Source organism: Dermacentor silvarum, chromosome 8 (assembly GCF_013339745.2).
Source record: "Dermacentor silvarum isolate Dsil-2018 chromosome 8, BIME_Dsil_1.4, whole genome shotgun sequence".
NCBI classification, from domain to species: domain Eukaryota; kingdom Metazoa; phylum Arthropoda; class Arachnida; order Ixodida; family Ixodidae; genus Dermacentor; species Dermacentor silvarum.
In genome coordinates this window covers 136859114-137003292 of record NC_051161.1, presented here as the reverse complement: position 1 = coordinate 137003292, position 144179 = coordinate 136859114, and the positions used below count along the sequence as shown (strand labels likewise).

Sequence of the window (144179 nt, the reverse complement as noted above, 5' to 3'; positions counted from 1 at the left end):
GTGGGAATCGTTGTTATGCGAAGCAGAGTCCGGAGAGCCGACCAAGATAACGGAACGACCATGAGAGCACCAAGACGTAGGCCGCTGTTCAATGAGCTACAGGACAACCATGACATTCATGCCATGACCTATAATTTATGTCCGAACCCATTTCAGTGGTTTTTGAGTGTTAAACTTTTTCGCTGAGTCATGGTCATTTCTGCTGTGTCATGGTCATGACTGAATTCTACTAGTATCCTGTAGTGTTTCCTTCACTTAGTACACACGTCAGAACCCATTTCAGTGGTTTGAGTGTTAATGTTTTTTCGCTGAGTCAAGGTCATTTTTGCTGCGTCATGCTCATGACTGATTTCTACCATCATAATTTAGTGTTTACTTCACTTAGTGCACACGTCAGAACCCATTTCAGTGGTGTTTAGTGGTAATATTTTTCGCTGGGTCATTGTCATGACCTCCACGACATGCATGTCATGACATTTATGTCATGACCTATCATTATGTTCGACATACACTCCTGTTATGCTATGCCAATTTTGGTACCTACCAAGTTAACGAAACGAACATGAGAGCACCAAGACGTAGGCGGCGGTTTCATGACCTACATGACACGCATGCCATGACATCCATGTCATGACACACTATTTATGTTCACCATATACTCCTGTCATAGCATACCAGTTTTGGTACATACCAAGTTAACGAAACGACCATGAGAGCACAAAGTCGTAGGCGGCTAGATAGATAGATACTGTCAAAGAAGCAAATGTTCGCCAAGAAATGCTTCGCATTTTAAACCGGACGTCTGAAATATGCCGAGCCACCCGCCACCATTTAAAAACGCCTAGGAGGTCACAACGGCGAAAATACGTTAGCTTCGTGTGCACATTCGCTCCTTCTCGGCGTGGAAGACGCCTGCAGTGTCTGTGTGCGAGTGTTTGTGCATTTCCCTCTGCTGGGCCGGTGGCGGTTAGAAAATCCGCTGAACTTCCATGTACCGATCGGCGACCACAACCGTGGCGAGCGTTCGCTGTCTGCGCCTCCCGAGCGAGGGCGTTCGGAAGGCACGAGAAAAGACGCCCTCGCCAAGTTATTGTTGCCAGGTTTCGATACATATAGCCAATCTAGGCTGCAGAAAAAAAAATATTTGACGTCAACATTGGTGAGTTGGCTATGTGGCTATATTGGGGCGACTGAAAATCTGCGGCATGGCTTTGTTTGGGCTATCAGTGGCATCCTAATCCACGCTCGGATGGAAACAAATTTCGAAGGCTCTGTTTTAGCTGGCTGCAAGCGGCAAAAGAATTTGCGGAGCCAAAACACGCCATGAACGCGGTATTGCAGAACCGAGCCGACAAAGGAGCGTGCACATCCCTGCGACAATATCATCATCATCATCATCATCATCAGCCTATATTTTATGTCCACTGCAGGACGAAGGCCTCTCCCTGCGATCTCCAATTACCCCTGTATTGGCTAGCTGATTCCAACTTGCGCCTGCAAATTTCCTAACTTCATCCCATCTGGTTTTCTGCCGACCTCGATTGCGCTTCCCTTCTTTTTGCATCCATTATGTAACTCTAATGGTCCACCGGTTATCCCTCCTACGCATTACATGGCCTGCCCAGCTCCATTTCTTCCGCTTAATGTCAACTAGAATATCGGCTATCCCCGTTTGTTCTCTGATCCACACCGCTCTCTTCCTGTCTCTTAACGCTAGGCATAACATTTTTCGTTCCATCGCTCTTTGTGCGGTCCTTAACTTGTTCTCGAGCTTCTTTGTTAACCTTCAAGTTTCTGCCCCATATGTTAGCACCGGTAGAATGCAATGATTGTACACTTTTCTTTTCAACGACAGTGGTAAGCTCCCAGTCAGGATTTGGCAATGCCTGCCGTATGCACTCCAACCCAATTTTATTCTTCTGTAAATTTCTTCCTTGTGATCAGGGTCCCCTGTGAGTAATTGACCTGGATAAACGTACATATTTACAGAATATAGAGGCTGACTGGCGATCCTGAATTCTTGTTCCCTTTCCAGGCTATTGGGCATTATCTTCGTCTTCTGCATATTCATCTTCAACCCAATTCTTACACTTTCTGGATTAAGGTCTTCAATCATTTGCTGTAATTCGTCTCCATTGCTGCTGAATAGGACAATGTCATCTGCAAACCGAAGGTTGCCGAGATATTCGCCGTTGATCCTCACTCCTAAGCCTTCCCAGTCTAAGAGCTTGAATACTTCTTCTAAGCATGCAGTGAATAGCATTGGAGAGATTGTGTCTCCTTGCCTGACCCCCTTCTTGATAGATAACTTTCTACTTTTCTTGTGGAGAACCAAGGTAGCTGTGGAATCCTTGTCGATATTTCCTAAGATATTCACGTATGCCTCCTGTACTCCTTGATTACGCAATGCCTCTATGACTGCTGGTATCTCTACTGATTCAAATTCCTTTTCATAATCTATGAAAGCCATATAGAGAGGTTGATTGTACTCCGCAGATTTCTCGATTACCTGATTGATGACCTGGATATGATCCATCGTAGAATATCCCTTCCTGAGGCCAGCCTGTTCTCTTGGTTGGCTGAAGTCAAGTGTTGCCCTGATTCTATTGGAAATTATCTTGGTGAATATTTTATACAATACTGAAAGCAAGCTAATGGGTCTATAATTCTTCAATTCTTTAACGTCTTCCTTCTTATGAATTCGTATAATGTTGGCGTTCTTCCAGCTCTCTGGTACACTTGAAGTTGTGAGGCATTGCGTATAAAGGGCCGCAAGCTTTTCAAGCATGATATCTTCTCCATCTTTGATTAAATCTACTGTTATTCCATCTTCTCCAGCAGCTTTTCCCCTAGTCATCATGTCTTTCAAGGCCCTTCTAACTTCATCGCTGGTTATAGAAGGAGCCTCTGTATCCGGGTCATCACTATTTCGAATGAAAGTAGCTTGGCTGTTTTGGGCACTGTACAGGTCAGTATAGAATTCTTCCGCTGCTTTTACTATGTCATCGAAATTGCTGATGATATTACCATGCTTATCTTTCAGTGCATACATCTTTCCTTGTCCTATGCCAAGCTTTCTTCTTACTGATTTAATGCTGCGTCCATATTTTACGGCTTCCTCAATCTTTCCCACATTATAATTTCCAATGTCCCTTACTTTCTTTTTGTTGATCAGTTTTGACAGTTCAGCGAATTCTATCTGATCTCTTGAGTTGCACATTTTCATGTTTTGTCTTTTCTTTATAAGGTCATTTGTTTCTTGGGAGAGCTTACCTACTGGCTGCCTTGGTGCCTTACCTCCCACTTCAATTGCTGCTTCTGAGATCAACCTAGACGACGACTGCTACCCTCTCATTGATCCTATAGAATTCATCAATGTTGCCCGCTATTTTGCTATGGACTAGAAATCCTATCCCGGATTCTCTCTTATCTGGAAGACTTCTATAGCAGAGGACGTGGCCGTTAGTCAGCACTGTGTAAGCCTCACCAGTTCTTCTAACCTCACTAAGGCCAATAATATCCCAGGCAATGCCTGATAATTGCTCAAATACTCCTGCTAAGCTAGCCTCACTCGCGAGGGTGCGCGCGTTGAACGTTGCCAGGTTCAGTTTCCATTGGCGGCCTGTCCGGACCCAGAGATTCTTAGCACCCTCTGCCGCGTAGGAGGTCTGACCGCCGCCGTGGTAAGGTGCTCCGCAGCCACTGGGGACTGAGGGCCATGGGTTAATCTTCGGAGTCATGAGGGAGGTAGTGGCCGAATACTGCACCAAGGAGGCCAATTCCTGTTCTGGTGAGGGAGTGACATTGATGAAGCTTAGTGGGCCTTCCTAGTTTGGTTGCACCTGAACTATTATAGCCCCACTAGCTCTCGGCAATACATTTTATTGCGATAGCAATTATATGGACACTTCAACCGGATTTCTGCCGTCGGCGTCGCCGTCGTTTTCGCCGTCGCCGTCGTCGTCGCCGTGAGGTTCCGTATAGATAAAATCTGCGCCGCGCGCCGTATGCCCGAGCGGAAGCGTGCGGGGACGCGCGCTATCACGGAGAGCGAACGCACTCATCTCCCACGCTCAAGCAAGGAAGCAAGAAGCCAGCGCCGGAGGGAACGGGGGGGGGAGGGGGGGGCGCACTACTACTCTGCCAACAACCGCGCTCGTCGCTCGTCCGCACCGTCTCTTATCTCCACACGGCTCTGGCCTTTATGCGCCGTGCATTCGCCGCTCAGTTTCCGTTGAAGCGATAGACCGCACGTACCTTCGCCCGCTGCGTCGCCGCTGCGGCGTATGCTTGCTGCTAGCGTTTTGACAGTCGTTGTCTGCAGTCATTCAATGTGATCTATTCGTGTTTGCTTGTGCGCCCATGCAGTAACCACTCCTGCATGGGCCCGAGGAGGGCCTGCAGTATTGTAAAATAATAATAAAATAATAAAAAACACCACGCTTGTTCATTCAGTTACTACTAGTCGGGCGACATTTTCCAACGCACGCTACACATGCAATGCTGCCCGGATCGGCAGTGCAGCGCTACAAGTGTGTCCCTTCGCACGCGCTGCCCACGGGAAGCGCTTCTCATCAACACCACCGTTTCACACGCGTGGTCTCGTGGTCATCGAGTCTCTCTTCATGTCGGTCTACTTACGCCGCAGCACACCTGCTTACTTAATCAGCTCATGTTTACTACAATTCATATTGCTACCAAAGCCGCTCACCTTACTTCGTATGACATTGCTGTGTTGCTATCGCATTCATTGCTTCGCCCTTAGGGCGAAACTGTGACATTTTTTTTTCTTGCCGGTGTCAGGCACCACTCCATGCCTGAAAATGTAGTGGACTGGAGCAGGATTCGAACTTACGACCTTCAGATTTGAAGCCGAGTATTCTACTTCTGCTCCACGCCACCACCTCTGCGACAATATATTGATGCCTAAAAATTTGTTCTTTCTCCAACCGCAAAGACCCGATGACGGCTGCCGAAACAGCGTTCGCAGCCCCTTTTTGTGAGTACGTACGTATAGACACACTTATCCAAGCCATGCATGGTTCAACGAAAGGCGGTATACACGGCTGCTCTAGGCAAAGGAGCCGGCAGCACGTCTGTGCGTGGGGGCGTGCGCGAAATGGCCCCCTTGTCTCTGTGCCGTAATGTGGGCTAGTGGGTTTGATCTTTGATGCACTCAGAGTTACACAACGCGTCACCGCGCTTAACATTTGCACCAGCAACATCGTCTCAGCTTCATCTTAGCGGTTTCAGTCATCAAGCACCCGATCCTCGGGCATCGGAGTGAGCCTGCGATTATAGGGTGTTTCACAATACACTGTACTAACACGGCTATGCTCAGAAAGGGAGAGCAATAAAATAGGATAAGGCGATCGTGGCGCAGGCATGAAAGAAGGGAAGCACAGGTAGATAACATGTTCCAGTGTGATGGCATGGCTTCTGGGTGGAGTATCGCGCCGGGCACAGCTTTCGACCTGCTCGAAGTTTCTCACAGTTAGGTTCACCGCCATTTTCCTTTTCCTGCTAGATCCGTTTATTTTTTCATGCTTACATTTGAAATTCATTTCGATAGGTTGGGACCCCATGCTCAAATGTGGGTGCTGGTGTTAGTTACTTATATATGGCTTACAATGTTCTGGACGTGCTAGGGACCCAAGATGGCGGCCGTGTTGATGTAAATGGAAACTATGTAAAGTGTGTCCCAGCTAACCCGGATCAAGCTAACTGAAAAATTAAGACTAGGAAACAAGATAGCGCGAAAGCACGATGAGACAAAGTCTGTCTTGTGCAAACGCACGTTGCGCACGTAATTCGAGCAAATGGGCATTGCTAATTACTTGCGCAATTGCCCAAGATCCCATGTCAGGTTGTAGATTAGATTATGGGGTTTTACGTGCCAAAACCACGATTTGATTATAAGGCACGCCGTAGTGGGGGACTCCGGAAATTTGGACCACCTGGGGTTCTTTAACGTGCACCTAAATCTAAGCACACGGGTGTTTTCGCATTTCGCCCATGTCAGGTTGTGCATCACATTCGGAAGCATCATGCCCAATTGTTTCGAGTTCGCTACGCCTTAAGCTTTCTCCTTTCGAACGCCATAAAGCAGAGCGCGAACAAGGGTGCTAAGTGAACGCGCGAAAGCAGCGTTCTCGACATGGAAAAAAAATTATTCTGAGTGCATTATATGGCGAGGGAGGCAAAGTGACAAGACAGCGATTTATTTGTTAGTTGGTGCTACGAACAAGCATCCACACGACGCTGTATTGTCAGCTGTGCGCCTGAGGGCGACCCGCGACATCCGCGATCACGCCGACGGGCGTACGTTGAGGTAGTGGAGGTCACGGACGAAGTACTTTGAAGCCCCTAGTGATGGCGCTGCTGATGCGCACACGTGAGGCGCGGGCGCTTCAAGATGCAAGAGATCAATCAAACAGTCCAGTTTATGAATAGCCACTTTGAGAAACTAAAGAAACCCTGGAGACGCTAAGAAAAGATAACGCAACCCTAAAGAAAGACAATGCAGCACTGCGTGAAGGCCTTGATGCAGCACGCAGTGAAATAATAGACCTAAAACAGTACAGCAGACAGCAAAACCTTGAAATCAAGGGACTCCCACTAAAGAAAGATGAACACCTGACTAACAGTATTACATTATTTGCTGAAAAGTTCGCAGTACCACCATCTCCGGATGAGCTTGATGTCGTTCATAGAGTGCCCTCGAAAGACAAAACAAAACCAAATGTTGTTGCGAAATGTCGCTCACGCTCAACCCGCAACCAGATTCTTCAAGTGGTCAAAAAGAAGAAAATAACCCCAGCAGATTTTGGATTTGAGGGCGATGGAATTGTATATGTAAATGAGCATCTATGTCCCGAGAACAAGGTTTTGTAGGGGAAGGCAATCTCGAAGAAGCGTGAAAAAAATGGGAAATTTGTCTGGTTCTCAAACGAAAAAGTTCTTGCTAGAAAAGCTGAAATCTCCAATGTCATTCACATTCGCTGTGAAAGCGACCTATCTCTCATTTGCTGAATCAAGAAGGTTTGTCTAAAATGAATGTCCTCATACAGTCAGCCAGTCGGTTTGTAGAAGCTAATTCTTGCCATAGCCTCAGACATTGTAATCTTAGCAGCATCCGTAAACACATGGACCATTTCTATACTCTACTATCTTCGCATCCCTTTGTGTTTAATTACATAGCAGTTTCAGAAACTAGGCTAAAACAGGATGAAACTTTTAGTATTCCTGGTTACAATTTCTTTTCAACTACAAGACACACCTCCAATAGAGGTGGCGGCGTGGCCTTATTTGTAAAATCTGATATACCTTGTATCCTTCTCTCCGATTACTCAAAATCGTATTCATCAGAGCTTGAGATTATTGTCGCCAAATGTAAAAATGAGGTTATTTTAGTGGTTTATCGCGCCCCCAATCAAAAGCTATCAGCCTTCATGTATCATTTTGAGTGGTTATTAGAGCATGTAAATGCGCTCAACCAAAAAACAGTGATTTGCGGGGACTTCAACATAGATACCTTAAAAGACTGTCATTCAGACTACTATCACATGATGTCATCATGCGGCTTTGATAATGTTATTTCTGCACCAACGCGTGTTACGCCAAAATCGTCTTCTTGTATCGACCATATTTTATGCAATTTTGACACTGAAGGCAGTTGGTGTGCTATTTATGACGCAACCATAAGTGATCACTCCCCAACTGTAATTTTGTTTCCAGTCACAGAGGTCCAGCACATTAAGTCTCGGAGCAATCATGGTCGCATTATCTTTCCTGCTCTTCGGGAACGTCTGCAGGGCACTGAATTCATTCGTTCATTAGAACCTTTACAGTCCGCTGAATTATCTGTTCCAGTTGTGAATCCCCTTTATTCTAAACTAAACAAAACCTTAAGTGAGGCAATAATGCGGTCCACAGAAACTCATGACAAGAGATATTACAAAACACCAATTTGCCCATGGATGAATAAATACATTTTAGAACAAATTAAGAAGAAAGAAAGCATACTACACAAACCTAATAATTAAAATTTCGGGTAACTCACGAATCACATGGCGTATTATAAACTCTGTTCTTAGACTACCTGCAAACTCTTACAGCATGCCAGACTTCGGCGCTCTCGGAGTATCAGTGAGCACCCTCCGTTTTGACGTTTAATACCTATTTTTGCAACGTAGGTTCTCGGCTAATGGCTACGGCTATCAACGAACAATACATTACATACCCTCCTCGCATTCCTAATACATTTAAATTTGCAGATATAACAGCTAGTGAAATTGTAACTGTAGTCAGTGCTATGCCAGTGAAATTTTCAGTCGGTTGTGACAACATACCTTCTTTGGCCCTCAAGGAATGCATCGATATCCTTTGTGTACCTCTAGAAAAAATATTTAACTTATCATTTTATACATCTACGTATCCGGACCTTCTTAAGTATCTAAGATAATACCGATTCACAAGGCTGGTGATAAAAACATCCCAGAAAACTAGCGTCCTATCTCCATCCTAAGTACCATAAATATTGTATTCGAAAAACTGATAGTCAAACGAATCATGTCTTTCCTAGAAGGCCAAAGCATTCTTACGCCCTGTCAACATGGGTTTAGAAAGGGAAGGTCAACTGATACAGCCGTCTTGTCCTTATCTGAACTTATTAACTTCAACTTAAATAACAACAGAACAGTTGTAGGTATATTTCTTGACATTAAAAAAGCTTTTGATACTGTCAACCACAGCATATTTTAAACAAACTGGAATGCTATGGCTTTCGTGGAATGTGCCTAGAATTCTTTAAAAGTTATATTGAAAACCGTAAGCAGGCAGTGCAAGTAGCTGATACCAGGTCCGGGTTCCTTGAAACAACTGTAGGCATACCCCAAGGCTCAGTTCTTAGGCCAATATTTTTTTCATTGTACATTAACGACCTTCCGTGCGTAGTAAAAAACTTTTCAATATTTATGTACGCTGACGATACAGCTCTCATATGTGCCCAAGACTCTCTGGACCATACCCTTATTTGTGCGAATTCAGAGCTTAACCATATCCACAAACGGTTCTCTTCAAACAAACTAACGTTAAATACACAGAAAACCAAGTATATTGTTTTTAATTCACCGCGCAAACTTCTGCAAGAACACTCACGTACACTTACACTAAATAATTCTGCGCTAGAACGAGTGAATTCAATAAAATACCTAGGCGTTATGCTTGATGAATTTTTTAACTGGAAACCTCATATCGACGAAGTCTGCAAGAAACTCCGCAAAGCTTGTTTTCTCTTGCCCAAATGCCGAAACATATTTGACATACCGACCCCCCCATTACGAATAATTTATTTCAGTATATTTCATAGCCATTTAAATTACTGTTTAGTTACCTGGGGTCACACATACCGCACATACCTAGAACCAGTTATTATACTCCAGAAAAGAGCAATACGCTTTATTACGAATTCAGACTATACTGCACATACGCTACCACTCTTCCGAAGCCTAAACATCATGCCGTTCACCATTCTGATTGATTATAGAACTGCACTAATGGTTCAAGCTAGTATTAGCACCAGCTATCCAGTCTGCTCATCACAATTTTTATGTTCTCGCTACGAAAGCCGTAAAAAAGTAAAAGGCCTTACTCAGAAAACAAAAAATGTTTACGGTAATAGAAAACTTGCAGCTAATGGAGTCGCCATGTGGAATAACCTTCAACTAGAAATGAAACAGAGTAGAAATTTCTCCTTAGCATTGAAAATACATTTTCTAGGTAATATATATCCACTTAATAAATTACCTGCTATGAACCCCCCCAAAAAAAATGTTTTTCTTTTCTTTTTTAAGAACGAGTAACCATTTTCAATTGACTACCATGTATACTTGTGTTGTACGTTATTGTATTTGTGCATAATCTCTCTTACAATGTGTTATGCTTATTATATACCTGAAACTGTTGATTGTACAATTCTAACAATATGTACGCTAATGTTGTGAAACTTATATAAATGCAGGAAAGGTTTTAAATTGTATTGCAGCGTGATAATCATGTTATAATTAGTTTTATTTAAGTATTATAATGGTAGTAAAATATTTTTGTTTGTATCATTATTGTTTCGCTATGTGACATGCTCTTTTTCATAATTATACTTGAATGAATCCCAACTAACCACTGGCTAGGGATTCGGATGCATTATTGCAATTTCATTTTTTGTAAATAGTTTCACGTCAATAAAGTTTAATTCAATTCAATTCAAAGAATGCGACCGTTATATTGGTTTTCTAGCGCAATACTGAAACGCGGAAAAAATACTATCAGAGATGTGTAGCGAGCTGGAAACAACTGAAAATGATGCTTTCGGATGTGATTCACAATTTGACATGCGGTCCTTCGCAATTGCGCAAGCACTTCGAAATTTGGTAAGTAATTTTCAGTAATGAGGGAATCAATAAAATGAGGGAAATTCACGCGTTCGCGTAACGCAGGAGCTAGAAAAACAGTGTTCGTCATATTTAGCCGCCACATACCATATTATATGTATATAAGATCAAATCCTATCTTAGGTGAACAGTACACCTTGTGCTAAACGTGACTTTTTCTTGTTTATAGACGGGATTGCACCATCAAGTTCACACATAAGCGACACCTGTGAGATGGCGTACTGCAAAGTCTGCAAGCGCGCGCAGGTATCACGTACATTTTGTTACGGTGGGTCATGCAAAAAAGGATTGGAAATGGAAAAACTGTATTAAGGTCCTTCGGAACGTGCACCAGCACGTAGCGGGCGCCGTAGTCGACTATGAAAATGTATACAGAAATAAACCTACAAATAATAATGGCTATATATCGCCAGAAATTTTTTTTTCCTCTTCGTGTTTGGCTACATTTGGGCTACAATTTCTCTAGCTTTGGGCGACGCCGCCTCGTCTGACTGAGCAACACTGCTGCCTACGGCCTTCGGCACAAGCTAGAGCGTTCGTGTCGCTCTCCGTCACGAAGCTTGTCTCGCGTTTTTTCCTGGGCCCCTCGCTGCTGGTCAAGCTCCAGGCCTTGGGCCAAGCCCACGCTACCTCGATGGTCAAATGGGCGCCCGGTTTTAACACTTTTCTTTTTTATATGTTATTTAACGATGTAAGTGCATAAATACAATAAACAGAAAAAGTGTGCATAGTGTACCTTATCTTCCAATTTGGAGCGTTCTCTTACGCGAATATCAACTGGGCGCTGCTCACGGCGCTCGCAAATTTCTCGAATAAATATAAACAATACTTTGATTCGGTGCTCCATTTTAGCCTTAGCGAAGTGATAAGGTGTCCAACTTGCAAAATAATCTCAGAAGCACTGAAAAAGGTGCCTTTACACATATTGCACAACGTTTCATTTGATAAATGCATGGGGTTTATTCTTGACAGCACGCTCTTACAAGTATTAAAATTTCATTCACATCATTCTTGATTAAATATCCTTCATTACAAATACATTCTAAACCGAATGACTTACGGATTCTTGTTTTATATTACTTTTTGCTGTACATAGTTCTTAAGAGTCCCAAAAGCCGGATAAAATATCTTGTTTCTCTAACTTCCCAGAGATATTTATTGCTGCTGTATTATTTCCTGGAATGTGGAAGGCGTCTGACTATCCTAATCGTAAACACTGCTGGCATTTTCATTTTCTTACCCGTTCTGAACAAATAATTAAGAACGAGCGTTGCCAGTGAACACATTTTGTCACACATTTTACTGACTTACGAGCAGACAAACCTCCCGCTTCCTCAAAATGATACATGCGGTATCATATATGATACAAATAATCCTTATCTCGCCGAAACATTGCAGTAGGTTATTGAAAAGTATTATCTTGATCTTTTTGTGCAGTGATCAAAAATGTCTCGATTGTGAAAATAAACCGTTCATTTAGAAACTTCTTCCACGCTGTGCGACCAGCTGTGGCATACGAGTTTTATATAAAAAATAACTCAAAATAATACCAGTGCTAAAATCGCTACGCATTTCATTACTACAGTATACACATTCTGTGTAAGCATCTAGGATTTTTCTTTTCAATTCTGTAACGCTATAATAACTCCTATGGGTAACGTGTATGTTTCACCAACACCATTGCATCATGGAGTAACGGACAGCATAGGCCTGTAAAAGCGCAGATATAGTCCTTCGTATTCCTGCCTTGTTCAGGTGTACAAGGCAGTAGCCGGTGAAGTCGGATACCTGTTGCGGTGACTCAGAGATAGCCGAAAATGTGCACGTTTATAGACGGAGCGCCGAGCGAGCCGTACAGAAGGGCGGCTTTCAGCTGTTGCAGCGTGTGGGCGGCGAGCGAACGCTTTTTCGCTTGGCGTAGATGCAAACTCATCACACTCAGCTTCGCCCCCGAGCTGTAGCCAGGATGTGCAATGCTTTTCTGGAATCAGCAGGCTAAGCTCGCGTGCGATGCGCGCCGGCTTTGCACCTCAGGCTTGAGATAGCACAAATGCACGCCACTCCGCCGTGAGCGGGCACTTTTCGCACATCTGCTAACAGTCCCGAATTTTTCGTAATGTTTACCAATTTGAACGCGTTTTACGATTTTACGAATGTTGCGTGAATTTGTAGGAAAATTCATAATATTTGCGAAAGTGTATCGCACGTTGTTCTCAGCTCCTTCCGTTGCAATCCTTGTGATGGTGAAAGGATGCGAGAGGGATGATTGCTTCTCGCAAGTTTATACGAACACGTAGGGGCGTGCGAATATTTGAAACTTTCGAATAGCGAATCAAATTGTGTCCTATTCGGTTCGGTCTTCGAATCGAATAGTCACTATTTTTCAATGCGAATATTTTTCGAACACGTCGAAATGCCAACTTTGCCCAAATAAACATAAAATTGGCGCAAAAGTACGGTAAATTTTCACTTATGCAGGCATAGCATGACATAAAGCATGAGAGCTTGCATTGTAGAGAAGGCTATGTCGCTCAGGTAGCCGTACTTTACACGCTGTACAGCTATAATTCGCACTCTCTGAAGAGCCGTGTGCATGAAAAAAAAACTAATTATTTGCTCCTCATTCTACATTTGTGCTTTTAATGAACAACGCTTCATAACGTGCCATGTAATGAAAAAAACTCAGGGACATTGCACTCTGCGAAGGTAGATGACCAGCGGAGCTGTATATATGATAACCTATATCGATTTAAATAAAGACACATACCGCATGAATTGTCATCATCTACCGTCTTCATTATTTTGTCACTAAGGTGACTATAGCTTTCTGGTCGCTATCATAGGCGCCTACTACGGGGGGGGGGGGGGGGGGGGCTGGGGCTCGAGCCCCTTCCCCTCCCCCCCCTATTTCTCGCCAAAGTGTCATCACCAGAGTTCTGTTGCCCACATCATTTGCGGTTTCTTTAGAGGTGCCTCAACGTTTCACTAAAAATTTTATTGTGGCTGCAAGCTTACTGCATCAGCGCGGACGTGCACGGCTTTACATTCACACTTTCGCTTTATTTCTGCAAACCTGACCATAGGACTACAAGCGCATTAGAAGCGCCAGCGGCGGCTACCTCATAGGCATTTTTTCACACTTCAACGTTTTTTTTTTAAATTTCGACTGTGAACACTATACACACACACATACAATATATTTAAATATATATTAAATATATTTATATATTTAAATTTTACATTTATAATAATATGTATTTATTTATATTCCTATATATATTTAAAATATATTTAAATATATATAGGAATAAGTTTGTTACATTTTTTTTAAAGAGAAGGATTTAGCCAAGTAACAATTATTTCTAATTGTAAGGATAGGTTATGCCTGGAGAATGAATACGTTGCTCTATGTTCACCTCCAATTACCCCTGCCTTGCGCTAGCGTATTCCTACTTGCGCCTGCAAGTTGGAATACGCTTGGAATACAGGGATAATTGGAGATCTCAGGGAGAGGCCTTCGTCCTGCAGTGGACATAAAATATAGGCTGATGATGATTATGATGATAATGATGATGATGATGATCACTTCTCACCCGCCGCGGTGGCTCAGTAAGCTAAGGCGTTGCGCTGCTGAACACGAGATCGCGGGATCGAATCCCGGCCGCGGCGGCCGTATTTCGATGGAGGCAAAATGCAAAAACGCCCGTGTGCTTGCGTTTTACTGCACGTTAAACAACTCCAGGTGATCAAAATTAATCCGGAGCCTTCCACTACGGCGTGTCTCATAATCAGAACTGGTTTTGGCACGTAAAACCCCCAAAAGAAGAAGAATGTTCACCTCTCTTCAAATTGCTTTCCGTGCTTTTTTTGACCCTAAAAAAGAAAAACCTGCAGTCTTCAGTGGCCCCTTCAGCAGAGTCCTTTATCAGCGGCGTGTGAAATGCACATGAATGTCGTGTCTCTGAGTATTGCTACTGTTTCCAGTAGGCAATGCTAACGACTCACGAAAAAAACCCAACCAAAAACTGTTCTAATAATTTACAACATTTATTAGGGATGGAAACATCCCCACATGCCTGCAGCGGTCATAAATAAAAATAATTTACTCAGTAACCGAAGTGAGGCTAAGCCGGATTCACTCGCAATCAGAATCAATAGCCGCCATGCGCAGCAGCGCTTATACTCGCACTAAACGTAAAAAGAAGAAAAAAAGAAAGAGGCGCAGCGTCGCCCGAACGGCGAAGCATCGATTGCAATAGAAAATTAGTAGACAGCTATATGAAGTAAGGATAGCAGTTTTATCGGCCGTATAAACTTGCAAACATTTGCTTACTAACTGAATTATCAAGCGTGTTGTCAGCGCGCCCAAGCAAACATGAACACAGCACACTCGATGACCTCTGACACTAACCGTCAAAACGCTGGCGTATGAAAGTGCGGCACCAGCAGCAGCAAGCAGTGATCTTCGTACTGTCTATCGCTTCAACGGAAACTGAGCGGCAAAAACACAGCGCGTACAAAGGTACTAGCCGTCTGCGGATCGCTTTCAAGATACCACGTGCAGATTAACGCCAAAACAAAGCGCGCGACCCGCGTATGTAGTACTCCCCAGGCGCACGGACAGCCGCAATCACTACAAACTAGCTGATACGCGCCGCGCTTGTACCCCCCCCCCCCTTTTTTTTTTTTTCAAAGCGCACGCTTTATCGATAAAGTGACCGCGCGTTCAAGTCTTGTACTCTGCGCATGCGCCGCTGCCTTCTCCTCTGATCCTTGTAAGAACCCTAAGCTTAGCGCGCTGCCACTGCGCCGTCTATAGCGATGTTTTGTGAGCATTAGCAGGAGGCACCTTCGCGTTTGAGCAGGTGGAGAATCCGAGATAGGAGAACCAAGCGAAGCGCCATTGTGTCCGTTGTGGTTTTCATGCGCACAACTTTGGAAATGTAGAGGACTTTAAAAAGCTCGCTGGTTTTTCAACCAGGTAGTACCATCGTGTCGAGGCCCTTTGGATGCGCCTCACTCGTCTCACTTGTGAAATTAAGCGAGTGCCTGCCCATGCAGACAAGTTGACAACTGACGTCTGCGACCTGATCGGCACGAACAGGTGAGTGAAGTCTACCATTATTAACGCATACCCCTTCGAATACTCGACCTCTTTAGTAGAGGTTCACTGTCGCAGTAAGCGTTGTCAGCACGAAAGCAATGTGAAGTGCATCGTCATGATACTTTGACTTGCGTTAACTATAATACTATACGCTCGCGATCGTACATGGTTCTTTATGGCAGCCTTGCGCATCTTGCGGCGTCAAAGTCGGCTACCACGTCAGCAGGAGCGCAAGTGCCCGCGCTTAAGCCACCCAGAGTGACCAAAAGTGGTCGGCGCTGACTGATTCGGAAAATTGTTCGATCTCGTTCTAATGGAGGGGTGCGTCTTTGTGAACATTGCGTGGCGGTAAGTTTTAATAAAAGGAAAAAGTGGGAGCTATCGCATAGTTCTGAGCCGTTCTGTACCAGGACGGCAGTCTTACAGAGAGAGTGCTCCTACAATAAGGCATGTACGAGGTATTCAGTTGGCAAAACTTATCAGGTGCTAATACGAGCCGAGGAGGCAGTGAGGGAACCTTCAGGAACAAGTGAAAAGTGAACGTGCGTGGTTTTGATTGTGTAAGGCAATTACTGTGTAAGACAACTACTGTGTTTATTTAAGGATCGTGTAGGCGCGGAATGCTTGATCGCGTAGAGAATCGGCCTTTGAGGATTATTCGTTCTCGCAAAATTGGTTCCCAGTGGCAGATCTATTATTCCAGTTTAAGAAATTGAGAGAACAGCCTTTAAAAGTAGCAACAGTTTGCTCAAGTGGCAATAGATTGACAAAATGGCTTTGTATGTAGTTTGAATAATGTATTCCAAAATGTATGGTCATACTGCACAACGCATTCACAAACATGCTAACAGCCACACAACTTATTTCTATTTTCACAACAGCCGTGATCTGCACCTTTGTGGTAGTTCTTTAACGTGTGACACTTTGTTCAGCGTCCTCATGCCGCTCCCGCGCCCGAAAAGTCATTCCTGTGTCAAATTATGAGCCCGAGCTCCTTCGCAGTGAAGCCAGCACACATTGCCATGACGAAAGTTAAAACGCGCATACGAGCGCCCGCAACGAAAGTGGGTAGACACTCAGGCGTAAGAAAAAGCAAGCTGCATATTCGCTTGGCGCATCGCTCATCGAAACAATTCGTTTTCGCGGCTCTCAGTAAAAGAAACGCGCCGACTGCGGTTTAATGTACCGCGGTGTCACGGCGCCTGTAAACAAAGTAACTGCACCGTCTGCACGCCTGTGAGAGATCTAACGGGGCAATCATGGCCCGGTGGCACTTTGAGGCACTAGGAACAGGAGATAGAGCATGTTATCTTATGCCACCGTCGTGCATCAGTGCGCTCAAAGAATTAAAATAGCATGACATGTGGATGTAGTTCACAAATGTAGCGCCTGCATCTCCTTTTTACGTGAAACGTCTTATCTGCTTTATATTATTGCGATAGCAATTATATGGACACTTGAACCGGATTTCTGCCGTCGGCGTCGTCGTCGCCGTCGCCGTCGCCGTGAGGTTCCCTATAGATAAAATCTTCGCCGCGCGCCGTATGCCCGAGAGGAAGCGTGCGGAGACGCGCGCTATCACGGAGAGCGAACGCACTCAATCTCCCACGCGCAAGCAAGGAAGCAGGAAGCCAGCGCCGGAGGGAGCAAGGGGGGGGGGGGGGGGGGGGGCGCACTTCTCTGCCAACAACCGCGCTCGTCGCTCGCTCGCACCGTCTCTTATCTCCACACGGCTCTGACCTTTAAGTGCATTCGCCGTTCAGTTTCTGTTGAAGCGTTAGACCGCACGTACCTTCGCCCGCTGCGGCGTATGCTTGCTGCCAGCGTTTTGACAGTCGTTGTCTGCTGTCATTCAGTGTGATCTCTTCGTGTTTGTGCGCGCTCACACCACGCTTATTCATTAAGTTCGTAAAAGTCGGGCCACATTTTCCAACGCATGCTACACACGCAATGCTGCCCGGATCGGCAGTGCAGCGCTACAGGTGTGTCCCTTCGCACGCGCTGCCCACGGGAAGCGCTTCTCATCAACACCACCGTTTCACACGCGCCTTCTCGTGGTCATCGAGTCTCTCTTCATGTCGGTCTACTTACGCCGCAGCACACCTGCTTACTTAATCAGCTCATGTTTACTACAATTCATATTGCTACCAAAGCCGCTCACCTTACTTCGTATGACATTGCTGTGTTGCTATCGCATTCATTGCTTCGCCCTTAGGGCGAAACTGTGACATTTTTTTTTTTTTTGTTTGCTGGCAATAATAATGTAGCTGCAGAGATCACAAGTGTCTGGTTATTCGCGACCGGTGATTATACTGTGATATTTTTGTTTGTGTTCTGCTTCTCTTTTATTTCAAAAAGAGAAAAGTTGACGGCGCAGTAATGATGACATCGCAAATTGGACAGCGCGAACAAAAATATCGCAGTATAGGGGGTGCATCATCGCACAGCACGATCAAACCAGACGTGCGCGCCTGTCAATGGTGATAACTGGACGGCGCGCCCTATACCTTCAGGCTTGTTATGCTTCGGCCACGCGCTCCGCTGTTCGCAGTTATTTTCATAGTGATAGTACGTAAGCCATGTGTATTCGCGTATAGGTTGTAGACAAATGTAGGTTGATCGTCCCATATTCGTTGCCACGTGAGGGTATAAAATTATTCGCATGCTGGTCGGCCCATATTCTGAAGAAATGTATTTCTAATTTCAAGAAGACGCATACCTTTATTGCAGCGCGCACTAAATGATATTATGGGTAGCCGAAAATTTTTCCAGCTCATTTCCACAGGTGGCGCCGTCATTCAGACTTGGCAAATCCTTTGTGTGTGTGTGTGTGTGTGTGTGTGTGTGTGTGTGTGCGCGTGTGTGTGTGTGCGTGTGTGTGCGTGTGTGCGTGTGCGTGTGTGCGTGTGCGTGTGTGCGTGTGCGTGTGTGCGTGTGTGCGTGTGCGTGTGTGCGTGTGCGTGTGTGCGTGTGCGTGTGTGCGTGTGTGCGTGTGTGCGTGTGTGCGTGTGCGTGTGCGTGTGCGCGTGCGTGCGTGCGTGCGTGCGTGCGTGCGTGCGTGCGTGCGTGCGTGCGTGTGTGTGTGTGTGTGTGTGTGTGTGTGTGAAAGTTTGGGTTTTTTACCGCGGGATAATTCTTCATGCTTCACGAAATGGTCAAAATTCTTTTGTCTTTTTAAAAATTGAGCAGGGTTTCTACGCGCTTGACCAACTCTGAATATGAATATTATACCAAACTTTGTATGTTTATGCGAACGTCTATTCAGAATGTGATTCATTTCCCTTGCAGACTGTTCAAAAGCAATGGAAAAATATCTGATCAGGAAACGGAAAGCCCCCGGTGAAGACTGCGAGGAGAGCCGTCCCTCATCCAGCATTTCCAGTTCAGTCGCTGAAGCTCCACCGCGCGCTGATGACACTAGCACACCAAGCTCTGAGTGCACTGCAGAAGCCGGTCCTTCCAAAATTCGATCCATCGGCGAGGTTTCTGATGCACCATCTACAGAAAAACAAGGGCGGCGCTTCCAGCCCACCTGGAAAAGTACCTACAAGTGGTTATCTTACAATGTCCACAGTGACAAGGCGTTTTGCGAGACCTGTTGCACAGCATCAGAGATGAAACTCCCGCTCCCTAACACTTGCCAAGACAAGGATTCTTACCTGGCATTTGTGAAAAATGGTTTCTCAAACTGGGAAAAAGGCAATTGACAGATTTAAATCCCATGAGAGGTCTAATTTTCATAAGGAGGCATGTAATGCCGTCGTAGCTGCAAAAGGCAGCGCGAATGTGGCATATGTTTGCGCCAAGGGAAAGGCGAAAGAAATGGACGACGCCCGACAGGCTCTCCTAGCAACACTGTCGTCACTACTGTACCTGTCGACCCAAGGCTTAGCAATACGTGGCCACGAAGACACAGAGAGTAATTTGAGGCAGCTGCTGGAACTCCGGGCTAATGATATTCCTTCATTGCGATCGTGGCTTTTAAGAACAAAATACAAATGGATTTCTCACCAGATTTTAAACGAGATGGTGGAACTCATGGCACATGACATCCTTCGTTCACTCACAGACGAAGTTCGTGCGGCAGAGCACTACGCTGTCATTATGGACGAGACAGCAGACATTTCTGTCAAAGAACAACTTCCAGTTTATTTTCGGGTGGTCACAGAAAGCCTGGAAGTAGAGGAGCTGTTCTGTGGGTTTTTCAACACGACAGACACCACAGCGACGAGGCTCTTGGCTATATTGACATTCTTTGTAGATTTAAATTAAAATTAAATTAAAATTAAATTAAATTAAATTACATTAAATTAATTAAATTAAATTAAATTAAATTAAAATTAAATTTTTTTAAATTCGCGTGTGCCTCTCAGTTCCTGGGATTGCTAAGAAATCAGACCTGTCACCCTTAGCCCTGAAGCAGTTGTCCCTGCTTTGCCTACACGAGTCTTATCTTGACCGAATACATATTTACACGGACGGTTCCACTAATTCCAACAGTTCAACCGGAGCAGTGGTGGTTCCATCGGACGCCGTCTCTTTGCAATTTAAGTACTCTCACAACACCACGTCGACAGCAGCAGAACTTGCGGCTCTTCAAGGTGCAATCCATTACGTGCTCCAGCAACCACCAAATCGCTGGGCCATTTTCTGCGATTCGAAAGCAGCCCTACAAACTCTGCAGTTTGCCCTACGTCACGGGTTACACGAACAGCTAGTGTACGAAATAAGACAAGCTCATCACCATGCGATTGAGAAAGGACACGACATCGTATTTCAGTGGTTGCCGAGCCACTGCGGAATTGTTGGCAACGACAGCGCCGATGAAGCTGCTCGCTCGGCTCATCAAAAACATCAGCGAGTGCCTATACCACTCTCAAGAACGGACGCTGCGCGGCAACTTCAATCACTTGCTCGCCACATCACACTTCAAAGATGGAATTCACTAGGTTTCAGCAACTCACGCTTGCATTCTCTCGACCCTAAATTGCGACTTCGCCTGCCACCTGGACTCTCCCGTGGTGAAGCAACTTTACTGTGTCGCGTGTGGTTGGGCGTCGCATTTACAAATTCCTATTCATTCCTAATAGGAATGACTAACAGTGCGGCATGCAATTTGTGCGGCTGCGATGAGACGCTAGAGCACCTTCTGTGTCATTGCCCAGCTTTTGACGCTCAACGACGGATTCTTCAAACTCAACTCAGCATGTTAGATAGCAGAGTGCTGTCAGAGGAAAAGATTCTGGGACCATGGCTTACGCATTCCTGCATGCGAAAGGCCACAAAAGCTCTTCTTCAGTTCTTGAAGGAGACTGGACTATATGAGCGCTTGTGACAGTGGACCTTCCTCTGCGACTGACTGTGTGAATAACTGACTCTTTATGTGTGTTTTTTTTCGTATTCTCGCTTCTTATCTATTCTTCCCCTTTCCCTCTCCCCAAGCGTAGGGTAGCCAACCGGGCACGTCCTTGGTTAACCTCCCTACCTTTCCCTTCTCGTTTCTCTCTCTCTCTCTCTCTCTCTCTCTTTGTAGATTTAATCTGCCCATTGAAAAGTGCCGCGGGCAGTGCTATGATGGTGCGGCAAACATGAGAGGAAAGCACCGAGGAGTACAAGCTCTCATGCAAGAACAGGAACCTCGCGCGCTATATGTACACTGCCTCGGCCGGAAAGTACACATGTGCCGTGATTTTCTTTACGCCGTCACTGAACTGATAAACTTCGTGACCTGTTTTCCAAAGCGCGTTGCTTCTTTTCAAGAGATTCAGGTAGAAGAGGATGTGAACTTGCGAAAATTCTGCCCGACAAGGTGGACGCTAAAGGCTTCATCACTGCGATCAGTTCTTTCAAATTATAGCAGTCTCATAACGTTTTTCTCTGAAATAGCATCCGAAAAGCGAACTGAGGCCGGTGCGAAAGCCAGCGGATTTTTAAGGATGCTGTTCAAGTTTGAATCGTTTTTCATGTTGACGCTTCTGACAAAAGTGTTTTCACGAATGGAAGCACTGAATACCGCCTTACAAAAAAGAACGCTCAGGTTTGACCAAACGGAGAAAATGGTGAAATCCGTCACTGCAAGCGTCGCTGAACTGAGGCAAAGTTTTCCCTTGGTTTGGGAGGAGGTGTTGGCAGAAGCAGGAAAAGTAGGAGTTGAGGACCCGTGTGTTCCAGCTGCTAGGCGAAAGAAAACTCCACACCGCTATCAAGAAGGTTCCTCAGCTCACGTGTTCACATCAGCGGAGGACATGTACCGCCAGAGGTACTACGAAATACTTGACACTGTACTGTCCTCGTTAAGCGACAGATATCCACCTGTGATGTGGCAGCATATGTCACACATTGAGCAGTTTGCCACAGGAAAGCAAGACGAAGCCTACATAACAAAGTTCTACGGTGACGACCTTGAACGAGGACGCCTGATTTTGCACAGAGACATGCTCATTGACATCGTAAGCCAACAAAAATCGGCACCATTGCACACATTCGAAGACGTCGTGCAGATGTTTTCGAGGGAGAAGGGCGAACACCTGCGAAACCTTTTGCCGGAAATGGCCAAGCTAACAAAAATTGCGTTGGCCATACCGGTCTCGTCAAGCACATCCGAGAGATCTTTTTCTTGTCTTCGGCGACTGAAAACGTACCTGCGGTCGACGACTGGACAAGCCCGTTTGAACCATCTGGCCATTTTGCACACTCACAAAGAACTCTCCCACAAAATCAATTTAAATAATATTGCCGACGACTTCATTGCTAGAACAAGTTGCCGAATGAAAACATTTTCCCTCAAGGTGAAACCATCCCATCAGACAACGAAATGACGTCTTTAATAGGAAAGAGAAAGTTGTCAACTCACAAGTTAAAGCTAACCATTTGGCTAAGAAAACAAAGCAAAAAGTTATTTCCAGGAACGAAAACGGGGTGCATGACAGGGCAAGTAGGGTGAGGCCCTTTGGGTACGCAAAGACGCTTCGTTGCGCTATTTCTAAAGCTTCCCAGTCTATGCTGTGCTTTTTCCTTATTAATATTTATTTGTCATATGCTGCATTAGCTGCTCAAAAACGCAATCCACGCTCTTACTACTTCCTCTCGTGCCCTTTCCCACTGTTGAGATATCGTTGTGTCTTATTTATTTATTTGTTAATATGACTGTGTATTTCTGCGCCTGATAATTTATTACTCTATAATCATTTATTCCGCCGCCGGGAAATAAATGAAACCAGTGGCATAGGGCATGCTTTGACAAGTAAATAAAGTATTGCGTCATGGAGTCACGTTGTTGTATGCTAATAATTGTAGTCATAAGTTGTGTACAGAAATTGTTATATGTTGTGTATGTTTTATATATGTTATGTCTTATCTTTTCCACTGACCTTTAGTCAGGAAAACATTTCTTGACTGTCTTTGTATACTAAAACTTTCACAAATCGTTACATGGCTGTTTTCATTTATGTGTAGTTGTGCGACTTATAGGCACAAAACACACATATCTCCCTAACGTGAATAACTTAATCGGCTTTTCGCATGGCTCATCCGAGAGACGCGAGTCTCTCCTCTTTGTGGTACGAGGGGACTCAGGTTATGAAATTGAACTATATATGATCGCTTAGGCACGCTGGTCGGGCCCCCCTCCCCCGGGAAAATGAAAACTGTCCGCCTATGGTCGCTATGGTAGACGGCCATGGTTCTTCTGACGATGCTCGAGCGGGAATGGGCGCGAAGGCGGCGGCAGGCGTTCTCCCTTCTGCTCACGCCGTCGTTCTTCGTAGGCGTACAATACGCGGCGTACTCATTACACGGCCGGAACGCAACTGAGATAACGTGTCTTTGCAGTGCGTGACGTCACCAGCCAAAGAGACAAACCGATTGGCTACTAAACGCAGCTGGGGCACACTGGCGATACGCATTTCCTTTGTATCAAATCTATGGCGTTCTTTTGATCTACGTGCTCAGTCTGCGCACGCAGCGATCCGCTGGAAACTAGCGTATAACAGCTTCGCTTTAATAAACTTGCCAACTTTAAAGATACCGGGTTGTAAAGATCATGAATTCGAGGGTCTGACGAAATCTCGTCTGGTTGGGAAGAATAGTGGCGAAACCCGGAAACTGACGCCCACCAAGGTGATTCTTTTTTTCCGAACTGACGTTTCAGTAAGGAAAAAAGAATTACCTTGGTCAGCGGCTGTTTCCTATTTTCGCCTACAATAATTGTTATAACGGCTATTTATTATTCGAAGCCATGCAATTCGAAAAAGTATTCGATATTCTGGTTGTTTCTGTGGTTTTGCGTGCCAAAACCAGTTCTGATTATGAGGCACGCCGTAGTGTAGGGCTCCGGATTAATTATGACCACCCGGGGTTCTTTAACGTGCACTATACAACGCAAGCACACGGGCGTTCTTGCATTTCGCCTGTATCGAAATGCGACCGCCGCGGCCGGGATTTGATCCCGCGACCTCGTGCTAAGCTATTCAATATTCGACTCGCTTCTGGCACTATTCGATCCTTATTCGAATCGGTCTAAAAAAGTTCTATTCGCACACCTCTAGAAACACGTTCTTGAAGCAGGTGAAATTGGCAACACCTAAGTAGCTGAAAGAAGTCACTGATCTAGTAATAGTTTGTTGTTTGTCGTTATTTACAGTTTCAGGTATCCTATTGCTCGGTGTGCAGCGTCTAAAGAGAAATCCTAATTACTCAATTGCGTAAGCATCCCCCCAAAAAAACGTGTGCTCAGGGCAAGCTCTAGAGAAAATGCGTGCTGTTTTGATACAATACATCACACAAAAGGCGTGCACATAAGGCAAATATCATTTTTAAAAGCATTTTACTCCCCACTTATCTCCGATAGACATGCGACGTTTAGTGTGCGAATAAATTACATTTATTGGGGAAACATTCCTAAAACAACTGCTCGAATTCGTTAGACCGGTTGGCAAGCTGTTGTCGCAAGTTATTTCATGCCAGGTATGGTTTCTTCGGAAGGACCGCGAGCATATTTGCATTGAATCACGTGTAATTTGTGGCTACGTTACCCCAACAGCAAGCGGGGCCACGGTATCGCGCAAACCTGGTACAAAGGAACTTCGGAGGGGGCAGGGGGGAGCGACGCATAATTCCAGAGTGCCCCCCCCCCCCCCCCCCCCTCTTGCTACGTCCCTGTGTAACCCAATGCAACACGCATGGAGAACGGTTGATATACGGTAAATACTGCACACTTGTAGTCGCTTCACAACCGCGGGCAACATACTCACCGCTCCGCCTCCAGCGACGACGAAGGTCTCTCCTCATCCGACGAAGGCGTCACCACTTTGTCCTTGTTGAGAATAATCCAACGGAGTAGGTTATGCGTCGGTGACATGGATTCCCTGACTCTGCGCTGTGCATTTTCGTATCCGCTGTTCAGATCCCAGTTCGGAGTCGAGGGAATCGGCGTACGCAGGTACCTCTTTTGAACGGCACTGTCGACATACTCACGCTGTTCCCCTTGCACGGAGTAATGGCCGATCTCGCAGGGCACGCCGTATGCGGCAAGCTCGTCGGTACACGCAGTGAGTGCGTCGCGTACGGTCATGACCGCGACGTGTTGGCCAGCGGGAACAGGACCTATCCCGCGGTGAAGTGCGTCAGCCGCCGCCGAACCTGCCGAACCACCGAAATCGCCGCCTATCATCTTAGCCGGGAACGCTCGAGCCCCAATGCAGACGATGTGGTTACGCTTCGCACACTCGCGCTTCTAAGTATTACCAGCCTCCCCTATGTTTCACCGCGATATGCGTGCGCATTGACGAAGTCGCTACATCACGCGGCGAGCAGAAAGGTTGTTTTTCTGAAAACACCCACAGTCTTCTGTTCGCCTTGCGCTGGCGCGCCAGAATGCCGATTGGTTAACGCAAGCCACGCGGGTTGATTCCCCCGCAGTTGCACAGATCGTTTCTAGTGCGGTACGCTGCTGCGTGAGGAATTCCGATGTCCCTGTTGATGGGCCTTTTCATGCGAATAACCTTCATTGGCATTGTCAGACCAGTTTTCTTTGCAGCCAACGAGATGTCGACGCCTCGTGGTTGTGTGGGACACAGTGAAATTATCGTAATTCAATGAGGCGTTCAAAATCAACCACACTCATAGGAAGCATGTGCTATCCCCTTTACGCTAAGTTGCTTCGTCAACTGACGAAGGGAACAGTTCTGGTTGTACCTAAATATGGGGTTGGAAACCTGGGGCTACACAAGGTACTTTAGTTTTCTTTATTAGGACAGCACAAGCTCGGCTCCACCTACCTATACTATAACCTAGGTACTCCAATTGACGCTGTGAAGAAAAAAAATTGCTTCGTCTTTGAATTCGATGTTGTAATTAACGAATAGTGGGTACCTCGCCATTACGACGGCCGGTTGATGCCTTTGTGGAAGGCTGCTTCGTTATATGAACCATCCCATCGCTTTTGTTATCTCGGCTCTCGATGTTAGCAGAAGCTTTAGCTTGGCAGCAGGAATATATATGCATGCCAACAAATAAATCGTAATGTTTGCCAACTAAAGCACCAATATAATGAGGTTCGTAGCATTTAGATGACCGTGTTAAACTCAGTAACTGTAGAATGCGAATATTCAATTCATTTGCGCCGCCATTTTTTATCAAAATACTTTCATGTTGCAAGTTTGCAAAAAGTCACGTTTGAGGTCTACAACTCTGTAACTCTATAAAACGATAAAAAAATTATAAACCGCGCGTAATGTTACATATGAAGTACATAACACATCATCACTTGACGAAGACGTCATCGCGTGACGTACCGTTTGACGTGCTGACATCATCACATGACGTCATCAGGCGATATATCGTGACGCGACGATGCCGTTATCACGTAACGTAACGTTTGACGTCATGATGTCATCACGCGACGTTTCAGTTGATGACGTAATCACGATTCGTCATCATGTCAAACGTGACGTCACCACTTGGTCACATGGGTTTTGGTACCATCTGATGTCAACGCCGGATTTTTCACTTCATAGACCATGCAATGATGTGGTATTTATAAATTATAGCCCCATCAGCAGTTGTCGCGGCGGTTTTCACAGCTTCGTTGGAAATGCGCTTTCGCAGGGCCTTGCCGGTCGCGAAGCTTCGGGCGAAAAGCGGTTCAGAACCAATTGTCACCGACATCAGCAAGGGTAGTTATGGGAGCAGCGATTGAAGCGTGACTATGTTTGGAGGGAATAAACACTGGGAAAGAAAAAAAGCGTTTTTAAATTAAAGCGAGACGCAGTTAGATTCATTCAACGAAAATAAAATTCCTAATTCATTTTATATATGCATGGCGAGAAAAGATACAACTGTATTTTACTAGATCATTATCAATATATGCCTTTTTTCAGGGCCCACCGTGAGAGCGCCCATCGATAGCGGCGGGCGTTGACGCCGCTATCACTTGCAATGCCATGCAACTCTTGGAGTGCGTGGAAAGGCGCGCTCGTCAAGTTCACCTGTTACAATACGCTCTCCTCATATGTGTTGTGTTGCATGTCGACGTTTGTCTGAATTAGGTGACGCGGGTAGTTTTATTGTCTCTTAACCTGTACAGTCAAAAGTAGTGAGTTGCGACCGTCAGATACTTCCTTACTTTAGTTGTTTTCGTGCAACAGCGCTGGCCGACGGGCTTGGCGTCCGACGAAAGAACGAGCAGTCTACGCAATCTACGCCCAAAGTGTTCGTCGGCCTCCAAAGAAAGTATGTTCTGTGCAGCGACGCGATTTCGACACCCGTACGGCTGATCTTTTCCGGCATCGCTTTTCGCGCTGAAAACTCGGAACGCCCATGAAGGCGAATGGCGGGGCATTTGAATATACAGCTCTAATGGCAGGCCTCCAAAAACAAATTTCGCGCCTATGAGAACAAAATGACGTCACTTCTGTTTTTGACAGATATGACGTCAAATTATTTTTCTTCCACCGGAAGTGTTCCCTCCTCAAACAGATGGCGCTAAGCCCCATGAACCGCCGGTAAGCAACCATGTTTTGAACGTATGGGCTTCTATGGAAGCTTCGCTACCAGGTATATTTACCTTGGGGCCGGTATGGCGAGTAATCTTTTTTTTTCGTTCCGTCTGCAATGCAATCTTATCGTTTGTTAGCTTACTGGTTTAAAAACAATGAATGTAGCAACCCGACGCTTGCTTTTACCCTGTAGACTCCAATATTTACAGTGATAAATTTGTTAAGCTGATACGACCGTGCACCTGTTATCGTGGTTAACTGTATGCGCACCAACTTTGTTCGGGAGTAGGCGTGTCTGAGTGCGCGCAAAAACCCTGTTTCCGACTTGCTTCGGCCATGGTAGTAGGTGTCAACTACGTGATTTTTGTCGCGAGTGCTAGTCACATAACTTCGAAATGATTTTCTGATTACTTGGCCTACGCGCAGATTGAAATGTATTCGCGTACGTGTGCACAAAAATAAATGTCGCACTTTCGCCCAAAAGGCGAAGCAACGATTGCGATAGCAGATAGAGAGAGAGATAGCAAAGAGAGGAAAGGTAGGGAGGTCAACCAGACGAGCGTCCAGTTTGCTACCCTACACGGGGGGTAAGGAAAAGGGGAATAGAAAGAGGCACAGAGTGAGCACTGTGTGTGCAGCGAAACGCCGTCACACCAAACTCAAGTCCATAGCTGGTGATGTGCATTGAAGACATCTGGGATGAACCAAGGACCAGTAGCGTTGCGAGAACAGGAGGCTGCGGGTGAGCCCTCGGGCTTACTCGAGACTTCCAAGCACGGGGTTAAGAGCATCCAGCACTTGCACTGCACTTCGCGCTGACGGAGTATGCAACTTGCTTAAGCTTATACAGAGGGTATTTATGAGGTACGGAAGCAACACAACCACTTGCCCGTCTTCTTCAGGCAATTTATGGGCAGTCGGCGCTGTGGATTCTACTGCGATGCGCTGTATCCTTTGATGCGACTGTGGCTCCGGCTATGGCATCGGCTGTGGCATCGGTTGTGGCTCCGGCTGTGCCTTCAACTGTGGATTTGGCTATCGCCATGGTTGTGGTTTCGACTGTGGCTTCAACTGTGGCTCAAGCTGTGGTATCGGCTGTGGCTACGGCTGTAGCTTTGGTAGCGGGGGCCAGGCTTCAGTTTTGGTGTTTTCCGGCACGACCTTGTTTTCAGAGTTAGGCTCGACTCCGCCCTGCCTAGGGGGCAGAGAAGGAGGAGTTGTCGGACGTGGCGTCCTCTTCATAAAGGCATCTGCGTTTTTTCAAGTCCGAAGGCGTTGGGAGGGTCGCTTTCTAATCGCCGCAACAGCTTCCCGACGAGACGGACGGTGTCTCGACTTCTGCTTCAAGACCACTTCAAGCTCGCATCACCACGACTTTTTGAGCTCTGTGGGACTCTTCACACGCGGGAAAAAAAAGCCCCTTTTGTTGCCGTGTTGGCTGTGTTCTCCATTTTCTTCGTATCTTTTTCTCATGCCTCTCAAGCATGAACGAACATGCATTATAATCTTTGGCTGGAAGTGGCCATTGTGAGCTGTTGTACAGATGCCCAATTTACTGTTCTTAGTGCATTGTAGGCCACTTTTTCTGATGCATTTCACGCTGATGGGAACAGTTGCTCCAGGCATGCAATTTCAATTGTCTTCATGCACATCTAAAACCATTCCTAGTGTCCAGACATCCCGTTTCAGACAACTCATTTACAGACATTGTTGCCATGACAACCATTCCACAACAACCTTCAAGCGCAAATAGCTTTTTTTTCTAGATAGATAGGTCTGCAGGTACAGTGCCTTGAAGCAATTACTGATACCAATTTTACACGGCATGCAAAGTTCCATGGCACAGTTGTGCATTTACTGAACAATCAGCCACATCCCGTGCATGTACTGTGCTCAGCAATTGAAACGTAATTATCAGACTGCATGGCGGCTGGTGCTTTTTGCGCCACTGGTGAGTGCTGCGTGATCATACGAAGCCAAATGAAGTCACCATGCGGCATAAAGGCTCTCACTTTCATCGTATGCCACAATCAGTCAGCGCGGTCTCCCCAGCGCCGACAATATTGGCTCGAAAAGCTCCAGCAGCCATGCGCTCCGAGTATCGCATTTGAAGCGCTGAGTCCTGTACGACCAGTGCCCTGCTGCCTGGTTGCTTGTAATCGAAGTGTCCGAAGATTTAGTGGAAACACAATTCTTTTGTCGCGTCAAAAATTGATGTGTACATTGTTTTTGTGGGCTTGCAGCTTAGAGTTATTGCATGCACTGTTTTGCACCGCCTCGTTAACGGAGTTTACATGCAGAGTTTCGGAATCTTTCAAGCCCCATATATGGTTGAAAGCACTCATCAGAGAGGCAAGAAAGCTGAGTATTGAAATGAATCCGAAAAATATTAAAGGGCCCCTAAACCACCCAGAGGTCGAAATTTAGTTGTGGTGTTGCAGTTGTGCACGAGTCTACAACGAACACGTAGCCACGAGAATTTTTCGAAATGGTGCCGTAATAACGGAGTTACACGCGTTTGATGATCGAAACACTGCCCTCGCTCGTTTCGCTCTTCGCTAATCTCCTCGTCGGCTGGTGTCTCCTCCTCGCCGAGTGCTCCTCCAAATAGCACGTGACATACGTCATCGCCAACGCGCTGTCCATTTCCGGTTAAGGCACGTCCACGCTAGCGGCAAATGTACCGACGGCGAACCGGCCTCAAGTGCCGTAGAACGTCTGACAGCAGTTGGGCCAGCGCACCGCCCGCAGCACGATTAGAGTGTACTAGATTATGGTCGAGTGGGACGAGCGGCTGGGGCGGCGCATGCTTTGAAGTGAGGCGCCCGAGGTGGAAAAATATTGGGGCGGCGCTGCGGTCGAAGTGGATTGGGCCGCATCAAGGTCGCGCCGTTGGAAACTGCTGGCGATACTGCTCGGCAGGGTCATTCGTACTACTTCAAGCGCTGGTATTTGCGTTCAGACCGATCAAATGGGGTTCATAAATGCATATGACATGTATTTATGCCTTAAGAATAAATTCTTTTCCTTTCTCTTCTTTATTTTTTTATTATTTTCTAATGCCGCTCGGTGATTGCGCGTGCATTGCGGCCGCAGTGTCGGTTTTCATTCTACTATATTATTGTACGGTTCCCTTTGGAGAAAAAAAATATTTTTCTCGTCCTTCAAGCAGCATGTATCTCTCGTGTGTATTGTTGCGTATATAGTTTTCTATCAGTAGGTTTTGCGAAAAGCAGACGAAGCAATTGTAACATATGTAACCTTCCTGCTTGCCGCTTCAAACAAGTAAAGCATATCTGCCCCATCGCGCGCCTTGTACTTAGATTTACGGGACACATTGGTATAGATAAAAAAAAGTAAACTGCAGTGCAACATTCCAATCAAGTTGCCGCCTTTCTCGCGTAACAGAATGTGGAGTAATTGGTACGGGGTCATAAATTTATCGCAGCCGGACCTCGCGCGCCGAAAACGGTTTTAGTTAGCCATTCTATATGCTTATCTTTGGCCGTAAGCCGTACGTGGAATTTTTTTTCCAGTCGATACTTCAAAAAATAAAAAAAAGAAAGAAATCCTGCGCGGTAGCCTAATTAGTGCCTGTATCGTGGATACGGCGTTGCGCGCTGCTAATTCGGGAGCTCGCGGTCTCAATCCAGGTCGCGGAATTCAATGGGAACGAAATGGAAAAAGACTCGTGTACTTCTTTTTAGGTTCGCGTTGAAGAACCCCAGGTGGCAAAAACTAAACCGGGTGCCTCATAATCATGTCGTGGTTTTGCCACGTACCAAGAATTTGCTTATATTAAAAAAAAGAAAAAGAAAAAAGCAGGTGGCTGCGTTCTTCGGCTTATTTCTGGGGGTGTAAACAACATAAATTATTCTCGAGTCTGATTTCCGAGTAAAACATGTTACGCTCACCCTATATTTCATGTGTAAATGTAATGCCGTTCCCAAATGTATGACCGCTCAACTCTGCAGCTTGTATATTATAAACGGCTGCGTTCAGTTATTCGGTGCACTATCATAACGACCATAATGAAACAAAGGAACGGAATGTCTCACATACACGTAGAGATATGTGCAGATCTGTTGCGTTCGGTGAAGAAGATAAGTGTGATACCACGTGGGGCACTCAGTTTTAATGGGCTGCAAACATGGTGAGACTGGACCTCCCGTCCGTTAATTCTCTCAGGAACTGCGCCCCTGCGCAACAGCCACGACTCTCCGGCAGCAAAGTCATTCGGAATAACAGTCCTCACTTGCATGCATTCACTCACCTGTGAGATTTCAATAGTGCTGGCATGCGTTACATTCGAACGGAAATGACTATTCGGCGTCGTACAGTATATCAATAACACACACACACACACACACACACACACACACACACACACACACACACACACACACACACACACACACACACACACACACACACACACACACACACACACACACACACACACACACACACACACACACACACACACACGCCACACACACACACGATGGTTTTGCCTGCTATGAATATTATTTCTACGAATGAGAGTTTATTTCTAGTATTCACTACTAAGTGTGTTATTACTGCAAACACGTGCGCTTATGCCCGGCCGGGAGTTCTCACTTTTTCAATTATTGCATTTATAATATTTGTTATTTTTCTCTACATATATATATCGTAAATATATATGTATATGTACCCTTTGATTTAATTACTTAGAAATACACTGATCATTCTTCGCGCCACGCAGTTAATAAACCTGGTTTATTTCACTGTAATATTGTTTTCTTCGATTATCGTCCGTGATCAATATCCACCAACAAGAAGCGCGTGTAAAATGACACGATATCAATAATAAAAATTTCTCACGTAGCTTCATGTTGCATAGATACCAGTTACTTTTGGAAGACAGTGGTAAAAACAGCAGTTCACCTGGCTAAAACCACACTTGGTACATGCCGTAAGGGGTCATGGGCGCACCGAAGCAACTAAAACATAAAAAAATGTACTGCACAGCGGTTCTGCGAGAAAAAATGGGCGTCCGCCAGCGTCCGCGTAGCGAACGCGCGCTCGCTAGCAGACGACGCGCTTGACAACGACAGCAAAATTGAAGACGTCGCGTTGAATAATCCGTGCCTCAAATATATATGTTTGGCAAAATGGTGTAAACATGCATTTACAGTTGAAATAAAGCACTATTTTAAGAGCGTACTATGCGCAATCGGCCTCGGCGCTCGCAACGAAAGTACGTTGAATATGCCGCGGAGCGCGTCTCCGCCCCAATCCAGTTCGCTCGCAGCGCCCTCGCACTATTTTTCCACACGCGGCGCCTCAGCGCCAGAACGCCGTTCGGCCCACTCGACCATTGTCTAGTACACTCTAGCACGATCAACGGGCCAATCGACGACCGCGAAGCGGCGCGCCTCCGCCACCGGCGACGAAAACATCGGCTGCAGCCACAGAGTTTCTCACTATATTACCTAGAGGGAAAACTGGCGCTGCTGCGCTGTGGTATCCATGGGAATGCTGGTATATTGTGACTTCGGATTGGCATCGTTCTTGGAAAGCCAGAACGCCTTGAAGACGCGCCTGGTTAGCACCGTTCCGTCTGTCACAATGATTCATTCCCTGCTAAAACAGCATGTAAAAAACTGCTTTAGCTATTATTATATTTAGCTATATTATTACACAAAAACATGTTTTGTTTAATTTTGAGGACTTACTATTGGATGCACAGTTATATGAAACGTAAAAAGTTGTCGCAGTTTCACCTGAAAGGCGAAGCATGAATTGCGACAGCAAACTTGTAGAGAGCTACACGGAGTAATGATATTAGCTTTATCAGCTGTATAAACCTGGACATGCAGCAGCATCGGCAACACGCAGAACTGTTGTTGACGCCATCGGCGTTTTGCCCGCGTTCGCTCAAAATGCGTGCGGCGTTGGTGACTGTTGCCGGAGCCTCTGATATAAATAGGCACTTGGGGCCGCAGCTAAACGTCGCCTCCCTTCCCTCCCCCCCCCCCTCCCCAACGGCCTCTCGCGCGTCGGAAGAAAGCGCGTTTGCTCTACATATATGGTGGGTGGGTGGGTAAACTTTATTGATTCACGACAGAATCATGTGAGGGGGGGGGAGGGGAGAAAGGGAAGCAGGACGACGATGGGCCCTCAGGCCGCACTAGATGGCCGGGCACATTTGTGCTTCGGCGACCCCTCTGGCCCAGCCCACTGTCCGAAGCTGTAAGTCCGGTTGCGAGCTGCGCAGAGCAGCCTCCCATCGCTCCTGGTGTTCTGACCCTCGCCACGGGGGCTTGGGCTTGCTCGGTCAATTTAGAAAGATGTGGGCAAAGTCAGCTCTGGTGCTAGGACACAAGTGGCAGTGAGGAGAGGTTTCCCCGTGTGTAATAATCGACAGAAGGAAAGGGGTCGTAACTGTGGCTGTTTGAAGTCTTCGCCACAAAGCCTGGTCACTTCTGGGAAGAGATTTATGCGGCGGGGGGTAGATTAGGCGGGAATTTCTGTAGAACAGGGTGAGGTCATGGTAGCTGAGGAGTCGATCTCTTGCACTGCGAGACGAAGGCGGGTCGCTCTCAGCCCGGTTGACGAGTGCTCGGGCCTGGGTGTGAGCGGCCATGTTGCCTGGGTGTTCGCTGTGTGCAGGGACCCAAAGGAGGGTGATAAGGCAATTAGGAGGGGGATTTGATTCGAGTATTTTAGCAGCCGGGGAGTAGATTTTGCGATTGGCATAATTACTGATTGCGGTTTTTGAATCTGAGAAAATATACGTAGCGGAGGAGTGAGCAATTGCTAAGGCAATTGCTGCCTCTTCCGCTTCTAGGGATTCTGTCAAATTTGGAATCGACGCACAGACAATGGGGTTTTGGAATCCGTCTACAACGGCTAATGCGAAAGCTGGCCGGTCTGAATATTCAGCCGCGTCTACATAGACTGCCTGTGAATGAGGAGGGTAGCTCTTCTGCAGAGCCATGGCTCTAGCTTCCCGTCTTGCTCGATTATGTTCCGGGTGGGTGTTTTTGGGAAGTGGCATAATGCAGAGGTTATTGCTAACAGCAGTGGGAGGAGAGCGCGTGGCCGTGGTATGACCGGGTAGGTTGATTCCGAGTCGGTGCAGAAGTATTTGACCAGTTTGTGTATGTGACAACCTTTGATATTGACCTATGAGGTGCGCTTCTACGAGCTCTCCCAGGATGTTGTGCACCCCCAGTTGAAGGGGTTTCTCTGTGGGCGTTGATTTAGGGAGATGAAGAGCAGTTTTATAGGCAGTGCGGATGAGTCTGTTGAGTTGCTCGGTCTCCGTGGGTGTGAGGTAGAGGTAAGGGATGGAGTAGGTGATTCTGCAAAGGCAAAAGGCCTGAACGAGGCGACGTGTGTCTGCTTCTCGCATGCCGCGATGACGATTGGAGATGCGCTTAATTAGTGAAGCTGTATTGAGAATCGCAGTGCGGATTAATTTTATGGTTTCAGCGTTGGAGCCATTGTCTGAAATATTGAGACCCAAGATTTTGATTTTATTAACCCTCCGGATGGGAGTGTCATGTAGCGTGACTTGAATGTTAGAGATATCCTGTTTTTTTAGGTTCATCACTAGGAGTTCTGATTTAGCCGCCGAGCAGCTTAGACCGATGCAATTGGCGTGCTTAACAACAGTGTCAACGGCCAACTGTAGTTTTGATTCGATTTCGCCATGGTTGCCAGAATTGACCCAGATGGTGATGTCGTCCGCGTACAAGGAGTGATTGACAGAAGGAATTTTGGCAAGTTCTCGCGCTAACGGGATAAGAGTAACGTTGAAAAGAAACGGGGAAAGAACTGCTCCCTGGGGCGTGCCTTTGCTTCCGAGCGTGAAAGAGTTGGTTTTGAATGTGCCTAATTGTAGGCAGACAGACCTGTTACTGAGAAAGGCAGCAACATACTGGTGCGTGCGAGAGCCCACGTTAAGGTCACTCAGAGAGTGTAAAATGGCGAAGTGAGCAACATTATCAAATGCCTTGGTCAGGTCCAATGCAAGGATGGCTCTGGTAATGTGCGGGAAAACGGGATTGAGCACGTCCTCCTTAAGCTGTAACATGACATCTTGAGTTGAGAGTTCCGCTCGGAAGCCAAGCATGGTGGCTGGAAAGAGTTGTTCTTTCTCCATGTAGCGGTTAAGGCGACTTAGGATCACATGCTCCATCAGTTTTCCGGTGCATGAGGTAAGAGAGATTGGTCGCATATTCTTAAGGTCTAAGGGCTTGTTATTTTTCGTGATGAAAGTCACCTTAGCTGATTTCCATTCCTGGGGTAGCGTGCCCTGCTCCCATTGCTGATTCATGTAACTGGTGAGAGCGGCCAATGATTTGTTGTCTAAATTTCGGAGTGCTTTGTTAGTGATTCCATCTAGTCCTGGTGCGGATGTGGTGCGAAGTTCGCTTAGTGCGGCCCATACCTCCGCCTCTGTGATGGGGGCGTCCAAGTCTGAATTGGGGGCTCCTGTATAGGTCGGTGTTGATTCCTGCTTTAGATCGGGGAAGTATGTGGCTTTAAGAGCAGCTTCAAGGTCTAGCCCTTGTTTCGCTACCTCGAACAGGAGTTTGGTGATTTGCTTATTATTTTCCGAGCGCGAGGAGCACGGGTCTAACATATGGCGAAGGAGGGACCACGAGTTCTTCCTACATAGAGTGCCGTCAAGTCGGTTGCATATCTGAGTCCATTGCTGCGACGAAAGCTCGGCCGCGTGTTCGGTGACGAGCTGTAGCGTTTGCGCCATTTTCCGTTTTAATTTGCGATTGTGTTTTTGCCTGAGCCATCGTTTCTCCATATTCTGATAGGCCTCCCATAGGTGGAGTAGCCTACTGTCTACTGGATCGCGGATATGTTCTACCGGGGCCACTTTTTCGCTAAGAGCTACCTCCCGTTGGAGCTTAGAAGCCCATTCTTCGTAATTCTGAATTTCTGCTGCCGGTTTTTTTAGTCGGATTTCGCGGAACTTGTCCCAGTCGACAATAGGTTTGAGGTGGAACTTTGGGCGTAAACTGGCACACGGTAACGTAATTGTTAGAATATAATGATCGCTGCCGAGGTTGACTCCTGTGTGCGTCCAGTTAGCTTGTCGAACGTTTTTAGTAAACGTAAGGTCTGGGGTGGTATTTCTGCTCACACTGTTGCCAATGCGTGTGGCTAACGTGCAATCAGTGACTAGGGTGCACCTATTTCGCTGAATGTATTGAAAGAGGCTGGTGCCCTTGCGAGTGTTTCTCCTGTATCCCCAGTCTGCGTGCGGTGCATTAAAATCACCCGTTACCAATATAGGAGCGGAACTTGCTATTTCGATGGCCCTATCAATTGCTTGGAATACGGCAGTGAGGTCATCTCTAGGATGAGAATAGATATTTAAAATAAAATATGTGGCTTGTCCTGTACGACGCGGGAGGAGCTCGAGGAGAATGCAATCGGAGTAAAGGTCGGAGAGGTCGTGAGCTATAAAAGAGATACTCCTCTGGATATATGTGGTGGCCCACGGGGAAGTAGGATGGGAGTGTACAGCCTGATAGCCGAGGAGTTTGCATGCTTTTAAAGGCTCCTGTACGGAGATGACGTCAGGGGCGGGTGTAGACTGCTTTATGTAAAGTGAGAGATTGTCTCTCTTCTTTTTTATTCCACGACAGTTCCATTGCCATATGCAAAGCGAAGAGGGGGAGGATGCGGCAAGGGTGCAGGAGGGGGTTATGGTTGCGAAAGCGCTTGAGAGGGCGGGGATTGTGGCAGAGCTTCCAAGGGGGGGATCCGAGCAACTAGCATATCGAGAATGTTCTCAATCTTATTAAAGCGTTCTGCGATTTGAGTGAAGCCTAGGTCAACCTTTTGTTTCAGTTCCCTGTGTTCTTTACGGATTTTTTGACTCGTGCATTTGGGGTCCTCATCCGAGGATTCGGGCGGTTGCGTTCTTTTCTTTTTTGCGGGTTGGGGAGTGGAACCTGTGGGATCGGTCTCTGATTGGGCTGCCATATCAGACTCCGAAGTGGAGGTGGAGATAGGTAGGGATGGACAGGGCGTTGGGGGGGGAGCTGTGAGTGTACTTAAACGTTCCAGCACCAGAGCCAACTGTTGCTTTAACTCCTTATTCTCTCTAGTTAGACGTTCGATAGTCTCCTGAGTTTTAGAATTTTCTCTAGATTCGGAGTGTGCTCTACTGGAGCGGAAGGCTTGCTCTGCCCAGCTCACCTTTCCGGATTGGCTCCCGGGGTCCCGGCTCCAGGATTCACTTCGTCCAGGACTTTTGCTTCCGCCGCCACGGTTTCTGTCTTCGATTCTTGGGAAGGACTCCTTCTCGAGCTGAAACTCGTGCTGCTGCTTCTGCTGTTGCTGTGTCTGTCGTGGACGAGAGGGACGACTGTTACCACGTTGGAAGCGTTTCTTACATGCCCTGTCGCCCGTCATGTGGGCGTCCCCACAGACGACGCACTCCGGAGTGCAGGGGTGGTCCGCCGGGTGCTTCAGACCACAGCCTGGGCAGGTGAGGCGATTCGGCAGAGGACATACATCGCGTCTGTGGCCGACTTGTCTGCAGTTTACGCAGGCCTCCACTTTCGGGCGGAAGTTGAAGACGGCGTAAAGGATGCCAAACATTTTCACCGAGGGTGGAAGCTCCTCGGCCATGAAGTGAATGAGCACACAGCGGGAGGTACGCCCCATGTCCCTGGCCTGCACAATTGGTAGGAGGGGATTCGCCTACATATATGGTGATTGTAAAGGAGAAAAGAGACGCCTACTCCTGCAGCCCTAAAGCGAGCACGGCGCAGAACGCGCGTTTGTTCTCCGCCGTGCGTTCACTCTCCGTGAAAGACGCGCCCCTCGCGCCCTTTCACTCGCACATACAGCGTTCGGCGCGTGGCGACGATTTCATCTCCAAATGACGTCATACGGAACCTCACGGCGACGGCGACGCCGACGGCAGAAATCTGCTTTTGAGTGTCCATATAATTGCTATCGCAAGAAAAGTATCAGCTGGCCGCTTAAGTTGGAGGGCAGACGACAAGATTATCGCTTGCTTTGGAACAACTTGTCATCTGTTTTTGCTTTTCTTCGCTTGATTCTGCATTTTAGGTGAGTAAACTTTGAGAGATGTAATATGGGTGAATGAAAGCCTTTTACGTAGATTTTAATAACACATTACTTGTGTAGCCATATCCACGTTTTAGACGAAGCCTCGTTCAACACCGGCCAACACAAGCCTCGCAGACACATATCCCATCATTCCCATGAGGGCACGGCGCCCTTTAAGAAACTCGCATAGACGGTGGCGCCAGTTTACCCTCTAGGTGTTATAGTGAGAAACTCTATGGCTGCAGCTCCAGCCATGCTCCAGCTGCTGCAGTGCACGGCTACCGTCGGGAGACAACCGGCTCGGCTGTGCTCGCATCGTAGCCGACGGCGCCGCTTATATTAGCGTATTTTCCTTCTTTGTGTACAATTATTGCGAAGAGCCATAACAACGATAAGAAAATATTGCGGCTTGCGAGCGTCGGTAATTCATTTCGAAGCGCCGTCCGCTTTAGCTTTGAAGGGAACCGGAAAAGGCCTAGCGACGATATCGGCGCCGTCGAGTGATCAGCGGCGGTAAGGCTGCCGCACAAATGGGTCCCGGTCTCAGCCTCTCTACGTACGACAAGGAAACCTCGCCGTTCGCAAGCAAAACCACTGTCGAACGGCGGCCCGCGAATGGCAAACGGCGTGCGGCGAGTTACCGTGCCGGCCCGTGCTCATGCGAAGCGTGCCGCTATAGGCTCCGTACAGTCGAGTTTGCGGCTGCTCTGGCGCCATCTGGCGCAGCGACGCAACAGTGTTGGGAAGTGGGCACCGCAGCTCGGCCGGCTCGATGAGTATTCTTTCCCGCGCGCTACATTTCGTCTCGGCCACGGTTGAAGCCATTTTGCTTTGTTCACCAGCCTCCTTATTTTTTTTATACGTCTTGCGACAGTGCAATGGCATGCGATTCATCGGCAAGCGTCGGAGGTGAAAAAAAAAAAAAAAGGCAAGTGGAACCGGCGATACTGCTGCGTAAAGGGCTGTCACAACCACGAAGGCCAGCCCGGGATAAAGTTGTACAGGTTTCCTGGCAAGTCTTATGAGATCGAACGGCGAAAGAAATGGATCACAGCTTAGATGAGAGTAAATTAAGTCAGCTTTTTTTTTTATATTTGTGAGAAGGTTTTGTTCTGTAAAGCGTGCTACACATGCGCGTTTCACAGCTCTAGCCACCGTAACAGCTCGTTGTGCGAAGCGAGCGGCCATGGCCAGCTGCTGAACATTTAAAAGAAATTTGTCACGACTTTGCTGATTTGACGACTGCTTGTCGTTGTCTTAGCATTCGGTATGATCAGCATAGCACTGGCATGTGCGATGAGCAATATTTTATGCCAAGGAAGCCTATTTTGTGCTGGCGAGCACGAATTCGACGATCCTCGTTTCGGCCGCTGGCGCTTGAGAGGCGCGGTTTCACATGGTGCGATTTTTCTTGTGATATACATTTGCGGTGTATCATTGTAAAAGCAAAGCGCGTATGCAAGGAAAGGAATTCGCAAGCGAAATCGTATCTTGTGAAAGGGGCCTAATGAGCCTCGATCATTGTACATGATGAAAAACGAACATTCGCGTCATGTAAATTAAGATCGCCTAGTTAATAAATCTCGTTTACCAGTGCAGCAGGTGGCTCCGACTGGGTCCCAAACGAGTCAACGAGGATAGCATGGTCACTGCCACACGATCCAACAATCCGAATCGTTTAGCTCACTCGACATGACTGTGCTGACGACAGCCTACGAGTGAGCGTGTAGCTGCACGCGGTCCAGATCGAGCTGTATGACAATCTAAAGTAACAGTGTGACAGGGGCATCAAATGATAGGCCGCGGCGTACAACGCGCCGGAGCGAAATGAGGCATGCATTGCCAACAGTGAGGCGTCGATTGAAAATCGGTCAACTACAACGTTTTCAGGGTGCCAGTTTAGTGACTTCAATTTTAGTATAACAGTAAGCTTTACTCATGTGAAGGATGACGTCGTATACTTGCTTTCCCTGTTGCGAACGGCACTTCGCGTGAACGTCCACGCCGTCCACTTCTTTCACACAAGCAACATGCGAAGCAGCGTAGAGCTTGTCTCCGCTGGTTAACGCTGCACCGTGAAAGTAATCGTCTATTCCTTCAAAAGGCCTGAACCCCGCAAAAACTATTTGTGCCATCACAGAGGGCCACGCTTGTACTTTCACGTACACACACGCACAAAAAAAGGAGGAGGATCGCGGATATACGTGCGGCTTTCCGAGGCGTGTATACGTAGTTCCGAAATCTCGCTGTCTTCCCCCCTTCCCAGTTTCGCGCCGCCCGCCACATGCGACGCTGAGCATCGCGCCACCGCTGTTGCGCAGCAGCGCCGCCTGTTGACTGTACGGAGCCTATGGACCCCGTGTTGCGCGCACGTCTAGAAAGGCCAACACTGCCGCGCTCTGTTTGCGCAGCTTATCAGACCGCCAAGCACTACTATTTTGGAACGCGAGTGATTTGGCACTTGCGTTGCGGGCTTCGCAAGGGCGCACAAGTGACCAACACGACGAGGAAGAGCAGGAGCGCGCGTACCTGCTAGCAGACAAACCGGAAGTCGTAGGTTCTTGTTCAACCAATGGGCATCGTCACCGACGCTGACATCACCAGATTCACCCTGCTGACATGGTGACGACCGCTGGGGATATTGGAAAGGCCAGGACAGGAGAGGAGGATGGCATTGTTTTTTTTTTTTGTGTGTGTTTGTGTGGCGCGCCCGCGGCGCGTAGCACTACAGCGTTTTGCATCGTTTATCGTGACGGCATTCCGAACTCAATGCGCGTGTTTACTTGAAATGTTCAAAAAATGTCTACGGCGGTTTAGGGGCCCTTTAAGTTGCTTTGCACTGCATTTGTGATCTCTTGGTGACTGTTCCTCCACCATTCCTGCATAAAAACCTCACTGTGTTTCTTTCACTGCAGAGTCTCTAGTGCAAAATTGTGTGCTCATATGTAGGTTTCAGCATTGTTCTTTATCCCGTTTTCGATTTTCACTTTCACAATTCAAGATTTGCCATTGAGTATATTTTTTTCTTGATTAACTTTCCGATTACCTTTTTCGGTCGGTATTTTTGGAGTTTGAGCATCATGTTTAATTGTTACCAATGTTTATTTGATTCACTCATTTTGTTGACTCTGAGAAACTTCTGTGAGTGCACATGCTGCTCTTCAACAATGTAGTTGCATCGAGTACACAGAATACTAAAGTTTTTGCAGAACCAGTCTATATAGCAACGGCACAGTGCCCTACGATGTTGCGACTATTAAGAGACTTAAAAAATGCTTATGATCTTTGAACACAAATAGAATCAAACATTAATCGTACCGTCATGGACGACCACCTTAACATGGGCACCCCATGCTACCATCAGGGAACCTCGCCCAGTTCATCCGCTGCAGCATGAAAGCTGCAAGGACCCGGGCTAGGGCTCCCCCAATCCCTCGCATACTGCCCCTCCCCACTGCTAAGTTTGTTGCAGCAAATTGATGCAAGTAAAGCAAAGGAATAAATTTCTTGGGTGGCAGGTGACCTTTACCTTGTTCAGGCTCTTTGCATCGGAGCACAGAGTTCGTAGCTGTGAGCCAATCATTATTTTAGCTCTCTGAAACACAAAAGGTTAAACACATCAGGTTAAAGAGGTACGTGTACAAGAGGGGGACCCAAAAAAACTAGACTTTCTCCAAAATAAAACATTTTCATTTAGGACAAAAAGGGCTTAGTTTGCTTCAAATTAATCTCCAACTGAATCCCTTGTCTAACTTTTTCTTCCACTGGTCGAAGTAACTCTAGAAGTCAAGCTTAATGCTGTTGAGTGGCCTCTAGGAAGTTGTCTTCACTGCTTGCCTTGTGGCTAATATTCTTCTTTTATTGAATGTTCCTAAAAAATAGCAAAGAAGACCACTGCGAGCTGAATCCCATGAATAGGGTGTGTGGGTAACACCAGTCCATCTTTAAGAGGCTAGATATTGCGTCATAGCCAAAGCAGTGGAAGCTGCAGCACTTTTTTGATGAAGTAAGCAGTCACCCACATTACACAATATTACGCCTTTCCTTTTTCATATTTTCTTAACCCTTTCAGCATCACTGACGTACCAGCACATTTCCATGTTTCTGTCCTGCCCAGTTCCTGTTGACATTCCTTTCGTCAGATAGAAATGTGAGGACAACACCAGGAAAGCATTTGCTATTATCAGTGTCATTTTTTTTCCTTTTCATTTCTGCACAACCAAACATAAACCGTTGTTTGCTTTACAATCTCCAGGGGAGAAATAAAATGATGCTGTGGGTGTGACGTCTCTGAAAAACATGACACTGAAAGGGTAATACATTTTAATACCGCCAAGTAACATTGCAGATTGAAAGTCTGTCCAGGAAGAGCAAATTCCAGCTGCATAATTCCACAGTCCTCATAGAAAAAAACAATGACGATCGTCTTCACACATCCACATCACATTTGTCACTTCTTTTTTTTTTTTAGTCTTGGTGAAGGTGTCAACTGGCTCAAGATGCTTGTTTTCGGCGTCATACCCTTAACAGCCGATTGCAACAAAATTCTGCGACGTGTAAAAAACCTAGCTGAAAATACTGTCGATACAGAAGGGCCTCCATACAAAATTTGACTATTGAAGCATGTGCGAGAGCATCCCGGAAAGCTCACAAAAAGTTGCAGTGTTTGTTACTGAAACTGAAAAAAATACCGCCATCACCACTCGCTCAAAGTGGCGCATGACCCAACACTTCTTGGCAGGATCTCCGTGATTGCAACGGTGCACCCGTGCTATCTCTGAGGCCACATTGCTGCGTAGCATAGATACCACGGCCACCGCGGAGTGCTGCAACAAGCCCTTTTGCATAGTAGACGTTCGAACTCCCACTTGCTCTGATTGGTCTTTGTGGGCCTCCAGGCGTGGTGTCGTGAGCGAGCTTGGCGCCCGTAGCGGGCTGAGAAATCTTGGATGTGCTGGGATGCAGATCCCAGTGACTCCACCAGGTGCATGCATTCTCTGCTTATGTGCTGTTTAAAGGCTGCTAACAAAAAAAAAAAAAACGTTTATCCTTGCACTCGGCCGCGCAACGCTTGAAACAGCGACACTTGGGCGATTGTAACCCAGCATTTTCCGGAAGTGCTCGCAAACTTTTCATCTTATTACTCATGATGATGATAATTTCTTTTTGCGCATCTCGGACTTACGGCCGTCACTGCGCGTTGCATAGCGCAGCTTGCAACACCAAAACCGCGTTCCAATGCCGACAACGCGTTCCAGGAGACCCGCTCCGTGAATGGGTCTCGCTCTCATAGCGCGCAAAACCTCTTCAAGTCGCAGAGTACGAGTGTACGAACGCGCCAGCTGTGGACGAAAACGACGACCCTCGAACGCAATCATATGGTTCGCATAAATGCATGCTCTGCAGGCGTGGCTGTATAGCCTAGTGGTTACGACGCTCGTTTTTGGACCGGGAGTACACGGATTCGAATCCCGCCTCGGCAAGGAAGTTTATATTCTTTTCTATCTTGGTAGTGTTTTGCTACGCACCACAAATTACGGCTGGCTTAAACAGTTTCGCTGTTAAAAAAGTATACAATTACCAGCTCTGCAGCTTTGCTTGGTTCAGTGGTATATACTACAGTTAAACCTGCTTATAACGAACCTCCATATAACGAATTCCTGGATATAACGAAGTTTTTATATTCCCCGCCGTTACTCCATAGAAGCACATGTATTTGAGACCTCTACGTAACGAAGTGGCAGCGAGAGACCCCCTCGAAATAACGAATTTTCCCCGCCGACAACCTAGAAATTTCACCCCAAATTTTGTCATTTTTGCACGAGCAGCAACCGGAAGCACCTTCTCCGCCGCGACAGAATGCAAAGCGAGCGCACGTGTGCGAGGCGGGCCTGCATCCCTTGACCCGGCGATCTTGCCGCCGCAAAGTTGACCTTTCCTCCTCCCTTCATTCAAACCTGATCCTACCGCTTGATGCAGCTGGCCTAGCCCACCAAGCCAGCACTCTTCTTTTCCAGTTGATGTTGCCGACGCGCCGGCAGATGCTGTGACACATCACACTCGATGAGCGCTGACACGCACTGTCAAACGCTGGCGGCGTGTGGAAGTACCGCTGCAGAAGCGAGCGAAGTGACCTTCGTGCTGTTGTCTATAGCTTCAACGCAAACGGAGCGCCGAGAACACACAGCACGGACAAAGCTACGAGCCGCCAACGCACCTACGCTGCCTAGACTCTGCCACAACGCAGATCGCTTTCAAGATACGACCCGCGCGACCGCGTGATGCCGTGCAGTACGCAGTTGATGCCAGATTACAGTACAACGCCGCCCGCTATCCCTCCCCCCTCGCCGGTGCCTCAAGCGCAACGGAAGAAGGCAGGCGCGCTTCCTCCCTGCTTTTCTTTCTTGCGCGCGCGAGATTTAGACGTGGTCGTCGGCTCCCCTCATACGTTTTCACGCGCACATACAGCATTCGGCGCGCGGCGACTGCGTTATCGCCCTTGGACTTTATACGGAACATCTATGAGCCAAAACCAATTTTAGGGCCACAATGCGTCACAGACACCATCTTCAGATAGCAAATACGATCCGTATTTGCTATCTGAAGATGGTGTCTGTGACGCACAGAGACTCAAGGGCCATACTTTTGCTGGCGGAAACCAAAAATGCGTCATAGTTGTCGTCCCCGGCACTTTGGGCAGCCAATGCCATCGTCAAGCCACCAAGCCAAGCAACATGAAAAGTCAAAATGGCCGCTCGGGCCGGCGCAGGGTGGCAGTTCGCAACGTATGATGCGGGAACAGTCCCACAGTTTCGACGCAACAGCGGGGTTACCAATGCATTGGGTTCTATGGGAGCTGTGCCGGGACCGGCTGAAAACGACGTAACAGCCGGGAAAACGCAGCACCCGGGAACGTAACAGCGGTGTTCTACTGTAACACTATACGACGCTACTACGTCATCGTGACGCTCGCTCTTCGTTTCCGGTGCCTCGCGCTTGTGCGAAACGACACGCGTCCACGGTTCAGTACCTGGTGTGACATTCCAAGGATGAGTGCTTCGACGAAAACGGGTGCGCGTTACAACCGAGGGCGCGTTAGAATCGAGTAAATACAGTAAGCGTTTCTTTTTGAAATTTTCATGCCGAACCTGCATATAACGAAATCCCATTTATAACGAAGTTTTTCGGGAATTTGTCAATTTCGTTATATCCAGGTTTAACTATATTCATTTATGACAAACTTAGCCAAAATGAAATTTCATTGCAGTTGGTCTTCCAGTTACTACGACCTTTGCTGCGACAGGAAACGGGCACCTAAGACAGATGGTTTATGTAGTATATGACAATTACAATGTTTACTTGTTCGCATCACTACAGTGTAATGATATGAAGGGACATGCGGAAAAAGCTGTCATTTCGACTGCTTGACAAAGCTGTGGTCCCCCGCATTGGCCATCACAGCACTGACATAAACACACTCAGCCTATAACTTTTGAGAAAATTTACAAAAGTTATGCAAATAACAAAAGAATGTTGTGTACAAAAGATACAAGCTTATACAATGTTACAGGAATATATAAAATACAATTATAAATTCTACACAGACAAATGCAATCTTACACAGAGACTCAAAAGAAAAAAGCACAACGTGTACGTTATTATACAAATATATTTCTGCTTCATGCAGAACAAGAACGAAAAAAAAAGCAAACATACTGCTCTACAGAGAGATTGTTCTACCGGTACATATGCTTGAAGAGGAAAAGACTACTTTATTCGAGGAACACTGGAATATCGGTTGTAGTTGGATGAGATGAATCTTGCGGCTGTTTTCTACTGCTTCTAACATTAAAATTAGGTGATCTTGATGAGATGACCAGATTGACGAGACGTATTCAAGCTGCAAATGAATGAAGGTTACATAAGCTAATTTGCGTGTGCTGGCAGGTGAGTGACTTAGGTTTGTTCCAAAGAAGGCAACGATGAACACTGCGAGCTAGCGCATTTCTCGCCGGTTACCGTGAACCGTCCTGCACACAATATTGTGCTATTGCAGCAACGTGAAACTGCAGGAAGTTCGCAAATGAATATTTCTTTACTACAGGCGGCGGTCGTTGGGCAGAGCGAGAGTGCGAAAGGGAGAACACATTTGTGACGTAGTAAAGAACCTTACAATCATGATAAGTTTCAATAGTTGCCTGGGCGCAGGTGTACAAATACCTTGGAATTATCTTCACACACAACACGCAGTGTTGTGTGTGAAGCATATCGATCACATTATACCGAAAGCACAAAAAAGATACGGTTACTTGAGACAAACGTTACCGAAATCGCCAAAGTGTACTAAACTGCTAATGTATAAAACACTTACTCGTCCGATATTTGGAGTAGGCTTTATGCATTTCGAACCCATATAAAATGTGCGAAATTAGGAAATTAGGACACAGTTCGGCAGCGGTGCGCGCCTGAGCAGCACCTAAATATTGCGCTTGCTTTTGCAGTGCTGTCGGACCCACGAGAGGAACTGCTGCTGCCCAGATTTACGCGACGAGCCCAGGGTATCGCCTGCATCATCTGTGTTCGCGCGTGAAAGACGAGGCAACGCCCACTTTGCGAGGACTGCCTAAAGTGCCGACGGCTTAAAAGGACCAGCGCAACGAGAATTCGACACAGTTCGGCAGCGGTGCGCGCCTGAGCAGCACCTAAATATTGCGCTTGCTTTTGCAGTGCTGTCGGACCCACGAGAGGAACTGCTGCTGCCCAGATCTACGCGACGAGCCCAGGGTATCGCCTGCATCATCTGTGTTCGCGCGTGAAAGACGAGGCAACGCCCACTTTGCGAGGACTGCCTAAAGTGCCGACGGCTTAAAAGGACCAGCGCAACGAGAATTCGACACAGTTCGGCAGCGGTGCGCGCCTGAGCAGCACCTAAATATTGCGCTTGCTTTTGCAGGTAGGCGGCATTTTTTGAAAAATCCTGTTATACTGTAGAACTGTGCACTGCTGTCGAAAAATCTGTCACCTGTTTTGTTTGCATAGTCGTTGCTCTTGGCTTGCTGTTGGTTTACTGTTGGTTTGCTGTTGCAATGGCTAAAGAAATGACAAAGGCCTTCGAAGATTTCAAGCGTGAGCTTAGACTAGAACTCAGAGGCTTAAAAGAAAAATTTGAGGGCATTGGGGAAATCACGAAGCAGTTACAGGAAGTATTGAAAGAAAACAGAGAACTTCGTGCCCAAAATATGAAATTGACAAACAAACTAGAAGAGCTGGAACAGTATCAGCGTTCCAACAATGTTGAGATTAAGGGCATTCCGTTGAGGGTGAACCAGTTGCTATAATCAAACAAATTGGTGTAGTCATACAGGAGGAAGTAACGGAAGCTGACATTGACGTTTGCCATCGTGTGCCTACTGCTCGGCACGATGAATCAAACATAATTGTCCGGTTCACCCGTAGAACAAAAAGAAATGCTTTCCTCAGCAAAGCGAAGAAATTAAAATTAGATGCAAAGAAACTTGGATTCCAATCCCCTTCCAGAGTTTATGTGAACGAACACCTAACCCGCTATGGCAAGCAACTTCTCGGTGCCACACTACAAAGAAAGAAGGAGCTACGATGGAAATTCGTGTGGTCTGCAGGAGGCAAAGTGTTTGCAAGGAAAGATGAAAACTCACCAGTGTTGAGGATTGCATGCATTAGCGACACTGAAAAGATGAACGAAGGAACGTAGTGCGCGGTCTTCTGGGTGTACTTGTAGAGTGCCGCATACGCAATGGACAGTCCTGAAGCGTGTAGCTATTACGATGTTGCCACTTTTAACGAAACTTTTTCAGGTGATTCTAAACCATTTAAAATCCTACATCTAAACACGCGTAGCATTAGAAATAAAGGGCAACAACTTAGTGACTTGTATGCCTCGATCACCCATAGCGTTGATATTCTGATGTATACGGAAACGTGGCTAACAGAAACGGAAAAACCGCCACATTTCCACGGTTACTCATATAATGGTCTCGTGCGGACAAGCGGTAGAGGTGGTGGCATAGCTATTTATGTTAAAACGTCATTAAGGCATGAAATTATTTCTGAGTTTTCAGTAATAAACAACAACATTGAATGTATGTCGGTTCGTTTACAGAAATTAATAGTTTTAGTAATGTATCGACCACCAATGGGCAACAAACTAGATTTTTTTTAGTATTTGGAGCGTATGCTTTCCTCTCTATGTCAATTTTCGATGCCTTTTGTAATAATAGGGGACGTCAACATAGATATGTTATCGAGTAACACTGCAGCTAAAAAGTTTACAGAAATCATACACTCCTTTGCATGCACCAATCTTATTACGGAAGCCACAAGATTAACTGAAAAAAAGTGCAACTTCACTCGACATATGTGTAACAAACATACATTTTCGAGACTGTTTTTCTGGACTGCTCACGGCTGACGTAAGCGACCATCTACCAATTTTTTTGCTTACTGCCAAACATGCGCGTCAAACGTGAAACCACAGTGGAAGCCTTATCTCGCAGCATTAGTGCTGCAGGCTTGGAAGTGTTTCGCTCACATATTCAATCAGTCGATTGGACATACGTGTTTGAGCAAAGAAACCCAAATGCAGCATACGAGGCATTTTTTGAAAAACTTAGAGTATGTTATAATCAAGCATTTCCAATGACCTTGCGAAACCCAAAACCCAAACGTGCAAGGAAGCCGTGGATTGATGAAACGCTACTGAAAATGATTAAAACAAAAAATAAAATGTACCACACTTTTGTTCGGTCACGGAACCTGGAGGCGTTGTCAGAGTTTAAAAAATACCGAAATAGGTTGAACACCGACTTAAAGCGTGCGAAGGAGACATATTATGAAAAGTTGTTTACGAAAATAAAAAATGACTCTAGGAAGGTGTGGGACGAGGTTAAGAATCTAATGTCGAAGAAAAAAGAAGCACCACTGCTATGCTTTCATACTAATGCAGGCACCTTATCTGATAGTGACGCAGCGAATAAGATGAATGATTACTTTGTGGCCAGTGCAGAATACAAAAACGATAGCAATATAGCTCCCTGTATCACATTAAAAGAGTCTGGGCTTATAAACTCCGTGTCACTATCCCCAGTAACAACAGAGGAAGTAAAACAATTAATAAACCAGATTAAGAATAACGTAGCCGCTGGCTTTGATGAGATCAAGGCAACTCCGCTAAAATACATAGCTGATATTATAGCTCCAGTGATCGTTTATGTAATAAATAGAATGTTCGAAACTGGCATTTTCCCAGACCACCTAAAAATAGCGAGAGTATGCCCTGTCTTCAAGGGTGGTGATAAAAGGCAATTCACAAACTACAGACCAATATCCGTTCTTCCTGTTTTATCTAAGGTATTTGAGAGTGCAATAAACGTACGCTTGTACAAATTCTTTGACAAGTATAAAGTGATCAGTGAGGCTCAGTATGGTCTTCAAAAAAATAAATCTTGTGAAGCAGCTCTGCTTAATATTAAACATGAACTAATCACAAACATCGAACATAGACTGTACTCACTTGGTTTGTTCATAGACTTTAGGAAGGCATTTGATTCGGTATGTCATGAAGTACTAACGGCTAAACTTAGCAAATATGGAGTACGTGGTGTGGTTCTTGAGTTAATGAAAGATTATCTAACAAACCGCCATCAATATGTTTGCGTAAACAACAGTGCATCCACTTACTTAAACATAACAAGGGGAGTACCACAAGGGTCAATTCTTGGCCCTCTATTGTTCATAATTTATATAAACGACCTGTGTGATATCCCATGTTCTCCCAAGTTAATAATGTATACAGATGACACTAACATATTCTTCAGTGGCACATCCATTCTAGAGCTTGAACACCAGGTTAATAACTATTTACAAAAGTTGTCCGCTTATCTTAGTCTGAATAAACTGCAACTAAATGTTAGTAAAACGAAATACATTGTATTTGCCCCACCTAATAAGCCGCGTAACTATAGTCCGACTGTTTTATTTGAGGGCAAAGAGATAGAGCAAGTCACCAGCCAGAAGTTTCTAGGTGTATGGTTTTCTGAAGGCTTGACATGGAACACACATATAGGAAAACTAACGGTAGAACTCAGTAAAACCGTTGGATGTTTATATAAGCTCAGCCCAGTCTTACCAAAGTGGTTACAAATAGAATTATATTATGCCCTTTTCTACTCTAAAATGACATACGGTATCTTGGTATGGGGTACTACTACTCAAACAAACTATCAAAAATTACTAGTTCTTCAAAAAAGAGTTTTGCGAGCATTCGAGCAGTACCATGGTATTATCAGGGACTTGAAAACTAAACCACTCTTTGAAAAATATGCAATACTAACGGTAACAAAACTGTATCACTTCAAACTTCTGCAATGGGTTAAACAAAACAAGCCACAGTGTCTTCAGAACCCGCCTGACAATACTCATTATACCATGCGTCAGCAACGCCGGAAAATCCCAGCATTAAGGACAGATTATGGCAAGCAACATGTTCAGTATCAAATACCCACAATGTTAAATCGTTTACACAGTCTCATAGATTTCAATCCCATACCTTCGAACACTACTATTATCAAGTCCATCCTAATGAACCATGATATTGAGTATGCTTATTAAAGTTTCTGTGCTTGATTTGTTACATCCTATCTATCAATTTGAGTTATGTGTTGTAGTTTCTTTTCTTATGCTTTATTTGACATTGTGTATTGATGAAGTTTCTTTTGAGATGAAGCTTTTGTGAAGAAGTTCTTTTCTAATGTTTTCTCTGAAATTGTGTAACAAGACCATGCTAAATTTTGTTGTGTTATTGTTTTATTTCTGAACACACCTGCGTCACATTGAGATGCTCAGCGGCCTGCGTGCCAAACTGTATTTAGGAGCAGAGGCCACATGTCAGGCTATATAGCCTTTAGCCTCTGCTCCCGATCCTGTAAGAATTCAGGACAAATAAACTTGAATTGAATTGAAATTGAATCTGTACAAAGGGAGGCAGTTTGTTTCAATTGTCATCGCAACTATAGATTTTTTGCCCTCATCCACAACGAATTCTTTGAATTTATTTCTTCTAAACAGCAGGTGGCATACCAATTCCATGAAGCTATTACACTCAATTGTTAACCCGTCCTGTCGACTATCTGCTGATGATTACATGGCGTAGGCCAGTGCATTTCCAACTAGACGCTGCCACAGTCTCAACATAAAGCCTTTCTTGACACGCACTAACATTTTCAAACAGTTATTACCGAGAGTTGTCGAACGCTGGAACAAGCTACTGGGTTCTCTTCGGTAGTTGGCACTGTCACATTTTCTGGAAGCACTTATGTGAAAAGCTTATTGTCCTGCTTTTATTTTGCTATTTCTTGTATTTGTTGCACTCCACCCCTGCAATAGCCTTGAAAAGAGCTGCAGTATTTGAAGATCAATAACTGAATGACTGCTGCGTTCGTTTAACCTATGAAAATTGGCACAACCAAGCAGGTGCTTCAACACCACTTCTTATTTTAATTTCTTAGAACCGGTACGATGACGTATGAAATAGTTTTACAGATTATACTTCCGCCAAAAAAAACATAATTTTCGGGAAGCTTAAGATCCAGTAATTACACGATGACATTTTAAAACGAGACCTTTCGAATACTCCAGAAAAGAACAATTGTGCAACAATGACAACAACTACAGACAAAACTATTCTCGCATTCTGCTAGAAGGTACAAACAGCTTCGTTTCCAGCAATGAAACCTACAGTAATTATGAGTTCTAAGAGTGCAATACAGTGTCTTCATTTTCTGGAAGGTGGCGTTTTTAGCACGCTGACATAGAAAAGATATCTTATAATGTGGGACTAGAGGTGCAGCTGGAGTGAACACTTCAACAGTCTTCGAACGCCTCCAGGAACCAATCCGGCAGTCTGTAAAGCTTCGTGGGATTTGTCAGGCGCTTGCAGACGATCTCACGGGATGACGGCACGTACTCGAAATGGTAGACAGTCCTGCGGGCCAGAAAACACAAGAACACTTTGTTGCCACTGAGAATCAGATATGTGAATATACATGCGCGCAGACAGCAGACCGTCTCTACCGTACCACAAATGACGAGGCACTCCTGCTCGCATCCTCCCGAAAGCGGTAACATGCAAGTATCGATGCGAATCCAGATGAGTCATCATCAGGCAAGAGAAGGTCTGTGTACTTTCAGCTTCGCAAAAAGATTACCACTGACAGCCACCACTCCAGGTCGACACTCAAATCGAAAATGCAGGAAGCACAGACGTCATAAGGTCGCCATCATCTTATTTCCAAAGAACTTTCAATGGCAGCCTAGGCATTCGTAAATGAAGGTTTATTCGCAGGGCACACGACTATCATAATTTTGGGCTTCATATGCGCCCTACGTCAATCACATGGAAAGCTTTAAGTAAGAAAGGTACCACTTTTTTGAGGACAGAAAACAAGACAGAAACCCACAGAAACGTGGAGGTTGGAACTAATGAGCAGTGGTCGAGCAAGGAATGTGGCTAGAGCCAACAACAACAAGATTTGTCTGCGTGATGGCAGCAAGTGCTTTCCTCAGCGGCGTGTTTATGTACTCCTACCTCCCTCTCCCGCATCCTCAGTGGTGGAGGAGGCGAATCCGCTTGTGCTCACAGTAGGAGGGAAGCCGAAACAAAACAAAAAATCACCGGCGATTACGACACCCCCAATGCAAAATTTGAGCGCAGTTCTATACATGTTTTCATTTCGCGATTTATTTGCTGGCGCGAAAAGTCTGTCTCATGCAGCACGTTATGGGGCGAAGTGTGGCGCGACTACCTCGCTAATCGGGAGATGATGAGAGGCAGCGCGTGGGTGACGCGGGGATGTAATTTACAGCAGCAGCCGCAGACAGAACTCAGCTCATGTAGCGCTTTGTTTTTATATATGGTATCGGTGGCGTCATCGGTGAACGACGCGCGGTACTCCTCGCGCTATCTTCGCTATCATCGTCTTTCATCCTCCACTGCGCTCCGCATTCACTCTTTCACCCTTCGCTGTGCTCGTTTGCTCGGTTACGAGGTACGCCAACACATAGCGACCGAACAGCGGCGCTCTAAATAACAGGGGAAGGGGGTAGAAAAAATTTACCTCCCTTCCACTCCGTGAAGATGGTCGAACAGCGGAGCTGTGTTAGTTATACCGAGTGTTACATGTGCACGTGTTGCATGTGATGCAATTGTGTAAACACAAATAAATACAGATGTACAACAAGAATTTATGTTAAACTGAAACATTGGAAGACAAGAAGAGGCAGCGCAGCAACTTCCGACGCTATTCGACGAGTGTCCAGTTCTGTGGTCTAAACCTGCCAAACCGTCACCAGAGGCATCGGCTACAGTCCCGGACACCGGCATCGGCAGAAGTTCTGCGCATTCCGCGTTATCCGAAAGGGCGCGCAGCACAGAAACACCTTCTCTTATACCCATCTCCTCTCCTCCTCGCGTCCAGGGTGGCCTCTGATTGGTCGGCTCATCCCCCCCCCCTGCACGCGCTATCATTGGTCTCCTCCCCCAGCGCGCCTCCTACTCTGCTGCTCACGTGACCTGCCTTCCCCGGTGCTACTCTCATACTCTCCTAGTCACGTGACCTGCATAACACAGACGGCGAAGGGTCAACTAAGAACAGCTCCGCTGTTAAAAGAAAAACACAAAAGCAATACCAAAAATAAGCAGCACTTATACAGAACTATAGCTAGCCAGGACTTATTGTAATACATTGTAGACCGCTTATAATGTAAGTTGCCGGAGTCGTGAATATCTGCACTATAAGCGGTACCGCACTATAACCAAAACAATGATTTTCAAGCCCTGCACGTATTCAAAACATGTAGACCAAGCAGCCGCGCGTATCCGAGAATCGAAGCATGCGACTGGGAGTTTTGCATCCATTTAAATTTACGATCTTCGCATGAAGCAAAGTAATAATTTGAAAAAATGTCGCAGGTTCGCCCGAAAGGCGAGGCATCAATTGCGTCGCCAGTTCCCCTTGTGCCCAGTTGCAAGATACGCATTCGGTGCTCCAGCATAGCGTCGCTCCCCCTCCCTCCCTCCCATATTCCCACAGCCTTTCGCCTGATGGAAGTCGCGTTTGCTCTCCACTGTGCGTTCACTCTCTGTGAAGGCACGTGTCCCCCGCCCGCTTTCACTCGAACATACGGCGCGCAGCGACGATTTTATCGCCCTTGGACTCATGCTTCACGTCTCATGCTCCTCTGCATCGCTCTCGTTGATCTCCTCTCCCATCGGTGGGTGCACCTCATTGAGAAGCGTGCTCACTACCGCCCTTGTTGGCGGGATTTTCCCATAGAAGCCGCATTATAAACGGTATTTCGTCTCACGCGACTACACTATAAGCGATATGCGTATACATGTAGTGCTATGGGAAAATTAACGGGCGTCTGAAAAGACCGTACTATATCCGGTCCTGCACTATAAGCGGTTACGATATGTGGTCTGTACTGTATATGAATTTGGTCACTGACGAAGTCCTTGGTTCACTGCGGTTGTTGGTGTACGGCTACGACATTTAAAGTTAGAGCAGAAATAGAAAAAGGTTACAAAAGTGAAGACAGCTGGACGAGTTGGTGTGGTAACAAAATTACAAAACAGCGCCAGGTTCTAAACGCAGTGGTGGGAATGGTGAAACGGCCTTTGGAGCAGACTTTGTAGAAGGAAAATGACCATGGGAGCAGACTTTGCAGCAGGCAACAATTGTTACTTTCAATTATTATTGGCTGGACACCATTCCTGCGCGTCAAAATGAATAGAGTAAGTATCATGGGTAAGTACCAATATAGATAATCCGTAAGTATCCGTAAGTATCAGTATAGATAATCCACGTACGTGACCACAAACAAACAAATTACAACCATCACGCGGCCGGACTGAGTCAACCAGCACGCTCGAAAAAGTAAGTACTGCGCATTTCTAGCGGTAAAGCAAACCATACCAATGCACAAAAACTTATGGCAATACAGTCACGTGGTATTTCGGATAGCCATTCGATCATGTTTATTTTAGGCCTAAGGACATCCACCAAGCTAATAACATGCAAGGGAGTAAGTTTTACAATGCTGAGTGCATCCACGAAACACGCGTCCTCGGTTGATGAACACCGATCCCATCCAGGCCATGCCACCAGTACGAACCACGAATTCGGGACCCGTAAACAACGCCTAATAGGCCGAATGTGCACTGTTACAGGCCAGGCAGAACTTCATCCTAAACTACGCACAATCCGCAACTCTGACATATACAGTTTCCAAATGGTGTACCACATACATGCGTGAGGGTGCACTGAATTGGATTAGCTGAGTGACCCTTTAGCTAATTTAGCATTATGAACAGCAGGAAATGCACGGCCCTCTTTGCATAATGTGGTGCTCTACACCACCTGGCATTGTCCCCAACTTCTTTTCACCATGTCCTCCAAGATTCCGCGGCTCGCCCTGGAGCACTTGAGAGCAGTTTGTCTCATTTGTAGCATGGATGTAGCGGCTATAATTAAGGAATTATAGGAGATTGGGGCAATTGCGGCAGCATTTCTATCACTGCAATCGCTTTTAGAGCACGTGTATGGAATAAAAACACGGTATTGAAAGGTAGGCTCGGAAACACGAACGCAGTTTCTCTTATTCTCTAGTGTCTTTGATTGGAATGCCCGCATTTTATTCACATGAATTTTACCAACATGCTCCACGATACTATAGGCTGCTCTAAATACAGACCAGATTTGATATTTCAGAATGCATACCTCGAGGATGGATGACTGTCTCTTCGTACAGACAGAACTTAGTATAGACCATCAACATTTAATATAGAACAAAGAAGGCAAAATATATAATGAGACTACAAGCCAAGAACAAAAAAAAACACAGTGTCACCCTAATTAGTAGCGAGCTATACGGAGTAAGGATAGTAGTTTTATCGGCTGTATAAACTTGGACACATTCGCTTACTAACTGAATTAACAAGGATGGTGTCAGCATGCACACGCAAACATGAATCGAACGAACTCGATAACCGCACACAACCGCGGTCAAAACGCTGGCGTGAGCAAGCACGCCAGCAGTAGCGAGCGAAGGTTCATGCAGTCTATCGCTTCAACGGAAACTGAGCGGCGAAACCACAGCGCATACAAAGGTAGGAGCCGTGTTGCAGATCCCTTTCAAGATACGGTGTGCACGACCGCCCGTCGCCGCGCAACGTACAAGTACGCAGTTAATTGCTTGCAGAGCACAAGCCGCACTCCTTTCCTCCCGCGCTGCCTTCTCGCTTTCCTCCACTCGCCCGGTCGCAAGATATGCATTTGGTGCCGCAGCTAAACGTCGCCTCCTGTCCCTCCATCCCTCCCGTCCCCGCACGGCCTTTCGCGCCACGGGAGAAGTCGCGTTTGCTCTCTGCACTGCGTTTGTTCCCCGTGAAAGCACGCGTCCCTCGCGCGCTTTAACTGGCACATACAGGATATGGAGCGCAGTAATGATTTTATCGCCGTTAGACTTTATATGGAACCTCACATCGACGCCGAGGGCAGAAATCCGCTTGGAGTGTCCATATAATTGCTCTCGCAATAAAAGGAGAAATAAATGGTAATAATAAATTCTCTGACCTTCCGTCATTTCCTTCGACGTGCTCTTTGATAAAGGAGAGCAGGTGGTTGCAGAATCGCATGCAGACTTCTTCCGACCACAGTCCCTGTAATCACAAGGGGAACATTTGAAATAGGGCAGCAGAAGCTTCATACAAGAGTTATTAGGGGAAAAGTAGAGATGTTCTATAAAAATACCTTCGAGTAAAGCAGCATCACGACTGAAAATCCCGACACACTTTCTGAGCTATTTGGTCTAATCGCTCTGGGCGACGCTAAATACTTAATCTCCATATCAAGAGCTGTGCTGTCCGTTCACAGTTTAGAATGAGTTTTTACAAAGTTGAGATCGGTTGTGCAGATGTAGTTTACAAGATGAACCTCTTGATAAAAGTGACCAATTTCCTTAATCAAAATCGCGTGGGAAGTATGTGAAATCCTTTTTTTCTGTGACGCTTTTCTGTGAAATCCAATTTTTCGATTAGTGCGCTTTGTTATATTTCACACTAAGAATTCGTTACGGTTCAGTAACAATAAATTTTCATAGAGAACATCGCCCATTCCTTGGGGTGATTATTTCGATGAAATCTTCGGGCACGCCGCTCCTTAGACTATTGACTCACATAATATTCAATAGCCCGGCAAAGGAACAAGAATTCAGGATCACCATTCAGCCTCTTGAGTCGGTAAAGGAATACGTTTATCTAGGTTTAACTCACAGGGGACCCTGATCATGAGAAGGTAATTTACAGCAGAATAAAATTAGGTTGGAGTGCATACGGCAGGCATTACCAAATCCTGACTGGGAGCTTACCACTGTCGTTGAAAAGAAAAGTGTACAATCATTGCATTATACCGGTGCTAACATACGGGGCAGAAACTTGGAGGTTAACAAAGAAGCTAGAGAACAAGACAAGAAAAGCACAAAGAGCAAAGGAGCGAAAAATGTTAGACCTAAAGTTAAGAGAAGGGAAGAGAGCGGTGTGAATCGGAGAGCAAACACGGATGGTCGACATTCTAGTGGACATTAGGAGGGGAAAATGGAGCTGGGCAGGCCACGTAATGCATAGGATGGATAACCAGTGAACCATTAGAGTTACAGAATTGATACCAAGAGAAGGGAAGCACAGTCGAGGATGGCAGAAAACTAAGTGGAGTGATGAAGTTAAGAAATTTGCAGGCACAAGTTAGAACCAGCTAGTGCACGACAGGCACAAATAGAGATAACAGGGAGAGGCCTTCGTCCTGCAGTGGACATAAATATAGGCTGATGATGATGATATTTGATTACAGCAATATTAGCTCTATGTTTGGCTGGTTTATCTCTGCACCACCAGGTGGCTGGACCATGCAGGCCGATCAGGCCGGTAACCTACGTCTACGTAGGCTAAAGCTCCTTCATCACTGCGGTAGTAGTAAGGAGGGGAGTTAGTTCACGCCTCCGCCCATCCGTCGAAATGCCCAGCTCGCCTGTGGTTACCGGAATACCGGACACGCTCGCAATGCACACTGCTTAAATAGCTCTCGCTGGGGATCGATGGCCACGTGGCTCGCGGTGAGGTTGGACACGGCCACTCGATGAAACGCACGATGTGGGTTGGAGAGGCTTCGCGTGCTCACCGGAAGTAGACGACGCATTCTTGCATCATGACGCAGAGCCAGCTTAGCCCCAATTACACGGCAAACTAGTTTAGGAGAAAAAGCATAGCTAGGAAGGAGGGTAACTAATAATCGTCCGTAGCTCTCTTAATATGAGACTCTTCACTAAAATTGCGGTGCGAAAGTTTTATTGTAGCTGTACCCTATGGGTCTACAAAATTTGTCTGAACCGTTTCAGGGGCCCTTTAAAGAGCTACACATACCCAGCGTCACATATAGTGACCCAAGTTGGTCCGATGGTTGCACCATTAGACCATGGAGTACCCACTGGCCCAAGTTCGCACGAAAACTACTAGAAATATAGATAGATAGATACCGCCAACTGTGTCAGGTACCCCAAGAATGCTATTCTAATTAAAACAGTCGCTTGGCTCACCCCCAACCTACGCCCGCTACGCTATCACTGCGGTAAAGACAGCCCTATAAAGATTTATGTAGCCTTTGACCGTTAAGTCTTAGGGACTAAAAGGATTGAGCATGGATGCACAGCGTCTACGACAAGGGCAAATATTCATACTGAGCAGGAGTGCAGCAGCACTCAAAGACAAATCAAAGAACAAGAAGAGGCCACAAATGCTTTGTTTGTATCATCTTCTTTTTCGTGTTCTGTCTTCGTGCGATGCCTCCTTCCTACTCAGTCTGTAGGTCTCACTGTGGACATTAGTCAAGAGAAACGGCCACGATACATCGCCGACTACCTAGCTTCAGCTGAGTGGAGACTTCGACGAGCGTCATGTTTGCCATCAAGAGGTAATTAACCCTCATCCATACGCCAGTCATACACGGACCCAATTAATGGCCTGTTGCCTGGCCCACGTCCGAAAAGGCGAAAGCGGCATGCACTTGCTGTTCATCATATGCCGAAAATCCTGCGCCGTCGACGGCGCTGCCGGAACCATGGTTACAACATACCAACGACATGCCGTCATCGAAATCAAGACACTAAGCACTAAATAACTTATAACAGGACGTAACAGCAGCAGATCCTTGCAAAGGTGCCGTAATTTGATGGCACCAGATAACTACAATGCAAGGCCAAGAACCGTTGACCTAGACATACTGATCAACAGTCACAATGTGACCGCTGTATCCGATACCAGAGCCGACTACTTTGTTGTTATTCGACCGTTCACAGCCAAATAGAACAATGCAAGAATCGCCCTGGACAGTGCTCAGATCCGCACTGCTCGATATAACAAAATAATCCCATCTGTGATTTGCACTGAGAAGTTTCCACTTTGTAACCAGATCTTCCCTATAACATTAATCATCCTGGAGCCCTACTGCTGGGACGTCATCCTGGGCATGCACATTCTCGGCCAACATGGCACAATTATAAACTTGCGGTCAAGGGGCCAAATTCACAAAGCTTTTAGTTCGTAAGTACGCTTTGGCATTGACCGCCTGCCTTCGCTAATAATATGCCCAGCATGTGTATTGGCTAGAACATAGGGGCCAAGATCTATAACGCTTCTTGCAGAACACGCCGTTTTACAGGATCCAACTACCTATCACCATTCCGTGTGGAATGCAGGCTGTGCAAGCTCACGTGAAGCCTACGTTATGCTCCCTCCTGTGGCGTTGGGCATTGAGGGAGCATAAGTGGCGGAGTCAGTCACTTTTGACGGCAAAAAAGACTGCATTGTCCTTCACTGTGACAATTCGTCATAATAAAAGGGTCTTTCTTGGTGCAAGGGCCACATATGATGAAAATGCACCGCGCCTAATTGGTATACCTTTATGTGAAAGAGGCATTCTGCGGCTGCCACTTTGTGCAACAAGAACATTTTCATTTGCCAGATTTTAAAGGCCTCACATGAACATTGGTTCCGCTGTAATGCCCACCTGTTCCTCCTGTAGAATATTCCAACACGACACTATCGGGTTACAATATATAAACAGTACATAAAGCTGTATTGTATCACGATCATCGCACCACCCGCTGCACATGTCCACTGATAGTGTCAACAAGTCATTAAATACATGAAGGCTGCTCAATAAAGTGGTTCTTGTTCCCTTTGCACCTGGCGCGTCATGTCGTATCTTCGGCTCGATCTCATGCATGGTGTCACAAATGACGACCTGTCATGCCTACACCCAGTAAACGACTAAGCCCACTGAACAACACAACGGCTTGGCTTTCTTGGGGCAGCCGGAGTCACTGCGCTTCACTGTGAACAATAAAACTTGACCGTACTAAAAAAAAGAAAGCCAGCAGATCCCACACCCTCTGGGAAGCGATGTTATGCGAAGCAGAGTACGGGGAGCCCACCAAGTTAATGAAACGACCATGACAGCAACAAGATGTTGGCGGCTGTTTCATGACCTACATGACCCACATGTGATGACATTCATGTCATGCGTACTCAGGAGGCCCTTTAGCTACACCTGAGACCTTAAGGCGTAGTCATGCTCATGACTATGACTTCGCCCATTAACCTTTAGCCTTTTACTTCACTTGTTACCACATCTGAACTCATTCCATTGGTTTTTGAGTGTTAATGTTTTTTTTTGCTTAGTCACTGTCAATTTTGCCGAGTCAGGGTAATTAATATGACTATGACCCACGTACGAAACCATTTCAGTGGTTTTATTGCAATCGTAACTGTATGGACACTCCAAACGGATTTCCACCGTCGTCGCCGTGGGGTTCCGTATGAAGCCCAACAGTGATAAAATCATCACCACGTGCCGTACGCAGTGTGTGCGAGTGAAAGCGTACAAGGGTGAGCTGGCAATCGCGGCTCAATGTAGCACACGCAAGAGAAGGAGGAAGGCAGGCCTGAAGAGAGCGGTCATCTTCTGCGCACGCGAGGCACGAGGACGAGGCGACGGAGACAGAGAGAGGGGGGGGGAGGGCATTCTGCTCCGTTGGCTGCTGCTCACAGCACGGCCGTTCGGGCACCGTATCTTGAAAGCGATCTGAGATGGGGACAAAGTGCATGCGCCGAGTGCCGATAGCTTCGTATGCGCTCTGCTTTCGACGTTTGCGCTGAAGCGAGACGAGTGACAGCACGAAGGACAATTTGGCCGCTGCTGCTACTCACTCCAGAGTTTTCACAGCAACTTTCCGCGGTCATCGAAAGAGATGTGTTCATGTTTACCTGTGCGCACGACACCGTGCTTGTCTATTTAGTTAGTTAGCGAATGTTTACAACTTTATATGGCCAATTAAACTACTATCCTTGCTTCGTATAGCCCTCTATAGTTTGCTATCACAATCGATGCTTCACCTTTCAGGCGCAACTGTGAATTTCTTGAGTCTTCTTTTTTCGCTGGGTCATGCTCATGACTATGACTTCTACCATCATCCTTTAGTGTTTCCTTCACTTAGTGCCCACGTTCAAACCCATTCGAGTGGTTTTTTAATGTTAATCTTTTTTTGCTGGGTCACTGACATTTTAAGCGGCTGTTTTATGACTTACAAGACACACGTCATGACATATCATTTATGTTGACAATATGCTCTTGTCATAGTATGCCAATTTTGGTACATACCAAGTTAACCAAATGACCATGACAGCTCCAAGACTTAGACGGGCGGGCATCTGTTCGTAACGGACGGACGGATAGATGGATAGATACAGTCAAAGTGGCAAATGTTCACCAAGAAATGCTTCGCATTTAAAAAAGCCGATATTGCATGCGAATCTCGTTGTCTCTACAAAGAAGTCTTGGAAACAAATTAAACAACTCCTTCTAACCACGACCTAGGTGTCTCCCTGCAAAAGTTAAAAGGAGAAGTGTCCAGTAGATAAGGCAAACTCAGGATAGTTTCAGTACACTAAGCTTCGTATTTTAAAGATATGCTAAATATGCTCTACGTGTACGCATTTGAAAAAATTGGGGCAGTTTCCCACTAGTGGTGCTAAGACCGGGCAAACTGCGAAGCTGGCTCCCCACCTAGCTTCGTCGGGAAACGCTTCTCGTACAATCCGCACCGCAGTTTCGCCTTTCGCAGTCGCACACGGAACGAAGCATCGACAAGTTCGTGTCGAACCACAGTCTATTGCACACTTGGCAACTGTATCCAAACTCACTGTTCAGAAACTCGGGGGCGAACCGTTCGCCGGCAGCTCCCGTGGCTCTCCACACTTGCCGCTTGGAAATTCTCCAGGACTCGCAGGCCCGGATCGTTTTGGTGACGCTTGTGGTTGCTCAAACAAGTTTGCTCCCTATCGTGGGCTCGAAACTCGGGACCTTCTGCCAATCAGTGTCCTTAAGCCTCCGCTTCGCTGGGGCGATAGTCTGGATCAGCCTGAAGTCATCTCATCTACTCTCGAGTAACGGTGTGCTATCTTTCGCGCCGCACTTCCTCTTCCTCAGGAGTGACGATCTTCCTCGGTAGCCCCATTCCCCTCCGCAGCGATGTCGACGGGGCAGTGACGCAGGAGCCATGTTTATATACCCCGCGGTCACTGACGTCATGGCTTAGCTCCGCCTCTGCACAACTGTGTCGACCAACCCGCACAGCGTGGTGATGTCATGGCTCGGCTCCGCAGCTGTCGCGAGGCTCGGTGCAGCTGGTGCATGCATGTGAGCAAGGCTACGCATGTGACGCAACCGCTCGGCGAGGTTTGTCGGCATATGATCCATGGAGTAACCTCCGGTTTAAACAGCTTCGCTGTTAATAAGCTGACCCCTAATTAATGGACTGACAACTCTGAATCACGCAAGGAGTACAAACCTGTTCAGCAGTGTTTTATGCAGTGTTTTGTGTTCACAATGAACAAACATAAAAACTGAAAGTCACTTTGACCTACGCCAAAGGGAGTGAAGGAGAAAGCCTGCGCGCTCAAGAGACATTCATTAAATTACTCGACAGTGTATACGAATACGCTGTTCTTATTACTTGTTTTTCTGACCAAAGGCCGCGGGTTAGAGTGTCCTTAATTTGCGCTACCTTAATTAACCTTGCCCTAGTTATCACATATGACGTCTTGTCGGAATGACGCCGATAGCTTACCAAAAATTCTGAACAACATGACCGATAAAGTAGCGACTGGTTTTTGCGTGTAACTCAAACCAGCGTTTTCCTGCGGCAAAACAATTTTGCAATTGTTCGTATACTAAAGTAAGAGTTCCCAGAAAAATGTGATGGCTAGATAGCACCGCAAATTTAGTAACACTTTCTCGTGTGTCAAAACATTATTTTTCTGACTGAAACTCATCGACAGTCATAACCACGTATTAGATATGAGTGCACTCATGAAAGAGTATGTCGACCAATCAGTGGTTTACGTACTATGTTACGCAAGAATGTTCAAAGCAGTAAGTTTTGTCCCTTGCGAAGGAACTATATTACTTGTTTTTTATAACATGCTACAAAACATATAGATGTACTGCACTGAAAGTGCATAAGGAATCTAGCGCTATCGACACGTTCACGCGTGATTACCATAAAAACTGATTACCACATTTAAATCACATTAAGAGAATTACAAAGCCAAAACCATGACAAGTTATGGTTTTCTAGTCATTGGCAATAAGTAAGAAAAAAACGGTAAGCGAATAACAGGAATCCTGATTTATACTGCAACAGAAATTACGTACTACTCTGTTTAGGAATTCTATTTATTGTCTGGCCTACTACGACGTGCATCGTATGGCAGAGTACACTGCATTTTGACAAGGCGTAATTAGCTTCGAAAAAGAGATACGTGGCATTTACATGCCGATTGAAGGGTTCGCTAATGTTTCGCAACGTTCACACAGTCATTGTCTGTGACAAATGCGGGTACAGCGGCTTGCTGCGCTGAACCGGCGTCGTGCGCAGCCGGTGTAAACAGAGGCAGTGGAGTCCGGCTGAGGCAAGCAACGGACGCTTCACCACGTCATCAAACACGCTGACGGCCACGACAGCGCGGTGAAAGGGATCTATAGAAATGTACTGGCACATCATTGAAGTTGCATTTAAGGCATCATCTTCATTGTCTTTCCTATGCCATACCTAAGAAATCACATGCAACAAATGTAGTTTCACTAACCAACCTTGCTGCCTCCATAGAGTCACCTACTGTGAATTCAACGCAGCACGCCGCTTTAAGAAAAACGCGGCACACGGCCGCTCTTCACTGGCTGAAGCTACATTGCACTCTCATAAAATTGTGTCTGAAGCGGCACCTAACTTACCTCTGCCATGTCTGGCATGTTGATGAAGTCAAACTGCTCGATGTGCAACACAATGCCATTCTTGTCCCGGAATGCGCACAATCCTTTCGGGACGCCTCCCAGGCGTGCTTGGGCCCACCATTGGAACAGTTTGTTCCTGCGATGTCAACGACGCCAATAAATGAATGAGTTTCTAATACTGACCATTAGTTTAAGTTTTATTAAACTAGTGACATCACTACGTGTACAACGTGTAGTAGCAAGCAGTAACCCAATTACGAAACCTTATCTAAAACAGAAATGCCGTCTAAGACATTGTAGCGTTTAAAATGCAGGCACGCACAAAGTTAACTGAAGCCAGTATCACATTCTTTGCAAAACCTTGTTGCTCAACGCCTACATTTTTTATGCGAGGAGAGGGAAGGGGGGGGGGGGTGAACGAAATCTATCTCGTATAAAAGTGGCCTACAGTCGCGTGTGATCCATTCGTCAGGCATATATGAATACTAAGTCATACAAATAAAAAAAGGAGTTGGCGACGTTAAACTCCGCTAAACCTCACCATTAATTTATCCTTTATTACAGCCACTAAGTCATCCTTGCATTTAAAATTAAGCGCGACATTCTATCTCCTTCATTGAACCGAAAACCCATGCATGATGCTTTGATTCAGTCACAGCTTTTTTTACCAACTACCTGAGACGGCAGTTCCCGCATTTCACGACACAAACAGAACGCTCATTTTTGACCTGGTGCCAACATCTTTCAAAAGAAGTGATGATCCTTTCACATACACACACTCGTCTGTTCACGCATTGTTCACACTCTGCGCATGTATATTTTGCGATGTTGGCCCTTTATACATTTGCGCAACACTTTTGGCCAGAGCGCAAAAATACTGCACTCTTGCCCACAGGGCGAAAGTCGATTGCGATAACAAATTATTCGAGCTATAGAAATTTAATTGTTAGTAGCATTATTGGCCCTATAAATTGAAGAAAATATATGTTTACTAAGTAGATTAACAAATATGGTTTCAGGCTCGCAAAGGCACACATGAAGAGATCTCACTCGATGACTGCATACATTCGCTGTCAGGACGCTGACATGAGAAATTGTGGCAGTAGTGGCGAGCGAATGCTGACTACATACTTGAGTAAACATGACACAAGCATTGGTTCTCACCTCAAGCGTTAAAATCAAGAAACAGGCAAGATGTAATACTAACACGTGGTGACATGGTGTGATGTTGCCCATTAAAAAACATTTTCGTGCAGTGTGATGACGGATGACTGATGCATTGTCGTTATTTGTAAATATCGCAAGCCTCAATTACCCTGCATGTCTGCTCCAGATGCCTGGTTACAACGCGAGTTTTCTGAAACGAAGGACTGCAGCCACATTTCTTGCAGTGTTTCACAACTCACGCAGGAAAAGCCCATACACAAGCTTCTTCGTTGAGCGTTTTTGTGAACTTTCAACTGGATTTGGGACTTCATCGATGCTCTGGAAGGTGGATGGCATTTTTGAATGACCGCTTGGACTTTGCTGATAGCGTGAGGATGCTGAACTTGCCTTTATCGTAGCGCATCCTTCTATGTCATCAGCACCCCTCATCCAGGCTTTACGTCCCCGTTCCCACTCCCCCTGTGCAGAGTAGGAGGCTAGAGCCCACTAGCTCACGCCGACCGCTCTGCCCTACATCAAACAAATTCTCTATCTCTCACAATGTGTGGGTGAGCGTTGTTTCACATAGATGACTCATGCTCCCTCAGTCTGCCACTAACACAGCGTCTCGTCTCTCCGATGTAACCACGACCTTTATGATGGCCGAAGATTTCAGACAACGGTTGTGGCATAGTTTCCAGTAGAATCAGGGCAACACTTCATTTCAGCCAACCAAGAGAACAGGCTGGCTTCTGGAAGGGATATTCTGTGATAGATCATATCTATGTAATAAATCAGATAATAGAGATTTCTGTGGATTACAATGAACCTCTCTATATGGATTTCATAGATTATGAAAAAGCATTTGATTCAGTAGAGATACCAGCTGTAATAGAGGCATTTCGTAATGAAGGAGTACAGGAGGCATACGTGAATATCTTGGCAAATATCTACAAGGCTTGCATAGCAAACTTGGTTCTCCACAAGAAAAGTAGAAAGATACCTATCAAGAAAGGGGTCAGGCAAGGAGATATAATCTCTCCCATGCTATTCACTGCACTGTTTGAAGTATTCAAGTTCTTAGACAATGAAGGCTTTTTAACATTTATCGTTCCATCGCTCTTCGTGCGGTCCTTAACTTGTTCTCGAGCTTCTTTGTTAACCTGGCAAGTTCTCTGCCCCATATGTTAGCACCGGTAGAATGCAATGATTGTACACTTTTCTTTTCGCCGACAGTGGTAAGCTCGCAGTCAGGATTTGGCAATGCTTGCCGTATGCACTCCAACCCAATTTTATTCTTCTGTAAATTTATTTTCCGTGATCAGGGTCCCCTGTGAGTAATTGGCCTAGATAAACGTACTCCTTTACAGACTCTAGAGGCTGACTGGCGATCCTGAATTCTTGTTCCCTTGCAAGACTATTGAACATTGTTTGTCTCCTGCATATTAACCTTCAACCCCACTCTTACACTTTCTCGGTTAAGGACCTCAATCACTTGCTGTAATTCATCACCGTTATTGCTGAATAGGACAATGTCATCTGCAAACCGAAGGTTGCTGAGATATTCATCGCTGATCCTCACTCCTAAGCCTTCCCAGTCTAAGAGCTTGAATACTTCTTCTAACATGCAGTGAATAGCATTGGAGTGATTGTGTCTCCTTGCCTGACCCCTTTCTTGATAGGTAACTTTCTACTTTTCTTGTGGAGAACCAAGGTAGCTGTGGAATCCTTGTAGATGTTTGATAAGATATTCACATATGCCTCCTGTACTCCTTGATTTCGCAATGCCTCTATGACTGCTGGTATCGCTACTGAATCAAATGCTTTTTCATAATCTATGAAAGAAATATAGAGAGGTTGATTGTACTCCACAGATTTCTCTATTACCTGATTTATGACATAAATATGATCCATCGTAGAATATCCCTTTCTGAAGCCAGCCTGTTCTATTGGTTGGCTGAAGTCAAGTGTTGCCCTGATTCTATTGGAAATTATCTTGGTGAATATTTTATACAGTACTGAAAGCAGGCTAATGGGCCTATAATTCTTCAATTCTTTAACGTCTCCCTTCTTATATATTAGTATAATGTTGGCGTTCTTCCAGCTCTCTGGTACACTTGAAGTTGTGAGGCATTGCGTATAAGGGGCTGCAAGCTTTTCAAGCATTATATCTCCTCCGTCTTTGATTAAATCGACTGTTATTCCATCTTCTCCAGCAGCTTTTCCCCTGGTCATGTCTTTCAAGGCCCTTCTAACTTCATCACTAGTTATAGAAGGAGCTTGTATCCGGTTCATCACTATTTCAAATGAAAGTAGCTTGGCTGTTTTGGGCACTGTACAGGTCAGTATAGAATTCTTTTGCTGCTTTTACTATGTCATCAAAATTGCTGATGATATTACCATGCTTATCTTTGTGTGCATACAACTTGCCTTGTCCTATGCCAAGTTTTCTTCTCACTGATTTCATGCGGCGTCCATATTTTACGGCTTCCTCAATCTTTTCCACATTAAAATTTCGAATGTCCCTTACTTTCTTCTGTTGATCAGTTTCGACAGTTTAGCAAATTCTATCTGATTTCTCGAGTTTGACAATTTCATGTTTTGCCATTTCTTTATTTGGTCCTTTGTTACATGGGAGAGCTTACCTACTGGTTACCTTGGTGCCTTACATCCCACTTCAATTGCTGCTTCTGAGATCAGCCTAGTTATGGTTGCTCTGTATATCTTCATCTTCCTTTTCTAAAACTGCATATTTGTTTATGAGCACCAGGCTGAATTGGTCTGCTTTTACCCTTACTGTGTCTAAGTTGACCTGTTTCTTCTTGACTAATTTTATTCTTTCTCTCTTCAAATTCAGAGAAATCCTACACCTCACTAACCTATGGTCACTGCACTTTACCCTACCTAACACTTCTACATCCTGTACTATGCTGGGATCAGCAGAGAGTATGAAATCTATTTTACGCCTTGTTCTTTTCCAAGTCCACTTCCTGTTGCTGGGCTTCCTGAAGAAGGTATTCATTATTCGGAGCCTATTCTTTGCCGCGAATTCTACCAACATCTCTCCTCTAGTGTTCCTAGAATCGGTGCCGTAGTTGCCAATTGCTTGCTCACCAGCCTGCTTTTTCCCCACTTTTGCATTGAAGTTTCCCATGACTACGGTATACTGCGTTTGAGCCTTTCTCATTGCTTATTCAACATCTTCATAAAACTGTTCTATTTCTTCATTGTCATGACTGGAGGTTGGGGCATAGGCTTGTACTACTTTCATTCTATACCTCCTATTCAGCTTTATTACGACTGCTAACCTCGCATTAATGCTGCAGAATTATCAATGTTGGCCATTATGTCGTTATGGACATAGCGGGCAAAGGCGTCTTCCCTCGCTTGGCGCACACTCTGTGTCACATACTCAGTGTCCAATCCCACTACGAATTCTTTCTTATCTGGAACACCTCTGTAGCAGAGGACGTGGCTGTTAGCACTGTATACACCTCACCAGTTCTTCTAACCTCACTAAGGCCAATTATATCGCAGGGAATACCTGATAATTCTTCAAATAGCCCTGCTAAGCTAGCCGCAGTCAATAGGGTGCGCGTGTTGAACGTTGCCAGGTTCAGTTTTCGGTGACGGCCTGTCCGAACCCAGAGATTTTTAGCACCATCTGCCACGTCGCAGGTCTGACCTTGGTCAGGTGCTCCGCAGACGCTGGGAACTGAGGACCATGAGTTCACTGTAGGAGTCAAGAGGGAGGTAGCGGCCGGATACTGCACCAGGAAGGCCAATTCCTGTTTTGGTGAGGAAGTGATTTTATTGAAGCTTAGTGGGCCTTCCTAATTTGGTTGCACCTGAGCTAGTATAGTCCCACTAGCTCTCGGCAATTTTTGTTTTGTTTTGCCGGTGTTAGGCACCACTCCGTGCCTGAAAATGTGGTGGACTGGAGGAGGATTCCAACTGATGACCATCAGCTTACAAGCCGGGTGCTCTACCTCTGCTCCATGCCACCAACATCAACATAAAATGCCCAAATGAACATGTTCCTGCGGAAAGAGTACAACAAGCCCTAGGCATTCCTCTAGGCACCGTAACAACAAAGCTTCTGTCCCTGGGCACCCACAACACCTTAGAAAAACTAACTGTAGCACACTAACATGCGCAAATCACACGCCTCTACCTCAGTAGACCAGGCAGAGCAACTCTTTGAAGGTTGCAATACGCCGTGACAACACAAAGTCAACAAGTACTCCTCAAGTCCCTACATGAGCAAGTAATTGTGGCCCCTATGCCGCATAACATGCACCCGCAATATCATTTGGGCAGGAAAAAAGCACGAGCCAAAATAATAGAAAGAATATACAGCACTCTATCCACTGTTCGCTGGACAGATGCGGCCATGTACCCCAATGGGGACGGCATGGTAATCAGCGTGGAAGGACACAGACAGCAGGAACTGGTATTCGCCTCCGTTTGTACACAGAACGTCGCCGCAGCAGAAAAGGCCACCATTGCCCTCGCCATCTCGGCATCAAGACAGGATGATGAAATATATATTCTTACAGATTGTCAATCAGCCTACGCGAACGGCCATCTACATAAATAGCATACAATATTCTCAGCTACCTCAACGAAATACCCCGAAGAGACAATCTCTTCACTTTGGGTAGCAAACAAGACGGTTACAGAAACCTGGCTTGCACATGTCTTGTCATCTGTTCATATTGTTACGGTGAGGAAAGCAGACAATGTAGATGAGGGAGAAGACAACGAAGTGACAACAGCCTCTCTGTATTCTCAGCTGCTGTTTATCTATCTCCTGTAAATACTCCTACAGGAGTATTTATATTCTGTGGTGTATAGGTCTGGTCGCCTACACAATGACGCTGACTGCTTGTCCTGTTACCCTGTACACACGCCTGCCAACGCCGACACGGACGCTTCCGCAAGTGTTCTTTCCATTTCCCAGCTTTTGGACATGGCCCACGAGCAATGCCATGACGCTACCTTGAGGACCCTCATTGACCGATTGGAATCTGCTCCCACTGATCCATCGTCACGGTGGTTCGTCCTCAACGACGGGATATTATACCGCCGCAATTTTCACCCTGACGGTCCTCCCCTTCCATTTGTCGTTCCTCAAAACTTAACCGTGCTCAAAGCTTAACCGTGCTTCAGGAACTTCATGATGCACCTACTGCCGGACACCTTAGGGTTGCTTGCACTTACTACCGCGTGTGCCGCCGCTTCTACTGGCCCGGCCACGCGCGCTCCGTACGGCGATACGTAGCTGCTTGCAAGTCCTGCCAACATCGGAAAAAGCCAGCAATGCTTGCTGCCAAGTACTTACAGCCGATCGCCATTCCAACTGAGCTATTCTTCCACGTGGGTTTGGATCTCCTTGGCCCTTTCCCCGAGTCCAGCTCCGGAAACAGGTGGATCGCTGTGGCTACTGATTACGCGACACGCTATGCCATCACTCGGGCGATTCCCACGAGCTGCGCGACTGACGTCGCCGATTTCCTACTTCGGGATATCATTTTAGTCCAAGGCGCCCCGCAACAGCTCCTTACCGACCGTGGCTGCACTTTCCTCTCCAAGTCATCGCCGATATCCTATGCTCCTGTTCTACCAAGCACAAACTCGCTACCTCCTATCATCCCCAGACCAATGGCCTTACTGAGCGACTTAATCGGACCATCACCGACATGCTATTGAAATACGTTTCACCCGACCACAAGGACTGGGATATTGCGCTACCCTATGTCACGTTCGCCTATAATTCGTCAATCCACAATACTGCTTGGTATTCCCCTTTTTACTTGCTCTTCGGTCGTGACTCTGTATTACAACTGGACGCTTCGCTTCCCTTGGTACGGAAGTCACGGACCGAGTATGCCCGCGACGCCATCGCCCACGCTGACCATGCGCGCCAACTTGCCGTACTCGTTTGTGGGCATCGCAGGAAAATCAAAAGCATGCTTACAATTGCCGCCATCGTGAGACATACTTTTCACCAGACTCTCTCGTACTACTTTGGTCCCCTTGCCAACGAGTGGGGCTCCCCGAGAAACTCCTTCCGTGCTGCAAAGGTCCTTACTGCGTTCTACGTCAAGTGACTAACGTCACCTATGAGATCATCCCAGTGACATCCGTCGTGCCAACCGGTTCCACATCACCTGACGTCGTACACGTCTCTCGGCTTAAGCCCTATCATGCCCTTCCCGATGGCCCTGTCTGAAGCACCGGGATGGTGCTTTTTCCGCCGGGGGTTGTGTTACGGTGAGGAAAGCAGACAATGTAAACGAGGGAGAAGGCGACGAAGTGGCAACAGCCTCTCTGTATTCTCAGCTGCTGTTTATCTATCTCCTGTGAATACATCTTGTAAATAGTTTATATCGGTGACAATATCAAACGCTTCAATTGCTTTTCCATTCTGCCATATCTCTGCCATATCAAGAAGATTGAGATGCAAATGTATGAGGGAGGCTTCTGTGATCTTGGCATCCAATGAATTTGTTTACTTAAACGACACGTACGGAACTTTGAGAGAAGTGATAAGGAGTTTTATTTTCTACTATTGCTATTTATTACTTTTGTTAATTTTGTCGGTTTTTATTGTTGCCTACTTTACCGTGCGTTGTCATTGGTTTGCTATAGCTTCACTTTTTCAATATACCTTTCTGTACTATCCTACCTTTTACTATAAAAGCTTTTACTATTGTGAGGTGTCAGCCATCCCGCACTGCCTGTCTTCTATGTCTCTGGACAGATGGCAGCACCCGCAGCTGCTCCGTTTAGCATTTTCGTCCTCAACCTACGAGAGGGCACCTGGTGTGAGACGCCAGCAGGGACTGGCGAGAACTGCACTGCGTTGCTTGTGTGGAATGACCGTTTTATGTGCATGTGCGAGCGTCGCCCTGTTGTGCCGCAGTGTTTTCCGTTACTCTCGTTATTAAACATGTAATTACCAAGAGACAGCGCCCATGTGCCTTCGGTCGTTCGCCCTCGAGCCTCACACTATAAAAGCTAGCCATAAATACAAGCATTTCCCTCCAATAAAATTTTGGTAGAGTTCAAGACATGTGCAAGACTCGTCCTGTATATTTCAGCCGTCTTTGATTTGTCAGTGTGCCATCGCACTGCACTGGAATAGATAACAAGCACCAACTTGCCCGCCGTTCAATCATCCAGATGAGTTTTCTTGAGACCAAGTGCTTTTGATAGCAACTACAGCAAGCATAAATTATAGGCATTCACAAAGTAATGAGGAGGAGGAGGAAAGATAGAAAGAACGCAGGGATGTTAACAAGAAAATCGTATGTTTGGCTAACCTACACTGAGGGAAGGGTTCTGGGTATTTTTTTCTCATTCCCGGCGATAGCTGCGACAGTCAATGGCGGCAGCAGAACACATCGCTAATCGACAGGGTTATTTGAATGAACAAAGAACAGTTTACGCTGTATAAGCTACACGACAGCATGTTGCCGAAACAGGCACGTTACATCTGCTGCAATTACCTCTATGCCGCGAGTTTAAAATCAGTATCTACTCTTCACCGTTCTTTAAGATTTCTTGGTTTGCTGGTTACTGCGACAGCCCTTCGACGAAGGCATAACAACATCTTCCCATGAACATTTCAATCTGCAAAAAAAACTTCACTACGTCTTAATATTTCAAGAGAATCATTTATCGCGATGAGTGGGTTCTACAAGTTTTCACACCTATGTAACTGGGCCTTGCTCCTCTAAATCGTAAATAAATTTTTCTTTCGCAGCAAAGTGTATCAAAAAATGACACACTGCTTAGTAGAGATAACAATATCAAATGCGTTCTTTATCAACGTTTTAACGGACGCCAAATCAGAATACGCTCAAACCATCGATGATGACAGTTAAGCTAAGCGAATTGCCCGAACGAACTAACGAGCGACAGTCCGCCCTCACCCTTTCTGCCCCTTTCAAGAACTCGGCTGCACGAGTGCTCAAATGTGACAGTCCCCCACTCCCCGCAAATCAATTGCCCGAAATCACACGCCCTTTTCCTCGGTGCCTTCGCTTGCCTACCCATGATGAACAAGCGAGTGACAATGGCCCCTTTCCTTTCAGTTCTCGCCCTTACCCGCAACTCGGTTGTGCAAGAGCTCAGGGGCGACAGCACCACGCCCCCTCTTTACGGCCTCTCCCCTTAACTCGCTTGCCAGAGATCACACGCCTTTTACCACGACACGTTTCTTCGTCTTCTTTCGCCTCAAGTCCCACCGCTGACAATCAAGCACTGGCCAACTACGAAAACGGTGAAAGAGCCAAAAAAAGCTATTCGCTAAAAAAAAAGTAGCAGCAGCTTCGCCCGAAAGGCGAAGCATCAATTCTGGCAGCAAATTAGTAGACAGCCATACGAAGTACGGATAGTAGTTTTATCGGCCATATAAAGTTGGAAACATTTGCTTACGAACTGAATTAACAAGTATGGTGTTACGCTCGCAAAAGCAAACATGAACAGATCTCATTCAATGACCATAGACACTCGCTGTCAATACCCTGGAATGAGGAAGCGTGGCAGCAGCAGCGAGCGAATTGACCTTCGTATTGTCTCTCTCTTCAAAGTGAACTAAACCTCGAAAGCACAGCGCATACGAAGCTACCGACACTCGGCGTGGCGTACTTTTGTCCACATCACAGGTTGCTTTAAAGGTGAGGCCCACTTGGGCACGAAATCTGTCCACATCACAGACCACTTTCCAGATATGGCGAAGCAGAAAGCCCCCTCCCTCGCCCCTCCCCGCCACCAGTGCCTCGCGCTCAGCAGAAGACAGCGCGCTTCCGCCCCACCTTACTCCCTCGCTCGCGTACGATTGAGCCACGAGCGTTGGCTGTCAGCACCCTCGCAAGCTTTCACTTGCACACACACCATACGGCTAAGACTTAGAGATTGACTCCAACCAAATAAGGAAATTTACTAGCCCGACGTTTCCGAACCAATTCGGCTCCTTCTTCAGGGGGTATTCTTCGGAGGTGGCGGTGTGCCGTTTTTAAAAGGTCCATCGTAAGAAAGGAGAGGAAGGGGGAGAGAGCGTAAGGTGCGGAGACACTTGACAGGGCACCTGTTCTAGATAGACGAAAGAGGTGGGGGGGGGGGGGGGGCTTCGGCGTCGCTGGTCGGCTTGGTTGACCGATGCTGGGCGCCCTTTAGTCGCGGGAATGCGTTGACGAGGGACAGGGGGGGGGGGGGGGTAGGGGGAAGGGGGACGAGTTGTTTTGGTGTTGCTGACCTAGAGCAGGGGTCTTTTCTTCCCTTCGTCGTGTCTGCAAGACTATGAACATACATAGAAGGAAGGATGCCCTTCACGGGGTTTATATTGCCCGCCGTGTTCTGAATGTGCCATGACTCCAGTTGTAGCCTTTTTCGCCAGTTTCTCTCTGTCTGAAGGATTTGGGTTTCTTGGAAAGAAATCTTGTGGTCGGCCTCTTCGGAATGTTCGGCGACGGCGCTGCGTGGTTGAATGTTCTGACGTCATTTTCATGTTGTCTAATTCTTTCTTTTAGATTTTTGGTTTCCCCGATGTACAACGCTGGACAGTCGGCACAGCTGATTTTATAGACGACGCCTTGAGCTTTTTATTTTCCTTTTTCTTTTGGTGGACGGTCGGTCAACCCAGCCCACCAGCGACGGCGAAGCCCCCCCCCCCCACCCCCACCACCTCTTTCGTCTGTCTAGAACAGGTGCCCTATCAAGCGTCTCCGCACCTTACGCTCTCTCCCCCTTCCTCTCCTTTCTTACGATGGACCTTTTAAAAGTGGCACACCGCCACCTCCGAAGAATACCCCCTGAAGAAGGAGCCGAATTGGTTCCGAATCGTCGGGCTAGTAAATTTCCTTATTTGGTTGGAGTCAATCTCTAAGTCTTAATCAATTTTCCCAACCACACAGGTAATTCTGTCGAAATGTTTAGCTTCAACACCATACGGCGCGGGGGAACGATGTTATCGTGTTTGAACTTCATACGCAACATCACAGCGACGGTGATGGCGATGCCGACAGCAGAAAATCGCTTGGAGTGCACATATAATTGCTATCGCAATAAAACCGAAATGTTCTGTTCAATGTAGTAGACACTCACTCATGGAATCTGCGCCGCTGCCACTCCGTGGATAACACGCAGTTCGTTTTGAACTCCACGTAGCCAGCCGTGGAACCCAGCTTGCATTCAACAGAGGGGTCCACCGCTTTCACTTCGCCACCCATCACGATAGAGTGAGATCCAAGCTGGCAGAGGAGGACGGTGTAGTATCCATCGCCTTCCCTGAGTAGCTCGTCTTCCTGGGGGTCAACCCCTGGCTCGGCTGCGTTGCACAAAAATAGGGTTGTGGTCAACTAGACCATCAGTCACATGGTACGACATTTTTAATGTTAAAGATAGAATATTAAGAAAAAGAAATCCGAGAACACCTAAGCAATGATGAGTTGCGAATGCGAAAGCATTGTCCAAATGAACGCCCCTGAGCGGCCCTTCGAGTTATGAACTCGCGGTCAAACGAGCACATTGAGATGCTTGGCACGCTTTATTTTGGCCTTATCAAGGCGCAGTTCAAATGCACGAACAAGCGCGGACAATGTGCGGACAAGAAGAAGCAGAAATAAACTTTATTATAACGTGAAAGGATTGATGTGGTTGGGGCCCTTAGTCCAGGGCCCCAATGGCTGCCGCCATCACTCCTGCTCGTCGAATCAGGGCCAGCCAGTCTGGCTGGTCCTGATAGGAACGTGCGGATAACACAAGCAACCAGAGAGCAGCGTTTGCACGCAGCGTCGCATCGCCCTATCTGCTCCGTTGAGGCGCGCAGATGATGTGGCGATGCCCTCTCTCCTCACGCAACACTTAGCACGCTATTGCGGCTGCAGGTGTTCTGATTCACTCGCTCTGCTCTGTCAAGGCGTGCGCGGGACGTGGTGTCACAGCCAATATTAATTTAGGTGCCGTTTCACTGCTACAGATACCACCAGTGTTTTCGCTCAATGGACCATTTGATGCTTTCGCATCAAAACCTTCCAGCGGATGCAGAGTGTGAGGTGAAGGATAGATCGGTGGAGGCATTGCGCTGTTCACCACGCTTACTCTGTTAATGTGACATGTTAAAAAATGTTTGGGGCAGCTTCGCACTAGTGGTGCGAAGACTGGGCAAACAGCAAGGCTGGAGACCTCGCCTAGCTTTACCTTGGTTCGGCCAAGTTTTTGCGAGGTTATGCTTCGAGACTTAGCCACATTTTGTACAAGATCATCCCAGAATCATCAACAGCCCAAAGAGCAACGAATACTCGGTCATTAAAGTTTCTGGACGCTTCTGGACACACAAACGCGCTTGCTCGGTTTCGCGGGCTCGCAACTCCGTATCTTCTGCGAATGGCCGACGTTTTGCCGCCGCTTCAGCGGCGCGATACTCGGTATTGGACCGAAGCCGTCTCACTTGCTCTTGAGTGCAGGCCCGGCAGCTTTCGCGCCACGCTTCCTCTTCTGCGGGAGTGACGCTCCTATTTGGCCGCCCCCTCTTCGCGGCGATGTTCTCGGCACGGAGACAGCAGGGCTTTCGTGTCGCTGTGGCTTAGCTCCGCCTCTACGCAGCCACGGCAACTGCTCTGCACGGTGCGGTGACTTCATGGCTCGGCAAAGCTAAGGCAAAGCAATGAGGCGCGCGCTAACACGTCACAGCTTATGCAGCTATGGCGAGGCTCGGCAAGGTCGGCGCAGCTGGGGCGAAGTGTTGCTAGGCAACGCAAGGTGACATCATCGCCAGGCGGAGGTTTTGTGGCGTACACTCGACGGACCATCCTCGAGCTTAAACAGCTTGACTAGTTCACAGGGGTATGTGCAATTGCGCTTGGACCTTTCTGCACTACCACCAGGATCGGCTGACATTTAAGCGTTAGACCTGACGGCAAACACATATGTTAAACAGCTTCACTGTTAAAAACACCTGCTGGCTATTCAGCAGCCTCGGGCTAAATTCGTAGAATGAGCATAAGGTGTGACGTATAGGCTTCCACTGCCCTATGGCACATATTGCACTACACAAATGCGAGGCTCTCTAAAGAGGAGACTGCGCGAGCATAACATGTCAAGACTAAAATCACAGACGGTTGTTTTCTCGCTCTACGCTGCAATAAATGGGGATGTGCCCTGGCTTCGACAAATGCGCAATTGGCAATCATAGTTACGACCAGTTCGTGCGTCACTGCGAAGCTTAAGCCAGAGCAATTTAACGAAAAAATTCAGTGGCATTTTAATGGTAAATGCGAGAGGAATTTAAACTGCTTTTAAAACATTGGAAAGTGTTGACCACGAGCTGACTCGACAACGTCGTGCCTCTTCGAGGAGCTAAATGCACCTGAAGGTGGTCCGGAGCGCCCAACCGCACTAGGAGCATATACAGTTAAACATGGATATAACGAAATTGACAAATTCCCGAAAAACTTTGTTATAATAAGGATTTTTTTATATGCAGGTTTGGCACGAAAATTCTAAGAAGAAATGCTTACCGTATTTACTCGATTCTTACCGCTTACCGATGGCGTCTTAGCGTCGTATAATGCCCGTTTATAGTCCGACGTTATCGGCGCGCGGGCCAGCGTCGTTTGTGGCCAGTCACGCTACGGCGGTTGCGCTGCGCCGGCCGAAACGCCATCTCCTCTATACTCCGACGCGCACCGCCAGCTGTTATCTTCAGAGCATGCGCAGAACGATCCCAAGCCTGCGCGCTGCTTTGAACAGCTGTCTGCGACCGTCGGCGAAGCGGCGTGGGCACCTTTATTTCTTCGCGCGAATGGGTCAGGAGCCAACTCGGCGCCGGGCCCGTCGGGGCACGTTGGAAGCGGCCAGTCGTTTTCGCCAACATGACGTAGGGTGCATGCGCGCTCGCGTTACGTCGGACTATAAATGGCCCTATAGTGTCACCTAGTGTCAGGTTAGTGAAGTGAAGCGCAGAGACTGGCGTAGTAACCAAAAAGCGGCGCTGCCAGCGCGTTGAAAAATAAACGTTTTTTTTTTTATTCGGCAGCATCAACTAGAAAAGGAGAGTGCCGGCTTGGTGGGCTAGGCGAGCTGTAGCAAGCGACAGGATCAGGTATGAATGAAGGGAGGGGGAAAGGTCACGCCCGCGGCAGCAAGATCGCCGGGTCGAGGGATGCCGGCCCGCCTCGCACACGCTCGCACGCACGCACACGTGCACTCGCTCTCGCCTCGCAGTCGCCGTGAATTCGAGCGCGCCAAGCGCTACGCCGCCGCTTCGCCTTCCGTCGCGGCCGAGAAGGTGCTTCCGGTTGCTGCTCACGCAAAAATGACAAAATTTAAGGTGAAATCTCTAGGTTGTCGGCAAGGAAAATTCGTTATTTCGAGGGGTTCTCCCGCTGCCACTTCGTTACGTAGAGGTCTCAAATACATGTGCTTCTATGGAGTAACGGCGGGGAATATAAAAATTTTGTTATATCCAGGAATTCGTTATATGGAGGTTCGTGATAAGCAGGTTTAACTGTATATATTGTCATGAGCAATGGCAAAGACAAAGACGTTGTAGTGGGGCTGGGTCAGAGGCTGTCTTGTTGGACTGAAACCTGCTGGAACCTGTGTGCTCTGTGCAGTCTTGACTAGACAAGCGTTAGCCGTTTACTGTTAATTAAATACTCGTCATAACATCTCTTTGGTGGAGGTGCGAGGTACGATGACTGCGTACTGTCTTCCGCCAAGGAGGCGGGAGAAACGTGGCGTCCGCTCCAAAAATCCAGGGCCGGGTGGAATAGAGCCCACAACCTCCATCGTTGCTCTCTCTTATTGACCATCTGCAATCCGGCACCCTCGACCCTTCCTTAACATGCTGTTACTTCAGGATAACATTTTTACCGCCGCAACACGCACGCCGACGGCACAGAACTCCTGCTCGTTCTCCCGCATCATCTGCGCAGGAATGTCCTCGTCCAGTTTCATGACACCCCCACTTCCGGGCACTTAGGGGTCTCGAGAACTTATGATCGCATATGACGAGGTTTTTTCTGGAAGGGCCTTTATCGTTCCGTTCGCCACTACGTAACATCTTGTGACCTGTGTCAGCGTCGCAAGAAACCTGCGACTCAATCTGTGGTCTCCTTCAGCCAATTGACGTTCCAACCGAGCCGTTTTATGGAGTGCGCCTGGACTTGCTCGGTCCCTTTCCAATTTCCATGAAAGGCAACAAATGGATTGCAGTCGCTACGGATTATACCACTCCGATATGCAATTACTCGAGCGTTGCCAACCAGCTGCGCCACAGACGTAGCCGACCTTCCTACTGTACGTCATCCTCCAACATGGTGCTCCACGTCACCTACTCACAGATTGCGGTCGCTGCTTCCTGTCTCATGTGGTTGACGATCTACTTCAATCATGTGCTACTCATCACAACTTTACGACCTCATATCACCCTCAAACCAATGGACTCACCGAATGCCTAAACCATACACTGACCGACATGCTTTCCATGTACGTTTCAGATGACCAACACGATTGGTACGTTGCGCTTCCGTTCGTCACATTTGCCTACAACTCATCGCGTCATGAAACTGCCAGCTACTCACCCTTCTATCTTCTCTTTGGATGTCATCCCTTACTACCCTTTGACAACTTGCTCCCTTCTGATCCGGCCTACACGTCCACGACTTCCTTTGCGCAAGATGCCATCACGCATGCGCTCGTCGTACGCACAGTAGCCCACGCTCGGCTCTCGCCATTGCAGACTGCACCAAAGTCCATATATGATCGTCGCCACCAGGATACTGATTTTCCACTGGGCTCTCTCGTCCTTCACTGGCTCCCATCTCGTCGTGTCGGCGTCTGTGAAAAGTTAACGTCGCGGTACGTCGGGCCCTACCGCGTGCTGCGCCAGGTGACTCCTGTCACCTATGAGATATCTCCATGGCATCCACCTCATCTACTGCCACACCACGAAGTGACATCGTACATGTTTCCCTGTGATAACTGTGATAACCCATTTTGACCACAACAAGCACTGGGACGGTGCTTCATCGGCCGAGGATAATGTCACGAACAATGGCAAAGACAAAGACGTAGTGGGGCTCGGTCAGAGGCTCTCTTGTCGGACTGAAACCTGCTGGAACCTGTGCGCTCTGTGCCGTCTTGACTAGACAAGCACTAGCTGTTTCCTGTTAATTAAATACTCCCCGTAACAATATATATATATATATATATATATATATTCGCGCTGCTGGTTGCTGGTGTCTTTCGAGACGGTGCCTTACGCTGCCTTGTCATTCCTTGAACTTGTAGCATCCTTGAAGGACACTGCCAATACACCTCTTATCAATTTATATATATCAAATTAAATTAATTCAATCAAAGGTTGTTACGTGCCAAAACCATCATTTTATTGTGAGGCCCGCCGTAGTGGACGACTCCAGATTAATTTGGATCACCTGGGTTCTTTACCGTGCACCTATATTTAATAAGCACAAGGGTGTTTCCTGCATTTCGACCCAATGGAAATGCGGCCGCCATGGCCTGGATTCGATCCCGCGACCTCGTGCTCAGCAACCCAACACTTTAACCACTGAGCAACCACGGCGGGTAATATATATATATATATATATATATATATATATATATATATATATATTGATAAGGGGATTTATTAAAAGAAAGCGACACACGAAAAACCAATGTAGCTCCAAGAGAACAACGGTCTCGGCACCAACGCCCCTCTACTGTTTGCTTCGTGTGCTTCTTTATTACACTATATATATATATATATATATATATATATATATATATATATATATATATATATATCTGAGGTGTGTTCAAAAAGAAACCGAACTTTTGCTGCAACACCTTTACTGTGCATGGTACAACATTTTAAGTGCTGTCCTCTTCAAAGTATTCCCCTCTACTGGCACTGCACTCTTCCCATCTTTTCTTCCATTTTTGGAAAGCCTCCTCGAACGGACTTTCTGGAATACCACGCAGGCCTCTTCTCGCATTGTCCTGGATCTCCTCTATGGTTTGGAAATGACGTCCTTTCAAGGTAGTTTTCAGCTTGGGGAATAGAAAAAAGTTTGCTGCATATCCAGAGAATATGGTGGGTGGGGCACAACACGAGTGTGGTGTTTCGCTAAGTAGCTGCGGACAAGGAGTGACGCGGGAGCCAGGGCATTCTCACGATGCAACATCCAAGCCTCATTTTCCCACAATTCAGGCCTCTTACTGCACACAAAACCTCTCAAACCTGCTAGGATTCCCTGGTAAACTTCTTTGTTTACCGTCTGACCGTGTGGCACAAATTCCTGATGGACAATGTCTTTGCAGTCAAAAAACACAACTAACATCACCTTCATTTCTTACCGACTCATGCGTGCTTTGGCCACCCACTGCCATGACTGCACTTTCGTTTCAACATCATAGCCATAAACCCATATCTCATCGCCTGTTATGACGTCCTTAAAGGGATACGGACAAAAAAGTTGGCGGGTGGTTTTTTGCGTTGGAACGAAAGTTGAACTGTTGAAAATGACGAATACAACAAGCTGCTCTGAAAAAATTAACGAGACACCTTTTTTTTGCGATTTTCTGTTGCACCCTGCCTCCAAGCGGCCGCCGGCAGAAGCTGAACTTTGACGTCATAACACCCACCCGCGCGAGCGCCCGCGGCCAAGGTCGGCCACAGCCGTCGCAGTGTTTCCAGGGGTGTCGGTCCCTTGCAGCGTTTGTTTAACCCCTTTCAGCGATCTTCACACGTGGTCCGTCTGAAACATTATCACTGTCGGCGCTCCACGCAGGTGGTGCGTCTTACATGCACCTTCCCGCGGTCATCGCTCGGTATTGATGCGTTCGTTGTGGCGGACGGAAATGCCCAGACATTGCTGTTATAACAGCATCGTTGGTCGTGACACGCCGTTGCACACGTTTCCCAGAGACAAGAAGGTGCGTAAACATTGTATACCTGCCTGTCAGCCATCCCGCCCAGCCTGGAAACCTCTAAAAAATGACTTCATTTGCGCGGACCACTTTGTCGACGATGATTATGTGACCAGCCCGGCTGTGCTGAAAAGCCTCGGCATGGCGCTCAAAAGGCAACACCTAAAGCCTGACGCTGTGCCATCGGTCTTCTCACGAAAACGCAAGGCAGAAATGATCAGCGGCGCGTTTGAAAAGAGGAGGCGAGAAGATCTCGGTACTGTTTTCGTTCACTTGCAGCCTTCTTGTGCAGTGTGAGGGCGAAGCTGGGGTGAGATGCCCGAGGCTGAGCTCGAAGGCAGTAATGTCCTTAAAAATGTTGGCAAAGCATAGTAAAACAATACAAGGCTAGCGCGTGCGAGCGCGACTCACGAGATCAGTCCTACATGGCAGCGGGGCAGACACACACACAGCTCTGCTTCTCCACAGGCTAAAAGCGGAAAAAAACTGTGGAGAACGCCAGACAGGTGCTGCCATCTGTCGGATGGCTGGCGAAGTGGACGTGAGAGTCTCTGAGGTACTGATACCTCACAGCAGTCGCTCACGCCGACGGCATAAACTACTATTCAGTCATCCACGCAGTGCTGAAGTACCCTGCAGCTGCCTCGCCTGCGTGCATTCTTGAAAAAGCAAGTTTACAGAAGAAATGACAAAATTCTTGCACAAGTATCTGGTGCAGAGCGAAATCTTTGCACTACAGTTCACGAAAACCTGACCGACACTTCCACGGCTGCCTGCTCTTCGTCGCTTGACGTGGAAGGCTCGTAATCGTAAACGGTAATATTTCTTGCCAAGTTGGAATGGTCCTCGTCTTCAGACGTGTACTCGTCACTAGTAGAGGCACCAGAACTTGAATCCATGCTCGCAATGATGGCGTCGGTACGCTTCGAATGATCGCGGCCAGCCGGCTGGCTATCCGACGAGGGTGTCGTGACGTCACACCTTCCAACTCCCACGGGCTGGGCGGCGAGGCGTGCGCTCACAAAAACGCAAAAAATAAAGCCATCGGCTCATAAACGAGCTAGGCGACTACTTCTGTTCGGTGTAATCACGCACTGAGGATTGATTTTCAGCATTTTCGCAAAATTTTCTGATTTTGCGTTCGTATCCCTGTAAGAAAGTTTTCATCGTCATTGGCAGCGACGAGCAGTTCCTGGCTGATTTCAACATGGGTCTCCTTCTGTTCATCAGTCAACAAACGCAGCACGAATTTTGCACTGACAAGACGCATCCCAAGTTTGTCATTCAAAATTTCATGACATGATCCTACGCAGATACCCACTTCGTCAGCGATTTCTCGAACAGTCAAACGACGATTTCCATAAATCACAGTTCAAACTCTCTCGACGTAATCATCATCTGTGGATGTGGAAGGTCATCCAGGCTTGGAATCGTCACCGACCGACATTCTTCCGTCTTCAAAACGCTTGAACCAATCATAGCACTGCATGCGACTCATACAGTCCTCCCCGTATGCTTGCCTAAGCAAATGAAATGTCTCTGCAAAAGTTTTCCCAAGTTTGTAGCAGAACTTCAGACACACACGCTGTGCTTCCAATTCCTTCATTGTCACTTTGGCACCAATCCGAAGAACAGCTTGTTCATGTGCTCACTTCAGCGGCGGTAGCTCGCCAACTAACGGTCACAGCAAAACGCGGCAAACGGCAGTTTGTTGATGAAACCCGCCGTTACATGCACTCAGCAGCTGCAGCGCGCTCCCTCTGCTGGTTGGCGCGCTATTTGAAAAGTTTCGTTTCTTTTTGAACACACCTCACATATATATAAAAATGAGAAGCACAACTTCGCGGTTATCTTAGGTTTATTTACCCAACAGTTCCGGTCCTTCAGAAAGGACTGACCTTTAGACCTTCGGACCGACCTTTAGAAAGGTCGGTCTAACGACCGAAACAGTTGGTTAAATAAACCTAAGATAACCGCGAAGTTGTGCTTCTCATTTTACTAAATACACTTGGCCTATTGACATATCCAGTGACTATATATATATATATATATATATATATATATATACATTGTCCCCACTACTCCAGGTGACATACACATATAAACATACATATAGATCAGTGAAGCAAAGAATCACAGGAGCTGGCACAGAAATAGTAAAAAAAAATAGAAGCATGTAGGAAAAGCATATAACAGGACTTCACTGACGCTTATATATATATATATATATATATATATATATACATTGTCCCCACTACTCCAGGTGACATACATATATAGACATACATATAGATCAGTGAAGCAAAGAATCACAGGAGCTGGCACAGAAATAGTAAAAAAAAAATAGAAGCATGTAGGAAAAGCATATAACAGGACTTCACTGACGCTTCGGCCGGGGTCCTGCCTTCACCAAGAGTGCGATTGCAAGCACACAAAGCTCAATTTATACATTTTCTCCGTAAGAGTAATGAAATATATATCTAGACACAAACAAAAACCTGGAAGAACACAAAAACGTGCATAGATACTTGCTTGTACACAGAGCGGCATTACTTAGGGGAAAAAAAAACTTGAGTAACACAAAACCGTGAACACAAACTTGTAAAACGTAGGTAGCCTACGACCACAAGTGTGTGCAGATTTAGTGGCGTCATCAATGTCAACACGTACACCCGTGAGCAAATGTATACGGACCACAGGGTCGCCGAAAAAAAACTGAATTTCTTTGTAATTAAAGAGCATAAACTGGAATTGATGGGTACACTGAAAAGTTCGCAATGTCACGTTTGGACTGCAGGCCTCAATTTCTAAGTGCGTTCACAGGCAGACGAAAAAATCAGCTTTATCGCGCAACCCCTGGTTCGTACACTTTTGCTCACAGGTGTACATTGACTCATGTCAAAGTCAACAAAAAACGACGGGCATATGCAGTGGTGCTATAAAGTGGTACAAAGTTGCACGTACATACAGTGGCATTATGAAAGCATGTTCACAAAAAGCATGCGAGGGGTCGCATGCTGGTCTTTTGCTGTGTTCTGCAGCAAGTCACGATAGTTTTTGAAGGTCACGCGTCCAATGGTTGTAGTCAAGTCGTTTGTACCCACCTTGAGAACCAGCGATGTCGTAGAAATTGGCACCAAGTCCAGCAGGGCGCGCATCAATTATGCGCGCTCGGGCCTGCCAAGCGAAGGCTGGTGTGGCAGTGCAGTTAGGGTCAAAGTGATGGAATAGGTACTGAATTTGCGAGTAGTCCAAAACTGTAGTATAAACTGGGGTTGACGGGTGCCTCCAGTTGATGCTTTTCCTCGTGCTTTTGCCCGAATCCATGGCTGATAAATCAGTGAAGCAAACAATCACAGGAGCATATCAACAAATATGGCCAGCACTCTCTTGCCATCGACTTGGGTCTTCAACGCACCTTCCATTGGGTATTCGTCATTGCAGATCTAAGCATGGCCATGTTGGGTGCTGACTTTCTGAACCACTTCGCCCTCAGTGTTGAATCTCCGTGCTCGTCGACACGACGACCAGTATGTCTATACAAGGCATCCTCGCACCTACAACATCAACCATTGAAATGGCGCCTCAATTCTGTCCGACTTCCCAGCCATCACGAAACCTCCCAACCTTGAGCTGCCAGTACGTCACAACGTTACGCATCACGTTGTCACTACTGGCCCTCCAGTGTTTTGCGGACCCAGACGTCTCGCTGGGGACTGCCTTGCCATTGCCAAAAGCGAATTCAACCACATGCTGCAGCTGGGCATCATCCATCCTTCGTCGAGCAGTTGGTTGTCAGCTCTCCACACGGTTTCCAAGCGTGACCCTGGGGATAGGCGTCCAGAATGCGCATCTATAGGAACCATATGGTTGCAATGTACAGACGATTGCAACACAACTTCCTTTGGGAGAGAGAAAAAGAAAAAGAGAGCGCGAGAGAGAGAAAGGAGAAAGAAGGAGAAAGGAGAGAGAGAAAGAAATAGAGAAAGAAAGAAAGAGAGAGAGATAACCTAGCTACAACCAAGAGACACAATCAATCAGCCAGCTTCGCTGTGTCTTGAGCATTGTGCGGCCTAGTGCAAGCTTTCGCCTTTCTTTCTTCTACTGTGACACTCCTAATGCTACCGCACTAATTTATTTACCCTTTCCGCGGCGCTCCCGTGGGCGCTGCTATGTTTGATCATGTGGTGACGCATCCATTCCTTGCCTCAGCTGCCTCCATTGCCTCAGTGTTTACAATTAGTATACATGACGCCCGGTGCGACTCAGGAAATCTTTGTTTCGGGAGATATAGTAGACGGTGACTGGGTCGACGAAGCTTTGTCCATGGGCTCACTGGACATGTAAAAGGGCTTTCGAAACTCATTAAAGGGATACGGACACGAAATCTGAAAATTTTACGAAAATGCTGAAAATGAATCCTAAGTGCGTGATTACACCGAAAAGAAGTAGTCACTTAGCTCATTTTTGATCTGATGGCTTTATTTTGGCATTTTTGTGAGCGTGCACCTCGCCGCCCGACCCACAGGAGTTGGAAGGGGTGACGTCACGGCACCCTCGTCGGATAGCCAGCCGGCCGGCCGCGGTCATTCGAAACACGCCGACGCCGCCATCGCGAACATGGATTCGAGTTCTGGTGCCTCTACCAGCGATGAGTACACGTCTGAAGACGAGGATAATTCCAACTTGGCAAGAAATATTACCGCTAACGGTTACGAGCCTTCCGCGTCAAGCGACGAAGAGCAGGAGGCCGTGGAAGTGGCGGTCAGGTTTTCGCAAACCGTAGCGCGAAGATTTCGCTCTGCACCAGACACTTGTGCAAGAATTATTTGTCATTTCCTCTGTAAACTTGCTTTTTCAAGAGCGCACACAGGCGAGGCAGCTGCGGGGTACTTCAGCACTGCGTGGATGACTGAATAGTAGTTTATGCCGTCGGCGTGAGCAACTGCTGTGAGGTATCCGTACCTCCGAGACTCTCACGTCCACTTCACCAGCCGACCGACAGATGGCAGCACCTGTCTGGCGTTCTGCCCAGTTTCTTCTGCTTTTAGCCTGTGGAGAAGAAGAGCTGTGTGTGTGTGTCTGATCTCTTGAGTCGCGCTCGCTAGCCTTGTATTGTTTTATTATGCTTTGCCAACATCTTTAAGGACCTTACTGCCTTCGTGCCCAGCCTTGGGCATCTCGCCCCAGCCTCGTCCTCACACTGCTCAAGAAGGCTGCAAGTGAACGAAAACAGTACCGACATCTTTTCGCCTCATCTTTTCCAACGCGCCACTGATAATTTCTGCCTTGCGTTTTCGAGAGAAAACCGATGGCACAGCTTCAGGCTTTAAGCATTTCCTTTTGAGCGGCATGCCGAGGCTTTTCAGCACAGCTGCGCTGGTCACATATCATCGCCAACGAAGTGGTCCACGCAAATGAAGTCATTTTTTAGAGGTCTCCAGGCTATGCGTGATGGCTGACAGGCAAGTATCCAAAGTTCACGCACCTTCTCGTCTCTGGGAAACGTGTACGACGGCGTGTCACGACTGACGATGCTGTTATAACAGCAATGTCTGGGCATTTCCTTCCGCCTCGACGAACGCGTAAGGCGCATGTAAGACGCACCACCTGCGTGGAGCGCCGACGGTGATAATGTTTCAGACGGACCACGTACAAAGATCGCCGAAAGGGGTTAAACAAACACTGCAAGGGACCGGCACACCTGGAAACACTGCGACGACTGTGGCCGACCTTGGCCGCGCGCGCGCGGGTGAGTGTTACGACGTCAAATTTCAGCTTCTGCCGGCGGCCGCTTGGAGGCAAGGTGCAACAGAATATTGCAAAAAGAAAGATGTTTCTGGTTCTTTTTTTCAAAGCATCTTGTTGTATTCGTCATTTTCAACAGTTCAACTTTTGTTCCCCCCAATGCAAAAAACCACCCGCCAACTTTTGTGTCCGTATCCCTTTAAGCTTTGTCCATGCGGCGCAAGCAGCGTATATGCTGGTGCTTCTAAAAGCAGGGCTAAACATGTGTTCCAAGCTACCCAAACTTTCCGCTTATGAATTGAATCAGGATCAGTGTTTCGCCCTTCGTTCTTTATTTGGCAAAGACAACGAAGCAGCAGCTTGTCACATTTCTGACACAGTGAAGTTCGCAGCGATGGAAGCTACATGTTACTTTTGGAGCAGATTTGGGCGCAGAAAAAATGCCACTTTGGAGCAGCCATAAGTGTTTTCGGAGCAGAAAAAATGCTAGTTTGAAGTAGTTATAGGTATTTTCGGAGCAGATGGCAAAACATGCCATACCACTTCTGGAGTTAAAAGCAACACCATATATTTATGAGCGTCCAGTCTCATAAATATTATATTTATTGTGAAACATATTGAGCATACAATAATCAATGCAAATTGCAAGAAACAAACAATTAAAAAGATGGATGATTATCGAATGCGCAGTAAAATGCGCTATATATTTAAAATACCCGTACTTGTGGCAGAAATAAGATCAAATTGGTAAACCTCAGCACCGCACTATAAAAGTAACCACAATCACATAGCCGTTGCCAAAGCAGCAGTTGATAATCAGTATGAGACCAAAGTAATCTCAGTCAGTTGCACATTTTACTAAATACTCTACATTCCAAATTCAAAAATGCAGCTAAATGAGGTCAATATTTATTATACCAGTTCTTGTTGTAGGAATGAGGTCAAAGCCGATGAAACTAACCATCACAATGTAAAAGTAATCAGTCACATGTCACAGTTGCCACAGCAGCAGTTGGTAATCAGCATGATATTGAATTTCCCAGCACCGTTTCGGAGCAGGCTCGGAGCAATTACTAACAAAAATGAGTTTGGAGCAGCATGTACCAGCATTTCTCTCTTGAAGCAGTCTGGAGCAATTGGAGCAGCACTTCCATCACCGAGTTCATTGGTGCAGTCACTACCTGATTATTATCTGCCTAATCGCTCGCTGATGTGCTCAGTTGGAGTACATTTGTTCTGGCTGCACGCAAGCCTTAGAAATTCGAAAATTGAGATTAACTACATTCAAAACCGACCAGGCCCAATCGCAAAATTCACTTTTCACAATTTCAGCCCATGACCAAGTAAATAGTATCGCGCGGAAGAGCCATAATGCTTTCGCATTCAATGCACGTAAGGGGAATTAAGTGCCTTCGGAACTTTTTATTACTAGTGGATGCATATGTAACACTTACTTGTGGTCATGCTGCGGTGGAACTTGGTGCCCCAGTACGTCATACGATCTATTATCGTGTCACCTCGCTCTTCAAGGCTTCGATGTACATGCTCCATCGTAGGATGCTGATGGAGGTATATGATGCCTTTGTGTCTGCACGCCACCAGCCGCCAACCTTTATCCAACTCGTACGGTGTGCGCATAACGATCGACAATGTGCTCCGTCGACAGATAAAATCTGTGCGTATGCTGCATAGAAAGGAGAGATGTGATTATATTGCCATGCGTATCTGTTAATGTTTCCTGGTGATCGTCTTTCACAGGCTAACAAATGTTCAAACTTATCGCTCAGTGCAAGATGCGTCTTTCTGTATTGGAATTTTCTCAAAGGTTATCGCTGGTTCCATGTGTTGCTTATGTTGTCACCGAGCCCTGTTTAATCAAATTTCTAGCCCGACGAGAGTAGTAGAAATTTCGCGATCAACAGTCAATGCATTGGAATGTTCTATGAGTGATGGATACATGGCCAACATGTTTGATCCGCACATCAGATATCGACGATCGACGACTGTGCTCGCTGATATCGTTGTGCTTGAGAGTTGCTTGTTTTGTGGAGTAAACATTCTCCCCATGAACACTTACCCCGCTAATTGAGAACGTCTCTATACTCAGCACATCACCTGGACTCAAGAAAGAGGATTGCAGCACCATCCCTCGACAGAAGGTGTCCCTGACCTTCACTGACATTCCACGGCCGTTCTTAAGAAGCGTACCAGCTTCTTCAGTAGAACGGGAGCGCTGTGCCCCACTCGGTGGAGTGCACAAAGAGCTTCTAGTCGAGGTTCGTTTGAGAATACGGGGGTTAGCTTGCAACTCGCCGATGCCCACTGTTGGTGTCCACCGTCAATACAATGTGACATCTGGTGGAAGTGCTTTTGCGTTCATGTACCGGAGCCTCCTGTCAAGTCAGGAGCCAAGCCCAAACGATCTCCAGATTAGCAAGGCAATCGCGCCACACTTGGGTTCCGTTTCCAGCATGTTGCACGAGACGGATTGTCCACACCAGCCAATATATTGCGAAATGAAAACACATACTGCTGTGCTCAAATTTCGCGTTAGGGAGTATCGTAATCGTCAAACTCGTCTCATTCAAAGCAGCAAGTCCTGTGAATAGCAGGGCTGGCCTCTTTGATCTCATTAAAGCCTTTCTCTCTTGTCTAGCCTGTCTTCTCAACCTGCCTTTTCTGTCCTTGCTTCTCGTGTGTTGCCGCAATGCGATTAACCAACTTGCATAATAGAAAGTCCTATCAGCTATGACAAACAGAAAAGTTTACAAATACTTTGTTAAAAGCATTACGTGCAGGGGTGGGACTGCCCAAAGTCATTTGGGAACAGTTTTTGCAGCAAGCAAAACTGCGCTTCGGAGCGGACAAATTTTTGAGGAGCTTGTCGTAGACCAAATTTCATTTTGGAGCAATTTGTAACAGATAAAATTTCATTCTGAAGACGTTTGGAGTAGGCCAATCGTCATTTTGGTGGAATGCTGGAATATGGCAGCACACCTCGAAACCACTACGAAACACAGAATTAAGCAACATGAAGAGTCGCCAATGGCTGATTGAGACTAACCAGGGCTCGCCCCTGCAAGCAAGGGTGCGGCCGAAATGTTCAACCTGGCTGTGACATGCACGTCGGAGCCGGGTGAGTCGAACAGTCACTGAGGTGAAATGGGCCGGGACAGGCAGGACAAAGGGCGAAAGGCTATTCTTCCCGCGTTTACCGCCTCCCCTTCAGGGACGAGATAGCAAGCCGCGGGCACACAAAGTGGCAGGTGACGCCACAAGGCAGTGTATGTCTAGATACATACACTAGATACTAGAAGTAAACCGATTAAACCTACAAATATCCATAAATGGCTAACCTATGAAAACATCCTGGAACTGAAAATAACACTTTACAGAACGTTGGACTACACAGAATACAAAAAATTGTGAGAACGCAACATATGACAAACAAGCAGTAAAAATGGCGTGAAGTTAGTGTTGAGTTGTTAACAAATACGCTTACATTAAAAAAAATTAAAACGATTAACCTAAGCACTGCCATCAATTACCGCGATTACGGAAGGGTGTTGGTTAAGGAAGTGTGAAATGTGGTATGCTAATTTTTGTGTGACGTAGTTAGTACGAAGGCCTTTTTTTGTAAATGTTATGTAGCAAATTGTTCCTATGATCCTCCAGAGGAACTGCTGAGTATAACTGGGGTTAAATTTTACCTCGCAGTATACAACCATCAATATTTTATGGCTGATGTAATTATTATTAGTAGTTGAAGTTTTCTAAGAAAATTGGCTGCCATTCCGCCCTGCATGTCTTGCGAAGCTGTATCAAACACCACAGATGTTCAAGCATTGTATTTACGCTGCTCTTCTGGTGTCTTTTGTTTCCGTGATCTACTCATGGCAGTCTTAGAATGGCAGTCTCAATAAGCTGCTACCGGGTCTCTCTCTCATAGATGAAACCGTGGCGACGTCACTAAGTGTGTATATATATACATATATATATATATATATATATATATATATTGACGCGTGCGCTCTAGGCAGACGACAACTACGATGGGGGGCATTTAACGGACTCCGTCTAGTGGGTCGGTGGGATTTTGCCGACGAGACGACTGTCTCTGATCTGTTTTGCTTGAACTGGTTGTCTCGTTGTTCCTGAAGAACGTCTCCGAGTCTTCTCTTGGCGTTGTACTGCGACACTGGTGGAAGTGCTGGGTAGAGGCCACGCCTGATGCTCCGGACTCCTTCTGGGAGTCGTTCTTTTAGCCCAGACGCATTGGCACCAGTTACGACACCCGTGCATCGTTTCAGTCATCGACTGCTACTCCCCTCTTCAACCACCTCTTTCTCGGAGCCCCACACATCTGGCAATGGCCGAAACCAGCCCACCGCAAGCACCCCAATGCAGCCTGTCTCCCAGTCAACAACAGGTAACCGTTCTTCATCCGCTGGTTCCCGATCGCTATCGCGGTGCAGCCTTTGAAGACATTGAAGACTGGCTTGACAAGTACGAGCGCGTCGCATAGATCAACCAGTGGACCGAACAGCAAAAGCTCTCCCACGTCTATTTCGCCCTTGACGACAATGGTCGTACTTGGTACGAGAACCGAGAAGCTAGCCTAACGACATGGAATGACTTTCGGCAGAAAATCACCGATACTTTTGCAAGTGCCGACCGACGCGACCGCGCCCAGCAGTTGATGGAGCTACAGGTGCAACAACCCAATGAGTCGGTCACAATGTTCACCGAAGACATGGCCCGTCTCGGTCATGTTCTGTTCGCTGAAGCCGACCCGAACATGACCGAGGATAGGAAGTTGCGTTACCTCATGCGAAGTGTAAAAGAGCCGTTGTTCGCGGGGCTTGTGCGGAATCCACCAGTCACTGTCGGTGATATTATCAAAGAGGCTACGGCTATTGAGCAGGCCCTTCATCAACGATGCAGGCAGTACAATCGACTGTCCACCAGCACCGCAATCAATGCCGCCGCATTGACTCCAGAGTATCAGAGCCCCTTACGTAAATTGATCCAAGAGCTCGTCAGAGAAGAAATTCACAAGATTCTGAGACCGACACTGGATAGCCCCGTTGCGTCAATTGCCGAAGTGGTACGTGACGAAATCCGGCAGGCGTTACCGGGGGCCGATCGTCCAGACCACCAGCGTCCCATGAGTTATGCCGCCGCTGTCCGATGTCCGCCACCCGTTAGAACCACAACCCCGTACCACCAGCCTCCGACAGCCTCTCCTTGGTCGCTGCCGCAAGAGGAGGCCTTGAGGCGCGCACCGTGATGCTGCCGATGCAATCATACCGCCAGCCATCATTCGCCGCGCCTTGGTACACGCCACAAAACGACCCTACGAGATGGCCCCAAATTTTGGAGATCCGACGCGTGGCGCACCGCCGATAACCACCCTCTCTGTTTTAACTGCGGGGGTGCTGGCCATATTTCGCGCCATCGTGACACATAATTTCGACCTCTTCGTCCGTGGTCTGATGGTCGACGTGCAAATGGCGACTCCATGCTACGCCGCAACGACACTGATTTTCAGGGACCGTCATAGCACACCCGCATGACGAATCCGTGCCCAATGCTTGGTCCGATTTCGGCCGACGGTCGCGCTCTCCAACCCCTACACGCCAGATGCCTGCAGGACGTACTTTTGCTGACCTCCAAGGATGAAGGTCGCCCAGCCCCCACCGGGGAAACTGAAGGCGGCGACCTCTGGGGGTAAGGTTGCAGGGCCACCGCAAGACAATAAAAAGCCCCCAACTCGCCCGCTGCCGAACGCCGAGAAGCCGATAACCGACCCCGAAGAAATTGTGAGCGCCGACCTTGATGTTTTTGTGGATGGGCAGCCAGTGACAGCGTTAGTCGACACTGGTGCTGACTTCTCTATAATAAGTCAGGAACTCGCCCTCCGCCTGAAGAAAGATGCCATGGACGGGACCTCACATAAGGACGGCAGGCGGCCATTTACTCATGCCTACTGGAAGTTGTACTGCAAGAATTAACATTGGAGATTCTTCTTTTGTGGCCGCTTTCCTCGTGCTTCCTGCGCGCTGTAAAGATTTGATTATTGGAATGGATTTCCTAAGGGAATATGGCGCCGTAATTAACATCCCAGACCACATGGTGACGTTTTATAAGAGCCCTGGTTTAGTCCACTGCTTATCGCCGTAACGCAACTCCTTTCGTCTAACAGAAGACGACGTCGTAATCCCACCTTGGTAATGTATCCTTGCTTCGGTGGCCTGTGACGTACCGTTTCGTTGCGAAGGAGTTGCCGACCAAATAACCATTTTGTTGCTTACTCATGGTATTTCGGCTGCACGAGGAATTGTAAATGTCACCGACGGGCGCACGAACCTATTGCTAACAAATTTTAGCACAGAGAGACGGCACCTTCCAAAAGGCACGGCTGTGGCTTATTTTGACGGTGTTGCGGAAGTTCGCGGCTGCTGTTCACTACTCGAAGAAGCGCCTGCACAACACCCAGCTCCTGTACAGTACTTGACGTCAGCACTGTTTTGCCGCAGCATGATTGAGAACGGCTTCTTACGCTATTGGCCACGTTCAACGACTGCTTTTCGTCGACGTCAAGAGTCAGTCGGACGCCTCTAACAAGGCACCGAATAATTACAGAGGATACGGCGAGACTGATTCACCAAAATCCTTATCGTGTGGCTTCCAGAGAACGTGAAGCCATACAACAACAGGTGACAAAAATGCTTGAAGACGACGTGATCCAACCATCAATGAGTCCCTGGGCATCCCCTGTAGTTCTAGTCAAGAAAAAAGACGGCAGCTTTCGTTTCTGTGTGGACTACCGAAAACTAAATCAGGTGACGAAAAGAGACGTGTACCCGCTTCCCCGTATCGACGATTCCCTCGACAGGCTTCGACACGCACGTTACTTCTCTTCAATAGACTTAAAAGGGGGCTATTGGCAAATCGAGGTAGACCCGAGAGACCGTGAAAAAACTGCTTTTGTGACGCCAGACGGCCTATACGAATTTAAGGTTTTGCCTTTCGGCTTGTGCTCTGCCCCTGCTACGTTCCAACGCCTCATGGATACTGTGCTTTCGGGTCTTAAGTGGAACACCTGCTTAGTGTACCTCGACGACATCATTGTGTTCTCCGCAACGTTTGAAGAACACCTCAAACGGCTTGAAGCGGTTCTGCAGTCCATACGATCCGCCGGCCTCACCCTGAAGCCGGAGAAGTGCCACTTTGGCTTTGCGGAATTACAGTTTCTTGGTCACGTCGTCAGCCACGCCGGTGTCCGCCCAGATCCTGAAAAAATTACCGCCATCGCACAGTTTCCCGTACCATCCGATAAAAAGGCTGTCCAGCGGTTCCTCGGCCTCTGCGCCTATTACCGGCGGTTTATTGCAGACTTTGCTCATATTGCGTCGCCGTTAACTCACCTCACGAGAGACGACGCTGCTTTTGTATGGGGCGACGAAGAGCAAGGTGCATTTAACGTCTTGCGGCAACGTCTCTAGATACCTCCAGTGCTTGCCCACTTTGCTGAGACCGTTCCTACATTGCTCCATACGGATGCCAGCAATGTTGGATTGGGAGCTGTTCTTGTGCAATGGCAGGATAACATGAAAAGAGTGATTGCCTATGCAAGCAGAACGCTCTCACGCGCCGAGGCTAATTATTCCACAACTGAGAAAGAATGCCTCGCCGTAGTATGGGCGGTTATGAAATTTCGCCCATATTTGCATGGCCGTCCTTTCAAAGTTCTCAGCGACCACCATTCCCTGTGTTGGTTGACTAACCTTAAAAATCCATCTGGAGGATTGGCGTGTTGGAGCCTAAGGCTGCAAGAGTTTGACATGACGGTCACGTACAAGTCAGGGAGCAACATACGGATGCTGACTGCCTGTCTCGGTCTCCGATAGAGTCGGCTTCTCTACTCGAAGAAGATACAGCCTTTCATTGTGTTCTGGACACATCCGCCATCGCTCAACACCAACGGGACGACCCTGAGTTGCTTGCACTCATCAATTACTTAGAAGGAAGATCTACGAAAGCACCTAGAGTTTTCACAAGAGGATTGTCTTCGTTTTGTTTACGGGCCAAAGTCCTTTACAAAAGAAACTTTTCTTCGACCGGGTCCCCCTACCTGCTCGTCATTCCTGCAGCTCTTCGTACGGAAGTACTTCAAACCTGTCACATCGAGGTGACTTCTGGTCACTTAGGATACACGCAAACATTGGGCAGAGTGCGGCAAAGCTACTACTGGCCAAGACTTACCACCGCCGTGAAACATCACGTTTGCACTTGTCTTGACTGCCAGAGACGCAAATCGCCTCCGACGAAACCAGCCGGCCTCCTACAACCTGTCCAGGTTTCTCGAACACCATTCGATCAAATTGGTATGGATATTTTGGGCCCACTTCCTACTTCTACTGCAGGGAATCGCTTTGTTCTCGTCGCAACCGACTATCTGACGCGGTACGCTGAAACAAAAGCCATCCAGAGAGGCACAGCAGCCGAGGTGGAGCGCGTTTTCATTGAGAATGTTGTGTTACAACACGGCGCACCCAGCGTCGTAATCATGGACCAAGGAACCGCATTCACGGCTACCCTTTTAGATCACATCTTGCTGCTAAGTGGAATGGCTCATCGGAAGTCAACCACCTTACATCCACAAACCAACGGACTGACAGAAAGCCTAAACAAAACAATTGAAGACATGCTTTCAATGTACGTGGATGTCGATCATAAAAATAGGGATGACATCCTTCGTTATATCACGTTTGTGTACAACACGGCGAAACAAGAGACGACGCGCATGACTCCGTTCAGCCTTGTTCATGGCCGGGATGTAAGAACGATGTTGGATGCAATGCTTCCACACGAATTTGACGACACTGATACGGACGCCGATATGTTTACGCAACGCGCCTAAGAGGCTCAGCAGCTCGCGCGCTTGCGGATCTGCCAGCAGCAAGACTACGACGCAGGCCACTATGATGCTCACCATAGAACCATAACCTATGAAGTCGGCGACAGAGTGTGGGTTTGGACACCCATACGGAAACGAGGCCTCTCCGAGAAGCTGTTAAGGCGATACTTCGGCCCATATTGAGTATTGCGGTGACTCAGTGATGTAACATACGAGGTCGTCCCCAATAGTCACAACTGTACGCGGCGTCGCCCGCACCGTCCTGAAATTGTGCATGTTGTATGTTTGAAACAGTATGTGAGCGAATGACTCTGCGCGAGACCCTCACTTCCGCAAGTGACATTTCTGGTCTAACATCGGGGCGATGCGCTTCTAGGCAGGGACAAATGACGCGTGTGCTCTAGGCAGACAAAAACGATGATGGGGGGGGCATTTAACGGTCTAGTGGGTCGGTGGGATTTTGCCGATGACGAAGAAGACGTGTCTCTGGTCTGTTTTGCTTGAACTGGTTGTCTCGTTGTTTCTGAAGAACGTCTCCGAGTCTTGGTGTTGTACCGCGACAATATGTGTATATATATATATATATATATATATATATATATATATATATATACGAGGTCTGTTAGAACAGTATTCGACCTTTTTTTGCAAACACCTGATGGATATGAAAAAAGCGTGCGTCCATCAGCCGACCTTGAACCTTTGTGCGCATGCACGAATTTTTTCCCGCCTGCCGCTAGCGTCAGTAGCTGGGACGCAGCGTTCGAGTGAGGTAGTGCGCAGTGCTCTCTTCAGTTTTTTTATTGCAAGGAAAATGGCGGATCGACTGGAGCAGCGCTACTGCATCAAATTTTGCCAGAAATTGGGCGACAGCCAAGTGGAAACCATTTGGAAGATTAAGACTGCTTTCGGTGACGATGCTATGAGCAGCACACAGATTAAGGAGTGGTACAACCGGTTTAAAGACGGCCGCACATCGGTGGAGAGCGAGCCACGCTCTGGTCGGCCATCAACATGCCGAAATGACCAGGTCATTGCTGAAGTGAACGCTGTGGTGATGCGGGACCGTCGTGTGGCTCTCCAAGAAAGGTGGGTATCAGCACTTTGTCTGCACATTCCATTATGACCGAAGATTTGGCCATGAAGAGAGTTGCGGCGAAATTCGTGATGAAGCTGCTCACGGTGGAGCAAAAACAACTTCGTGTTGAAGTCTCACAGCACATGCTGGATTCCACAAACAGTGACCCCGACTTCACGAACACCATAATCACTGGTGACGAGTCTTGGGTGTACAGGTACGACCTGAAAACCAAATCCCAGTCGTCACAGTGGAAGCATTCCACGTCACCAAGACCAAAGAAGGCCCGCCAAGTGCACAGCATCGTCAAAGTGATGCTGACTGCTTTCTTTAACTCCCGCGGTGTGGTACACCATGAGTGCGCACCACAGGGTCAAACAATCACCAAAGAGTACTACAGGGATGTCCTCCGTCGCCTATGTGATGCTGTGTGGCGCAAGAGACCGAAGTTGTGGTGAACAGGAAATTGGTGCATCCATCACGACAATGTTCCTGCACATTCCTCGCACTTGATTCAGACTTTTTTGGCAAAAAAACAAACTCCTGTAGTTCAACAGGCTCCTTACTCTCCTGATATGGCCCCCTGCGACTTCTGACTGTTTCCCAAAATCAAGAGGCCATTGAAAGGAGTGCCTTTTCAGACAAGTGAGGCCATTATGGCTGCAACGACGGCTGAGCTAAACTCCATTCCGAAAGAGGCCTTCTTGGAATGCTTCTAACAATGGCAGCACTGCTGGGAAAAGTGTGTTGTCTAAACCTGCCGCTACATGCGCTCAGTAGCCGCTGCGCGCTCCCTCTGCCGGTTGGTGCGCTATTTCAAAAGTTCGGTTTCTTTTGAACACACCTCGTATTTTATTCTTTGTGGAGGGTGAAATTTCACCCTTGCCTTGATTTTAGCCACTAGTCAGATAACCTCTGTTTGGTTATTTCTACCCTCTTAAAGTCTATTTTGCCTCCACTGTCCCGAAACCCCAACGCTTTGAAAAAATTAGCCCCATTGCTTTGCACTGTAGGATACAGAACAGTATCAGGTGTTCTGCCATTTCCTCTTCCTCTCCACACACACCACACAACATGTGCGGTGTGTGTGGAGAGACACTGCACAAGCTTGGTACTTGACTCCATCTTAGTCCGCAATATTTCTGTCCTGGCTTCAAACAACAAAGAGCTTCCCTTGAATTATCATGGACATTTTCTTTGCCAATTTCTTGCTTAAAAGTTTTGTATGTTCCCAGTGCTCATTTCGTCTGCATCCCTGTTTTCCACAGACCCCTCTCTGTTTCTTTAACCTTTTTCTTAACCACTGTTTTTTGGTTTGAACCCCTCCTGCAGTCCAAATATTTGATTGACAATTTCTGGTCAGCTCCCTCCATTTTGTGTCAACATTCCTCATGTACAAATAACTAAAAACTCTCCTTCCCCACCGCTTTTCTGCCATTTCTCTCAATCGCTCCTCAAGTTCTATCTTGCTGCTAGCTTCCCTGCCCTCGAAGGACGTCCATCCCATATCACCCTGTACCCCCTGATTTGGTGCATTTCCGTGTGCTCGCAAAGCAAGCCTACCTACCCCTCGCTGCTTAACTTCCAACCTTGCTCGAACCTCTGATCTCATGCACAGGACCGCATCGGCGAAAGTCAAACGAGGGACCATCACCCCTTTCCAAATCCCTTTCACCACTTCGTATCTATTGTAATTTCACAGTGCCCTATTTCTCATCACAGCTGCATTCCTGCTACTTTTAGTCGTTACATATTTTTCATGTTCCGTTAGATACTCAGCCCCATTGTTTATCCACACTCCAAGACATTTGTACTTATCCACTACCTCCAGCGTAACTTCCTGTATCCTATGCTTGCTGCCCTGATTATCATTAAAAATCATGACTGCCGATTTTTCTTTACTAAACTTCAAACCTAAGCTATCTCCCTCTTTATCACAGATGTCCATTAATCCCTGCAAGTCTTCCTTGTTGTCAGCCGTAAGTACAATGTCATCCTCGTACATCAGTCCTGGTAATGACTGTTTAATCCATTCTCCTTGCTTGAAAAAGGAAAGGTTGAAGCCAAGTCTGCTCCCCTGTAATTTTTTTTCTCTAATCCCTTGTAAATACAACATCAATAACAAAGGTGACAGAGGGCACCCCTGCCTAAGCCCCTGCTGTATTTTTATAGGCTCAGATACCTTTTTTTTCCATTTTATAAGCACCTTGTTACTTTTATGGATATCTCTTAAAAGATTACTTACTCCAGCTTCCACATCTAGAGTGCCCAGTATGTCCCACAAATCCTTTTGGATTACACTGTCATAGGCTCCCTTGACACCCAGAAATGCCAGCCATGGCGGCCTGTGTTTCTTTCGTGCTATTTCAGTGCAGTGCGTCAATGAGAACAGATTATCCTCCCACCTTCTTTGTTTCCGAAACCCATTTTATAGTTCCCCCCGCACCTCCTCGCCCTCCACCCATGCCTGCCCCAGTCTGTGCTTCATAATCTGCATCACCACCCTGTAAACCACTGACGTCACTGTTATGGGACGATAGTTGTTTATGTCAGCTTTGTCCCCCTTTCCCTTATGTATCATGTTCATCCTGCTCAGTCTCCACCCGTCGGGGGCTTTACCGTCCATTATCATTCTGCTCACTGCCCCTCTTAATGCTTTCTTTGATTTTGGGCCCAATGTCTATTAACATAATTGGGAGGCCATCAGGACCTGTCGATGTGCTACTAGGAACCCTCTTCTCTAGCCTTTCCTACTCGCTTTGTTCGAGTGGAGCCACTGCACTAACCGGTCTATCCTCACCTGATTGACCACATGCTACGTTTCGTTCTTTAAATTTTTCTCTCATCATTGTTCTTACATGTTTCATTGCCTCATTTCCTTCTAGCCGAACACCTTTAGCTGTAACTCTGCTCTAGTCTAGTCTTATTACTCAAGAAGCTGAGATGTTTCCAAAATTTCTTCACTGATTTTCTATCTATTTTGTTTACTTCTGACAACCATTTATTCTAATCTTCTCATTGATCAAATGGGATGCTTCCCTTCTACAGTTTAAGAAGTTATCCCATTTTCTGTCTAAATCAGCTTCTGGATAACGCCTTTGTTTTGAATATCTGTGGTCTCTGGAGGCTTCCTGACGTTTCTCTATGGCCTTCTTTGGCCTTCTTAGGGGTAACTCAAGCGCCCCCTTAGCGGCGAAGTCTGGAACGAGAACCGGCATAGGCGGCTCCAGAGAGAGCCGCCAGCTGATCAGGTCAGTATTTGAGCAGGTCGTGCTTCACACAAGGACCGGCAACATGACACCCACCTCTTCGTTTCCGACGATGGCGCCTCCTCGTCCGGTGAACACATCCCCACCTTGTCTTTGTTGAGAATAACCCAGCGGAGTAGAGTTTCTCTCGGAGTCACGCTTTCCCACATAATGCGCACGGCCTTCGCGTATCCGGTATTCAGATTCAACATGGGACGCCACGGGATTCGCGCACGCAGGTACCTCTTTGCGACGGCACCATCGATGTACTCGAAATCTTCGCCTTCTCCTCGCACAGAGAAGTGGCCGATCTCGCAGGGCGCGCCGTATCTGGGACAGTCGCCATGCCACCTCGAGAGAGTGTCGCACACATTTATGGCCGCTACGTGTTGACCGGCGGGAACAACGCACAGTTCGTGGTTACATGCGTCGGCCGCCGAGCTGCCGCGACCGCCTTCCATCTCTACGCAAACTTTCGTCTTTTTGGAACAACTACGCCAGGCGTGCCACCTTCCATCTCTACGCAAACTTTCGTCTACAGTGTACTTTCGTCTCTTTAAAAACTTTAAAACTACGCTAGGGTGGCTAGAAGGGGAGGTGTGAATACCGGCGGCGCACCGATGAATACCCCTCAGCGCACCGATGACGCAGGGCGGCGCTGTTGACCGAGGCGCGGGAAGGCACGCGACCGAAATGAGCGCATCGCCAGCCTCGGGTATCGCGCGTTGTCTGCGAGCGTAATGGAATATACGTCTTTATCCATGAAACCAACGTTTTATCAGCCCACATCACTACTCCTGTGAGATTTTACGGGCCCAGTTCGCATTGCGTCGATAGATTCAAACGCGTTTTTTTTTTTTTTTTTTTTTGGTCCTCCAGATCAGAATCCTAGGGGCTGGGGGCTCTAGAATAATTTCGACCACTTCGGGTTCTTTAACGCGCACTCACACCTTACGGCACACAGGTGCCTTGCATTTCGACTCCCTCAAAATGCGACCGTCGTCGTCGAGGTCAGCAGTAATCACCCTATGCGTGCCGTACGTACGACCTGTAAACTGCAGTCATTACCCGATTACTTCTCGACGTACAAACCACTTTGTGCCAGCGCTTGAAGACGTGTAGCATGTCCTTTCGACGCTCAAATAAGCAATTTACTATGATTTCAGACAGCAACAGATCTGGTCATAAAATAGTTTATTTAAGTGAGAAAAACAACTATGGGAAAATTTGATCTACAACACGCAATATTTCAGTGCTTTTAGTTTATTCTCAGTGCCCTGCTGAATGACACCTTTAAGCAAAAAATGAATCCTTGTTACGCAATAAAAACCTACAACTGATGCTGTCAGGGCAGCAGAATGCTCTAGGCAACCAATTTTTGGCACATCACCAATTGATCAACTGCATAAACTTTGCCACAGCTTTGGTATGCAAACGAGTGAGTTTGTTTTCAATAAGGGCATTAATTGACCAGCTTGTAGAATGGTTCTGATAAATATAAAAGGCCCCCAAAGTCCCTTCTGTTTGTTCTTTAGATTCCACAACGGTTTCGTTGTGAAGCTGCCCAGCCAAGTAGATGCTACAGCTAGTCCTTCTCCAATGAAGAACACTACCATTTTGGTTAACACAGCAGGCGCAGCATTTCGTTCAATGCAAACTCTGCAGTCCAGTAACGAGCAATGTTTTGTTTAAACTTTTGCAGTGACCACAGTTCCAAAGGTCGCTTAAGCTCGATAATGAACAATTCTTCTGCGACTGGACTGGGCATTCCATCCCACTGTATATTTACAGCCTCCACGTCTGCCGGTGGGCATGCATTCCCCCGTCTTGTCAATAGACAAGCGCCGCTTCTCTTGTAAGATAATAATAATAATACTTTATTCGTACTCAGAGAGTCGAATATGTAGTCCAGGCATACGTACAGGGTCATAGTAGGCGGAACTGCCTATACCGGAGTGGTTTGCGTGCCGAACCTGGGACCCGTGGAGCGTGTGAGACATCTCTTCTTTTTCTTTCTTTTGTCAGAGTCCTGCTAATGTATTTTGGCAAGTTCGGAAGTACTGTGGGCACGGCATCTTCTGAGAGGGCAGGAATGTGACGTGGTATTAAGACTGCAGTTCCATTAATAAAGTCGTGAACGATAAACCTAAGGAAACAAAAAAAGAAAAGGTGGTGGTGATCAGATTGAGCTAGCGTGAAAGGCCTCGTAAATAATACTAGGATGGCAATTGGCAATGCCACGACGACGCTGTGCAACACGCTATGTATCGCGAGAAACACCACAAAACAGGCGACGAGACCAAAACTGACGGCGAAGGCACGGAGGCGAGGCGAGGCCGGCAGGCCGGCGCGGCTATGCTTCCCGCGCCGCGAGCGCTAGCGCCATATTTCCCCTGGTGGCATCGGTGCGCAAGGGGGTCACGCGCGCCTGCAGGAAAGCGCCGCCGGTATTCACACCTCCCCTTCTAGCCACCCTAACTACGCCAAGCGTGTCACACAGTGTTGCCAAGTTGGACGAGACGGCGTAGCCCAAAGCTAGAGAAATTGTCGCCCACATGTAGCCAAACACAAGAAAGAGCAAAACTTTTCGTAGCCGAATATAGGCATTTTCATTTGCAGTTTTATTTGTGTAAAGATTTTCCGATTCGACTACGGCAATCCTTTCTTTCGCACAGCTAGAGTGACCTAGCACAGCCCGTCGTAACAAAATGTCCGTGCCGCCGTGGCGGCATAGTTACGGTGGCTAGATACCCATCTAGCCACCGTAGCATAGTGCTAGAGTGTACTAGAATACGGTCGAGTGGGACGAGCGGCTGGGGCGGCGCGTGCTTAGCAGCACGACCTCCTCTATAAATTGGCGACCTGCTCATACCGGCCCTCTCTACGGCAGCTCGTGACCCCACTTTTGAAAGTCACGTGCTCGGGCAGTTGCTAAAAATGCCGCGAGAGGCCGCCACTACTTACCCCCATAGCAGACGACGCGACAACTAGAAATGGTCGAAACACTTCGGAATGGCGACCGCGTTGTTAGCCAGTACAGTGTGCCGTGCCTGGTGTTTCGTTTTCTTTTATTTAAGTACTTGCAAAACGTTGTTAAAAATGGTTCTCTGTTCAATAATGCGCCCAGACGAGGCCAAAATGTGTAGTAGACACCTTGACGGCTTGCGACTACGTCGACCTAGCTCAGCACTGCCGACTGTTCCCAAGCACGGTTTTGTATACGCACCGTAAAAACAGTTGCTACTGTCGCTCTGCGTAAATACGCATTCAATTTCACGCGTCCACCATCACGACATCTTCGCTAATACAGTAGATATGCGGGATGAGAATAGCAATCGAAGCGCTGCGGTGCACAGCAAGCGGTTCTCACGGGATCTCGCCCTTACATGTAAACATTTTTACCGCACTTTTATTTACTCTCTGCGGCATGCCATTTGAAGGTCTCCATGGCGAAGAAGTCTTGCATGCTTCATCACAGAACTAAGTTGAATATTTTGGCGGGTTTTGCGGGCGGGCGATTTACTCCCCTTCCCCCGTTTGATACAGATGAGTGCAGAAACTCCAATGTGCAAATTTTAATTTCTCGCTGCACACTCCGCCACCGTCTGCGTCTCGGGTTACCGAGTTCAGGTTTTCAATGCAATTATTCGTACCGAGTTACGAGATCAATTATGCTAAGGCTAATTAGTTCCCGGCATATTTTTTTTCATTGCAATGAATTCAATCATGAGCATTTCAGATGATTGGAATTAACCTGGTTCCCTTTTCAGGAACACTTTGCTGCACCTCCCTCTCTAGGACCCTTCACTGCAGTGTCCCTCATAAACCATAAATTCAAAGTTAAACCCCACTACTTCAGAAAACACATCCATGTGTAGTTCGGTTGAACTAAGCAAAATGCTCATACAGAAGGAACACACTTCACGCAATGTGAAATGGACAGATGTGTCAGGAAGTACATTTTATTGGTTCAAGCTCAAACTTTCAGCACCTTTCGAGACTTTGGCTTGGTGTTGAGAAGCTTTCTTTTGGCATTTGTTTCAGACACACTGTTGGTAAAATTACTCAGAAGTGGACGCAGAAACTTAATCAGAATTAATTTCAAGAAAACAGTTCTGTGGGCCACACTTTCGTCCCTTGCACAATGAAAGAGAGGGTTTCTGGTGAGAGCTGGCAGAACTGCGCACATGAACCGCTTCAATGGCTGTGGCCCTCTAATAAGCACAGCTGCCACTCTTGAGGCAGCTGTGCACTCTTTCTATAGAGGAGGTCGTGCTTTGCAGGGATGGATGGATGGATGGATGGATGGATGGATGGATGGATGGATGGATGGATGGATGGATGGATGGATGGATGGATGGACGGACGGACGGACGGACGGACGGACGGATGGATGGATGGATGGATGGATGGATGGATGGATGGATGGATGGATGGATGGATGGATGGATGGAAAACTTTAACGAACGTCCTGAGGTACGCGACTCAGCGCGCAGCGGGCCACTCCCACGTTGGGACAGTCAGGCGATGCCCGACCGCCGCATCGTGGGCCCTCTGGACAGCCCATATATAGTTGCGCCCCGGCATCGGGGCTCTTGATAGCGGAGAGCCACTTGTCCTCATTTATTTGTTCCGTGCCTCGTAAGGAGGGCCAACGCCAGAGCATATGGTCTAATCTAGCGAAGTCATTGCAGTGCCTGCACGAACTACTGGCATAAGTAGTTCCCTTTGGAGAAAAAAAAATTTTCTCGTTCTTCAAGCAGCATATGTATCTCTCGTGTGTATTGTTGCGCATATAGCTTTCCATTAGTAGGTCTTGCGGATCGCAGACGGAGAAACATATATATAACCTTCCTGCTTGCCGCTTCAAACAAGTAAAGCATATCTGCCCCATCCGGCACCTTGCACTCAGATTTACGGGAAGCATTGTTATAGATAAAAAAAGAGTAAACTGCAGTACAACATTCCATTCAAGTTTCCGCCTGTCTCGCGTAACAGAATGCGGAGTAATCGGTAAGGGGTCATTTATTGCAGTAGGACCTCGAGCGCCGAAAACGGTTTTAGTTAGCCATTCTATACGCTAATCTTTGGCCGTAAGCCGTACGTGGAATTTTTTTTCAGTCGATACTTCAAAAAAAAAAAAAAGCCTGCGCAGTAGCCTAATGAGTGGCTATATAGTGGATAAGCCGTTGTGCTGATCAACTGGAGCTCGCGGGTTCAATCCAGGTCGCGGAATTGGATGAGAACGAAATGGAAAAAAACTCGTGTACTTCTATTTAGGTGCACGTTAAAGAACCCCAGGTGGCAAAAACTAAACCGGGTGCCTCATAATCATATCGTGGTTTTGCCACGTAAAACCGAAGAATTTGCTTATATTAAAACAAGAAAAAGAAAAAAAGCAGGTGTCTGCGTTCTTCGGCTTATTTCTGGGGGTGTAAACAACATAAATTAATCTCGAGTCTGATTTCCAAGGAAAACATGTTACGCATATCCTATATTTCATGCATAAATGTAATGCCATTCCCAAATGTATGACCGCTCAACTCAGCAGCTTGTATATTATAAACGGCTGCGTTCAGTTATCCGGTGCACTATCATAACGACCATAATGAAACAATTAAAGGAATGGCATGTCTCATATACACGTAGAGATATGTGCAGATCTGTTACGTTCGTTGAAGAAGATAAGTGTGGTACCACATGGGGCACTCAGTTTTAATGGGTTGCAAACATGGTGAGACTGTCAAAAATTCTTGTCTAAATCAAGTTAGCAGATTTACAGGTTGCCCCAAAACGGGGCGTTTATATTGAATGAGAGCTAGCAACTTGTTAAGCAGGACTTATTAACACCCGTCCGTTAATTCTATCAGGAACTGCGCCTCTGCGCAACAGCCGCGACTCTCCGGCAGCAAAATCATTCGGAATAACAGTCCTCACTTGCATGCAGTCACTCACCTTTGAGATTTCAATAGTGCTGTTATGCGTTACATTCCAACGGAAATGTCATAATATTCATAGCAGGCAAAACCATCTTATATGTATATATATATATACAGGGTGTTTCAGCGAACACTTTCAAAATTTATTTAATGTTGCCTGGAACGCCAATGCATTTCTCCGCAAAGTTCGGGAATTATTATCTCGAAACTGGTGTCATCCCGAGAATTCGTTCCAAGTGGATCCGCCTTGCGAACTCCACGGCTACAATTTTTAAATTGCAATATGGGCCATCAGGTAATTAGTTAAAAACTTAATTAGTGAATTTCTGTTAATTATTCCATTATGCATTTAAATTTTTTGTGCAAGTAATGTCCGCCTCTTCGAGTAGACCAGCTCATGAACTAGAATTGTGCTATCTGCCACAGGCAACCTTTAAGAATTTTTGAAAGTGTTCGCTGAAACACCCTGTATATATATATATATATATATAAGATGGTTTTGCCTGCTGTGAATATTATTTATGCGAATGAGTTTTCTGTGCAGTATTCACTAATACGTACGAGTGTTTGTTACTGCAAACACGTGCGCGTATTCCGGTCGGGAGTGCTTACTTTTTCAATTATTGCATTTAGAATATTTGTTATTTTTTCCCTTACATATATATCCTGAATATATATGTCTATGTACCCTTTGATTTAATTACCTAAAAATGCATTGATCATTTTCGCGCCACGCAGTTAATAAACCTGGTTTATTTCACACTAATATTTTTTTCTTCGATCATTGTTCCTGATAAATTACCATCAACAAAAAGCGCGCGTAAAATGACACGATATTAATAATAAAATTTTCATACGTAGCCTTCATGGTGCGGAGATACCAGTTACTTTTAGAGGACAGTGGTAAAAACAGCAGTTCACTTGGCTAAAACTACATTTGGCACCGGCCATCAAGAGTCATAGGCGCACCGAAGCAACTAAAACATTAAAAAAATGTACTGCACAGAGGTTCTGCGAGAAAAACTGGGCGCCCGCCAGCGTCCGCGTAGCGAACGCGCGCTCGCTAGCAGACGACGCGACGCGCTTGACAACGACAGCAAAATTGAAGACGTCGCGTTGTATAATCTATGCCTCAAATATATATGTTTGGTAAAATGGTGTAAACATAAATTTGCAGTTGAAATAAAGCGCTATTTTAAGAGCGTACTATGCGCAATTGGCCTCGGTGCCCGCAGCGAAAGCATGTTGAATATGCCGCGGAGCGCGTCTCCGCCCCAATCCAGTTAGGGTGCCTCGATGCGCTGAGCATCGAGGCCCCCTAAATCCAGTTCGCTAGCAGCGCCCTCGCACTATTTTTTCACACGCGGCGCCTCGGCGGCAGAGCGCCGTTCGGCCCACTCGACCATTGTCTAGTACACTCTAATAGTGCCTAGAATACTGGTGGTTAGTGTGCGGAGCATTACTAGAGGTACAGTGCCTAGAATATTGGCTAGTGTGCCGAGCACCCTCCCTTTTCAATGGGGGAGCGTGGCGCCGCCTGCAATGAATGCCCACGGTGGCCGGCAGAGGTCGCAGCCATGTAGGTGGGTGTAGAGTTACTGTATATGCTCCCTACCTTTGGTAGCATATACAGTAACTCTAGGTGGGTGTAGGTGGGTGCCGACTGCGCGTGTCATCTGCTTGGCTAGACCAGTTTCGCAGTGGTTGCGCCGATTTCTGTGTTTTCGTTTTCAGTGTCATTACAGTGTTGCGTGTTTGTTCTTGCGTCATAAAAGATTCGAGTGAGTTTGTGGTTGTTCTGCTCCCGTGTATGTGAGTAGGAGAACTATGTGACGGCGGTGAAGGAATGTTGAAACCACAGCGACAGTGAAGCTTTGCGTGGTTGTGCTGGAGTAATTACTGCTCGAGCAAAGGGCTTGTATTCGTGTTTACTGTACCATCTGATGGAACACGGATCGCAGAAGGGGAACGAAGGATAAAAAGAAACGACAAAACGCTGACGCCAACTGCATGTGGTGTGTGAAAAGTATTTAAAAAGCCGTTTCATCGAACGCACGTTCACTACCACCGTGAACGGCGTTTTCAACGATCTTCGCTGCAATAAATCGCGTGTGAAATCGATGCGATACGTACGATATTCCATAAGTATCCTACACACCTTGCATCTCAAAGCAGAAAATTAAGAGACAATATATATATATATATATATATATATATATATATATGTGTGTGTGTGTGTGTGTGTGTGTGTGTGTGTGTGTGTGTGTGTGTGTGTGTGTGTGTGTGTGTGTGTGTGTGTGTGTGTGTGTGTGTGCGCGCGCGCGCGCGCGACAGAATTTCCATTAAAGTGGCACAGGCGCGCCGAATCGGAGAACATCGATCGAAGGATCTGGTGTCCACAGCAAAGTTCTGTATCAGAAGAGTGCGCCCAACGCCGTAGTTTCAAAGCCGCGAGCGCTGGTGGATTAGAGCACTGCACGCGCCTGATTTTTCGGCCCGAGCGCGGCCCGGGCCCGCTTTACAAGGCCCGACCGAGCCCAGCCCGGGCCCGTAATACAAAGCCCGAGCCCGGCCCGGGCGTACATGACCGAGACCAGCCGGGCCCGTGGTTCCAAGCCCGGGCCCGTGTTACTGAGCCCGGGCCCGGGCGTTCATTACTAAGCTTAGCTAGGGCCCGTGTCTGCATGACCAGGCCCGGCCTGTAAGAAAAAAATTCTTTTTTTTTTTACTTACAGATTGTACCGTGTCTGTCAGCTTCACCTCGAGGTTTAATCAGCTGCAGTACATAAGCAATAAAAGGCCGAAATCATCGTTTCTCCCATGGGAACATCAGTAATCCGGCCCATTGCCTGTGCTGATATTTTTCCGCGGGTGCGCATGCACTTACCTTGATTTGTACGATATGGTTCTATGATGTCATTTAGCATGCAAATGTGGTTCATTTTAGCTGAACCAAATTTTTTAAATTGCCTGTGGCAGATAGCAGCATTATAATCCTTGATCTAAAGTTCTAAATTACTCGATGAGGCGGCCATTACTTCCACGAGAAATCAAAACGCCTAATTGAAGAATTAACATAATTACGCTCATTAACTTTTTAATTAATTATTTTACGGCACATCTTTCAATCTATGAACTATAGCCGCCGAGTTCGCAAGGCGTCTTCACTTAGAACGAATTCTCAGGACTAAACCAGTTTCGAGATAATAATTTTCAACGTGTTCGACTAAATCAATAAAATCAATTTATTCTCCAGTTTACATGCTGGACGGTCATTTTGGACTAAAAGCTACATACGTAGCTTGGCGTGACCCAAAAGACCAGGCAAGGCAATAGTACAGCAAACAGCTTGCACACATGTACAATAATTTACATATATTTCCAGATATATCGCTGGAATTCCTCATGGACGAAATAGCTATGAACGGAATGACAGAGGATATTTTCGTCCCGGCGAGTTAACACAACTGGAAAAAGTTTTAACAGAATGCGTTTTAAACAACACTACAATAGCAATCATCATCATCATCAGCCTATATACAATATACAATAGCAATACTAGCTATACAAAACAACGGAACACCAGCCATACAACATAGCATGAGAGTGAATTTTACAAGATTAACATTTGCTGAGAAAACGAACCAGGATGTACATTATATACTCAGAACCATACACGAAGGCAGAATAGTTATCACATCAGATACATTCATCATCATCATAATCAGCCTATATTTAAGTCCACTGCAGGACGAAGGCCTCTCCCTGCGATCTTCAATTACCCCTGTCTTGCGCTAGCGTATTCCAACTGGCGCCTGCAAATTTCCTAACTTCATCATCCCATCTGGTTTTCTGCCGACCTCGACTGCGCTTCCCTTCTCTTGGTATCCATTCTGTAACCCTAATGGTCCACCGGTTATCCATCCTACGCCTTACATGGCCTGCCCAGCTCCATTTCTTCCGCTTAAGGTCAACTAGAATATCGGCTATCCCCGTTTGTTCTCTGATCCACACCGCTCTCTTCCTGTCTCTTAACGTTAGTCCTAAGATTTTTCGTTCCATCGCTCTTTGTGCGGTCCTTAACTTGTTCTCGAGCTTCTTTGTTAACCTCCAAGTTTCTGCCCCATATGTTAGCACCGGTAGAATGCAATGATTGTAGATACATTACAAGTGACCAAAGTATGAGCTGAGTTTTTTCTTACTGAAATTATCGACATTTTTGTATTTATTCAAAGTGTATGGTAGGTTATGTATTAACGACTGATGCTTATGGAGTGTTGTGAATTATGGAATTGACCATATGTCAGGATTTCTTGTGTTCGCATTAATGCGACGACGCTCTAAGGAGGCTAATTGTTTTATGTAGTTCCAAGCTAATTCTCACATGGATGGTCTAATGGATGGGCAAAACGCCTAATTGGGTATTTAACACAATTACACTAATTACCTTTTTAATTAATTATTTTACGGCACATCTTTCAATCTACGAATTATAGCCGCTGAGTTCACAAGGCGGATCCACTTGGAACGAATTCTCAGGACTGACTCAGTTTCAGAGACATTAATTTTCAAAGTGTCCGACGAAATGCATGGGCGTTTCACTTAACTTTTGGACGAAAACGCTGTTTTATGCATTGAAGCACAAAAGTAACTGGCCTTAGCGCTAAAATAATGCAATAGTATCGACACTGGTATCGACAATCGCAAAAGCGGTAACATGGAAATGGTTTGAGGAGCGGTTCTTCGCATAATTTATTTTTCCTTACACGGGAACAGTGTTCGTTTTTGTGGAGGAGGAGGAATAAACTTTATTTAGAGAAATGAGCAGACGCTAAAATCGTCCGAGGTGGGCGGCGTCCCTAGTCCAGGACGCCGTGGGCCTGAGCCCGAGCTCTGAAGACCAGCATCGCCTGGAGAGCAGGGCCAAGCTATCGTTTTTGTGGAAAAGAAAAAAAAAATAGCGTAGCTTGCACTGGCGGCGCAATGCTAAGGAGACAGCGGAGCTGATGGGCACCTAGCTAGTCCTGGCTTTTGGGCTAGGCTAAGCACTACCAACATGCGCCTGTGAATTTCTTAACTTCATCATCCCACCTGGTTTTCTGCCGTCCTCGACTGCGCTTCCCTTTTCTTGGTATCCATTCTGTAGCCCTAATGGTCCACCGGTTATCCATCCTACGCATTACATGGCCTGCCCAGCTCCATTTCTTCCACTTAATGTCAACTAGAATATCGTCTATCCCCGTTTGTTCTCTGATCCACACCGCTCTCTTCCTGTCTCTTAACGTTACTCCTAAGATTTTTCGTTCCATCGCTCTTTGTGCAGTCCTTAACTTGTTCTCGAGCTTCTTTGTTAACCTCCAAGTTTCTGCCCCATACGTTAGCACCGGTAGAATGCAATGATTGTACACTTTTCTTTTCAACGACAGTGGTAAGCTCCCGGTCAGGATTTGGCAATGCCTGCCATTCGCAGGCGCAAGTTGCAATACGCTAACGCAAGAAAGGGGTAACTGGAGATCGCAGGGAGAGGCCTTCGTCCTGCAGTGGACATAAATATAGGCTGATGATGATGATGATGAAGCACTACCAAGTCATCTCCAGCATTTTCCGGAGTTTATTGAATATTGATCGATCATCGATTAGCTATTGATTGACTATCGATTGGCTATCGTAAGGTATTGGCCACGTATTTGGGCTAGGCTAAGCACTACCAAGTCATCCCCAGCATTTTCCGTAATTTATTGAGTATTGATTGATTATCGACTAAATATTGATTGGCTATCAATTGCCTATCGATGGCTGACTAAGTTTAAGTAGTCCCCACTATTCTTAGCTAGGCTTATCGAGGCTTAGCTTCGCTAGTTCACAGGTGTATGTGCCATTGCGCTTGGACCCTTTCTGCAGTGCTGCCAGGATCGGCCCACATTTTTGGATACACGAGACAATCACGCCCGGCTGAAACAGCTCCGCTGTTAAAAATGAGAACTTCATCTGTTTTAGTATTTTCTTTGATAAGATATACAATCATCTGATAAGATATATAGTCAAGACAGCTGTGTGGATCAGAGAACGAACAGCGATAACCGATAGTCTAGTTGACATTAGGCGGAAAAAATGGAGCTGGGCAAGCCATGCAAAGCGTAAGATGGATAACCGATGGACCATTAGAGCTACAGAATGGATACCAAGAGAAGGGAAGAGCAGTCGAGGACGGCAGAAAACTAGGTGTGGTGATGAAGTTAGGAAATTCGCAGGCGCAAATTGGAACCAGCTAGCGCAAGATATTGGAGATCGCAGGGAAAGGCCTTCGGCCTGCAGTGGACATAAATATAGGCTGATGATGATGACAGTCATCTTGCACGTGTCACTTCAACTTGGCACAGAATGCATTGAACCATGCAATGAATAACGGTCGTGTATGCCCGATTGCCTACTTTTGCGCTTTAATGAGCGGGCCCGAGTCTGGCCCGGGCCCGTGTCTTCAAGCCCGAGTCCGACCCGGGCCCGCGGCCTCAAGCCCGGCCCGAGCCCGCCTAAAAAACGTTTCGGACGGCCCGCGCCCGGCCCGCGGGCTGGGCCCGGGCTTTCGGGTCGGCCCGGGCCCGTGCAGAGCTCTATGGTGGATTGCGAAATGATGGTGCACAACGGCCGCAAACCACTAGCGAAAGTCGCCATCTGTACTGCAATACGCCCTCGTGGCGTCTTTAAGATAAATAAATGAAATGAAATCTCGATCTCTATTCCAGTCGCGTCGATGAATGTGCTATCTGGGCCAGTGGAATCATTAGCTTATGCCTATATTGAGAAGGTGAAATGAATAACTTAAAATAATTAACTTGCAACCTATATTTAAGGAAAATGGTAGTGTTCTGAGTGCTGTGATGACGACAGAAGACAAAACAGGTCGCACAACTTGTGATGAGGTACGTATAATCCTTGATCAATAAAGTTGCCTTAATTATCAGCTCCAGCTTGTTTATGGCCGACGCAGTTTAATTAAAGCCTGTTTCAAAGAAGCACTGCTATAGAGATATAGTTCTCGCTGAAGAATGTTTGTTAGATCTTATGAAAACACGTACAATGTACGGGGAACATTGTACGTGTTTTCTGAATGTACCAAATAGTTCTCATATACTACTCAAGCAACCATCCTTCTCGGCTCACCCTCGCAAGATTTCGATCGCACCTATAGACATAATACGGCGTGCGGCCGCAATATTATATCGCACTTGGATTTTATATAAGTACATCACGGCAACGGTGGAAATTCACCTGGAGTGTCCACACAATTGCTATTGCAAAAAAAGCGAACGTGCAGGAAAGTATAGCGAAAAGGAACAATCAATAGGAGTTTAATTCCATATATAGGAAAAATCTGGCAAGTGAAGCAAAAGTTAATATTTTGCCCTGAAAGAGCAGCTCTTGCTGCACGACGTAGTCGCATCACGGCATGCGATACAATGGTGAGTTTGTAAAACGTATGATGATGAACATGCGAAGCACATATACGAGCATCATCGAAGAGAAGTCATATATAGGGTGTTTTTTATAGACAATCCAGATTTTACAGAAAGAGGCTATATAAGAGCAGCGAACAGGGCGTTGTCTTGCATGCGCAGATGAGTTCCGAGGCGAGACGGAAATAAATTGCGGCTAATAACGTGAGGTTCCGAAGACAAATTAACAAAAGTAATAACTACCTTTTTATACAGTTGTTAAACTGGAGAATATGAAGGCACTCACATTTTAACGAACCTTTTTTTTTTACCTTGAAAGTCGCATTTAATTCGAGATATTTGTCATCGAACTTCATAGGTCAATTCAGGCAATCCGCTGGAGCGCAGAAAAGGCGACCGCGCACTGTCGTATCAGACCGAAACACCGTGACGACAAGCGTGAGAAAGTAGCAAACCGAACATCTCGGCTGTAGTAGAGGCAGCTACTGATGCGTCACATGTATACGCTTTGCCTGGCAAGCGTGTGCGGCTGTGTGTCGGGTTAGGATTGGCCGCGGTATGCTGTCATTCGAACTTCGCCGCACACTTCTTGAATATCTTGAGTTAGGTGCGATTCTCCAGGTCGTTAAACGATGCGTGTGGATGAAAATGTAACTGCCTCCTAATTTGTCATTTATTCAACGGTCCCCAAGGCACGAATAAAAATGTTATCAATAAATGTTTGCTAATTAGTCTTCTGAAGCTCACGTTATAAGCATTTGGTGAAGCAGCACAGCGTCGCCCCGCTCCCTCCCTCCCATACCCCCACGGCCTTTCGCGCGACGGTCGCGTTTGCTTTCCGTCGTGCGTTCGCTCTCCGTGATAGCGCGCGTCCCCCGCGCGCTTTCACTCGCGCATAGGGCGCGCGGCGACGATTTTATCGCCCTTGGACTTTATACGGAACCTCACGGCGACGACGACGGCAGAAATCCGGTTGAAGTGTCCATATAATTGCTACCCCAATAAAAAGTAATTATAGCCCTTGTTTCTATTACATGTTTCTATCAAGCGCCAGAAAGTAAGGTCACCAACTGTACATTCGGATGCACAGCAGAAAACAAATGGCATGTCATAGCGTTTATCTTCAATAATTACTAAATATTGTAACGTGCTGTTTCTCGTATTTTTAATCTGCGGTATATTCTCGTGCTTTTAAGCGTTGCCATTACGTTGTGTATTGGGTGGCGTTTTTCGTCCTCTGCACGAACGCTCGTGCTTTTAAGCGTTGCCATTACATTGTGTATTGGGTGGCGTTTTTCGTCCTCTGCATGAACGTTGCAGACGCCATATGACAGCTTTCGCCATGTGTAGGTGCACCCATGCCCTGTATGTATACTATATTTTCCATACTAGCAGAGTCACGTTGAGGCAATATTTTTAAATATTCTGTGCTGTTAAAGATGGCATATGTGTCGTATCTTTCTCTGGTTTAGAAAGAATAAAAATTCTTTGTACGCGCGTTGTGTCACTGACGCCTCAGCTGCGCAGGGACTGCCTTTCTTTGCGGACGTTTCACAAGAAAGTGAAACCAACTGCTTAATAATATTTTGTATATGTTAAAATGCAATATTGTTGAAATAAACGTTTCATAACCATATCTCGTCTCAGCACTACAATTTGAGCGGAAGGACATCAGTGGGAGAGCGTTGATAGAAAGGGGGGGGGGCGCTCTTTGGAAACCTCGCCCCCCCCCCCCCCCCTAATGAAAAATCCTGCGCACGCCTATGTGCGCAGGATTTTTCATGATTATACGAGGTGTTCCAACTACCATGCACCAAGATTAAAAATGCGCAAATGCCACGTAGCTGGGCAGAACCTAGGCAATTTCGGCCGTCGCTTGGAGATACTCAAATAATTTTTTGCATTCTGCCTAATTAGATAATTAGTCCTAATTAGTCCAATCATCGTAATCTGTGAACCGAAATTATCAAACCCAATCCGTCTATCCGGCTACGAATCAATCATGTCCTCACCTTGCAGCGAAAGCAGCAAGGTCGTTGTGTTTATTCGTCGGGAGCTTACCTACGTCGTTCAGCAAGTGCCACCTCATGATGAGAATCAGTATGTTTGCCTGACTGTTAAGAAGAAAAAGGTAGCCTTTACACTGGTGGGTACCTACTTATCCCCTTCAACCCGGTTTGATAGCAAGAGACTTGAAGACATCTTGAGAGCAACCCCTGGTCCATGGATTATCACAGGAGACTTTAACGCCCACCATCCTATCTGGGGAAGCTCTAAAATTAACGCAACCAGCCGACGATTGGCTTCATTCGCATCTGACCATGGACTGTCCCTCCTTAATGATGGGAGCCCTACCTATTTACGAGGCTCATCATACAGCAGTTGCTTAGACTTGGCTTTTGTGTCACGTCGCTTGGCTACTCGTGTAAAGTGGTTTTTAGACATTGAGACACATGGGAGTGATCATATCCCCAGTTACCTTAAGATCAAGGGTTTGGCCAGCTGCCATTCGCCAAACACAATCCGGCGAATTGACTGGTCTACATTCGAAACCAGCATGAAAGAAGCTTGTTGCAACGGTCTCCCTTCTGGCTTTCAGCAAGCTATCAAGGAGGCAACACAGAATGCGATGTGCACGCTGAAATGCAATCCAAGGTTCTCCGAATCCGACGTGGAGTTAGAGCGACTCCGTGCGATTCGTCGGCGGGCCGAGCGAAGATACTGACGCACTAAGTCCATCCATGATCTCAGAATAGCCAGACGCACGCAAAAGAAAATCCAGCGCCGAATGGCCAAACTGGAATCTCAACGGTGGGCAAAATTTTGTGAATCCCTAGACCCCCGAAAATCTCTTTCTCACATATGGAGAACCGTGCGAGGCCTACGTACGTCTCCCGAACAACGCGTGCCATTCAAAGCCTTGGCACTTTTCCAACGTCGAGAGGACATCGAGGTAGCGGAAGATTTCTGCAGAAAGATTGCAGGTCAATCAACCTACACAGGCCCCCTTGGTACGGATATCATTGAGCCGCATACACGGGACTCACGCATGGACTTGCTTTTCACCACCGAGGAGCTTGATGCGGCTCTTGCTTTGTGTAATCGGTCGTCGTCTCCTGGACCAGATGGCATATCGTACCGCATCTTGTGCCACCTGGGTGAGCGAGCGCGAAATGCCTTGCTTGATATATTCAATGAATCCTGGCAGGATGGAAACGTTCCTCAAGAATGGAAGACAAGCCGCCTGGTGCCACTCCTCAAACCTGGCAAGTCACCACTCGAGCTCGCGTCATACCGCCCAATCGCGCTGGCAAGTTGCGTAGGGAAGGTGATGGAACGCATGATCCTTGCCAGATTGGAGTGGTACCTGGAACGCTACCAAGTTTATCCAAATGCTACGGCCGGCTTTCGACGTCTCCGCTCCTCCATCGATAACGTCATCGATCTGGTCACTTACGTCCAACATCAAAAGAGATGTAAACGATTATCGGTCGCTATGTTTCTGGACGTAAAAGGAGCTTATGACAATGTTGCTCATGATGCCATACTTGATGCTCTGGAATCGGTTGGCCTTGGTGGCCGCGTGTACCGGTGGACCCGCAACTACTGACATATGAGGTCATTCTTTGTGCAGACCGAGTACGGTCCGACGTCTCAACACTGCACATACCGTGGTGTTCCTCAAGGTGGCGTCTTGAGTCCCACGCTATTCAACCTTGTTCTTGTCGGTCTCGTGGAACGCATACCAAATGCTGTCCATATATCAATGTATGCCGATGACATCTGCGTGTGGACGTCAGGTGTAACACGTCCTCAGCTGCGCGCGAGACTTCAAAAATCTGCGACATCAATTTCGGCGTATCTCAGCGAACAAGGCCTCCAGATTTCACCTGAGAAATGTGCGCTGGTCGCGTTTACGCGGAAGTCAATGACGCCTTACGCCATATCCATCAATGGGCAAAACATCTGTTACACCAGGACGCATAGATTCTTAGGGGTGATCATTGATCGAGACCTCAACTGGAGTCCCCATGTGACCTACCTGAAGAAGCGCCTAATGGCCATTTCACACGTTTTCAAGTTTCTTGGAGGGAAAACGTGGGGAGCGTCAGTACACGCAATGTTACAACTATACAGGGCACTGTTTCTCGGATATCTGAGATACAGCTTACCTGTACTGAGCAATACCTGCAGAAGCAACATCCGCACAATCGAAAGTGCTCAGGCGCAGGCACTAAGGGTTTGTCTTGGATTGCCACGATGCACATCGACAACGGAAACAATTGCAATAGCTCAAGATTACCCAGTGACAACTCATATGACATTGGAAGTGCTCAGAGCACACATCAGGCACATTGCCCGCTCCCCTTTCCATCACCTCGCTACTCTGCCGAATGACCGACCCAATGCCAGGCGATATCGGCGTATCGTGACTGCCTCCCTCGAGATTATACGCCTGCCGAGAGACTGCTATCACCTCCTTGGTGTTTGGCTCGTCCACAAGTTCGACTCTCGGTACCAGGGATTCGAACGAAAGCAGGACTCTCGTCCCCAGCTCTCAAGCAGCTATCTCTCCTCATGCTGCACGAGACATACAAGGACCATTTTCACATTTACACTGATGGCTCGACAACTCTTAACGGATCTACAGGGGCTGTAATCTTCCCCGCAAAAGCTGTGACCCTTCAGTTTCAAACTTCTCACCAGACAACGTCGACTGCGGCGGAGCTTGCTGCACTTCGCTGCGCACTTCACATAATTCACGAAGACTTACCACGAAGATGGAGCATATCTACAGATTCAAAGGCCGCCCTGCATTGTCTGCTATCCTCTCTACGTCGTGGACAACAAGACCAACTTGTGCTGGAAATAAGGCACCTTTGTCACCAACTGGCAGAAAAAGGACATGACATCACTTTTCAGTGGCTCCCAGGCCACTGCGGCATCATGGGCAATGAACAGGCCGATGAAGCTGCAAGGAGGGCTCACGAAAATGCTGTGAAGGAACCCATCCCGCTATCAAGAGCCGATGCAGTAACAAAGCTTCGCATAATCGCGCGTGATTCCACACGAGCCATGTGGAACACACCTGGTTTCCAACATACTCGACTGCACCGCCTGGACCCATCCCTCCGACTACGCATTCCATCTGGACTTCCTCGAATCGAGACAACTGCTCTCTGCCGACTGTGGCTTGGAGTATCCTTTACGAATGCTTTTGCTTGTCGCATCGGAATGGCCGACAGTGCTGCCTGTGATACTTGCGGCAGCGAGGAAACACTCCAACATATCCTGTGTCATTGTCCCCGCTACAGCTCCCAGAGACAGTCGCTCGTAACGGAGTTGGCATGCCTCGACGACCGGCCGCTTTCTGAGCAGACGATTTTAGAATGGCGGCTGATGCGGTCTTCACAGCAGAAGGCCACGAGGGCGCTACTGAAGTTCCTCCGGTCAAGCGACCTGTTTGAACGACTGTGACGCTCCTGAGTTCCTTTGTGTGTGTGTGCGTGTGTGTGTGTGTGTGTGTGTGTGTGTGTGTGTGTGTGTGTGTGTGTGTGTGTGTGTGTGTGTGTGTGTGTGTGTGTGTGTGTGTGTGTGTGTGTGTGTGTGTGTGTGTGTGTGTGTGTGTGTGTGTGTGTGTGTGTGTGTGTGTGTGTACGTGTTTTTTTTTTCTTTATCTCCCTCTCTAGGTGTGTGCATTTTTCTTTATCTTTCCGTCTCCCCTTACCCCTTCCCCAGTGTAGGGTAGCAAACTGGATATTTACCTTACAGTTAACCTCCCTGCCTTTCGCATCTCATTTATCTCTCTCTCTCTCTCTCTCTCTAGTCCTAATTAATTAATAAACTTCTCAAATATTATAAGTAGATGAAAAGTGTCAAGCGGGAAATTGTAGAGCAACATGAAAAACTCCCGATACAGCTTTCAATACGTGCTAATAAAAGTTTTTCCGAGCGCGAGAGGAGCCCGCGAATACACTCAAATTGCCGCGCGACTGGCCGCTCGAGGCACTTTGCCTGTATTCGCAGGCTTCTTTCATGCTCGGAAAAACACTTTTACGCAACATGTAACGAGCAACAGAAAGCTGTATCGGGAGTTTTAAGCGAAGCTTTATAGGCTCACAGGTGCCGGCGGTGGGGGTGGTGTCACGCTGAAAAGTGGGCCGATCCTGGTGGTAGTGCAGAAAGGGTCCAAGCTCAATGGCGTATACCAGGGACAAAAAGAAAGAGAGAAAGAGAAAGAAGAAAGAGACAGAGAAAGATAGAAAATCACCAGGAACGTCACACACCAACGACAATCTTCGCTTACCCCCATTTTCTCGATAGGGGAAGGGCTGGTGATTTTTTCATGTTGCTCTGGAGTTTTCCGACACATTTCATCTAATTATAATATTTGAGAAGTTGCCTACGTAATTAAGACTAATAATATAATCAGACGGAATGCAAGAAATAACATGAGTATCTCCAAGCGACGGCGAACAGCAGTTACCTTGGTTCTGTCCAGCTACGTGGCATTTGCAAATTTTAAAATCTTGGTGCATGACAGTTGGGACACCCTGTATAGCGCTGCTCGAAATGTAGCTCGCAGACCGCACATGTTTCATCGAATATCTTATCTGCACGGTGAAAGTTCCATTCCCACTGGTTTCTTCGTCCTTCGTCTCGCGAAACAGGATGCCTTCGGTGCGTCGTTCACGCGGCTGTACCCCTTACGGCACTCGGGCGCGAAACAATAGTTGCGGCGACGGTTAGGCATTTTCGCCTACCCGGGACACACGTCTGAAAAGTGGGCGACACGCACAGACAGGCACTACACTGAAATGAAGCCGGCAGCAAGCAAATATGTCGCAGCCAACCGACCGCCACTGTAGCATAGCACAAATAGCCTCCTGCACGCGAGACAGCGAAACAGGCGGGCGGACTGGCGAGTGCAGGTGATTATGATTATTATTATTATTATTATTATTATTATTATTATTATTATTATTATTATTATTATTATTATTATTATTATTATTATTTATTGGCATCCCCTTTGAAACGGGGCGGCGACAAATAGTCACCTAGCCTGCTTCATTTAATCAGGTATACTATACATGTTCTTTATCTGGCATTTTTGTATACCTCTCATTATTTTTCTTTTTCAAAAATTTACCTTGTACCGCTGCCTATGATTTTAAGAGACCAGGTCGTATCCATTTTTTCCCTGCTTTGATAAATGATAAAGAACATGTTCTGCATACATATCGCGTACAAAAACCGTAAATGAAACTAAGACAGTCAAATACAGATTAGCAATATTTTTCACTTCGAAAATATAGTCCATGATGATGTAGGGCTGTTGACTTTAACAGACGGCGCCCATCCTGTCGATTTCCCTCGTACTGGTCCTCTTCAAAGTGTTTCTAAGTACGAGTAAAACAACAAAAGTGATTATTGATATGAAAAGTTGCCTTGTAAATACAGAGAACCCATTACAGTGCTTAAAAATAAATTTTCGCAGAAGTAATGCTGTATTACCTCGCTTCACACGTTTCGAAGAAATGCACAGGCTACAACAGACACCATGCCAGAAAGCGCCGAAACATTTTGGTCCCATGATGCCCCTTAACTCTACTACACCTGGGCATACCGTGCACAGGCATTTAAAGACCGTCACAGTACCAACTACGATCGGGAATGAGCACGAATTAATATCGGTTTACGAGCACCACGCTACAAATATATTCGTCTAAAAAATCAGCTATATAACGTAACAACCTGAGATCCGCAAGATATCTGCTGAGAATAGAGAAAATCACAATGCTTCGCTTGCCACGTACGCAACAGCCGCTCTCCCCAGAAGAAGCACTGCGTTCTTTAGTCCCAAATAACGAGTAGCGAAAAAAGAAACTGAGGGGAAAAAAAAAAGAAACAAGAGACACACAATGTGTGCTTCCCGTGAAAAAGTAAAATAGGTGGTTTACATGACGATTTGTAGCTAATCTAAGACTATTTCGCGGCGAAGCATTTTCGTCAGTTCTTAAAATAAGGGTACTACTCGCATAGACTGCGCCGATCAAAACGGCAAAAGTCTATGCGACGCGCGCTCGCAAACCATAGGCTACTCAGCATCGGTGCAGTGCTTAGTTCGTGAGCGAACGTAGGTACGTGAGCGAGGATCAGAGAATACTTTCTTATTTAAATGAAAAACACGGTGCGATAGTCTAAACTTTCTTGACACTTACCTCGCAAATGTAGGAGCTATCCGTTGGTTTCCAGTGATACCGATTTACTTGGGCTTCCCATCTCTTCCTTCGCTCTGGGTCCCGGGGGAAGCGTAAACAACGAAGCCCTTTACGCGTCGATCCGGTGCACTTGGGAACACAACAGCCCGTCATGTCGACTCGATGCACTTGACAAGCTTGTCATTCATGCGGCTGAACACTGTCCAGCAAGTAGAAGCGTCAGCGAAGCATCCGCGCGCACTGTGTCTCGAACTAAGCACCCGCACCAAGCACTCGCAACCGCTCGCTGTGATTCAAGATGGCGTCGCAGCGAGAAAGCGGCGGCGTGGGTGCGGTCAAAGGATGGCACCACCCTGAACGGCGGCGCTGGCATCGAGGCACCCTGATAATCGAGACCAAATGATAATAGACGAAAATGGAAAAAATAGCCTGGGAAGCGATCATAGACGTTTAGCATTAATGTTTGGGCGAGATACCAGCGCAGAACATGAACCAATAGCCTCAGAGTTTTTAAAAATGAATGACGAGCAAATAACAGAGATCGCAAACAACATAGAGAAGAAAATTGAGGCTTTTCCTACAGCAGTCTCGGAATATAAGGAACTGGTGGAGGTTATGCAGCATGAAATAAGGCGGACACGGCAAAACAATTGTTGGATTGGAAAGAGGAAACCACGTAAGTGGTGGAACAAGGAAATTAAACAAGCTATAGAAGAGCGTAAAGAGGCATGTAGGGTTCATTGAGAAGCCAAAAAGTTGGGATTACAAGAAGAAGAGGTGCTCCTTAGATGGAATACATACCGAGAAAAGAAAAGGGTTGCGAGTGAGCTCGTGCAAGAGAAAATTAAATGCGCAAGTGAACGTTGGGTGCATAACATTCACAAAAGAGACAAAGGCGCCCCAAAAAGATTCTGGAACCATATAAAAGCACTCGGAGCTCCAACTAGAAACTCGCAAACGGCTATAAGGGATGAAGACGGTAACATCTATGAAGGCGATGATGCGCTGCGGTACATCACAGACGTTATCAGGCATAACTTCGGCACGAGAAAAAGCGTGGTTCAGACAACAGATCCAGCAACAACAGAGAGGCCTGAGAGATCAAAATTTAGCATAGAAAGCTTTTATTGGAAAAAGGCAGCAGAAAATGTCCCTAACAACACGGCAGCAGGACCCGATGAAATCCCAATACAGCTAATCAAAAACCTCGGTCCAAAAAGCAAGGCACTGCTGACTAATGCCATAGAGCAAGTGATTAGAACAAAGAATATTCCCGTTGGATGGCGTGAAAGCAAGGTTAATCTCATCTACAAAGGCAAAGGAGATAAGGATAAGACGAGCTCGTACAGGCCAGTTACAGTAACGTCGGTGATATACAGGGTGTTTCATTTTAGCTGCACCAAATTTTTAAAAATTGCCTGTGGCAGATAGCACAATTATAATCCTTGATGTAAACTACTCGATGAGGCGACCATTACTTCCACGAGAAATCAAAACGAATAATTGAGTAATTAGCATAATTACGCTAGTTAACTTTTTAATTAATGATTTTACGGCACATCTTTCAATGTACGAATTATAGCCGCTGAGTTCGCAAGGCGTATCCGCTTGGAACGAATTCTCAGGACTGAACCAGTTTCGAGATATTAATTTTTAACGTGTCCGACGAAATGTATGGGCGTTCCAGTTAACGTTTTGAGGAAAACGCTGTTTTATGCATTGAAGCACAAAGTTAACAGGAACGCCCATGCATTTCGTCGGACACTTTGAAAATTATTCTCTCGAAACTGGTTAGGTCCTGAGAATTCGTTCCAAGTGGATACGGCTTGCGAACTCAGCGGCTATAATTCGTAGATTGAAAGATGTGCCGTAAAATCATTAATAAAAAGTTAATTAGCGTAATTATGCTAATTACTCAATTAGGCGTTTTGATTTCTCGTGGAAGTAATGGCCGCCTCATCGCGTAGTTTAGATCAAGGATTATAATTGTGCTATCTGCCACAGGCTATTTTTAAAGATTTGGTGCAGCTAAAATGAAACACCCTGTATAGAATGGCAATGCAAGCCATAAAATTAGAACTGTCGAAGTGGGTGGAGGAAAACGGTGTATTGGGGGAACTACAGAATGGGTTCAGGCCAGGCAGACGCTTAGAAGACAATATGTTTGTACTAACTCAGTGCATAGAGATTTCAGTAGCTCAGAAAAGACCTTTATGGATAGCATTTCTAGATATTAAAGTAGCTTATGACAACGTAGACAGGGAATTGTTGTGGGATATTCTTCAATACGAAGGCATAGATGACGATTTCGTGGAGCTGCTGAGGGAGATATATCGAGACAACCAAGTACAAGTGGCATGGGAAGGCCGAAAAGGAAATGAAATGGTGGGAATTCACCAAGGATTGAAGCAAGGATACCCTCTGTCACCATTGTTGTTCACGCTTTACGTCAAGGGCATAGAAAGACGACTGGAAAACAGCGAATTAGGTTTTGATTTATCCTACATGCGTAATGGACAAATGGTGCAACAGAAGGTCCCTGGACTGATGTACGCAGACGACATTGTGCTACTAGCGAACAATAAAAAAGATTTACAGATACTTGCGAATATCTGTGGGAACGCAGCGACAAATCTAGGCCTTAAGTTTAGCACAGAGAAATCAGGGATTATGATCTTTAATGAACACACGAGTAACTTCGTGGTTCCAATTCAACAGCAAGTAATACCCATAGTGAAGCAATATAAGTACCTCGGCGTACACAAACGAAGGAAAGAATTACTCAAGCAACCACCAAGACAATCTGAAAATAAAGGGGAAGCGGAATGCAGCAATAATGAAACACAGAGCACTGTGGGGCCACAATAAGTATGAGGTGGTGCGTGGAATCTGGAAAGGAGTAATGGTGCCAGCGCTAACATTCGCAAATGCCATTATATGCTTAAAATCAGATACATTGGCGGGTTTGGAAGTTAACCAAAGATCAGTAGGCCGGTTGGCTTTGGGAGCACACGGTAATACGACAAATGAGGCAGTGCATGGTGACATGGGTTGGGCCTATTTCGAAGTCAGAGAAGCACAAAGCAAAATTAGTTTTGAAGAAAGGCTCAGGAACATGGATGAAAATAAATGGGCGGCTAAAGTGCACAAGTATCTCTACATGAAAAGCGTGGACACAGAATGGAGGAAGAGGTCAAGGAAGTTGGCAACCAAGTACAGGATAATCGAAACTGTAAATAGACAACCAGGGGTCATCAGAAAGAAAGTGAGAGAAATTGAGACCGTGAATTGGATGCAAAGAATGGAAACAAAAAGGACAATGGAGATTTACAAGAATGAGAAGAAAGAAATTAGAAGGGAAAATCTGTACGATAACACAAAGGGCAGTGCCTTGCTATTTGAGGCTCGAGCCGGTTGCCTAAGGACGAAAACATATCGGAACAAATATTCGGAACTAGATGAGACATGTGTATTGCTGCAGTAAAGATCCAGGGACCACTCAGCACATCCTAATGGAATGCGACGGGATCCACCCAGCGAGAACCGTAGGTAACGTGCAACTCCCAGAAGCGCTTGGGTTTAAAGTGGAAGGAAACATAAACACATTAGCCGTAGAGATCAGCAAGAGACGATTAGAGTACTGGTGGAAAAAAAGCAGGGAAGAAATGGATACGACCTGATCTCTTAAAATCATAGGCAGCGGTACAAGGTAAATTTTTGAAAAATAAAAATAATGAGAGGTATACAAAAATGCCAGATAAAGAACATGTATAGTATACCTGATTAAATCAAGCAGGCTAGGTGACTATTTGTCGCCGCCCCGTTTCAAAGGGGATGCCAATAAATCGTCATCATCATCATTTAACTAGTACACTCTAGTCGCGCCACTCAATAGTTCTAGTACACTCTAGTAATGCTAATCATGCTTGCACACAGAAATACAGTGTTCTGGACGCTTTTCTAGTGGGCTCACTCACCCATCCTTCCTATGCTCTCCACTGAAGCGGCCGCTGTCGCCGGCCAATGCGCCCGCTAGAGGCGCTGCAGCAACTTCCTCCTTAGGTGATGATGATGATGATGATGATGATGATGATTTATTGGCATCCCCTTTGAAACGGGGCGGCGACAAATAGTCACCTAGCCTTAGAGTGCCTTAGAGTGACTCGATGCACGCGCCCCCTTAGAGTGCTGCAATTCTTTAAAGGGGTCAATGCCGCCTCTCCACGCCGTCGTCGGTGCGTCCACCATGTTTGGGCCCTCGAAGCGCTTCGGTTAAACGTGCAAGCCTTCTAACCCGTCGCGATTTTCGCAAGATGCCTGTATGTTGAATGCCACAGTGCACGAACCATTCTAGGAATGCCTGGAAGATGTCTTTCCCAAGGGAACCTAAAAGAAGACTCCTTTGGACGGTGAAAATCAAGCGTGACAAGTGGCAGCCGACGAACGCATCGCGTGTATGCATCGTGTATGCATCGTCAGCATGAAGTCACCTGTGCAGGCGGTGATTACATCCTTGACCAAAATGTTGCGGTGCGACTTGGGAACCTGCTACGAACACGAGGAAGCGGTGAAGAAGTTGCTCATTTCAAGCTACACCAGAATGAGGCTGCGCATACACCTCCGTCAATTGGAAGCAAGACATGCTAACGGCCATGCCAGCAAGACGTGTGCTGGAGCCAACTTGCCGTGAGAACGGAATTAGTTCCCCACGTAGCCTGTGGCCTCAGTTCAACCATTCGCCACAGGCTGCGACTGCATTCAGCAATATTTTAATAAACCTTGCAGGACAACATGAAAGCTTCTGTGTAAATTTGGGTGCTTGTCTCCCTTCCTGTGTTCTAAAAAGAAATACTATAAAAAATACCTGTAAGCACATCACATTGCTCGGCGTTCGAAAAAGGTGTTTGGGTGACTAATACGTTTCACTGCGCCAAGAAATTGGTCTCTACACGCTTTCAAGTTTACATGTTTGTACCCTGATATAGTAAATCTTTAACTTCAAACCTCACTTCCAACTTTCTTAGAAAATACAACAGGGCAGGGCTGACACACCATTGGGCGTCAGCTTGCAAGAGATCACGTAGTGTAATATAAAAGACGTTAGTATCGCAAATAGGCCCATTGCAAGGGAAGGCGATCTCGCACTGCTCTCCGCCGAATTAGCGCTTTCATTGACCAGCCACGCATTGGCAACCACAATCACCTTTTGCGCTCTGTCATACAAGCAATAACAAGATTTTTTGTGACCGTTCACACAATCGAACGGGTTTTCATTGGACGGGGAGGGAATCGGATTAGGGTGGATAGCGCAAGTGTTGGTCACTCAAGTTGTTGACGTAGAAGTGATTCACGAGCTGAAGAAATCAGATGGCAGTGCTGCTCCTGCAAAACTTCGATATGCCATGCATCCGAGGAAGGCGCGAGCACACATCGTAAGGATCATTTCAATTCGGCTGCGCGGCTGGGAGTCCAGGAAGATGTTTAGACTGACTGGATAGCATCATGCGCAGTCTTTCCGGGTCCTGTGAATTTGTTGTGACGGCGACAGATGCCAGTTCTGTTCTCAGTTCTTTCGGGGTCATTTGCTGAATGTCAAGGCGTCTTTCATGGACAGCAACTGGCGTTACACTGATGCGGTCACGTCGTTTCTTTGACTCAACGATGCCACCCTTTTTCGAGTAGTCGTCATCCGTTTTGTTGTACTTACACTTCCTGCGTCCCTCACAGTGTACCTCAAGCCTTTTGCATATCCTGAGAGCATCAGCTGCTGAGTCCCACTTGTTACTTCTCCGGTGATAAAAACGCTTGATCACATCATTCTTTTTCTCAAGGGCCTGACTTGAGGACTTTGCAAGCCCCCGTTGCTGGCTGTGCTTTTTTTATGGCGTGGTGGCACAAAATGTCGATGTATGGTGTCACCCGTTCTCACCCGTACCCGCCCCGAGGTGAATAAACGTGTCAAGGAAACGTTTTGCATCTGACTCTTAGTCCTTGGTCATGTCACCAGATGCAAAAACTTCCGAAAGGGTTCGCAGCGTGCGCCACAAAAGAAGCACGTCACTGAGCGTCTCCGCGGGTAAAAGTTCACTGAGCTTTACAGGAAGCTGGATAAGCAATTTCGCTGTGTCGTTCCCCGTCAAATTTGCGAACGCTCTTCCTTTGGACGTCTGTGGGGAGTGCATTGTGAAGGGTACGCCGCACTGTAGAATTGATGCGACTGATTTCTGTAAGAAAGTGTTCTGGCTGGTTCTAACCCTGACACTTTGTTCTGTGTCTATGTCTCCCATTTCCAACAGTAAATTATCAAGGAGTCGATCAGACACCCTTACGATCATGGGGAGAGTGTCGGGAAAGGTGTTCCTTGGCTAACTTGCTCAGAAGCGTAGTGTATTGCACGCCAAACTTCCTTAGGTCGCAACTTTCACGGTGGTTTTGCTGCGTCCGCTCCATTGCGTTACTGTTGAAATAGGCCACAGACGTGGAAGTGTCGGTCCAGCGTGTTTTGCTTGCCATGCAGAAAGGACAAAAAAAAAAAAAAACTTGAAGAGACAGACTGCAAACCAAATACCAGAAGAAGAAAGTTCAGATCAGTGCCCAGACAAATGGTGAGCTTAATGAACGACCCGTCAATTTCTAGACCACCGTCTTCAGCCATCTTGTTGATTACTTTAAAAACAGTTTCGAACGACTCTCGTATGGCAAAGTAGGCCTCACTTGTTTCGGACACCAATACGGCTCTATGGACGCTAGGGTTCTGCTGTCCTCCATCTTCTTTGCGTACTATAACAAAGATCAATGTGGTCCATGCATTGACCTTGCACTCATCTCCTTCGACATTGAGTGTCACCACTTCCTGCATTATTTCTTGCAGACTCTTATGCTCCCGCTTGTACATTTCATGGAGCGCATTCCGCACCGGATCACTAAATGAAACGCAAGCGCCTGGTGGAGTGCCCGGCGTGCTTTTTATCTGGTACCGGATGTCGATAGAGTCGCGATGTTTTTTGATGAGGCCAAAACGGGGCACTGGAAAAAGAGCCGACAAGTCGTGCCAAAATTTGTTGGAAACGCAATGCTCATCAAGCAGTCGGGAAGCCTCCACAACGAAGTACCTGTCTTCTGGTTCCAGTTGGTTCAGCGTGCCAGGGCGCGCTAAGTAGAGCTTTCTAGCATTCAAATGAACTGCAGGATAGCTCTGGGCGCTGTACTCAATCACGTGCAAGCGTTATTTTTCGTCCGAAACGTATCTCGCCGAATGCCGAGCGATGGCTTGTTAAGCTTCTGAGGCAAAAGTGCTCAGGAGTCGAAGGTCAGATTTCATCGTCCCTTCACTGATCATGAGCCGACTTGTTCGATGTTGACTTCCTTGTGGCGAAGTTTCTGCTTCGCTGTCGTCAGTGGCACACTCCAGCTCTCCTCCTGATTCCATGGGCTCGATCATGTACATCAATTGTTGGACACCGTGAGGATTCTCCCTGACTTGTTCCTGCATAATCCTCTCCCTCAGAGCTTTCACAAAGCAGCGAACGTGCAGTGGGAGAGGCGCGTAGGTACGCAGATGGCTTGCTCATTTGGAGTACTTGAGGAGACTGAGTCGCAGTCGTAGTGGTAGTAACAGTAAATGAGTGAATCTTTCTATTAAATTCCGTTCTCTGGCGTCCGCGAAGCCGTTTTCTTGTTGAGACAATATTTCTGTGGGTTTTGGTTAGCAATGATGTTGCTGACTCCGTGTGAAGCAACTCTCTAATCTGGTCTGCAAAGCCTTCAAATGAGTAGGAGCTGTCGTCAGTGTCTGCAGTGTTTCCGAGTGCTTGAAGCGCGCACGTTGTGTCATATGTAACGCATTGAGCCTGAGCTGACAACTTGAAACTCACAAACACATCCAAGCTGGATGAATGGAGCTGAATGGTACTTCTATGCTCTAGTGGCGGAAATCGCTGAGTGGTCCCAGCAAGCGTTTCTGCAATGAGACAAAAAGAAATGTCAAGGTACATTTCTTTTCTTAGGACACCTCTGACGTTATGCATTGCGGGCGCATTTGAGACAGTGCTACTGTCTTTACACGCCCGCTAGAATTCTTTCAAAACATTCAAAAACACGTCAAAAGGTGTTTCATTGAATAGTGCAAATGAAAAGAATTCATATACTCTTAGTTTACTTGAAGTGGTATATACGGGGTAATCATTTTTAAATTTCCCGGAATTTTTCATTTTTGGCTGTGGCACATAGGACAAATCTTGTCCCAGAGCTGGGTTATTCGAAGAGGAAGATATTACTAGCATGAGACATCGAAACATATCCAATATTTACGAAAATTAACCTTCATAATTAATTAGTTTACGGTACATATTATAATTTACTAATTGTAGCCGGTGAGATTTCAATACTGATGCGCTTGAAATTAATCTCCAGGGTGACACCCATTTCAGCATATTATTTCCCGAATTGTGGGACGGAATACATGGGCGTTCTAAGTCTTTTCGTGCTTCAATGCATAAAAGACCGTTTCGTTAGAAAAGTAGGTGAAAGACAGTGCAACAATGAACACGGCAAGTTTGTTGGCGCATATAAAAAATCGGGTATCATTCTGAAAATTGATTCCAAGTGAATACACTTTGCTGTCTCCCCGGCTACAAATCGGAAATTGCAGTAAGTGTCATAAAGAAACTAATTAGGAAGGTAATTATATTTACTTTAGTTCAATATGTGTTTTGATTACTCGTGCAAGTAATGCCCGCCTCTCTGAATAACGTAGCTCAAAGACTAGATTTATGTTGTCTGCAATCGGCAATTTTTTTTAAATCCGAAATGCTTAAAAATGATCATTCAATTATTTTGCATTATAGAGTGAGCGCTAAATCCAAGTCATGCATTGCATTCAGTATTGGCCTTATATCAACCACAAGTATTTGCGCAGCTTGGTTGGGGAGTATTTATTTACTTGTTATTTAGCGTATTCTTTAACATTTCTTTCTCCTTCGTTAAAAGCGACTACGGCAGATTCATTGCCGCGGTTTTTTGAATTCAGGAAACCATTGGGAGTCTAAGTGCAACTTCTGCATGTCGCTACTATTTTTTTACCACGTTCAATAAGTGGCTTTTCCTGCACTTCCCATGGGTCTCGTCCTGCACTGCTACGGTTTTGGGAGCGATGTGAGGTTCAACCTCATTACCTCCTTACCTGGCAGGCTATCTGCGTGGCACAGTCTTCTCATCAATGAATTCTTCCGTTCAAGTGCAATGCGGTCCACGTCCAGGCATTTCCTAACAATTGTACGAAAAGCAAGAAAAGCACATATCCTTAAACGCAAAGCTATTATATAAACCAGCAATTGCGGGCTGCGGCTGGAAAGTCAATATAAGGAACACATATAAAAACACAAAAAAACTAACATCAACTGTTGTCTTACGCCCTTGCAGGAAATGAACATGTTCATTCGACATCAGCTACTCGTGCGTGTATATATTTGAGGAGAAGGTGGGACATTAATGGGCTCGTTGTTATTTAAAAAAAGTGATGGCACAGTGGAGGCGATGTAGTCAACGAAAACTTAAAATATATTATGCCAGCAGTTTCAAGGGCCGCAACTCTCTTTGTCAGGGAACTTAAAAAGCTGGTTCCAAACTGCCCTGACAAAGGGAGTTCCACTCTTGAAACGGCTGGCATAATACATTTGAAGTGTTCGTTGACTACAACGCCTCCAATTCCATTGTGCCGTCATTTCAATATATATATATATATATATATATATATATATATATATATATATGTACAAACACACATAATACGTGATGACGATGATTTATTGGCATCACCTTTGAAACGTGGAGGTGATATATATATATATATATATATATATATATATATATATATATATATATATATACAAACACACATAATACGTGATGACGATGATTTATTGGCATCACCTTTGAAACGTGGAGGTGACAAAAATAGTCACCTAGCCAGCTTGAGTTACTGAAGTATGCTATACATGATTTTCATTTTAACCTTTTTGCATTCATCTGTTTATTATTTTTTCTCTTCCTCAAAACTTCTGTATATACCTTGTACCGTTGTCTATGCCTGTAACGGATCAGCTCGTATCAACCTCTTGCCCGCCCTATCCCCACCAATACTCTAAACATCTGTTGCTTATTTCGGCTGCTGACCGGTTGATGCTTTCGTCCCCTTTGAATCCATAAGCTTCCGGAAGATGCACGTTACCTACAGGTCTCACTGGGTGAATTCCTTCGCATTCCATTAGGATTTGCTGAGTGGTATACGCATTTTTGCGGCAGCACAGGCCATTTTTTTTGCGAGTATTTGCTCCAGTATCTTTTTGCCCTTAGGAAACCGGTTCGAGCCTCAAATACTAACGCACTGCCTTTTGTGCTATCGCGCAGCTTTTCCCTTCTTATTTCTTTCTTCCCATTCTTGTTAACCTCCATGGCGGTTTTTGTTTCTCTTCATTGGCTCCATTTCACTGTCCTTGTTTCTCGTAACTTCTTTTTGGTGACTCCCGGTAGTCGAATCACACTTTCAATTACCCTTTATTTGGTTGCCAACTTTCTGGACCTCTTCTTCCCTTCTGCTTCCACGCATTTCAGATACAGATGATTTCACACTTTAGCCCCCATTTATTTTGATCCATGCTCCTGAGTCTTTCCTCAAAACTTGCTTTCCTTTGCGAGTTTCTTTGACTTCAAACGAGGCCCAACCCATGTCACCTTGCACTGCCTCATTTGTGGTTTAACCGTGGGCTCCCAAAACCAACTGGCCTACCGATCTTTCGTTAACTGCCAACCCCGACAAGGTATCCGATTTTCAGCACACGATGGAATTTGCGAACGTTAGCGCTGGTACCATTACTCTTTTCCAGATTCCACACACCACCTCATATATATTGTGCCCCCTAAGTATGATATGTTTCATTATTGCTGCATTCCGCTTCCCCTTCATTTTCACATTATCTTGGTGGGTGCCTGAGTAAGTCTTTCCTTCGTTTATGCACACGCCGAGGTATTTATACAGATTGACTATGGGTATAACGCGCTTGTATTGACACCACATACTTACTCGTCTCCTCATTAAAGGTCATATTTACCGATTTCTCTGAGCTAAACTTAAGGCCTAGACTTGTCGATGCGTTGTCGCACATATTCGCAAGTAACTGTAAATCGCTTGCATTGTCCGCTAGTAGCACTATGTCGTCTGCATACATGCGTACAGTCCAGGGACCTTCTGTTGCACCATTTGTCCATTACGCATGTAGGATAAATCAAACCCTAATTCATTGTTTTGTAGTCGTCTTTCTATCCCCGTAACATAAGCATTATGAAACATCGTTCCAGCGTACAAATACACACGGATGATTATAAAAACGGCGGTCTTGTGCTGCTGTTCTTCTCGTCCGTGATTATTTGTGCGCTGGAACTATTGTTCATAATGCTAATCACAACCAACTAGCCCCGCTGTCCACGCTTAAACCGTAACATAAAGCGCCAACAACAATGGCGACAGAGTACATCTTTGCTTCAGTCCTTCGTGAATTTCCGACTTGCAAAACTTCATTCCATTTTCGGCCTTCCCATAGAATTGGTACTCGGTTGTCTCCTCTTACACATTTCCCTCAGCAGCTCCACAAAATTGTCATCTATGTCTTCGTGCTTGAGAATATATATATATATATATATATATATATATATATATATATATATATATATAAAGTCGCACCCGTTTATACAGAACTCAATAGCTAGTTTCGCAAAAACTGGTCGTTATATCAGTAGTTCGTTATAACTGATCTCACCTTTAAAATGCTCAAAAATTAACCTTACTGAAACAAACATCAGCAGTTACTATTCAGCCGCACTTTGGTCCGAAAACCAGATTTTCAGTGTCATTCTTGTTCCCAGTGCGTTCCAGCATCTAGCTGCAAACTTCCGTTAGAAACGTCGATCTAACGAACGACATGCGTCGTCGTGTAGCTCTTTCAAAACGGTTCCCGGTTCCCATCACTAGTTAGCTGCAAGCGCAGCCTTCATATTTTATTCGGGAACTTGTGATGTATTTTACTACCAGCAGGACGTGACTGTATTCTGCGCAGGAGAGCGAAGTTTTCTAGTTGGCGGGAAGCGTAAACTTGGAAAACTACTGCTGCATGCTGCCATTCTGCGAAGGTTTCGGCCATCATGGTCTCGGCATTACGACTGCGCATCAGCCACACAAGAACAGTAAAATATCGTTAACTGTGTCGCTTTAGGCGAAAAAAAAATTCGATGTTCGAAAGGTAAAACGCCCTGGTGAACCGTTACCAGCAATTTGCAACACGTAAACGCAGCGCCGCCGAAATCTCCAGATAAGGGCGTAGTAACCGCCGACTCTTTGCAGCATTGCGTGAAGGCAGCACGTGGTGCAGCGTTTTCGCCAATTCGACAGCAACGCTTGAGTGGCTGTTGATCCCGTGGTGGAAATATACGGATGGTCGTTCTAAATCGTGGGAACAGGCGTAATGCACATGGTGCAGCATGGACAATTGTGATTAAACGAGAGTGACGCCATCGTGGCATCTGATATCGCACCGACGCACACGCCAGCGCACGAACCGCACCGTACTGTTTATACTCTACGCGGCACACCTCCGCCCTGGAGGCGTGCCTTGAAAACGTGTGACCACGCGTGACCTAGAGTATAGGATCCCTAATAACTGTAGCATGACCGTCTTTGTGGCTTCCAAAATCAGCGCGAGGCGGTCGACCGGTCATCTGGAAGGCCGTATCATTGTCGCGGGTGGACTGGAGCGGGGTGGTGGTGGTGGTGGTGGTGAGGGGCGCGCGCTGTCGTGCGCCAAGTTTAATCGCGCTTTTGTTCTTTGGCACTTCGCGTGTGCCCTCTTCTTACCGTGACCAGGTTCGAAGCGTTCGTTGTAGCAGTACGGCGATTTAACAACCTTCGTTATATCTGGAAGCACTTTCCATAGGGAGGGTCGGAAAATCGTAAATGCAGTGAAATGTAGTCGTTATGACCGATAAATCGTTGTATCTGGTATGGTTATAAGTAGGTTTGACGATATATATATATATATATATATATATATATATATATATATATATATATATATATATATCGTGTGTGTGTGTGTGTGTGTGCATTTACCATCATGACGAGAGCGGTGTTGGCTAATACTACTGAAGTGTAACATGACTTTTTCCTACGAACGATTAGAAGGAATCATTTGAAAGGGTTATATGAAAACTGTACAAACGGTATGCGCCACTGGCTAGACCGGCCTCACTGATAGCGGGAGTAGTCATCGAGACCTCTTGAACGTGCATGTTCTTTTAATATAAACCGCAATAACAGTCGGAAGAGGCACGTTAAATTGCGGTTGTCGTTCTAACGACACATACGTTCTAGAAGTATTTCACGCAACAGGGGCTACAGAAGGAATCGGAAAGCATCGAAGTTTAATAGAACGGGAATAAACAAGTGGAGCTGTCACCATGAAAAACGTAAATGCGTAACACAGGTATTTTTACAATATGTGCCTCAGCATTATTGTCTGAGTTTCTCACCGTTAGCTGAAACGTAACTCGGACGCCGCCACGACATGATTAATGTTGCGACCAACCAATCGGCATGAAACACGATAATAAAAATATCGAACGTAGCAAACTAATACACGCACTTACAAACACCTTTGATGCAGCCATCGCAGGATAACGCCAATACCGGAAACTTCCCGTAGGTTACAAAGTGAAAAAAAAACAACATATTTTTGAGGAATGTACGCACGAATACAATAAAATAATAATTGTACTGCTTAGCAACAGTTGGCGAGAAAAGCAGAGGAAACGCGATAACTGTTCTCGCTGGTTCCCCTCTGCCTGCTGTGAGGTTTCGCCATTATCCTACAAAAAAGTACATTCAGACGTCAAAGAGACCTACAAAAGAAGCAATGCCCCTAGCGATTATCTTCAGGGGCTTCAGATAAGAGCACACATCACATCACACCATGAATATGCTGAAACCTACCAAGCAGTCATTGTCACCAAATGACTCCAGAGCAGTCACCATCCGCTGCATGTTTGCTGTGAGATATACGCTTTCTAAGACTTTCTGCGCCACTCCTGATCACTTTACGCTGTTTTCGTGCGAAATTCAGTGTGTTTATTGTGCCTAACAGCTAATTCTCTGAATATACGTAACCGTCAACTTCTTATGGGAGTGTGTAGACCTTCAACGTTGCCAGGATAATACTAAAAATGAATTCCAAATTTTATCCCTACCAGAATACGTGGTTTCTGGAAGTTCAAATTTCGAAAAGATACAAAAGGTGTCAACTCTTACTTGTAAGAGAGTCAAGGCTGAATTGGGAATGTCGCACGACCACCAAGCTAAGTCCGTCACCTGCGTTAATTGCCTCTAGTTAACCTTAAGCTGCGGTCACAACCGCGTAATTGTAAGCAACCCTACAAGCACATCGAGAGGCTCGAAAACCGCTCGAAAGCGTCAACAAGCTATGACGAACTTCGGAGCAGTGTTTTCTAAAGATCAAGTTCCTTTTCTGCCCTTATCAAATTGAGCCATCTGATCGGACGATAGCCTGCCTTAGTTGCCGCGGGCATGGCGTGAAATACGCATGAGGATGACGTGGCGTTTCTCGCTAACATCAGGATCGTTCTGCGTGGAGCCACAACCAGTCGTGTCTGTGACGGGCGTCTGGAAAAGGAACGAGTGTAGCGGCCGTCAGCATTCTAATTTCAGTTTCTGTCTAAAATTGACTGGAAGCAATTGCGCTGCTTATTAAGGTGGATACACACGCGAGGGCAAAATCCCGCCTGCTCCGCGGACAAACAGTGACGTCAGCACTTGAATCCGGCGCAGCCGAGTTAGGTCGCATTCGCACAGCCGGACCGCCTTTTGCGGAATCCGCGTGCTTACTCTCGACTCCAACGTTTATTAGCAGCTGCGCGTTTGCATACTCGGCGTGCCCTATATGCCATAGTGCTATGAATCCCTTAACAAGAACCAAAAGAGTGACGGTTGCCTCGTCACTTAGCGTTTTTTTTTTTTTTTTTTGTGCACCTCACTCATGTTGAAGTCACGCAGGCTGCGCGGTTTGAGTAAAAAGAAGTGCGTGCGCAACCACGACTTGCCTTTCCCGCTGCATCACAACAAAAGACACGCGGTCACTGCTGCACAACGAAATCACACGTGGCTCCAAGCCGATAACACGCCATCGTAGCCACGCCAATGCGTCCGATGTTATCAGATTTGACGCTGACTACGCTAAATTGAGGTCAGACGACCGCCAAACGGACGGATGGAAATACCGGCGAGCATTTTCAATCCGGACAGCGAGCGGAGGAGCCCGGACTAGGCGAGGGCGGCACGTTTTGATGACGTGCGCGTCACGTGATACGCCATCCGCTGCGAAAATTCCTCCTCCGTCCGGTCGTGTGAATCCACCTTTAAGGCCGATCCACACGACGGATAAAGTCCGCGGGCCGATCGGTCACGTGATGCAACGTCACGGTCCGCCGCGGTTCGGTCTTTTAGCTTCCTTGATTGTGTAGTTGCCGGGCTGTATACAACAGAAGTTTGCGATATTTGGCAATCTTTAAAAGCAAATCATCCCAAAAGTAAAAATTCAACATTATTTTGCTGCGTTCAGGAAATAGATAAATATGTCCTAAAGCTACAGAGCAAGCCGCGATGCAGTAAATGCGGTAGTTCCTTCTAAATATGGTCAGAACTGAGACACCGTTCGCAAAAACCATGTATCTCATGCTTCTTCTTGAACATTATTTCTGAATCAGATCAATAAATTTCTTTGTATTATATCTAGTTGGAATCTACAAGAATTAAGCTTTTTTATGGTATATACCACAACTTTCTATCCTAAGTAGAAGAGCCGCCACGGTTGCTCCAAAACTGAAAACGGGGGGCTCGTGTCGCCGGAGTGGGACCGCCACCTTAAGGCTTCATTCTGTTATGCTTATTCTGTTATGCTCTGTTTGGTTATACAGAGAGCACACTATAAGCACATATTTCACACAGTCTGCTCTCAGCCATTGCCTACCAGGCAAGAAGACGCGTACGCAAGAAGCCGGTTCGGGGGACTCCATCACGGCAACCACGCGCAATGGGCGTTCACTGCAAGTATTCGGCGATGAGATAGCGTCTGTAAACCATTCTGTGTCTTCTGTTTGCCCAAGATGATTATTTTGACACTAAGAAACTTGCCTCGTTTGGAGAGTAGTTGCAGAAATGGCCAGGAGGGCTTCCGCGTGGTGTTTTTTTTTTTTTTTTTTTTTTTTTTTTTTTTTTTTTTTTTTCAGCGCCGACAGCCAAACATATATGAGGAGCGCGCCGCGTTATCCCTCATTCTGCGCAAGCGAGGCGCTTCCGACAGATGGCGACTCCGAAACTCCTCGCCCCCAATATAGTGGAGCGAGTAACATCAAAGCGCGCAGGAAATTCGTTATTTCAGATTAACGTGATAAGTGTACGAGGCTTAATGCTTCGCTAACGTGAACTTATCTTTTGCACGGCGCGAATGACGTGAACATGGATCGATCGGGCAGCACTCCAAGCCCACACAAGTTCCGCTCGCGCTCACAGTTTGTTTCGTCCGGTCTAGCCGTTCATCCAAGCATATGAAATAAAAGCGTTAGCCCGCGTGCTACCCCTCGATCAAAAGAAAACAGTGACTGCACCGGTAAATGTTACATTTCATGTTTATCGCTGCTTCCATTCACACTCAGAAAACCGTTCAAGCATCGTTGCGCGAATTCAGTGTGGCCGCGATATAAATCAAGAAATGAAACTGCGCAAGCTTGCGATATGCTACGCACAAAAGAAAAGTGGCTGTTCATGGCTAGAACTTATGATGAGAATGCACATAGCTATGTAAAAACTTTTTTTTTCAGATGGGAATTTATTAGGCGGGACGAAGGCAGGCGTCTTATCTTGGATTACAGCATCACTAATACAGTTTACTGGTGAAAACCTGAGCAAATGCATTTTTTATTCCAATTCCACTTAACATAGACCGTGTATATTATTCATTTGGATTTCGTCCATTGAGGACTGAGTGGCTCTTGCAGGATCTAAAAAAGGAGGTGACATTCTTTCTTTCTTAAATTGTATATGAGAATATGCCAATGTAAGCGTATTTGACAATACATGCTACCGCCTGTCCACAAATACACTTACATCCACCCCACAATAATTTCATATACTTTTTTTATGTTGCAAAGACACAAGCAAAAAAAATGTCCATGAAGCAGTTCGATAATTTTAGCACGATAATTGCTTTCACGCTCAGACAACACTTTAATTTATCACGTATTGAGCAACAGAAAGCTGTACGGGAGTTTTTGATGTTGGTGTAGAATTTTCTCATTGACACCTTTTATATAATTATAGTATTTGAAAAGTTGGTTAATGAATTATCAATATAATTATGTGACTAGGCGGAATGCAAAAAATAATCTGAGCATCTCCAAGCGACGGAAAACAACATTACCTTCGTTCTGTCCAGATACGTGGCATTTGCGTATTTTTAAATCTTGGTGCATGATGGTTGTGAAACTCTGTATATATCTTATACATGCAGCAAAATTTGCACGACCTGCTGCGGCACACAGCAGCTTCTCACACAGCGGTTTTGCTGGCACACAGGAGGTCCTCTTCCGGAGCGGCTTTTGAGGTTTATCTGACCGCGTGAGGTACTTTGGACAGTTCGGAAATAAGGTTGGAACTGCATTTGCAGACACAACAGGGGTCTTTGGCGTGTCAAGTAGCACCCTTTCATCGATACCGTGTAATATGCCGTCGATATTGTTACGCGAACGAAGAATTAAGTACAGGAGACTATTTACAAGTATATTTACAAAAGATAGCTGCAGCGCTGGCCAGATCCGCCGATAGCTCGAGAGCCCAGAGCAGTTCGTCTTCTTCGTCTAGGCGCCCGCGCGCCTCATTCAAACAACCAAATACCACACGCGTGTAGCATAATCCCCCGGCGGCAGAAGCGACGTCCCGGAGCGTCTAAATGTCATCACTGGGAGGGTGATACTGCTTCAGTCGTGTAACGTGCACGATATCACTGGACTGGGAAGCAGATGGGGCGTCAGGGGCGATCTCGTAGGTGACGGGAGTCACGGCACGAATCACTCGGTAGGGGCCTGTGTAACGAGACAGCAGTTTTTCTGACAGGCCGACCTGAAGCGACGGAGACCATAGAAGCACCAAAGAACCAGGCGGGAAGTGCACGTCGCGGTGTCGCTGGTCGTACAAACGCCGTTGACTCTCTTGGGAGTGCAGAAGGCGGCCACGGGCAATTTCCCTTGCGTGGGCAGCGCGGGCGACGGCGTCAAGTGCATATTCACTGGTGGGTGCTGCGTGAACAGGGATGCTGGTGTCGAGGGGCAGTGCTGGTTCTCGGCCGAACAGAAGGAAAAATGGCGAATAACCGGCTGTGTCGTGGCGCGAGGAATTATACGCAAAGGTGACAAACGGTAGAGCGAGGTCCCAGTCAGTGTGGTCGGAAGACACATACTTCGCGAGCATGTCTGAGAGAGTGCGATTAAGACGCTCCGTGAGGCCATTCGTTTGCGGATGGTATGACGTGGATAGCTTGTGCCTCGTGGCACAGGACTGCAGGATGTCCGCGATAACTTTTGACAGGAATGTCCGGCCACGGCCTGTGAGAAGTTGTCGCGGAGCTCCATGTAATAAAATCACGTCGCGTAGAAGAAAATCGGCAACATCTGTGGCGCAGCTTGTAGGGAGCGCTCGGGTGATGGCGTAGCGCGTGGCGTAATCTGTGGCCACAGCGATCCACCTGTTCCCAGAGGTAGAAAGAGGAAAAGGACCAAGTAACTCTAAACCAACCCGAAAGAATGGTTCCGCGGGAATGTCAATTGGTTGAAGGTACCCAGCAGGGAGCGTCGACGGTGTCTTGCGTCGCTGGCATTTCTCACACGCAGCTACGTATCTTCGAACGGAGCGAGCAAGCCCAGGCCAAAAGAAGCGTCGGCGGATCCGGTCGTAGGTACGTGAGACACCGAGGTGACCGGCAGTGGGGAGGTCGTGAAGTTCGTGGAGAACAGCCGAGCGAAGGTGTTTAGGGATCACAAGGAGTAATGCTGGGCCGTCGGGGTGAACGTTGTGGCGGTATTACGCCATCTTGAAGTGTGAATAAGCGAAGTGAGCTGTCGGCAAGTGACGATTACAGGCGGTCAATGATGACACGCAAGGACGGGTCACGGCGCTGCTCGTCGGCGACATGGACCAGTGGAAAAACACAGAACGCAGGCGTCGGTGTCAGTATCAGACGTAGAGGTCGGGTCTTGGACTGGGTAGCGAGAGAGGCAATCTGCGTCCTGGTGTTGGCGTCCCGACTTGTACGTCACTGTGTAGGGATATTCTTGTAGTCGGAGAGCCCAACGACCGAGCCTACCAGTAGGATCCTTGAGCGACGAAAGCCAACACAGCGCATGATGGTCTGTGATTACTGAGAAGGGCTTGCCATATAATATGGGCGGAACTTTGAAACAGCCCAGACGAGAGCAAGACATTCGCACTCGGTAATCGAATAGTTGCGCTCTGCAGTTGTCAGGAGCCGGCTAGCGTAGGCTATAACGCGGTCGTGTCCGTGTTGTCGTTGCGCTAAGACTGCGCCGATCCCATAAACACTGGCATCGGTTCGGACCTCTGTAGGCGCGGACGGGTCAAAGTGGGCCAAGATCGGTGGATTGGTCAGAATCGTGATAAGGCGTGAAAATGCGGCAGCCTGAGGGGAACCCCACGTAAAAGGCACGTCTTTCTTCAGAAGTTCAGTGAGTGGTCAAGCGATTGCTGCGAAATCTTTCACAAACCGTCTGAAATAAGAGCAGAGCCCCACAAAACTCCGGACGTCTTTGACAAACTGAGGTACAGGAAAAGCTGTTACTGCTCGAACCTTCTCCGGGTCGGGTTGTACTCCGGAAGCGGTAAGGGCGACGCAGGACAACGTCGCAGCCGTGTTAGGGAGCCGGGAGAACTGTGGAATGACGCGGCGGCTTTTGGCGAGCTCAAAGCGGCGGCATTCCTTGACAATGACGTCGATGGTAGACACATTGTTGAAGATCAACAAGTTGAACGCGTCGTCCGCGATCACCTTGAGAACGTGGCCAACCTTGTCAACTTCGACCATGTTCTCGTCGACTTTCCGGCAAAGAGCTAGCACGTCTTGTATGTACGAGACATACGATTCAGTGGAAGACTGTACTCGTGTAGCAAGATCTTTTCTTGCAGCCTGCTGCCGACCGGTCGGATTTCCAAAGAGGTCGCGGAGCTTCTCCTTGAAAGCGTCCCAGCTAGAGATCTCC

The 144179-nt window shown here is 46.6% G+C and overlaps 2 protein-coding genes across 5 annotated transcripts in view; both read right to left on the bottom strand.

Moving 5' to 3' along the window:
• LOC125947386 (decapping and exoribonuclease protein-like) overlaps window positions 1-25426 on the bottom strand; it is a 105362-nt gene extending 79936 nt beyond the window's left edge. For both annotated transcript variants that reach the window (XM_049672028.1, XM_049672029.1), the window contains exon 1: window positions 24804-25426. In XM_049672028.1, coding sequence (XP_049527985.1) covers window positions 24804-25222 — 419 coding nt within the window. In that variant the 5' untranslated portion in view covers window positions 25223-25426. The remainder of the gene's footprint in view (window positions 1-24803) is intronic.
• Window positions 25427-52477: 27051 nt separating this feature from the next.
• Window positions 52478-138201, bottom strand: LOC119461721 (decapping and exoribonuclease protein). Of its 3 annotated transcripts, none has more exons than XM_049672032.1 (6): window positions 138148-138201; window positions 90382-90611; window positions 76346-76568; window positions 65087-65222; window positions 57317-57402; window positions 52478-52665 (listed from the first exon to the last, which is right to left on the bottom strand). In XM_049672032.1, exons 2-6 carry the CDS (start codon window positions 90563-90565, stop codon window positions 52545-52547), a joined length of 750 nt encoding a protein of 249 aa, XP_049527989.1. In that variant the 5' UTR covers window positions 90566-90611; window positions 138148-138201; the 3' UTR covers window positions 52478-52544. The 3 variants fall into 3 exon arrangements, with proteins under 3 accessions (XP_049527989.1, XP_037579015.1, XP_037579016.1); XM_037723087.2 differs by lacking the exon at window positions 138148-138201 and adding an exon at window positions 102234-102778; XM_037723088.2 differs by lacking the exons at window positions 57317-57402; window positions 138148-138201 and adding an exon at window positions 102234-102779.
• Between the last annotated feature and the right edge of the window lie 5978 nt (window positions 138202-144179).

Excerpts from the sequence above, each read along its gene's own strand:
- LOC119461721 (XM_037723087.2), bottom strand. The coding sequence starts at position 102,637 with ATGGAAGGCGGTCGCGGCAGCTCGGCGGCCGACGCATGTAACCACGAA. Across the intron at positions 57,403-65,086 it reads ACATGCCAGACATGGCAGAG|GGACTGTGGTCGGAAGAAGT; the intron begins GTAAGTTAGGTG and ends TTGTGATTACAG. Across the intron at positions 52,666-57,316 it reads GTCGAAGGAAATGACGGAAG|GACTGTCTACCATTTCGAGT; the intron begins GTCAGAGAATTT and ends TCTGGCCCGCAG.